Here is a 121,896-nt window from a genome sequence, read left to right as displayed (position 1 = left end):
CATCACCCAGAAACAAAGTTTACAAGACAGCAGCTGTGAAAAAGCCCATGTCAGCTCATCAGAGAAGATCCTCAGACCGTCAGCTGATTCTACATAAATAAGGATTCTACAGGAAATAAGTATCCTGTGAAGCTGAGAGGGAGAAACCAGGATTTGTCTGACTCTCAGCCAGCCACTAACCAGCAATAGATGGAGCTAGTGGTGCACTGAGGTGGCTCTGAACCAGGGAGAGATGTACCTGCACATCTGCAGAAGAGCCAGCCATGTACCTGGGAGGATCTGGAAAGGCACTATATTACTGGAAGGTAAAACAATAACTGTAGGACATCTGCTTGGTTGTCAAGGACCAAGAGGGAAATAAAGCTGTTGTCCCCTCTAGCTAAAACCTGCTGTTTCCTTTTCCCCAGACTCCCCACCACCAACTGCTCTACAGTTTGGATGCCAATCCAATTCTGATGCCTGTAAGTCACCCCAGAGACTGTTTATTTTAACTTTATCAAGTGAAGAGAAAAACAACTGTGTTAGAATGAAAAAAGAGCATCTGGCAGCAGGATATTCTGTCTCTCAGCTTCCCAGCCCTACTGGTGTACCAGAACATGGGAGTTCAGTTACCCAAGGGTTGAGAGGAGGGGAGAACAGAGTGCAGAGTGCAGGTTCTCTCTGTGTTTATCTCAAAGATGGTCTTTTGTGGTCTGGTGGCTTTTTTCTGCAAGACTGGCACAATCAAAAAAGAGGCTGAGGTTTGGTTTTCTTCCCTGTGGCTGTTTTTGTTCTCTCCCATTGGCAAGTACTTTTGAGAGTTGGAGGAAAAAGCAGACATTGCCCAGCAGCTTTGCCCACCACACCATTTTTGTTTGTTTACTTGCACCTGAAGTACAGCCTGGTGGAGAAGACTCACTTTCCATCATTAGGAGGGACACTGCAGACCTGCAGGTTTGGCTGGACACACAGAGCCCAGTCCTGCTCTCAGGCCATCTGCTCCCTGGGCACTGTTTGGTCCGAGTCCCTTCTGGCGTGGGAGCCTTCGCTCCTCCTGCAGTGACCACAGCAGCTCCTCCCAGCTCCCACCCATCGTGTTCCAAGGATGAGCTGCCTGGAGGAGGGAGACACTTCCTTGGTAAAATACTTACATTGCTGAAGAAAGTTTCCTTTAGGCAAGAAGCCCATGAACTACTTATGTGTTTGTGTTGTTCTATAAGACAAAGAGCCCCATGTAATTAACAGGTAAAGTTTGGAACAAAAACAATTTAATTTATTTTAATCAACAGGTGTTTAAATTTCAGGCACTTATACATGTGGAAAGCAAATTAGATACTGGCAGGTTTCAGAAAAATCTCACTACCTGTGTGCCTTGCTTTGAAGCACACCCTTTGTCAGATGTGGCTGAACTGCTGTTCTCTGTGGATGCACTAGAGAGTTCCTTTGATGGGCCAGGACGGGAGGAAAAGTTGAGCTGGTGGTCGGGTACAGTTCACCCAGAAAGCACTAAATTAGTTTTACTGACCTTGGCACACAGCAGGACTGCCCTAATTTTGAACATGGGCATTTATGTGTTTTCTTTCCCTAAAGAACCAGCACATCAACTTTCACATTTACATTTACATTTACATTTACATTTACATTTACATTCACATTTACATTCACATGCCCCTTGCAAGATGGAAACAAAAAAAGTTGGGATTTTCCTGCACGTTTTGTCCTTTCCATCCTTTCGTTTTCTTTGAACCTTTTACAAAACAAGTCCTACAACTCGTAAGAGCAGCACAACTAAACAGAGGAGAGGCCACGGGAGCAGCCGTGCCTGGGGGTGGGCACGGAGGGGCTGGGGTGGCACAGCCGTGAGGGGTCAGGGGTGGCACAGGGGTCAGGGGTGGCATGGGCCATGGGGGGTCAGAGGGGTCAGGGGTGGCACAGGGGTCAGGGGTGGCATGGGCCATGGGGGGTCAGAGGGGTCAGGGGTGGCACAGGGGCTGGGGTGGCACAGGGGCTGGTATGGCACAGGCCATGGGGGGTCAGGGGTGGCACAGGGGTCAGGAGTGGCACAGGCCATGAGGGGTCAGAGGGGTCAGGGGTGGCACAGGCCATGGGAGGTCAGGGGTGGCACAGGGGTCAGGGGTGGCACAGGGGCTGGGGTGGCACAGCCATGGGGGGTCAGGGTGGCACAGGGGCTGGGGTGGCACAGCCATGGGGAGTCAGAGGGGTCAGGGGTGGCACAGACCATGGGGTTTCAGGGATGGGCACGGAGGGTCAGGGGTGGCACAAGCCATGAGGGGTCAGGGGTGGCACAGCCATGGGGGGTCAGAGGGGTCAGGGGTGGCACAGGCCATGAGGGTGGGACAGCCATGGGGGGTCAGAGGGGTCAGGGGTGGCACAGCCGTGGGGGGTCAGGGGTGGCACAGGGGCTGGGGTGGCACAGACCATGGGGTTCAGGGATGGGCACGGAGGGTCAGGAGTGGCACAGCCATGAGGGGTCAGGGGCGGCACAGCCATGGGGGGTCAGAGGGGTCAGGGGTGGCACAGGGGCTAGGGTGGCACAGCCATGGGGAGTCAGAGGGGTCAGGGGTGGCACAGACCATGGGGTTCAGGGATGGGCACGGAGGGTCAGGGGTGGCACAGGCCATGGGGGGTCAGGGGTGGCACAGCCATGGGGGGTCAGAGGGGTCAGGGGTGGCACAGCCGTGGGAGGTGATGCGGGGGCACCTCTGGGAGGGTCAGTGATGGGTGCTTGGTGGTCCTTGATGATCCCAGAGGGCTCTTCCAAACTTCAATTCCACAATTCCCTTGCCCCACCATGCTCAGCGCCCCCTGGCGGCTGCCCCGCTCCTCTGCCCCCCGCACTCAGCGCCCCCTGGCGGCTGCCCTGCTCCTCTGCCCCCCCGCACTCAGCGCCCCCTGTCGGCCGCCCCTCGCACTCAGCGCCCCCTGTCGGCTGCCCCGCTCCTCTGCCCCCCGCACTCAGCGCCCCCTGTCGGCCGCCCCTCGCACTCAGCGCCCCCTGGTGGCTGCCCCGGCCCCGGCCTCGTCGCCGCCGCCATTTCGCGCCCCGGCGCTGCCCCGGAAGCGCTCGCACCGCCCCTCCCTCCCGGCCGAACATGGCGGCCGTGTCCGTGCTCAGCGCGCCCGCGGGCGGATTCAGCTTCGACAACTGCGCGCGGTGAGGCCCGTGAGGGATCGGGGGACAAGGGGACAGGGCCGGGGGACTCAAGGGGCGCGGGGTGAGCGGGGCCGGGCCGGGCCGAGGGGCGCGGGGTGAGCGGGGCCGGGCCGGGCCGGCCCCGCTCACCCCGCGCCCCTCGGCCCGGCCCGGCCCCGCTCACCCCGCGCCCCTCGGCCCGGCCCGGCCCCGCTCACCCCGCGCCCCCCGGCCCGGCCCGGCCCCGCTCACCCCGCGCCCTCCGGCCCCGCTGACCTCGCTCAACCCAACCCGACCCGGGGCAGTGCCGTGGTCCGGGAAATGCTGGGCCGGGCCCGCCTCACTCCGCTGTGTTGCAGGAACTCGCTGTTGGAGGCCGAGCTCGCCCAGAAGGGGCTGCGGGCACCGGCACCGCGCAAAACCGGCACCACCATCGCTGGCGTCGTGTTCAAGGTGAGCCGGGACCGGGACCAGAACAAGGACCGGGCCGAGCTGAGTCGCTGCTGAGCCAGGCTCGGCTCTGGTGGCTTTGCAATGCTGAGTCACCCCCGGCCTGGGAACGGCCCCTGCAGAGCGGGGTAAATAATTGTGCCTTCCTGCAGGATGGCATCGTCCTCGGAGCAGACACGAGAGCAACCGAGGGGATGGTTGTGGCTGACAAGAACTGTTCGAAAATACACTTCATTTCCCCCAATATCTAGTAAGTGTTGGGGGTGTTTGTTGTGCAATAAGTGGGTGGTTGTGTACATTGTTGTGCAGTGGTGTTGGTGATGGCACTAAGGTTTTTAGCTGTGTCATTTGCTAAAAGCAATTATTAAGGTGTGCTTGAAAATGGTAATTTGTTAGCAAGGCTTGGGGATTTGTGGTTTGCTGTTTGCACTTTCTCAGGCTATCTTGTTTCATACTCTGAAAATATTGTATGAGAACTTAATTTCCTCAATTTTACAACAAGAAAATGTCTGTGTGTTGGGTAAAGCATAGAGCTTGTTGTCTCCCCTGCCCTCCCCACCTTGCTCACTGTTTCTCAGTTGCTGTGGTGCTGGAACAGCTGCAGACACTGAGATGACAACTCAGCTGATCTCCTCCAACCTGGAGCTCCACTCCCTGTCCACGGGGCGACTTCCAAGGGTTGTCACAGCCAACAGGATGCTGAAGCAGATGCTGTTCAGGTAACTGAGCAGGCTTCTTGTTTATGGGCAGTGCTGTTAAACCCCTCACACAGTGCTTAAGGAGCACCTCCCTCAGCCTGCTTAACCTTCATAACGAGACTTCATAATTGCTCTGTGCCTCTTGGGCCTTTGCACTGAGATGGAAGAGAAGTCAAGTCTGTGGTGTTTAGAGAATGGGTGCAATAGTTGTGCAGTGATCACACAGCAGAACTAGAGAGGTATTGGCTTAACAGACTGCTGAGCTCACCCATGAAAAACCATTGGGTACCTTCAGTGAGATGGCTGGGCCAGTAACAATGTAATGTGCAAACTTGTAAAACTGGGAATTTTGTGTGACTTGTAATGGAATCACTGCCTCGGAATGTCTGCTGGACACTGAAATAAGCTGTGTTTTGGTAACTTCTTTAGTTTCCTGCTGCCAGCTGGTCCAAGTGGCTGCCCTGGGGTGGTTGTGGCACAGTTCCCCAGTGCCTGTGTTGTGTCCCACAGAGCTCAGCTGCAGGGGGGTGTCACTCACACACAAACGTTGCCCACAGGTACCAAGGCTACATCGGGGCCGCCCTGGTGCTGGGCGGGGTGGACATCACGGGCCCCCACCTGTACTGCATCCACCCCCACGGCTCCACTGACAAGCTGCCCTACGTCACCATGGGTGAGTGAGAGACAGCCCAGCGGGCTTGGAGGGGGGTCCTTACCTTCCAGGGTGTGCTGGGAGCTGTGTGTGCCTCAGACTTCAGGGCCGAAGTTGTACCTGCATTTATATGTTCTGTTTCTTTACAAACATGGGCTGGAATACTGTTTAAATCTCAGCTGCCAAAGAACTGGTATTGCAGGTGTTGCTGTGTGTGTTCCCCACCCTAAAGCACAAGAACTGTGGGATTCCCAAAAGGTTCCTCAGAAACGTGGTTTGCATGAGGTGCTGACTTCTGGTTCATATCCATTGCATTGGAGAACCTGTGTTTCATTTGGAAGACTTGGGTAATTTTAAAGGGAAACTTGTTTTTGGTAGAACCATGGAAGTGTAGTGGAGAGTCCAAATGAATGTATCAGAAAGCTGATCCTCAGATGCAGTGTGTGGGATCAGTAAATCAGGTTCAGCCCACGCCTGGTGCAGCTTCTGTGCTGGTGCCGTGACAGGAAGATGTACGGTTATAGATTTTCATTCATTTTTTCTGCTCCTGGTTGGCACCTGTGGATGCAACACCTACACAGGCTGTTCCTGGCGCCGGTGAAGGTTTCTCCTTGGTGCTGAGCGCTGATGAGCGCTGATGAGCCGCCGCAATTAGCGCTGCAGGGGCGGCGCGGGGCCGCTGGGTGGCGCCACCGGCCCGGGCACGGCGGGGCAGACACGGGGCGGGGAACTGCCCCCTCCCGGGGAACTGCCCCTGCTCCCGGGGAACTGCCCCCCTTCTGGAGAACTGCCCCTGCTCCCGGGGAACTGCCCCCCTTCTGGAGAACTGCCCCTGCTCCCGGGGAACTGCCCCCCTTCTGGGGAGCTGCCCCCGTCCCGGTGCTGTGCTGGGCTGTGGACAGGCCTGTGCTGGGAGCTGCTGTGCCTGTTCTCCTGCATCAAGCCTTGCAGTTTCCATTAGGCACATGGTGATATTCCTGCCTTAAAATGTGGCATTTCTGAAAATCCTGGCTGCTCCTCTGTCCCTGCCCAAAATAACATTCTAGCAGACTAAGTTGACACGGTAGGAAAGTAGAACATCAGTGCATTAAGTTGCTTGTAGCTTAAACTTTGTTTTGGTGTTGGCTGTTCCAGGTCTGGCTGGTACTTACCCGTTCCTCTAGGCCAGGCTGTCAGACAAAGCCCTTCCCAGCTCCAGGGGCCTTCACCCTCCACACCTGGTGCTCTGACACTTCCTCCAGTGACTGGGATATGATTTAGTGAAAGGGGAGGCTGTGCATGTAGATGGAAGATGGAATTGAGACAGCAGAAAAACTATCAAAAGTCAAATTGTAGAGAGCAGTTGGAATTGTATTTCAGTCTTGTTTAGCCTAATCTGTTGTTTGTTGTTCTTTCCCCCAAATGTTCTAAAGGCAATTTGTTTAAATCAGGGTAGGTATTTTTGGCCAGTTAACTTCTGGAAATTCAGTATTAAATACAAAGGACGTGGAGAAGTTGGATTTTATTTTGGTGTGCTGGAGTCTGTCTGTGGATGGGCAGAGGGATGTCCTGCCTTGCAAGGGAAATTTAAAAGGTGGTTGGTGCTTACTCAGGAGTGAGAACATCAAATTAAACTGTTTGTGCTGACAAAGGACAAAATTGGATTTCAGCAAACGATGCAAGATTGTCTGATGGCTTGGCTTGTCTAGGAAAGCTTCTGGCCAAGACTTATAATGAAATGCATGCATCAAATTAAAGCAGTTGGAGTGTGTGGCTGAGCTGTGGGAAGCAGGCGGGGTGTTGGGGAGTCTCTGGTGGCTGGAGCTGCTCCCCCGGTGCCAGCGGAGCTTCATGTTCATCAATCAGCTCTCCGTGCCCTGGCAGGGCCGTCCTGCAGAGCCAGCACTGCCAGGGCTGGGAGCAGCCCCAGCCAGGAGGGGCTGGGAAAGCATCCCGGGCCCTGGGGCTGCCCAGAGCAGGGGGTTGTACCTGCACATCGACTGCCAGTGAGTGCTGTGAGTAAGTGCCCTGTCAGGGAGCCCTGGCAGTGATGGATTAGGAGGTGCCCAGCGCTGCTCTCGGGGCTCTTGCTCATCCTGCAGCGGGGCAGGGGCGGCAGCAAACAGGTCCTGGGTGAGGAAATGGGCTCAGCAGTGAGAACTTACCTTCAGTGAGGGTTCTGCTAAAAACATCCAGTTCCTCTGAGTTTCATCTCTGCAGTTACAAAACACTGTGAAAATTACTGTCTGCTGGATTTTTTTTGCTGTGTATCAATGATTGTTTTTCACTTCAAGTCAATACTGAAGTTGTACATCTGCTCAAGTGAAGACCAGATGGTATTTTTAAAGTAAATTTATCCAGGAAATTTAATAACTTTGTTGTGAAAATTCAGGAAATAACCAATGTTACTTAAAAAAAAAATCTTACAATTTCATAATTTATCTGGTTCATGCCAGTAGTCAGACTGAAAAGCACTTGCCTCAGAGCAGAGCTTTACCTCTCAGCTTCTGCAGCTCTTTGGAATTTGCCTGGCAGTCAGAGTTTTTATATATTTAGATACTAGATTAATGCTTCCTGAATATTTGTTTCCAAAGTGTAGCTTACTGAAAATGTATGCCAGAAAAGTTCTCTGTAATTGAGATGGTGTTTTTTTCTTGATGGTTGTGTTTCCAAGGATGTTAAATATAACCCTTCCTACCAGTTAGTGGGTTTAAAGATCCAGCTGAAAGGGTTTTTCCTTGAATGTTAGATAATAGAAATAAATGTTAACTTTGTCAGTTATCCTTTGGTTTAATTCTCATTGCTCGTGCACAGGAGAGAGAGAAACTTTAAATATGTAAATAAAAATCCAACAAAGGAAATTTCCTTTTTCTGCATCAGCTGTGTGTTAACCTTATTTTGAAGTCTTACCAAGATAAACACCTGGTTTGGGGTCACTCTGAGTCTGAGCTCAGGTAGAGACACCATTTAATGATACATTAAATACCTGGAGGTTGTGATAGATCCAAGGCTGACCTGCACCTTAGGAGGGCTGGATCTGATAGTGACTTAAATCAGTTATTGTGTGTATGAGTGGGAAATCCATCCCTAATTAATGGGTGGTGTTTTGCCATGTTTGGATTTCATCTTTCTTCAGACATTGTGTTTGGGAGTTGTGAGGATTGTTTCTACCTAAAGGCAAAGCATGCTTGTTAAAAATGAATTATTGTGTGAGAGCACAGGCAAGAGAGCAGCTGTTCCCACACATACAAACAGGTTCTCCACAGACCCTTCATATCCAAGTTTTCTGTGTTTTTATAGGAACTGCAATAAGAAAACCTTATTGCAGTGTTTACTTAAGTTCCCAGATTTTACTGCCTGCTCTCCTGTTACAATGCAGCTTTCACAAAGCAGCTGAAGTGGCTGGAACATTGTGGGGTTGTTGGGACTGGGTGTGGAATTTGACAAGGAGATGGAAGGGGGTGTGATGGGATGGATGGTGGAGTTCTCTGCTGTGCCATCCCAGGGGGGCTGTCCCTGGTTACAGGGAGGTGTCTGTGGGGCAGGGGGGCTGTCCCTGGTTACAGGGAGGTGACTGCGGGGCAGGGGGGGGCTGTCCCTGGTTACAGGGAGGTGTCTGTGGGGCAGGGGGGCTGTCCCTGGTCCCTGGTTACAGGGAGGTGACTGTGGGGCAGGGGGGCTGTCCCTGGTCCCTGGTTACAGGGAGGTGACTGTGGGGCAGGGGGGCTGTCCCTGGTTACAGGGAGGTGTCTGTGGGGCAGGGGGGCTGTCCCTGGTCCCTGGTTACAGGGAGGTGTCTGTGGGGCAGGGGGGCTGTCCCTGGTTACAGGGAGGTGACTGTGGGGTAGGGGGGCTGTCCCTGGTCCCTGGTTACAGGGAGGTGACTGCAGGGCAGGGGGGCTGTCCCTGGTCCCTGGTTACAGGGAGGTGACTGTGGGGCAGGGGGGCTGTCCCTGGTTACAGGGAGGTGACTGTGGGGCAGGGGGGCTGTCCCTGGTTACAGGGAGGTGTCTGTGGGGCAGGAGGATTTCCCACCCCAGTTCCCGTTGCTGCTGTCAGACAGCACAGGTTTGTTTGGATGGAGATGCTCAGAAGTTCATCCATTGCTGTCCTGAGAACACCAGGCTCACATCTGTGCTGGGAAGAGTGAAGAGTGTGCATTGTGTTATTTGAGATGACAAAGATCTGTTCTTTCAGACAGTGCTCAGCTGTGCTGGGGGCCTTTTGCTCAGGCAGTTTTTAAATGCAAGCTTGTAAGGCTTATGTTTAGGATTTATAAGCACTAGAGAAAAAAGCACACGAGTCTATTCAGCTTTTCCAGCTTTACTTCCTGTTCTGTTAGAACCTCTTTAGGATCTTGGTTTTCAGATGTGAATGTCTACATGTAGGTTTTATTAAGTTAAGGCTTTCAACAGCTCTTTGAAAATTTACATTGTAGGACTGTCTGTATTTAGTTATTTAAAGTGGATCCTGGATTTGGCATTTATTTGTGTCTTGGTAACATAGTGAGATAAATAATTAAGTGTAATTCTTTATGTATAAAGGATTTCATGTACTGTAACATAAGGTTCCCTCTGCCTTCTTCCTCTTTCCTTCTTTGAGTCTGCTGAGTTCCTCCCCATTGGTTCTTTTGGGAACTTCTGTTAAGAAGGAGGTGGAGGAATTAATCCAGGCTGAGCCATGTATGAAAATGTGTCATCAATAATTTTTATTTGCCAGTAGAAGCTTTAAGAAATTCAGACCAGTTTCTCTCAGCTCAGTAGCTGATGTGTATTCATTTCACTCAAATTGTGCACTTACACCTTTTGTACTTTCACTCTTGCATACTTTGTAGTCTTTGCACTCTAATTTTGTCAAATAACTCTTCTCCAAGGGTAGGATTGTTTTCCAGCTTTGAGGGTTCCTGTTCTGTTCATGGTTGGCCTTTATTTGGGTGTGGGAAGAACGTGGGCTTAGTTTGAGCCCATAGCTCAGGTTTATTTTCCCCCTCATTAGAAATGTTCCTGTGTCATTCCAGAAGAATTACTGTTTTATGGTTCAGGTCCTGTATTTGTTTTGGCACACACCTTATTTTGACCTTGTTTGAAGGATCAGTGAAATTCCTTTCATTTGTGGTTTGCTCTGTGAAATCAGCTGTTGTATCAGCAGTTCATTTCTGCTTAAAAATCTGCTTTATTCCCAGTTTCAGCATTTAAAAAATGGAGCTGTGTATTGCTTGAAGGTGTAAATGAATAGTCATTGCCTGTAATACAAGTGCACACTTGGAGTGTCCTACTGCTTTTAGATGTGATGTATTTGGCACTGTAAAGGTAATGATGCTCAACCACAGCAATATTCTGTAACAGGAATATCTGTCATCTTCATTGGGATTACCATGTTCATTGATTTGTGTCTGTAAATCTGCTGTTCCAGCCCTTTAAATTTGATCTATAATTGGACCTCCTTAAATGGTTCAGCTAAGGTAGTCTGTATTTTCTCACCAGTGTCACTGTCAGCTTCTCCTTTTTCATTATACATTCAGCAGACTTGATGAAATCAGCAGGACTCCTCATTTGAAACTGTTTAATCGCTGCCTTTTGCTTTCACTAAACCATTGAGGTGGTCAAGCGATAGCCACAAATCACTTTAAATGGGAAATATGGTTTTCTCTGTGACCCAGCTAAACAGATAGCACTATGCAAAACAAGTTAAAAAGTAATAAATGCCAAAAAATCTTCTAATTGGAGTAAAAAATTGCAGGTAACTTTATTCACTCCCCAAAAGTAGTGCTCTCAGAAATATGGGTAGGGCCAGAGACAGACAAGATAATCTTCCTGAAGGCTCAGTCCTTCTGAACAAAGCAGGGTTACAGTTCCAAGTGGTACCATCCTGCTCTCTGTGTTAATTCATGGCAAGCACCTTTCTAACCTGCAGCCACAGTGCTTTGGGCAGAGGTGGCTGCTGGTCCATCCCTGTGCCTGCACCTCATCCCTTTGGAGGAGGAACATTAAACTCGTGGGTTCATCTCCTTCACTTTGCTCAGCCATTATTGTTCACTGTGAGAATAATGGCACGAAGGAGATGCCCAACAGGCTGTTGGTAGGGGGGAGATGAGCTGGTGGCAGCCCCCCTGCCCTGTGCCATGGCTGGGTACCCTCCCCAGGGCAGCCTGGCAGGGCCATCCCTGTGGGGCAGGAGAGGGGACTCCACAACTCTCTGCTCTGACCTCATTTCATACCCATGTTCAAACTGATCCAAAGCAAAGGGCTCCCAGGCCAGGTCTGTGCACACAAACTGCCCCTCTGGGGTTCACCAGGTGCTGGGCTTGGTGCAGGCCCTTCAGAGTGTACAGCAGGCCTAGCTGGGCTGCACTCTGGTTTGTGCTGCTGGTATTTATTGTGTTTTTCTCTAAAATAAATGCCAAACCCAACCCCTGGCTAAAGGAGTGTTCTGATGTTGTCACCACAGGCTCTGGATCACTGGCAGCCATGGCCGTGTTTGAGGACAAATACAGAACTGACATGGAGGTAAGGTCTTGAGTTTTTAAATCTGTGTTTCTTCCTTCAGTCATCCCCATGGTCATAAGAATTTAAGAGGTTTGAAGTTTTAAAAATGTTAAATCTGTTCTGGTGGTTACTAGTTAGAGCTGACTTCAGGAATTTACCAGCCCTTGCACAGCCAGTACTGCTGGTTTTCTGTCACTCATTCAGTCAGTCCTTCTCTCAGTCTTGAAAAGAGAATGCTACAAAAAGTGTTCAAGGAGTATGTGAAACAATTCTCATTGACTGGGTAAGTTCAGAACTTGTGTCTGCAGTTTAATACCTACTTTAAAGCTGATTACCAGAGGACTCATAAGGTTGTGGGGTTTGTGTTTTGCTGCTGATACTGGTAAAAATGGAAAAATGTGTGGTTGGTTGTTAGAGAGAATCATTCAGGAGAGCAAAAAGCTGAGTGTCATGTTAAGATCAGAGCAAGCTGTTCAGCCACAAATGGATGCAGTGCTTTATTTCTGGAGTTTCTGTAGTATTTCCTTACACTTGGTTACACCATGTTCAGTGCTGTTAAACTAAACCCTGAAAATCCAGTTGTCTGCAGACCCACTATTGATAAAAATAACCCCAGAACAATTACAGGGCTTTCTGTAACTGCATTTTATAAAATGCCTCAGTAATGTCAAGTTCTCTTAAACCACATTAATCTCTTCAGACTTTCTGTGAATGCCTCTTCTCATTCCAAATGGTTAATAATTCCACAGTAAAGAAAAAATGAGAATTGAACAGAAAATTGAAAATGGAACTCATTAAAAATGATTTGTAACACTAACAGTCACAATCATTTCAGTCTAAAATGCAGATAAAACAAATCTTGCAGCTCTTCAGTATCCCTGAGTAATGTGGAAAAGGAAAAAGTTCATTTACATCAGCAAAGGTCTTCAGATGTTCCTCATTTTTGTCATGCAGCTGCTGTGGGTTCTTTCCTGCTCTTCAAGTGCACTGTGTATTCAGGTGATGGTCCCATCAGTCCACACAGTTCCTCTCTATAAAGCCAATAAATTAAGTATAAAATGTAAGTTGATCTGTTACACCCTGTTCCCATCCTGACAAAGGATGGTGCCCAGTACCATCCAAAGCACATCCCAAACCCCCACTTTGCTGTGAGGTTTGCCATGAGTTGATTGCTGCAGTGTGAGTGAGTGCCCAGCAGTTCTCCAGCTGCCCCTGCCCCTCTCCTGTCAGTGCTTGTGCAGCAGCTGTGGGGTGCAGAGCTGTGGACACACAGCACACCAGGGCTCTGATGCCACAGCATTTGGGGCAGTGTCTGAGGGCTCTGGGCTTGTGGCCTTCAGTGTGTTATCAGTGTCCCCAGCAATGCTGGAGTGCGGTGACAGCACGGGGTGTCTGGGGCAGGAGCCTTGCAGCAGGTGGCTGTGAGCCCCTCTGCAGAGGAGGGCTCTGCCTGCCCTCGTGCCACTGGCAGGGTGGCACAGGCTCCTTTCCAGCCTCCTGTGACTGTGCACTTGGCTGGGGCTGTTCCTGAAACGGGCTGCAGGTCCCGGCAATCTGCAGCTCCAGCACAGCAGTCCCCCTGCAGAGACACAAATGTCAGAGCTCTGCTCTGCAACTAAATGTTCATCTGATCCTCAGCTACTTCTCAAGTTTGTGTTTTAAGTAGTTTTTTGTGTGAGAGCAACCGAAAAAGGCACCAAAAATTGGTAAATCTCCAAATTTTCCTATTTAGAAAGGTCATCCTCATTAAACTGTCTTTGCACACAACCATAAGTGGCAGCAGATAGTCACTGTTATAACAAGCATGTGGAAATGCAGCCTAGCAATTTGTTGAAGTAGATATTTAGATTTTGAGACTTGCATGTGCTTTAACCCTTCCTTTGGTTTTCCTGGATAATCTGTTTTCTGATGACAGTTTCTGAATTGTATTGACCAAAGCAGCAAAGTTTCAGGTCATAAAGCTCAGCTGTACTTTTAAACACCTCCTCATACTCTGTTATGGCTGCCAACTTATAATATTTACCTAAAGCCAGATCTGGTTTTTTTACAGTAAATTTAAAAAAAAACAACATTATTTCTACTGAAGTTAATCCAAATTAAATCTGAAGTGCAGTATGTCTATTTTACATAAAACTTACTATGAAATAGCAATGAAGATAAACTGAAAATTCCTGGAGATTAATAAAATGGATAGAAAATTATTATTTTTCTGTCAAGATCAATGCTCATTTCTTTGGCACTAATTGTCAGAATATCTTGCTAGGGCTACTGGAGGGTAGTGGTGCTTCAAGACCATCACATCACAGAAAAATGATTCAAAGGCAAACTGTCCTGCACCCTCTGGTATCAACTTGCAAATTAGCATCTGGAATGTAATTAAACAAGCTTAATGAAAGTAGCAGCTGAATACTACTGGAAAAGACAATCAGCTTTTTTGCCTCTGATATATATTCTGTACTATTGAAGCTGATCACCAAACGCATCGTGTGAGCACAGTTAAAAAAATTAGCATTTATTTGAAGCATAGGAACTGTTTTTCATTCTGTTCTGCTTTTGGCGTGCACTGGTGTCCCAGGAGAGCCATGCCACAGCAGATAGTGCACAATATTTATAAATCCATGACAGGCAATAATAGCAACTTGAAAAATTCTTTTGCTAGAATTTCAAGTTGAGAGCTGCCAAAAGCTGAGAGGATCAAATCTGCAGTGGCAGCTGCTGTGCCCTACAGTTAGAATCGTAGACTTTGAAGATGCTCAACTAAAAAAAAAAAAATAAAAAAAGACTGCAGGCTTAGCCAATTTTTGCAGGTTTCTAGAGCCCTGGCTCTCTGCCTTTTGAAGCTGAGTTGCTGAAGCCTCTCCCGCTGCCTGAGGCATGCTAACACCAGCAGGATGTGTTTTTTTCCATAGACTTGGAGTGTCTTCAGGTTTCAGCAGCACATGCTTTGTCAGTGCCAGCTGTGCTGGTCCCTTCCCCGGTGCAGTGCCGGGGATGGTCCCTCCCCGCCGGCCCCGGGAGGGCCGGGGATCCTCCGGTGCCACTTGTGCCCCTGATTGATGGAGCAGCGCTGGGGGAGGCGACGGCGCCTCTGGGGGAGCCGTTATGGATGGTGAGCAGGGGAACACTCTCAGCCCTCAAGGCCTGTGGATGCTTCAGAAATGGAATGCCAAGCACCTGACTGCTGGGGAACAATATCAATCTGTCATGTGGGCAGCTATAGACCTGCTTTAAAAAACATAAGTGGAGGAACAGCACATCTAATGGAGTGTTTTCTGCTCAGATCTTTCATTGCAGCCAATTTTTCTTCCAATAGAGTCACCACATGGTTTTTAGACCTTACAGTCATTTTGCAAATGCATTCGTGCCTTCTGGTGTTAAACAATAGCAAAGGAATACTGGATATGGGAACATTGGTGATCTGGGAGAAAAATGTCTACAGAATTAAATGCTGGAATTCTGGGTTTATCTATCCTATGGTTGTTGAATTCCTCAGGAGATGGGGAGAGGGGATGTATTTTATTCTGGTGTTTGATTTCTGGTGTTTGAAAAGTAGAAGCTTTTTGTCTGTAGAAGAAATACTTGATCCATAGTGGGGCTGTGTGGTAGCCTTCTTGTTTAAGCAAAGAAATAGGCTGCTTGTAACTTCATTTCTTTTCTGTATTTCATCAAAAAAGCCAGGTTTAATAAAAAGAGGCTCCAAAAGGAAGAGAACCAGTAGAAGCCACAGAAAGCAGAGCTATTGCAAGGAAAAGGAAGTAAATCTTGGAGTAATGAGTTCAGGAGCACAGAATAGGTGGGAAAAAATGAAAGAAGATAGTCTGGCAGATAATAATTATTTCTAGGATAGATCACTACAAAGAGGTGAGATTATATTTACAGTCATTTATTGTACTGTTTCTGAAGTGTGGCAGGAAATCATGTGTTCCTGAATGAAAACAAAAATACCCTGGAGGGTAAGAACAGATGAAAAGCAGAGGGGACTGCTCTGTGTTCCACATGGAGCACAGCTCTGCCTCCTGCAGCAGCTGTCCCCAGACAGCAGCCCGCTGTCCCACCGGGAGGTGCCTGCCCTCCCCTCCCTGCTGCCTCCTCTGCTCACCTGTCTGGGTTGGATCAGGTGGGCTGGGAGCAGGCAGTCTGATGAGCAGTTTGGTGGGCAGGTTTGGGAGAAGGGATTTTTGAATAGCCCCTTATCCCTGAGTGAGGCAGCTCAGACACAGGGAACGCTTTGCTCTGGATGCTCCATGTGCTCTGGGATCTTTCCCTACCACAGTGCACAGGAGCCCGGGTGCAGCTTTCACTGTGTACCTCTCATTTCAGAATAATGCATGGGGCACAGCACAGAACAGTATGAAAACATGTCACTGTCTTCCATTTTTAAGCAGCTGCCACACAGATCTTTTGGATGTTCCTGCGCTCACATTTCCTACTGTCCCTCAATATGGTGGCATTATTTTTGTTTATTAACTACCGACAGTAATCCTGAGCTATTTTTGGAGCCTGTCAGGGCTCTCTGATCTCCAGCAGTGGTTGGTGAGCAGCCGTGTGGCTGGGCTGGGAGCGGTGACAGGCACAGATGAGCCGGTTCATTAGCGATGGAGATGAGCCTGCTGCGCCCCTCTCGGGCTCAGGTGTGAGCGCCGGCCGGTCCCGCAGCTGACCCCGCCCTGGTGACACGGCCCTGGTGACACGGCCCTGGTGACACCGCCCTGGTGACCCCGCGGGCCGGGCCGGGGCTCAGGCAATGCAGAGCCAGCCAGACATGGGAGTTTGCTGGAGAGCTGCCTGAGGTGCCTGACCCCCTGCTGGTGTCAAACACGGATTAGGTAAATGGGGGGGGGGAAATTGGACTAGGTGAGCAAAAATCAGGACTTTGTGTTCCTGTGCCTTCTGTGTTTCATTAGCAGTGACAGGAACTGAGGCTGTGAGTGGCGTATCCTCAGCTCGTGGCGCTGCAGTTTTCAGCTTTCCTGACAGAGCTGTGTTAGTGTCTGCTGGAGACGTGGATTTTCATGGGTAAATATCAGGTGTTAGTGCACACAGCCAGCCAGAAAATAAAGGCTTATCATACCTGTTTCTTATTCTTAGGTTAGATAACAATTATCCTGTGGTAACCTGGCTCCTGCCTGACATGTTGGACAGTTTGTGCTGTTTTCATTTTCTTTCACAGAACTGTGCCCTGGATTGATTTCCTTTGTGGAACTGGTGTTAAACAGGAACTATGGGCTGATTTGGGCTGAGCTAGGTGTGCTCTGGAGTGGCTGGGATTATAGATGGAGTGTGGGAGGGGTCCCTTCTGAGTGGATCAAAGCCCAGAGGTCGGTGGGATGCTGCCCAAGGACCAGGCTGAGTTACTGGTGATGCCCAGGAGTGCTGCCTTCCAGTTTGCTGTTTGCAGACTGTATCGAGGGAAATAAATGTTACCTTGGTGTAAATTGGGCCTTGCTGCATGACAAAGAGCAACAATTTCTTCACCTTTATGAAAGTAACACTTAAACTTTGTCCATAATAATGTAGCCAAGCTGGCCAGAAGCGGGGCTGTGTGTTAAGAGATCATTTCACTGCACAGAGTAGGGGGAGGACAGGTAATTATTTTTGATGCATTTCTCAGGAGCAGGTGTTCCAGTTTAAATTGTTCCAGTTTGTGTATCTCCCATAAGTGCAGAACACAGGCAAAATGTACTGGAAAATATTTCCCATGGCACAGAGCCCGAGTGGGCAACTGTGGGAGGGAGCGGGGAGGGGGCAGAGCTGGGAGCCAGCCTGGCCTGCATGGAGTGTTCTGGTGTGTTAGGGAGGATGAATTACCAGGAAGCCCAGGGCTTCTTTTCCATGTCAGATGTTGACCTTCACTCCCTTCCATCCTTTTGTCAGAGGTAAGGCAGTATCTTAAGAACAGAGATTTGCTTTGTGTGAAACCAGACGCGTTATTGATACTGATTTTATTATATGCAGTAACACAAAGTAATTTCAACTGTAGACTTTTGCAGGGTTTGCCTGTCAGGGTGGGTGAGGGTCAGGGTGTTACTGCACAGCAGAACAGAAGATTGAGGCTCTCCCAGTGTCAGAGGAGAACTTGCAGCCTGGCAGGATTTACAGCTCTGGTACTGCTGAGTCCTGGTATTGAGAGTCAGTCCCCTGAAAACACCCAAACTTCACCCATGTGTAAGAAGTGATGGATTAAATGAGGTTTTGTATTTATTCTTAGCTCAGAATATGGGAACAATATTAACCAAAACGCTGCAGTTGTGAGAGGAGCTTGTAATTTAATTCTGTGCCACTGGAAATATGGATTGTGCTAATCCCCACGTAGGGACTGACATACAGCAACTCATGGTATTGAATTACAGTTCCGAGTCATAGCAGGTTCTTGCCTTGGCAGGTAATTTGACATAAATTGTTAATGTAAATCCAGGTTAGTGGGGAAGACATTATTTTACTAAAAAAGATAAACTGCTGATTAATTCAGTATAGAACTCAATTACAAATTGAAAGTGTCTCTGCGGGATGCCAGTACCCTAAAGACAGCAGATGTTGCATTGATACTCCAGCATATTTCACCCTGGTATGAAATATTAACGTGGTTTATTATACTGGTGGTGTGTGATATCAGAGGGGGTGGGGATGAGCCCGGGCTCACAGGCAGCTTCCCTGGAACAGGAAAAAAGTGTTGTCTGAGAATAGTAATTAGGGATTACAGAGCAGTTTGTTTGCAAAGTTCTTAGTGGAAAATGGTTAGAAAAACAAACATTTACTGACACTTCAGGCACAATGAAACTGACAGGAAATCCACAGGTCTAATATAAAAGCAATGAAGAATTAAGAGTCAAGGAGTGGCATTCCTTGCTTCTGAGGCAGCCCTGGAAATGCACCCTCTATGACACAACCCCTTTCCAGAATCCATTCTCACTACTGGAGCCTTCTGATTTTTTTCCTCCCCTTCCCATGGGAGTCTTGCAGATTCTTATTTTAAGAAGGATCAGTTTTTTGTATTGTATAATTTGAGAAAATTTCATTGTTGTAAAAGACTGTTGTGATAAGTATTTACATTTGTTTATTTTTACAAAAACAGTTTCCTGCTTATATTCATTTTATGGTAACATTGATAGTGCAGCACATTTCAAATTCTTCTAAGGATTGCTGTTGGAGAACTGCACTGTGTCCTGCATCCCTAACAGCACCCTGGTGACCTGCAGAGAGATGGATTTAATTTGGGTAAGAAGTGGAAAAAACCACTAATGGCTGGAGTTTTTAAATCTGGAAAAGGCACCTCCTGTTTAACTTGCTTGTGAAGTTGCAAAATATTGAGGAAATAACGTTCACAAAGGCATTTCAGCTGCTCCCTTTGCTGCTGGAGAATAATGATGGACTTGTTTACAGGCTATTAGTAAAGACAGGAATGTAGAAATACCCTCATCTCCTGCAGGAAAGTCTCTTTGTTCCTCCAGTAGCACTTGAAGTCTGGAAATTGCTTAAGTGAGAAGAGGAACTTGGTTCAGGTCATATCCAGGAATAATGTGTAAAAGTTGCTCCTCGGTGCAGTTTGGGGCTGGCTGAGGAGCAGCTGTGAGGGGTAATCCATCAGCTCTGAGTGTCTGCAAACGGCAGCTCTCCAGATAACAGGTTTAAAGTAAAGATTTAATACAGGCTCTATCTACTGTGATGTTGCAGTGACAGTTTAAAACTCATTCTCTAAATCTCAGCAGACTTTATAGCCAGCAGTGGGCCCATATAAAGCTTAATGGCACTACAACACATAAATCATCTTTTAAAGACGCCACCAGTAGCACCAATATTAAATGCAGACAATTGTCTGTGTTATAAATAATTTATCAAACACCGTTTCAGATTAGCCTTCCAGGCTGAGTTATTTATTGTAGCCTTTACTGCCCTGTTCCTCAGACACCCTTTGGCAGCTCCGCTGCTGGTCCCTGTAATGAACTGGGCTCTGTGGCCCCAGCCCGGCCGCGCTGACCGTTACCCGGCGAGCTGGACCCCGCGGCGCCGCTGCCAAGCGCTGCCGTTTGTCATGCCGAGGTAAATGGGGCTGCACATTGGAGTCCAGGGACACATTGGGGGTGATGGGGACAGACAGATCGCTCCATAACGCGCTGCTGGGCCCCGGGGCCGGCCCTGCGCTTCATCACCGCTGCAATCTCATTTAAGGGGCACTCTGGGCCCCAAGGGGGATATTCCCAGTTAGCTTGGTCTTTGCAGCCATAAAGCAGGAAGTGCTCCTTTTATATACTCTGAACTTTTAGAGTTTTTTAAGATTAATTATTACAGTAGCTCGTTGAGGCCCCTGCACTTCAGACTGTGTCAGCACTTTGCTGCCAAGCCCCAGTTCTGTGACTGTAAACAGCAGTCCTCGCTGAGCTCTGTGCAGGGTCTCTGTAAGGAATGCTGGGGGGTTTCTCTTGGGGCTGTCCTGGCCAGCTTTCGAAATTGTAAAAAGAGGAGCAGGAGGCAGCCCCGAGGCAGGGCCTTCTAAAGGACAGTCACTGCAGGTTCTCAGGCTGGGCTGAGATTACAGCCTGGACACTGCTCAGTGGCTGCACCCACAGCTCAGCTCTGCTCACTGTACTCTGAGGGGCATCTTTAGAAGTGCATTGATAACAGTGTGTTGATAGAGTACACTTTTAAAAGCAAGTGAAATTTAAATTAGAGGAGTCTGTGAGATTTACAGTGTTGTCTTAAAAAGATGAAGCTAAAAGGGAGAATGGAACAGACCCCACCAGTCTGTGTGCCTGAGTTAGTGTTCCTAAGCTGCTTTTCTTACACTAACACTCATGTAGCTTAAAATTATTCTGGTTTTGCTTTCACTTAATTTTTAAAACAAATCTACACATACTTCTTTGGTTTATTGTATTTACTTGCACTACAGAACTGAAATACCCTTAGTCTGCAACAAATCAGTGACAGTCTTCTACCAGTTGAGTGAGGAATTACTTGCTTATCAAGCTTTTATTGCCAAAAGCACTGAAGAAAAGGTACAGGAATTATGTTTACAGCAGGGCTGTATTGTTCTAGTCAGCTTGGTAGGAAGCTTTTTTTTAAATCAGAGTAAAGTGGTAAAACTGGAAATGAAATAGGAATTGGAGCTATTTCTGTTCTTCACTGAACCTGCTTCAGGCCCTGCAACTGCTCCCCACAACCTGGGCACAAAACAAGCCCCAGCCTCTGTGTCCAGGGATGTGTTTCAGGCTTGCTATTTCTCTACTGGAACAGGCAGCTCTAGTCAGTGTTTCCAGTCAGGTCCTTACACACCTTTGAGAGAAAGTGAGGGGTGTGTGTGCTGGTTTGGACTTTAGAGGCTACTGAAAAGATTTGTCTCTGTGTGTCTGTGTGTGTGTCTGTGTGTGTGTCTGTGTGTGTGTCTGTGTGTGTGTCTGTGTGTGTGTCTGTGTGTGTCTGTGTGTGTCTGTGTGTGTCTGTGTGTGTGTGTGTGTGTGTGTGTCTCTGTGTGTGTGTGTGTCTGTGTGTCTGTGTGTGTGTGTCTGTGTGTGTGTGTGTGTGTGTGTCTGTGTCTGTGTGTCCGTGTGTGTGTGTGACTGTGTGTGTGTGACTGTGTGTGTGTGTGTCTGTGTGTCTGTGTGTGTGTGTGACTGTGTGTGTGTGTGACTGTGTGTGTGTGTGTCCGTGTGTGTGTGTGTCTGTGTGTGTGTGTGACTGTGTGTGTGTCTGTGTGTGTGTGTCTGTGTGTGTGTCTGTGTGTCTGTGTCTGTGTGTGTGTGACTGTGTGTGTGTGACTCTGTGTGTGTGACTCTGTGTGTGTGTGTGTGACTGTGTGTGTGTGTGACTGTGTGTGTGTGTGACTGTGTGTGTGTGTGACTGTGTGTGTGTGTGTGTGTGTCTGTGTGTGTGTGTGTGTCTGTGTCTGTGTGTGTGTCTGTGTGTGTGTGTGTGTGTGTGTGTGTCTGTGTGTATGTGTGTGTGTGTGACTCTGTGTGTGTGTGTGTGTGTGTGTGTCTGTGTGTATGTGTGTGTGTGTGACTCTGTGTGTGTCTGTGTGTGTGTGTCTGTGTGTGTCTGTGTGTGTGTGTCTGTGTGTGTGTGTGTGTCTGTGTGTGTGTGTGTCTGTGTGTGTGTCTGTGTGTGTGTGTGTGTGTGTGTGTGTCTGTGTGTATGTGTGTGTGTGTGACTCTGTGTGTGTGTGTGTGTGTGTGTGTCTGTGTGTGTCTGTGTGTGTGTGTGTCTGTGTGTGTGTGTGTCTGTGTGTGTGTCTGTGTGTGTTTCTGTGTGTGTGACTGTGTGTGTGTGTGTGTGTGTCTGTGTGTGTGTGTGTGTGTCTCTGTGTGTGTGTCTGTGTGTGTGTCTGTGTGTGTGTGTCTCTGTGTGTGTGACTGTGTGTGTGTGTGTGTGTCTCTGTGTGTGTGTGTGTCTGTGTGTCTGTGTGTGTGTGTGTCTGTGTGTCTGTGTGTGTGTGTGTGTGTGTACACCTGTCCATATCTCTGTGGACACAACCTCTTTCCCTGCATTCTGAGGCTTTGCCAGGTGAGTGGGGCACAGGGACAGCTCAGGGGAGCTGAGGGTGTGGACATGCCCTTGCTGGGAGCTGCAGAGGGAGCCAGTGCTGCTGGAATGGCCTGGGAAGGCTCTCAGTCCCATCAACACCCAGCTCCTGATGCCTTCACAGCAATACCAGTTGTGTTTTATTGGTGGTGGTGAGAATGTGATGATTTGAGATCTGGTATAACATTCTAATGGGTATTTGATGAATTTGGAATGTTTCCATGCAAAGGGCACTCATGTGAATGTTGTTTGTGTAACACGGGCACTGTTGCACTCCAGTTCAGGCTGTTTCACAAACTCTGTCTCGGTTACATCCATTCCTGTAGCAAAGTTTCCTTTTTTGACTTCTATAGTACCTTCTTTGACCAGTGTTTTCAAGGGTTTCTTTCAATTCTCTGCATTTGTGCTCAGGACTGGAGTCACAGCTGTTCTCCAGTTCAGCTCAGCTTTGTCCCACAGCTCCTGTAGGATGAGCAGATGAATTTTGCAAACCAAGCCATGCTACAGAATCATAGGAATAACTGTGGTACTAGAAAGGCTGGTTAAACAGCCCTGCCCTGGGGCAGCTTGTACCTGAACTCAGGTGACTGATGTGTGTGCAGCTGCCACACAGGGGCAGGACAGGCTGCTGGGACAAACACGTGCACAAAAGCCTGGCAGTTAAACATGGTACAAATTGTGTTCTCCATTCTAATGCCAAAAAAAAAAAGGAATCTGGGTTTTGCTTCCTGGACTGTCTCTACCAAGTCTGATCACCCAGGGGTGGTGGATCCCAGGCAGGGTAGAGGATTGTCCCTGGACACTCCCCTTGTTCACACCCTGCAGTGCTTTGGTGATGGCAAAGGTTTTGGTGCAGCCTTGACTGTTCTGGGCTCAGCCTGTGCCGGCCCAGGGACAGGGCCCAGGGACAGGGCCCAGGGACAGGGCCCTGGGCAGTGCCAGCCCTGGGGCAGTGACAGTGGTGGCTCTTGCAGGAGGAGGAAGCCAAGCAGCTGGTGCGAGACGCCATCGCCGCCGGGATCTACAACGACCTGGGCTCCGGCAGCAACATCGACATCTGCGTCATCAGCAAGAACAAGCTGGACTTCCTGCGGCCCTACGATGTGGCCAACAAGAAGGGGGACAGGTCAGTGAGCTGAGGTTGTGTCATTCCTGCTCTGCCCAGCAAGGCCTGTTTTCCATAACGCTGAATTCTGTCAGTGATCTCTGGTCTGTGTGTGAATTTCAGCTGACCAGAAGAGAGGAGTGGCTGTACCTGCAGCTGAACAGGGACTGGTAGTGGCAGGTTCAGGTGTGTGGAGGGAACAAGGCGAGTTCTTCTCTGCCACAATTTTACCAGTTTTGGGCAGTTTGAGAAAATAACAGAGTTTTGCTGCCCATGCCACCCTGACAGACCACTGCTGTCTGTAAATACCTTTCCAAATATGTAGAAGTTTTTTTTCTTTTTGTAATTTTGTTTTTTTTTAAATTGCTGGTTTATCTGAAACTTTGTCAGTCAGTGCAGTTAGCTTAGATTTTGCAGTAAGCACAATTCCTGTGCTTATTTTGGACTTTTATAGGAAACTTCTGAAGCTGCTCAGTTCTCAAACTCTCAAGGCACATGGTGTGACTCTTGGGGATGGTCTGGGCAGGGCTGAGGGTTGTGTGATCAATGATCCTTGTGGGTTCCTTCCAGCTCAGCATATTCTCTGTGATCCTGTAAAATTTAAATAAAAGTTTTCCCCTTTACCATCTTCCAGACTAATTTTCCCCCCTTTCTTTCCTTCCCAGGTTTGGCAGGTACAAGTGTGAGAAGGGAACAACTGCTGTTCTCACAGAGAATGTGGCACTCCTGGAGCTGGAGGTGTTGGACGAGACGGTGCAGACCATGGACACGTCCTGAGCCCTGCCCAGCACGGTCTGTCCTGCAGCTGGTGCAGAATAAAGAGGGCTCTGCCCACCCTCCCGCTGTGTCCTGGTGCTCATTCCTGCCCGGGGGCTGAGGCTGGGGCAGCAGAGGGCAGGGCTGCCCCTGCACTGGGGTCACAAACCTGCTGCTTGGTTACCTCACTGCAGGAGCAGAACAGCAGCAGCAAAACTGCTCTGGGTAAGCCCAGTCTGACAAGTTTTATTCTATATAATGTTCTTTTCCTGATGGAAACAGGAAAAAGTATGAAAACACTGAGCAGAGGTGGTTCTGAAGTGCTGCCCTTGAGCTCCACCAGACTCTGCTGTCCCACCTCACTGCAGGGAGCAGGGGATGTTTATGGTACTTCTCCCCTCTTTTCTCTGGGTAAAGACAGGGTAGATCCAGATCATTCAATGTCTGACTGTCCTGGTACTCACCTCCACTTAGACCTGGTTTGTCCTAAAATATTGTGCCTGTACCATTTAAATTAAACTGACTTCAGACTGTTTCATACAGCACCACATAATGCTGAGAAAACCAGCCAGCAGAACCCCTTGCAGAATTATTTTTAAGTGAAAATAGGAGGTGTAGCATTGACAGATTGAAATAGTGAACTGGTGCCAGTCCCCAGCCTTGGCATCCTGCAATAACCACCCTGTAAAATCAGCTCTGATAAGCCACAGTTCAGAGGGCAAAGACTCTCCCCTGGTTTCACACTGAGACAACTGACACAGTCTCTCTCTCCCTTTTCTGGGAAAGCAGCTACACACAATGGCTGTTAGGAGCAGTTTCACACAGATTTAGGCCTGTTTTGAGGTTCTGGTTGGTTTTTTTTTATTTTCTTTAATACTGGACTTTTTAGTTTTTTAAACAAAAGTGTTTATTTTTGAAATAATTTTTTTATTATCTAAAAATGCACAATTGCAAAAAATTACCTTTTGAAATACATTTTCTTATAAGCACTAAGAGATTTTATGTAGCAAGAAAGTGACCAGACTTCTCCAGCCCCTCCTGTTGGAGCTGAGCTCCCCTGGAGGCCACGGATCCTCCCTCTGGCCTGGGAGCTGCTCCCGGCTCCAGGAAAGCTGCAGTGCAGGGGGACAGGCTCAGCCCAGACCTGACAAGTGCTAAGAGGTCAGTTGAGAATCAACCCCGCTGGTTGATGTGGGAATGGTGGGAGCAATTTGGTGCCTCCACAACGGTCTCCTGCTGATCTGAATTTTCCAAATCTCTCCTTAGAGCAGCAGCCTCAACTTTCTGCTGAGTAGCCTCAGTAAAATGGCACCTTGCATTAATGATACCAACCTTATTCACAGCAATTAATGGCTTTTCTTGGTACCCTATAAAAATATTCCCGAATTTGACAGGAAGTAGTTGAAGGGAGCACTGCAGTTTTCCTTTAAGTAGAGCAAATTAGGTTAAAAAATCCACTAAAAGCAAATATATGTATGTAACCCTCTAACCCTAATCCTAGATCAAAAAAATTAAGGATTGTAAGTTTTCCTTAAGAAAAAAAAAACCAGGCCCAGGCTGCATCTGAACTGTCACACACAAATGGCCACGTTGGCACAGCCCCTGGCCCCTGGCACGGGCACATGGAATGGAAACACTGGAACGTGAATCCACGGCTGTTCCTCGAGCACTGAGAATTTCCATCGACAGTAATGAACAAATCATTGATTCAATGAATGGATTTGGCTGGTTGGCAATTTCATGCAGTTAGAGACGATGACTCCTTCAGATCAGGCTGAGATTCTACAAACATTCACATTCTGTACTAATGAGCTTTCACAGTTTGAGACGGGGCTGATCCTATGCAGAATTCCATACACAAAACATTTCATTTATTTTTTAAAAATTCCCCAAGTGTTTAAAACACTGCTGAAGTTCCACTGATGGTACCCAACGTACCATTGGATGTGTAGAAGTCTCTGCACCAAAATGGAATTGGCTTTGATAAACAAACACTGGTTTTAAACAAGAACCTGGTGGCTGAGAAGGACCATTCTGAGGGGCAAAAGGAGGGTAAGGAGCAGGTCTGCAGGACCAAGGCTGGCTTGGCTTTGCTTGGCAGTTTGGTTCTTTTCCCCAGGTTCATGTTTAACTTATCTCTGACAGAGAAATGCATCAGCAAAATACTCAGTTCTCAAAAAAAAAAAAAAAAGGAAACCAGAAGTGTGTCCCACTCCTGACCCTTCCCAGTTTCTAAGTCTGAAGAGGAGGGAATTAATAAAAACACATAAATGGCTGCTTTAAAATACACCAAGTAAAAACTGAATTTGCTATTAACCATTTGCAGAAGAGGCAAAGTAGCAGTTATACAAATTACACAAAATCTATGGTAGTTCTTACATTAGTATAAAGTGATTTCACTGAAGGAATTATTTCAGTATTTCACATTACAGTTAAGATAGAGGGCCTGGCAGGTGCTGACCCCACGGTAATACCTATCCTAGATTACACACGACAGTTTTAAGAAAGGACCCTTAAATGATCTACATCCGTAACATTATTGGCCTGAAAAATAAAAAAGAAAAGAATCACTTGCAATACCTCACAGAATCTTCACGTTAAAGCACGACCACCTGTAAGAGTCCTTGTCAAATAACCTGCAAATGGTGGAGCCTCTGCTGCGAGTGCTCAGCTCCCACCTGTGACCTGGCACCAGTCGCTGCAGCGGAGAAAGGATTCAAGTAAGACTGAGCTGGGCTGGCTCCGGCCGCTCATGTGCTCGAGGTCCACACGTGCATCTGTTTTGCTATTTGGTGCACGTAGCTGATGTCAGGCCTCTGATCTGGGTCAGGGTATATGCACATGCTGACCAGCTCCCGCAGCTGAAAGACAGGACAGGCACACGTGAATGATGTGCTGCTCTCCCCCTGGAAAGGGCTGCAGCAGTGCCTGCCCCAGCTCTGGGGGCCAGGCCAGGCCAGGGGCTGGAACCTCTTCTGTGCAGGTGCTGAGCAGACTGCAGGGACTTGTCTGTCCATGTCCTGTCTGTCCCACCTCCACGTGGGCCAGGAAGAACCTGCTCTGCCAAGTCTTGGCTGAAGGTCTCAGTCTCCCCACGCCCCAGCACATCCCGGAGCAGCAGCTGATGGAGCCCAGCACAGCAGGACCAGCATGTGCACCCAGGGCTGGGGGGCACAGGGAGGGCTGAGGCACCAGGGCCAGGAGCAGGACGTGGATGAAGGAAGGCAAAGTGAGATCACCCCACAATGTGCCTGAGGTGGCAGGTCAGGGACCTGCCAGTGAATGGGGACTCCGAGGGAACGGGGAGCCTGAGCAGAGCTCCCCAGTACAACTGCACTGCCCTTCCCACACCAACCCCAGTACCAAACTTATTCAAACCTCTGAGTGTAACAAGTGTGTCTTTTAAGCTACTGGACATGGCTGTGAGAGCCTGGTGTTTCCTAAAAACCTTTGTGAAGAAGAGAGACTGGTCATTGATTATGTTTAATAAATAAAATGCAAAAGGGCTGGAGTCTCCCCACCTCCCAGCCCTTTATTGTGCACATGAAAGATTGTAGCTTTTAATTATACAGGCACTGAAAGCTGCTCGTACCCCCGAGGCACCAGGAGAAACAGCCTTGAGCCTCTGATCTTCTCACATCCTCCCAGTAGCCACAGTGCCAATTATTTTAGCAGTAATTAAAAGCATGACCATACAGCTATCAAGCACATGGTTTCAGCTGCATTAACTGAACGTCCTCGAGGTTTTCAGCTTTGGATGGAACAAGGTCCCATCCTTGCTCCCAGCCCAAACCTGCTGCCTGGCCCTGCCCCATTTTCTGGTGGCTTTTTCTGAGCTGAGGGCAGGGATGTTGCTGCCTTTGTAACCCTGAGACCCTAAAGATTTAACACACCTCAGCCCTGATCAGCCAAGATCAGCACAAAACTCCCACAAACAAATCCAAATGCCTCTAGAGCTGTGCCCAGGGCCTGTGCCCTCAGTGCCACAGGTCAGCCAGGAGCTGTGCTCCCAGGCCAGTGCAGCACCTGAACAGCCCCAGTGGTTCTGCCCTCACAGACATCTCAGCAGCACCTGCAGAACCGGCAGCTCAGCCTGGGTGGGCACCACCAACCAGCAGCTCCAGTTCCCAGCACAGTCGCTCCCAGTATAGAAAACCAGTCCTGGCTGCAGGCCCAGCTCCTCCTCCTGCTCCCAGCAGCAGCAATTGCTCATGGGAGGGTCTGGACTGGTGAGCCACAAAAGGCTCAGAGAGGAGGAACATCCCTGAAAGGAAACACCACTGAAACCAGAGTTCTGCCCCAAACGCTCCGCCCTGTTCCTCTGAGCCTCCTTCACAAGGAAATACCACCCTGGATGTTCCTGGTGTAACCCCCCAGAGCTGGAGCTGCTGCTGTCTCAGGAGCAGCAGCAGAGGAGCTGCAGCCACAGGCACAGCCTCGCCAGCATCCCGTGAATAGTGCATGAACCATCTGGAGCCGAGTTCTCGGGGACCGAGAGCTTCAAACCATCCAGCTCACCCCGCGCTGTATCACTGCACTACACACTCTTTAGCACTGCCAGAGGGAAGCAAACAGACAGTAATTGTAAAGACAGGAAACACATCTGTCAGCTTACACTAATTCCTGCTGCCAGCAGGCATATCCTGACTGCAGGGCTGCAGTGAGTGGCAAAGGGAACGCACAGCAAAGGGGCTGGGGCTGCCACGGCAGCTTGGGGGAAATGCAAAATTCACTTCCACAGACTAGTTCTCAAAGCATCCCTTTGCATGAGTTACTTGGCAAGTGAAAACGAAGCAAAACACAAGTAGCAGCCTGGGTCCCTCCCAGGGTGGAGGCCAGACTGGCTGCTCCAGCTGCACGTGGTATTTCCCAGGCATCCTGCCTGCTCCTCAGGACTCTGAGGTGGAGTAAAACAAAAGCAAAGCCCCACAGGATACAGGGAACATTTAAAATTCCATTACCCATTTCCTTTCAAAGAGGCAACTGTAAGGGAGGAGGAGGTAAGGAAAACCAGCTGCTTTGTCGAGGTAAGGGAGGAAAAGCAAAGCCCTTCTCGCCAGGCCCTGAGGAACCCCAGGGTGTGTCTGCAGGGCAAGCACAGCCACACTGGGTTCATCCTCTGCTCCAGCTGCTGCTCCCAGCCCTCCCATTCTGATGCACAAACTCAAACAGCCCCGTGCAGCTGCTGTAGAGATGCTTATTGCATTAAACTAAACGGCTTTTCTTCTCCTTTTTCTTAAAAAGATTCCTTCCCCCCTTCCCTGCACACTGAAGCCTTGATAAACAAACATTGCAGTGCTGCTTTATGGAATGTTGTCTGAAGGGAAAGGAAGCAGGGAGAGGCTTTCCCACAGCTTGCTGCTGGCTCCTGCCAGCACCCCAGACTTGCAGTTTCAAAATATTCACATGAAGAAACGTTTTTTGTCTTAATTTAGCCTGTCCATATTCAGACATCACAACATCTCTGGCCATCCCCCATCCTGCCCTGGAGGTGGGGGGTTCTCCTCCAGAGTTCCCTTCCCCTGTGCCAGGAGGAACTTCACTGCACCCCCTTCCCATTCCCAGGCAAACACACTCCCAACTCACCTTTTCTGAGTAATGTTCAGCTGGAAGAGGTGGGTAGTCACATTGCTCTATTTTTTGGCAAAGAGAAAACAGGTTCATTTTATCTCCATAGAAGGGACTCTGCAGAGCTGCCATCTGGAGAGAAAAACCCAGAAAACGCTTCAGAAACACAAAGGATTTCAGAGCTCTCAGTGCTGCTGCTTTGCAAGAGCCAATTCCTTCAGTGCCAGTGAGGAAGGGAAGCTGCTGCTCCCACACTGCCCCAGCCCAGGCTGCTCCAGGATCCCAACAGCTCCCCAGGGCTGGGGAGATTTTGGGAGGGTCTGAAGGCAAAAGGTGAAGTGTCACTGTTACTTCATTACTGCCAGTAACAGGCAAATCAGTGGGAGAAAAATTACAGAGTCCAATTAGAGACCCTACTCTCCAATTAGGATTGATTGCAAACGACTCTCCATCGGTTAAAACAACCCGAGAGCCCATCACACAGCTCTGCTCCAAGGGAAACACTAATGGGGGCAATGGGCAAGGCACAGGAGGCAAGCAAGGGTTAAACAGGGGCCCTGGGATCTCAGTACAAACATCAATAATGCCAGGGAGTGGAGAGGGGTTGCCAATTGCCATTAACTTTTCATTCCAGGCCTAGTTAAGAGTGATGTGCCAATGGGGAGGAACGAAATGGGAACCCCAAAAAGGAAACACTGGGGAGTTTGGGATGGCAAAAGCAGGAATTAAAGTGGAAAGAGAGAGCACCCAGGGGTGGCCAGAGCAGCTGGGCCTGCAGGGCTGTGACCACAGGCACTCCAAGTCCCTCACTAACTGCAGGTCGTGATGCCACGCGGGGCTTTGCTCCTGACACTTTGATTAGAGCAATTAGCCCCGGGCAGGCAGATCTGTGGAACGCACCCACCACCCAGCAGGGCTGGTCACAGCCCAGGGATGGGCATCCTGCGAGGGCTCCAACTGAGCCTCTCGCCAGAGCTGCTGAAGTCACTGCTTGTAGCCACATTCTGGGAATTAACAACTTATTTTTATCCCCTCCAAGTTATCTTGCTGACAGATATCTACAGGAAGTGAGGGATGAAGACAGTTACTACTCTATTGATAAGATTGAATAAAAATCACTGTATGATTATCAATGTCAAAGTTAAGTGGTGCTACGTGGCATCATATCCCAAAGCCCTCAATGTTCCCTGAGTGGATTCCAGTGGACACACACGTCTCTGAAGGCAATTTGTACATTAAATCTCCCTGCAGCTTATCTGCACAATCTATCTGGAGAAATATCAGAAGTGACTCATACCCAAACAAGCATCCCCCTTCCTGACTTCTAAGCCAAATGGAAAAACATTCTCCTTACAAGAAATCAGTGCAGATAAACCACAGCTCCTTCAAAGACACACAGAGCTGATGTTTAATGTTTGAAATTCTAGAAAGTTTAAAAAGTCAAGTAGCTGTTTAAGTACTGAACACAAAATTGGTACCTGTCAAGTCCTCCTTGGAATCTCAAGATCTCACAGCTCCTGCTCCCTAAGTTAAGCCTTACCTATGTAGGAAGGGAACTTAGAAACGTTTCTCATGCCAAATCCCTCAGCTGTTACTGTAGTACTGCTACTCCTACCAGGGAATTATGTTTAGTGTGCAATTAATTCAGCTTCTTGAAATACAAGGAGTACCAAGACTCCTGTGCCATAAGGGGACCATATTGCCTGCAACAGAAACACATCTTAGCACAAGGCTAAATATTTCTCTGCATAAATCTGGGCTCCCATCCCCAGGAGCTCAGCTGGGAGGGACACGGAGCCCCCGGCACTGCAGCAGCACACGAGGGGTGAGCCCAGAGGGGCAGCCCCATGGCAGGGGCAGCCCCACTCACTGCCAGCCCCATGGCAGGGGCAGCCCCACTCCCTGCCAGCCCCACTCCCTGCCAGCCCCACGGCAGGGACAGCCCCACTCCCTGCCAGCCCCACGGCAGGGACAGCCCCACTCCCTGCCAGCCCCACGGCAGGGGCAGCCCCACAGCAGGGGCAGCCCCACTCACTGCCAGCCCCATGGCAGGGGCAGCCCCACTCACTGCCAGCCCCACTCACTGCCAGACCCATGGCAGGGGCAGCTCCAAAGTGGGACCAGCCCCACTCACTGCCAGCCACACTCCCTGCCTGCCCTCAGAACTCCTCCTCAGGCCCAACCCCTGCAACTGCTCAGCGCAGTAAGTTCCTGGGAGCTCAGACTTTCATCCCCCCGATACACACAAGAGTCTCCACATTCCTTTTGGAGCAGCACCAGCACACCCAGGTACACACACCTGGGTGTACGTGACAGGCACACCACCCTTCATTATAAAATACCAGTTTTGAATGGAATGCTGCACGTGGCACAACCTCTTTGTCCCTGCTCAGAGAGCACATGATGAGCACAAAATGAGACAACCTTTCCTGAGGTTTCCCACAAGGACCTGCAGGCAGCCTGACCCCCCCATTCCTGCCCTACACCCCATGGGAAGACCAACCCAAGGAGAAAAGGGAGAAGATACTTGCCTCGTACAATAAGCAGCCCAAAGACCAGATATCAGACTTAAAGTTGTAGCCGTTCTCGTGTATTCGCTCTGGGGACATGTAGTAGGGAGTTCCCACTGCAAAACAAACACACACCCCAGGGGTTATTGTCTCAAGGTGGCTGTGCAGCCTGAGCCAAACTGCAACTCACCCAAGGGCAGGTGGGGCACAAAGGGCTCATCAGGAGGGCTCACCAGACTGGAGACAAATGATGGTGTCAAAGGTGTGGAATCAAATGCACCACCAGGTACAGAGCCAGAGGAAGGGGAAATTATGGGAAATACCTTCAGTATTTCTCACATTTGGGAAGGGGCTTCCTTCCCTTTCAGGCTCCCAAGCACCTTCAGAGTGTCTTGGCCAGACAGGGCCATGGGGAAGGCTCACCCCAGAGCACTGAGGTGCAGGAGGATGCCAGGACTGTGCTCTGCCCCAACAGAGTCCTGGGCTGTTCTCCTGGGCCAGCCCAGTGGGGCCCCCACAGCTCTCCAGGCACTGCAGCAAGAGGGGAGGGACAAGCCCAGCACCAGCCAGGGCAAAAACTTGCTGAAAGAACCAAGGTGATCATTCCAAACTTTAAACCCTGCTCCAACTGGCAGTCACATCAGAAGCTGGGGGATTTCCATGTACTTCCACAAGCCTGCATTTTATCAAAAGAAATTTACTGCAGTATTTTGGACAGAAGTTACAGGAAATTATTAATAAATTCCTTACCTCAAAAAGGTTCTTTTTTAAATCCTAAATAAGTTTCAGTTGTGGTACTGAAAATACAAGACATGCTGGCAGTCTCAACTACATCAAATAATCCTCAGATACATCATTTATTAAAACATCCAAGGACTGTATATGCTCTTTTCTCCTGCTTCCCCTGCTTGTCTGTCCCCTGTCAATTTTTTTTTCTTTTGGCATTCCAGTGGATCCTTCTCCTAATTAAAGACCTTTCCCTCACAAGATGGCAAATGTTTAATTTGCCTGTAACATTCAGTTTACAATTTCTCCATTTGAAATGCTGACTGCAGACAGCTGGAGGACTAATAAGCAGCTGAAGGATAATGCTGGAGGTGGAGGGGGAAGAAGAGCCAGCACCTTCCCCAGCCTTCCCTAGGAGGGATCTGCACTGTGGGAAATAAATGAGTTCTGGGGAGAAAGCAACAGCCTTGAGAGGGAAAACCCAACCCCTGCCACCTACACAGGTGACCCAGCACAGAGCTGGTCATTTATTTGGACCCCCAAGATGTTCTGCAATCAGCTACCCTGGATAATGAACCCAGCTCATGCTTTCAGGTCATTAGATAAGAAATTACTCCCTATAAATGTGCAGGGTACCCTAATGAGAAGTTACATTTTTGCAAATTCTATACAAACCACAACAGAGGAAAAATACCACGTGGAGATTAGTTTGTTTCCATGCTGAGGAGGAGCAAGTCAGCCTGACAGGCCCAGATCTGGCTGGGTTTAATTGCCAGGGAAAGGCTCCTGTGTGAGGAAGAGACCAGAGTTCTGCCAATAGTTTTTAACAGACTACACAGAGTGGCTGCACAGGACACCGAGAGCAGACAGGGCTCATTCCAAGAGCCCAGGGAGCCTCTCCATGGCTCTCTCCCTGTGCCTGCGGGACACTCCCGATGGCCAGCACAGCTCTCCAAGCAGTCCCCACAGTGCCAGGTTTCTGGGCAAGAACAGACCTGGCTGGGATTGCACTGACTCATTTTCCTGCTTCCAAACATGCAGCTGCAGAAGCAGAAGTGACTCATTCTGTGAAGTTCCTGAGGACAGTTGTGGAAGCCCCCACTGAGCCCCAGAGTGGGAGACACGTCCCCACGTGCAGCCTCTCTGGGCTGCTGTCCCAGCCCTGCCCTGCAGAGCTCTGTCCCTGCCCTGCAGGAGCACAGGGAGCAGGGCACAGCCAGGCATAGCACACCAGGAGCAGCCCCACTGCTGCCCCAGGGGCTCCGTGCCAGGGCCCTGCTCTGGGCTCAGCCGTTCCAGGTCACTGCATGGCCCCCTCAGAGCAGCAGCAGCAGCAGGGAGGGGGCTCCAGGGCTGTGCCCTGATGGGGCAGTGCCCGTTGTTTCCCGATAACGCCTGGGTTGGACAGTGTTGGACCCGCAGGGCCCGGCAGTGCCAGGCTCGTGCCACGGCTCAGTGCCCTCCTGCCCCATGACACCCAGGGCCCTGGAGCAGCCCAGGCCTGAGCTCCTGTCCCCCAGTGCCACCCACCCCATTTACCTGCCATCACTGGAGCCTTGTCAGCAAAGGTCCCAACGAGCAGGGCAGGGCTCTGCGGCTCAAACCCAACCCATTAATTTTTAAATAACTGTCATGATAAAAGACTGACAAGCCCAATTCTCTTCATGGCCCATCCAGCATTACATGGGAATCTCCTGTAATGAGCATCTTCTAGAAAACTGCACAAGGCTTCCAGTGCAATCAGTCAGGGCTGGCCAGTGCATCCCATTAGTCAATTTGACAAGAACAGTCTAATCGGAGACCATAAATCAGAAACTTTCTTTGGCATTTGCCCTGCTGAAAATACAAAATATTGTTCAGATTCAATATCACTCACCAGGTGGTAAAGTAATGCCTTTGAAGTTATAAAGGTTGCAAAACCATAGGGAAGCCACACTTGTAGGTTACCAAGGAAAACTAGAGAATTGTTTAAAAGCAGCCCAGTTCCCAAGCACCCCTTTATAAGTGTTTCATTCCTTGGGTGTGTTTCCAACAAGGTGGCTCAGGTCTTTTCCCAGGGTAGAATTTGGGAACTAGTTAAAGAGAAACTGTGGTCAAAGGCATTAAAATACACTTTAAATTCCTTCAAATCTCAGTGTGAGGTGCCCTCACTAATTGTTTCAAGGGGGAAACAAACAAATAAAATCTACTTATTCTTAGAAAAAAACTCAATATTTTGTGCATAATGTTGCAGCTGTTGCTACAAGACCTGCAGCCCTAGGGCTCTCTATTTTGTTTTCTTATTAGCATTTAATCCCACAGCCCTGCCTAAGTGCTTACAGCTCTGTGCTTTGGTCGTTTGGGGTGTGTTTGTTTAGCTGGGTTTTCACATGTTTGTAGTACCAGACACCTGCAGAAATTCTGCATCTGTCTTTTCTTCCACAAATGCTGTTCTAGAGGCACAGACCAAAAGGCCCAAACTTGTCAAAATTCCCACAGTATTGGCTGTTGATATTTTCAGTGGCTTTCTCGTGTCCATTTTTCTAACCAAGTCCTGGTTACCAGCCCCTCCAAGCCCTGGGATTTTGTTTCAGATGGCAAACTGGCTGGGCAAGCAAAGGAAACAAAAAGAAAGGCAAATGGGCCATTTATGAAAGAGCTCCTCAGTTAGTCCCTGTTAACCCTCCTACCCAAGCAGGAACCAGAAGGAACATGTAACACCCCACGTACTCCAACCCGTGGCTATTGGCATGTTCTAAGCTGGGAAGTTTGACTTATGTGCATCCCCTGACAGGAAAATCTGCTCTAAGTATGTTCTTGTCCAAGAATAAATAATAAATCATCTGCTCCAAAACAAGACTATTCTGTGCAAAATCAGTTTCCTGTGAGGTTTTTTGTTTGATTGGGGTTTTTTCCTCTTGTTTCTTTGAAATGTAAAGCCAGTCAGAAGCTTTGGATAATGCCAAGTTTATCTGGCTAAAATTGGGCATTATACCCATTCTCAATATCATGATCCATTCTAATATCAATGGAAATTCTCTATTTTGGAAAGTTGTTTTCCAAAGTCTAAAATTAGGGAAGGAAGGACTGGAGGGCCGTTACCTTTAAGACACGTGACTGCTGGCAAGGCTTGTGCAGGAAAAGCATCTCCTGCCTTCTCCCAAGGGAAAGCACAGCCGAGGTGGCTGGGGGGAACTTGCCCAGACCCTCGTGCCCCAGCTGGGCCCTGCTGCCTGTCCCCACACCGAGGCAGGCTGGAGGTGCCCAGGTGTCCCCTCTGGCAGCTGTGCCCGTGCAGGTTTCCCAGGGCTCTCCGTGCCCACCCGCGCCGCTCCCGCCGCATCTCCCGAGCTGTGTACAGGCAAATCTGCCATTTTTCTTTCATTACCCAGGCATGTACTGTCACTTAATTTTTATGTATGCAATCCTCCCTGACAAATATGATCTGCTGCCTGGTAATGCATGTGACGTTCGCTCTGCTCCTCGCTCTAATTACGGCGGAGCTGCCGCCGCCGCTGCTCCACCTGCCAGCGGGTCGGGGCGGCCGCTGCCCTGCGTGCCAGGCTGGAGAGCCAGGGAGGGCATGGGAGGGGCACATCTGCATAAGCCACACATTCCCCTCGTGGGTCAGCAGCCAGGGAAAGGCTGGCTGGGCGGTTGCCATGGCAACCTGGGATGGGCAGTGCCATTGGGCCGCAGCCCGGCCGGGCACTGCTGGGGTGTGGGCATCGTCCTGTCCCTCCCAACCACCCAGTGGTGGGTTCCTCACACCAGAACCCAGCCCAGCCCATTCCCTGCTGCTGCAAAACCTTATCCCTGGCAAATCACCCAAAAAAAGGAAAGAAGCTCCAAGTCTGTGTATTTTGTGACTGGTACAATGTTTTTTACGTGGATCCAGGACCCCCTGGCAATGGTGGTGTGCCCACCCCTCCCCAGGCTCACTCAGTGCTGCTCCCCCAGGGCTCTGCTCCTCAGTCTCCTCTTTCCAGGGCTTTGGTGACACGAGGAGGGGCAGGTTTGTGCACAAGGGGCTGAGCTCTCCCTACTTGAGCTTTCTCAATTAAGAGGGAGCAGCCCTGCTAAAGGTCACAGCTTGGCTTACATGTGCAGCCAGTTTCCAAGCCCCAATTTATTCTTATTAATATAATAAGTGCAGCAGTCAAACTAGATAAGATCATATCATTAGACATGATCATATTTTGGCCTGTTCAGATGATGTGATTGTAACTTTCTGTGAAAAGGATTTATTTTCATCTATTAAGCACAGTGGGGATAAATCCTAGGACAGCTTTTGATGCAAAGGGAAATCTGAAATCTCCTATTTCATGAACTAAACTGTAGAAATGCCTCCTGTTTTTTTAAGCACACATGAAACCAGGCAGGAATCTTCCTTCCTTGTGCTCTGAGAAGCCTCAGTGTACTGGCCAGTTATCAATAAAGATTGTATACATGGAAGAAAGGACTCAGCAAGACTCACACTCAGTGGAGGAAACTGCACAAAACAAAGAGTGGAACAAATGGCACGTGTTCCAAAATCAGCTGAGAGGGGTAAATGTAACAGAGCCCAAGTAATGCATCAGAAGCCAAAGTTCCTGCACTGCTCTAACACAGAAGCACCTTTGGGACTCAAAAAATTCAGACCTATTCATAAAAATGGAAAATCACCTCTCAGGAGGTTACAGACACAATTATGAAATACTTTTAATGTGAGACTTAAACAATTAACTGTTTATACTGTGGAATTTTCTGTAGTGTTGGAATTAATGCTAATGCTAAAAAGGAGGGAGACAACCTTGAGATATGTGGAAGACATGAAGAAAACCTGGGCCTTTAAAGCCTAAGCTGGATTTCAAGTTCCTTTTTGGAACAGATGAGCCACAAGGGCTTTGAACACCTCACTGACCTCAGACCATCACAGCCCAGCCAGGGGCAGGAGCCTGAACAGCACCTGCTGTAGAGGGTGGTGGAGAAACATTAAATTCCAGCAAGCACAGAGCAGGCAAATATGTTATTTTAGGGTGGAAAAGCTGCATTTGTTACATTTGCTACAAATCACACACTTACCAGGAAAAAACAAGTGAAGCTTTAAAGCAGAGGACACCTGTGAATGCCTCTGAAGAGCATTTAGAGAGCCCAGCCCAGCAGAGGCAGTGCCCATGCCCTGCCCCAGCACCTCTGAGTGCCACAGGACAGACAGACCATCCCAGCTGAGCTGCAGGCAGGGCTTGCCCAGCCAGCCCCACTTACCCAAGGAATGTGCTGCGGTGGTTTTGGAGCTGAAGAAGCGGCCCAGGCCGAGGTCTCCCAGCTTCACCACCCCCGTGGCTGTTATAAACACGTTGGCTGGTTTGATGTCTGCAAGGAGGAGGAGGTAGAAGGTCAGAGCCACAGAAGGTTGGTGGTTCTGAGGCTGCAGGAGCAGCATTGCCTGCAGCACTCTCTGCACAAAGGGCTCGAGCTGAACCGCCTTTCCTCACAGCTTTGATGGGCTCAGCCTTCCAAGGCTCCCAGCTCTGCACACACACAAAAATCAGAGCACACTGCCCAGCACACAAGAAATACCAGTGAGGGAGACTGGAGGAAGCAGCTCAACAGAACAAGGCAACCCCTTTAACTGCGGGAAATCAAAGACATAAGGCCAGTTCTCTTTGGGAATGTTCATTTTCCACAGGAAACTACTGCCCATCCCCATCCCCTCATGCAAGGGCTAATTACTGTTCCACATATGCCTAAATTCTGGGCTCTGTACAGCCCAGTTGGTTCAGGGTTCATTTCTAGTGTAGAAATCACTGGCACCTCAGTTTCCCAAGCAGGCTCAATGTGTGAGGCTTCACATTTCAGCCACCAATTACAGACCTAATTCCAGTGCACCTGATAAACTGCATCAGGGGATGCATAAAGGAGTAAAAATTATACCACACTGCTGAAAAATATAGTGAAGAATTCTCTCCTTCAAAGGAGCAAGGAAATAACCAGCAGCAGAGACTGGTGCTGGTGCCTTTTGGGGTATTTGCATTTCCTGAGTTCGGTCCTTCACAAAGCATTTCACTGACACTGAAAGCACCAATGTAAATTTTGGACAGAGCTCAAAGTTATGAGACGTTCTAAGACAAGAGACTCAAAAATAATTAATGAAAATAGAGAACAGGTTATGAGAGTGTGGGATGTATTTGTATTAATATTTCAGAAAAGCCTGCAAGACAGGAAAACTCTTCTCAGCTCTCTAAGGTCACAGCTAATATAATGAAGACTATTTCTTAAGAGTTCACCGGCTCCAGGAGTCTCAGCATTTTATTTCTGACACTTTTCTAATGGCAAGTTTGACACTTCTACTTAATATCAGTGTCTGGAATACAAAGCAGCTCATCTCCCTAATACCCCCCTCACTTGGGCCTGAACCCTTTCCCAGCGAGGCAGAGACAGAAGGAGGAATCCATCTCGCAGCCTCAGCCCCTCTAAACATGCACTGGCTGAACATCAGCATAATTGTTTTTGAATGCAGGCGCTTACTAATTGGAACATTATATTATTATTCAGTGAAAAGAGACTGAATTAATGTTACCTCTGTGCATCACCCTGCGGGAGTGCATGTGTTCCACTGCACTGCATAACTGCACAAAATACTTCCACACTGTCCTTTCCGGGATTAACCGTTTCTGCTTCTTAAAATACTGGGGGAGGAAATAAAGAAATGATCAGTGAAAAAGCAACATATTTCACTCGTTCCTGGAATTGTGTTAGTCAGCTGCAGGTTGCTCATGTCTTCCAGATCTGCAGCTGCAAGACTTTTCTTCTGATTAGCTTTTAGCTCCTCCTCTCTGTATGGAAACTTCGATGCAGTTCACTAATTAGTGACTATTATGAAAAATATGCTTAAATAGGTTTGACATTTTTGAATGGACACAATTATGATTAGCATTAATCTCCTTAATTACCTTGCAAAACATATTTAATGCCTCAAAACAACAAATGTCTCAAATATTTTGCCTTAAGAAACAAAAGACCATTAAAAAGCCCCTTGTAAACATTCATTATTGCATCGTCTATTAACAAGGACAAGGAAATCTGCTTCCCTTTTCCAAAGATGGCCAGAGCCTCAATGAACTATCGTGTTTCTCCTGTGATCAGGAAGAATAATATATTCTATTTCATGCATAATAGGAATACTAAATTAACTCTCCAGAGAGACAGAAGGACACCCCTGATCAGGAGGCAGAGGAGGGTGTTTGGGCAGCACCAGCACAGGCTCCATGGCCCTCTGGATGCCTGCAGCCCCCAGAACAATGGGAGGTGTAATGCATGGAGTGGTGCTGCACCTCTGGAGCTCTGCAACCTGCCACTCACTGCAGCTACAGCCTCAGGGAAGGGCAAACAGCACAGACCTTCCCCTGCTCCTTCCCCTTCAGCAGCACAACCAGCCCTGTCCATCCCCTGCCAAGGCATCCCAGCTCTGCAGGGCTTGGGCTGCTGTCCCTGCCCTCTCATGGCCCCATCCTGTGCTGGACACTGAGCCTGCCCTCCAACCACAGCATTAACAAAACACTTGTAACACCCTTCTGGAGGCTCCAGACTGATCCTCGTGCTGTGGCACACGAGGTGTCCCTGGATAATGACTCTGGAGTGCTGTGCACCCTCCTGGCTCAGCACAGCTGCACTGCTCCTGCACTGTACCCGAGAGAATTCCCATCTGCTGTGAGAATAAAGGAGGGAACTGTTTGCTGCCCCTTTCTGCATCTCGTGCTTTTCCCTCCCAGCACTGACAGCTGATGTCCGTTGTCACATTCTCTGTTTTATGTGAAATGCTGTTACTGGTTCGTGTTTGACTCGAGTAATCGCAAATTCTCCTTCGCAGATCAGCTGTGAAGGGGCACAACCCTGCAATTCCCCAGGCAGCAAACCTGACAGACTGCAACAGTTTCAGCCCCAAACAGGGAGTGCACGGGAATCACAGAGGGTGAGGGAGGAAGTGTTGGATACACAATAAAATTATTTAATTCTCAATAAAGTACTTAAGAGTGGATATGCAAGACCACAAGTGATAATTTTCTAAATGTCATGTCCAATAAGGTTTGCCTGACATTTACAAGGAAGGCCCAACTCTCGGGTGGGTTTTCCTGCAGCTCTACATCCCTCATAAATAATGCAGAGCAGGGCGTGACAGAGGCAGCCCTGGCGTTATCACCTCACCCCCCGGTGCTGTCACTGCTGTGCCACTGCAACCCCCCCAGGGAGGCTGAGGGGACAGCCAGGCCCCACTGCTGCAGTGGGGACACACTGGGGAGGATGCCTTGGCTCCCTCCTGCATTTAGGGTTTGGTTAAATAAAACAAATGAAACAGCAGAATTCCAGATTTGCACCAATAGAGAAACTTCATTTTTATGACCTTGAACGAACCAAATTCCTGGTTTTCATGCCTGAAGTACAGAGGGAGCCCAGAGCAGCCAGGGAGCACTGACAGGCAGCACAGCCCAGTGCTGGGCAAGGCACCCAACCAAGAGTACCAATGACCCTTTGGAAATACAATGCCTATTATAATGAATGGCACACAAAGCCATTTTTAGAAAGTTAAATAGCCAAAGGACAAATAGACAAATGAGCATATTTATCAGTAGGGGATGTTTGAAACTAAAAACTGCAGATGACAAAAAAGTGCACATTTTTATATTATGAAATGTTACAATTCTGTAGGTAAAATGTTTTATAAGCTGAGATTCAAAAGTCAAGCCAAACTCTTGCACAGCCCACGAGGGTCACACAGAGCTCCAGTTCTGCCCTCACAAGCCTCTTCCCATCTTTAACCACAACAACACAAAGCCTGAGATGAGCTCCAGTTTCCCAGGATCTGGTGGGAAAGGGGTAAAACGCAGAAGAAGCCACTAGAAAATGGTGAAAGATGAAAACAGAGAGAGCTCTGTGGGGGCAGAAGGTGCAGCTGAGCCCCCCCCAGCCCATCCCAGCTGGACCCCAACACTGCAGGTGGGACAGACCCACCACCCCTGCCCTGCTGAGGGCTGGGACTGAGGCTGGAGTGGAGCCCTGGGGCTGTCCCCTTGGGTGGGACATATCTCACCATCCCTGCCCTGCTGAGGGCTGTGACTGAGGCTGGAGTGGAGCCCTGGGGCTGTCCCCTTGGGTGGGACATATCCCACCATCCCTGCCCTGCTGAGGGCTGGGACTGAGGCTGGAGTGGAACTCTGGGGCTGTCCCCTCGGGTGGGACATATCTCACCATCCCTGCCCTGCTGAGGGCTGGGACTGAGGCTGGAGTGGAGCCCTGGGGCTGTCCCCCTGGGTGGGACATATCCCACCATCCCTGCCCTGCTGAGGGCTGGGACTGAGGCTGGAGTGGAGCCCTGGGGCTGTCCCCCTGGGTGGGACATATGTCACCATCCCTGCCCTGCTGGGGACTGGGCACTGAGGCTGGAGTGGAACTCTGGGGCTGTCCTCTCAGATGGGACACATCCCACCACCCCTGCCCTGCTGGGGACTGGGCACTGAGGCTGGAGTGGAGCCCTGGGACTGTCCTCTCAGATGGGACACACCCACCACCCTGCCCTGCTGAGGGCTGGGACTGAGGCTGGAGTGGAGCTCCAGGGCTGTCCCAGCAGTGGCTCTGCCAGCTCCTGCTCCCAGCTCACTCTCCAGGGGCCCTCCCGGGACACGGAGCAGATTTTCCTGGTGCTGTAATTTAGCCATTGTCTGTGGTCTGCACAGATAACTTGTCTGACAGCCCCTGGCCTAGTGCCTCGTGGCTCTGCTGGCAAAGAAAACAAATCTGTTAATAAGATATTTTAACTGTGACAACAAGGAGGAGGAGAACTTTCCAAACATTCATTTATGATAATTACAGAATAATGATGGCAAAACCCAGGTAAAACATGGAGAGAAGGTTGAGAGTGCTAACAAACATGATATAACACATCTGTTCTCACAAGGGATGTATGTCTAAAGATTAACATGTCAAAGAAAATATAAAAGCAGGTGGTAACAGCTTAACTAAAGCTGGTTTGCAGCAATACAAGTATTCCTAAGAGCAACATAAAAGAAGAACAAGTACTTGAAACATTTTCTCAAACCCAAATCCCCACTGCAAAGAAAGTCAATACACTTCTTGAATGTCTTCAGAGTGGCAGACAGACGATGTGAGCAGTGAACCCAACAGTAATTAAATGTCCCCATCAATCACAGGCTGAGAAAATCAACTCTGCAAGGAACTCCCATGTCCCACCAAACCACAGCCCCTCGCTGCCCCCTGAAGCCACTGCCAGAAGCTCCTGGCATGGCCCGGGGTGTCTGAAATGCCCCCAGACACTGGGCCAGCTCTCGACACAGCCCATGGGTGTGCAAAGCTGCAGGAGGAGCAGGGAGGTGTTCCTGGCCCAGCTGTGCCCCCCCAGCCCGTGCAGCCTCCCCCTGTGGCACCCCCAGCACGGGCACAGCCTCACCTTGATCATCTGGGAGAGGTCCCCGGCGTCAGCCAGCTCCAGCACGATGTTCAGCTCGTTGTCTTCAATGAAAGAGTCCAAATACTTGATGATGTTGGGGTGGTTCAGTTGCTGCGGGTGGAGGGAATGCAAGAGGGAAGCTCAGAGTGCTGTACAAGGACAGCACAGCCCCTGCACCCAGAGCTGCCCCAGTGCAGCCAGGCTGGGCTGAGCTACCCCAGACAGTGCCTGTGAGGACACCATTCCACACCAGCACAAGCACGTGGTTTGAGTAAAAAGTGATTCAGCTCAAAGGGAGTGAAACAACCACTTCTATCACAAACTTGCAAAACATTCAGGAGCTCTGTCCTGAAAGGAGTGTCCTTAAGCAGTGACTGGGGTTTTCTCCCCTGTTAAATATAAACAAAACCCCAGCTGTTGATTCCAGCACTGCTTGAGGTCTTTTTGCCCCTTAAAACATGAACAAAATTAAACTAAAGTTTTGGCAGAGGAAAATAATGCACAAATTCCATATGTCAGTTTATTTTTCTGATTATTTATGCTCTTACAAGCGTATATATTTATAAGTTTTATTTGCCAACCTGAAAACAATTTTTTTTTGCAAAACTAACAAAAAATGGAAAAAGTCACTATAAAAATGCATACCTTCAAGAGGTCAATTTCTTTAATGCAGTCTTGCCTAGCCTTGGCATCCATCATTTCAAAAATCTTCAAAGACAAAAACATAGAAGATAGAAATGAAACAAAACAAAAAACTACTTTAGACTTTAACAAGCAGTTGGTCTTTCCTTCCCCAATTTGTATATCCTCTACTGTAATGAGCATTCACACAACCCCCAGATCAAAGAAAGATCAATGTTTTCTTTATTTTGAAACCACTACAGGGCTAACATTGGGGTAACACTATTTTTAGAACCTGCAGGCAATACTCTAAGCAACATGGAAAATAGAGATACCAGGCTGTGAATTTGCTGTTGTGATTTCCATTGCTTTAGTTACCATTAATTTCGTATAGTAAATAAAAGGCAAAATATTTACTTTTCCCTTTTAAAGAGAGAGACAACTACCACTGATTTCTCTGTAATAATTAGCAATACCATTGAGCATTAATATTCATTCTGTAATAATCAGAGAGTCAGCCCCTAGAAATGAGAGTTTAGAGGATCTGTTGAAGGATTAAAGGGAAATTTCCTCAAACAAAACACTGTTCTGAACACTGCCCAACACTTTCAGCCAAGTTACAAATCTACACTGCTGGCAGCTCAGGTTTTCAGGAATGCTTCTGACATTCCCGAGGGAAGCTCAGGCACTGTCCCCTTGGTGTTCCCCTGGTGGGGCTGTGTCCAAGGGCAGGAACCCCCAGGGCCAGCACAGCCACAGGGCCTCATCCTTTCACACACTGCCAATTTCAACCTCACTTCATCAAGCATTTTAATATTCAATTTAAACTTTATTTACTTTATAAAAAGGTGAAATGTAAAATACACACGAAAGTGCACTGAGATGCTCACCTGAACCTTCTTCAAGGCCACAGGTTTCCTGTCCAGCAGACAAGTTGCTCTGTAAACTTCGCTGAACTGGCCTCGGCCGATCTTCTTCTCCACCTGGAAGTCAGCCAGGGTGCAGCGATAGGGGAACGCCGACAGGTGCCTCTGGGGGGCAGAGAGTGGGGTCAGTGCCTGGCACAGGGGGGCACCTCCTGCTCCCACCCACCGGGGCTCGGGGTCCCACCTGCCCCTCCTCACCGGGGCTCGGGGTCCCACCTGCCCCTCCTCACCGGGGCTCGGGGTCCCACCTGCCCCTCCTCACCGGGGCTCGGGGTCCCACCTGCCCCTCCTCACCGGGGCTCGGGGTCCCACCTGCCCCTCCTCACCGGGGCTCGGGGTCCCACCTGCCCCTCCTCACCGGGGCTCGGGGTCCCACCTGCCCCTCCTCACCGGGGCTCGGGGTCCCACCTGCCCCTCCTCACCGGGGCTCGGGGTCCCACCTGCCCCTCCTCACCGGGGCTCGGGGTCCCACCTGCCCCTCCTCACCGGGGCTCGGGGTCCCACCTGCCCCCCCAGCCACCAGCACAGCAGCTCCTGGTGGATGGATCAGCCCCAGGATGAGCCAGAGGACTCTTCAAACGGGAATTGCAGCCTTGCCTGGCGTGTAAGGAACTAATTAGTCCCAAACTGCTCTCCCTCATTGCACAGCCCCTCACCAGCCCCCCTGTCCGTGCCACGCGGGAGGTGCCCACGCCGGTGCCAAGCAGTGCCAGGGAACAGGAGCCAGGCAGGGGCACAGCCCCCCCGGTGGGAACGGCCCCTCAGAGCCACCCTGGGCTCCTCCGCAATTAGCACCACTGCCAAACAGTGCTTAACGAGAAATGAGGAAATTAATTACTCCAAGTACCACACGTGCCAAGCAGAACGTTCCCAAGCCTCAACATCTTGAGGAGTTTCAGAGTTTGCATCAAAATCACAGAAAGAGAAGCCCCCAACACCAGTGGGTGGGGAGAGGCTGCCAGGGCTGTGCCCTCGCCCACAGCCCCACCTGGGCAGCAGTGCCAGCACGAGGGCCTGGGAGAGCAGGCTGGGACTGCTGCCTGCTCAGGGGGGTGGCTGTGCCCACCACTGCCCTTGCCTGGCCCAGGGGAAGGGGCTGGAACTGAGATTTCAAATGCAGGCAGAACTTTCAGCCCACATTTCTGTCAGCACCACCTACCAGCCACTGTGTGGATCTCTTACAGTGTGTATTTATTTTGATGAGTAAATAAGTTTGAGTTTCTTTTCTTTGCAACAGAAATAAAACTGATCACTACTTAACAAGAATTAAAAGTATCCATCAGGCATTTCAAAATGCCTCCACATTTCCAGGTGGGTTGTGCTACTCTGAACTACAATCACAGTAATCTGGCAAAGGTTTAGTGAAGGAAGTTGTAAAATTCAGCATTTTAAAGAAAACTCACCAATAAAATCCCCTAAGTAGTAATTTCTGCCCCACAAACTGCATCAATTAACCAAGACAAGCTATTTTGAAAGTGTCACCTTTAGAGCATCGTTATCACAACAAACACAGGAGGAACCTCCACAATGGAAGTTTGTTACTCAAAAACCCCACTTATATTTGATAAATGCTGGAAATGCAGAGATCAGGTAGAAATCCCAAAGCAGAGGAAGCCCACCAGGTGGTCTGGGTGTCCCCTGCCCTCCATGTCCTGCAGCCCAGGGCTGGCTGTGGGCAGAGCTTGCCCTGCCCTGTGCCAGCCCTGGGGACCTGCTGGGGATGGAGCCTGTGAGGAGGGGCAGCTGCTGCCAAACCCAACAGCTCAGACAGTTGTGAGCTGCAGCAAAGGCAGAAATGCAACCCCACAACCTCCAGCCAAGGCCTGTTCGTTCAGCAGGCACAGAACCCAAAGGGCTCCAGCCACTGGGCACCATGAAAATGGGGCTGTTGGCACATTTCTGTTCCCAGGGCAGATGCAGGGAGGGGAAGAACTTGTTTTTAGACAAAGGCTGTTCTCTTCACCCACACAATGAAGTCTCATTCTTTTCCTACTCTGTTAAAAAAAAAGGGCCAAATATTAAAGTCAATTAATTCCTCATTCAGATAAAGAGGCCATTCATTTTTAAGGAGAAATGCAGAGATGATTCCAAGAACAAGCTCTTCTGGGCACCTCCTCTGGCAGAGATGTGCTCTGAGACAGAGTCACTGGTGCCAGAGCACAGACTCCAAAGCTGGCAAAGGCTGGGACAGCAGCCCCTGCCACGGCACTCCAGGGAGGAGTTTGCCAGGGCTCTCAGCCTCACAGTTGGGGTGGGACAAGATTTTCTGCCAAACAGAATCAGTAAGGTCTTGTAACACCAAAAACCCCCCAGTGAAATACAAACTCCAGTTGCCCTGCACAGCCTGAGTGGGCACGTGTGGGGGCGAGGAACAAACAGTGCCAGGAGGCTCCACAGCCCAGAGCACACACCAACCCTGCCAAACACGGGGCAGGCAGGACCAGGGCAGTCCCTGGCCATGCACCTTCTCCTTGGGCACTGGATTCTGCTTCCCACCTCCCCACTGTCGGGGGTTTCTGTGGCAGTGCCACCTGGCAGCCCCTCTGCCCACAGGAACACCACGTGCCAACCTCACCCCTGGGACAGTCCCCTCCACATCCTGCCCCAGGCACAGGCAGGACAGACACACACCCTGAACACATTTTTCTGTTTTATTTTTCTTAATGAGCAGTTGTACAGCCCAGAATTTGTATTTTGGGATAAGAAGGAATAAGAAGAACCTGTTCTGTAGAAAGACTTCTAATCTCCAGAGCAATTAGTGTTTGGCCAATAAATTTATCTCCTCATAATTACCTGAGATCTGGGGAAAACCTGAAGAGCCCCAAGAGAAGTGTGGGAGCAGCTCTGCCTGCAGCCTCTAACCCCTCACTGGGGCAAAGAAGTGCCCTGTGAATAAAGCCCCAAACATCAGCAAGCACTGCTGTGTGGCCCTGCTGCAGAGCCAGGGCTGCTCCCCCTGAGGGGCAGCAAATCCAAGCCTGAATGAGCTGGAAAAGGGGAATATTCCCTGCTAATTGCACAACACACCCCCCCGGAGTGCTCACGTGAATTAATAACAAAGCCAGTTGTTTTAGTGCTGATTGGCACTGGAAAGCAGCACCAGCCAGCAGCCTGCACAAACCACCAGGTCAGTTCAGACTGTTTGTACCAGCCCCAAAATTGCTAAAGATGGGTTAACCAACAGCTGAACAGTCAGGCCCTGCAAGCTGCAGATGCCAAGAAAAGCATCTTTCCTGTAGAGCCACAAAATGAAATATTCTTTAGAAGAGTAAAAATGTACTCGCCCAATTAAATTTCTGAAATCTCATTAAAAAATTTAGCCTGACTAAGTCATCCACTTCTGACCTGAATTTTAATTATCTTTACGCTGGATAGAAGGTTTTTTCTGATATTTGCAATGCATCATTAATTTTAAAGGATGGTTTCCCTGCTTCTAAAGTGCATCCTTCATCTGACTGACATTTCCTGTAACTAATTTCACCTTTAAGAGGCATCTGCAGCAGCACTGGGGGAGCTGCAGCCCCTCCAGTGCCACACACACCACAGGCAAGGATTCCCTCCCACCACCAGTGTTCCAAACCCCTCCAGTTCGGCCCACACCTGCCTCCAGTGCTGCCTCCCTGCCAGGAATTCTGCACACTGTGAGGCTGAAATTCCAGGGTGAATTCATGAGAACACATTAGAACAGATTGATTAAAGAAAGAACTTCTGAGCTCGCAGGAGATGAGGGAACTTTTAAAATATGGATCATCCTTCAAACAGGAAGCCAAGTAATTATTGAAGAATACATCAGGTTTTTCAATTTGGGCTTCAAAACCAGACTACACAGCCATCAGAAAATATCCTTCACCTCACCTGTCACCTGGAATTCAAAGTTTGCTGAGGAACTTGGTTTGAAATTCAAAGTTTTACCATCCCTACCAGCAGAAATTTGTACCAGAGCATGACAAGGAAAGAAATACCAGCTGGAAATAATGGAAATAATCTCTTAGTAGGTCTGCTGCTAAGCTGTGAGTATATAAAAGGGTTGTTTAAAAGTGAGTTATTGTGTGTATTTAGCAGGAAAACTAAGTGAAAAATTACAACTCCATATTTTTAGATCACTGATTTGCTCCTAAATAACTTTTATTACTTACTGCTATAAACAGTAAGCAATCCAGAGCCTGATCTAATTGACACTCTCACTCTGGAACATTACTGGGAAATCTTCCTCCTCTTGCTGACAAACTTCCTCAGGACAACACTGGGCAGGTAAGGGTGGCAGAACCAAAACTGTGAATTTATTTGGCCCTTTTTATGGTTTTTTGGCTTATTTTTGTATTATAGAAAGCTTCTCAATACCCAGCATTACTCAGAAGTGTCTTCTTACTAACTAAGCTACAGCAGCCAAAGGCAGACAGAAGCTGCCACACTCCCAGCTCTGTCCTGAGGAGTCATAAAGCAGAAATAATAACTCTGTCAGAGGGAAAAAACGCTTTAGGAAGCAGCAGAGATGCAGGAAAATCCTGTAGGAGAGGAGCTCACTGTGGCTCTGGTCTCTGGGGACTGACACAGCCCTTTGGAATGAGGGGATGGCAGGGAGGGCCATTCCACACAAACCCCTCCTCATCCAGGACTCCACAGCCTGGTGTTTCCTGCTCAAGGTTTTCTCTCTGTCATTGATGATGTTCCTGGTTAGACAAGTCTGGTCCATTTTAGCCCCCCAGACCTCCCTGCCCTCCACAGGCCACTGCACAGCATGTCTGCAATACCTGAGTCTTCAGAAGAAAGAGATGATGGAACTTTGGATTCTTCCAAGTAAAACGGACCAGAGATTTGAAAATTAAATATATTCCTTAAAAAGGGAAGATCAGAAATCTGTAATCACCAATCAGATCATGCCCCAGTGTAAGGCAGCCTGCCCTCTGCACAGTATGGCTTTGTAATATGCATTTTCCCCACTTCTCTGGTGGTCTGTGTATTTCTCTTCATCAGCTTTTTTTATGTTATTTTGACAGCAACACTGAAGAAAGTCTTCCTGCAATTCTAATTCCAAATTAGATCATCCTCAGAACCCTTAATAGAGCCCTCCATTAACACAACTTGGGTATTACAGAGTGAGGGGAGGTTTCACTGAACAATGACCACACAGCAAAATGAGCCCACTCAGCATCAGCATCACAGCAGAACACAGATTATTAGCTACTAATTACACTTAACTATGTCATTACAAATTCTAACATGTGCTCCAAGATGCCATGAACGTATCTGCTGCACAGGAACACTTCCTAATCTTGTTCATGAAATAATTACAGGGGCACCATCCTGCCAAATGAGGCAGTAATTAACCCTAATTGCTCAAAATGCAACTGGCTAATTCTAGGAGATTAATCAAGGGGATTCAATTATTATTAAATGACTTAATATGACAAATTGCTACATTAGGAGAGGGGGCTTTGCTCCATGCCCTGGTACTTTCCCAGCAGTGCTGCCCAGGACACCCTCACAGGTGCACTCTGGGTGCAGGAACTCCCTGCCCGTGCCAGGCCCACCCTGGGCATTGCCAGAGCTCTCCCAGCACTCACCAGTGCTCAGGGAGCCAGGTCAGCCCTGGCAGGGACAGCCCCCAGCCCAGCCCCCTGCCCACGGTGACATCACACCACACTCTCCTTTCTCCCAGCTTGTCCAGGATGCTTTTTGTTTGCTCCTTCAAACCCCCCTGCTCTGATCACCACACAGACAGGCTGGAAAGGGAAACAGCCCCAGTTCACAGAGTCCAGGTTTGTGTGGAAGGCAGATTGAACTCTGCAGCAGAGAGATGAGCTGCTCCAGTGAGCCCTTGGAACAGGACAGACAAAGCACGTTGTGGGGTGGATTCCAGAGCCACAGAGAGCCTACAGTCTCATGTAGGATGAACTTTTTACTTGCTAATTGCCTCTTCAGCATTTATTACTAAACTATAAAAGGAAATAAAATACATTTATTCACTTACACAATCATCTGCTTTACTTTGGCCTTTTCTTCAGAGAATCAAGGACAAGAGAAAAGCCAATACAGTACATGTTTTCATAAGATGGTTTAAAAATACTTGCTCCAAGCAAAAAATCAAACTATTTCCTTTTTCTCTTATTAACATCATCAGAAAACTGAGTTCAGGGAGCTCTGGCTGGCTGGCAGAATCCCAGACTGGATATACCCTAAATCTGCCATAACTGCACTAAAAACAAAAGAGGGGGAATCAGAAAAAGGAGGCTCAGTGCTGAGAAATGTGGAGCTGTATAAGAGGAAGGGGAGAAAACGCAGAAGGAGAAAGCCTGGAGACACCCAGACCTACCTGAGGGTCATGCTGGAAGTCCTGCCCCGGCAGCTTGCACAGAGGGTTGTTCTGGTCCCCGAGGTGGTGTGGGTGGTTGTGCTGCCCCTCCATGGTGTCATACCAGGCTGTGCCTCACAGTTCTGCTGCAGGGAAACAAAGGGCAGAGAGGGCTCATCACTGCCCAGCCGTGCTGAAAGCAGGAACTCTGCCCAGGGGTGAGCCTGCAAGTGGTTGTGGAGGCAGCAGGAGCCAAGGGCTCCCCCTCCTGCCCTGGTCACCTCCCAGGTGGCTCTCAGGGACAGACCCAGGGCTGGGCACTGACCAGGACAAAGCCACCTCCCTCCAGGGACCACCAACAAAGGTGTCACTACCACAGATGTTACTGGTACTGTCTCACAATCAGCAGAAAATGGGTTGATTCGGTCAGTGGTTTGTTATCTACTAAAGAACAGAGGTTACTGTCACTTCCCCAGGGCTACCTGGCCTTGATGGTCCCCAGTGGTGTCACACACTTGGGGGACATCTCCAGAAAGGTCAGCACGTCTCCATTTGTAACACAAACACAACAGAAAGTCCCACCAGACTCGCAGCTTCCTTTGGTCAAAGACAATCTAAAATTGTAGCTTTCCCCACAGTCTTTCTCCCTCTCCCCCCAATGACAAGTTTTCATGCAGGTTGGTGACAAAAAGAAGGAGCTAGAAACCATATTGGATTCAATGAGGCTGAAGTATTATTGTAGGAACAAACAGAGAAACAAGGGAAAATTCCATGAATGAATTTGTTCCCTGCAGTTCCAGGCCAGCCCCAGCCAGGGATCAGAAATGAGAGTCCCCTCATCTTCCAAAGGGCTTCCAGGACAGGCAGGAGTGCAAAGAGCTGCCCATCAGGCAGCTGAGACATTCCAGTGCTGGGACCACACTGAGATGCCAGAGCAAGGGATTCCCTGGCACAGAGCTGGGCAGGGATTTCAGGAACACTGCAGGGGACAGGGCAGTTGGGCTGGACACCTCCCAGACCTCCTGTTTGTGCAGGGGCAGCAGGGACCAAAACCAACCCCACACCTCCATTGTTTGTGCTCAAACCTGACTCTGGGACAAACCCTGGGCACTGGATCAGCTCCTGAGGCCCTCGGAGGGGCTCCCAGGGCTCCCTGCTCTGTGCCAGCCCTGAGCAAAGCCAGTCCCCAAAGCACAGTCACAGCCCTGACAGGACACACACAGTGAATAACTCGCGTCCCTTCCTCACAAAGGGCCATCCCCAGGGGTTTGGGCTCCTCTAACAGTGTTACTCCCAGCTGGTTTCCCCAATCCCACCCCCCTGGGGTGCTCTGCCATTCCCAGCCACGCTGCTCCTGCCCTCAGCAGAGGCTGAAGCCTCTTGGTGACAAGGGAAGATTTAGAGGCCAACAGGAGCATTTGCAGAAACTTGTTTCAGGAGTTTTGGCAAGTATTCCCTGAGCAAAGAGCACAGCCCGACCTCATTAGTGTATTAGCAGTGCATGCCTGGCACTTGGGCAATGACTAACTCTTCATTTAAAATACAAAGGTACTTGAAATATTTGTGGGAGTGGGGCAGAAAATACGATGCAGAAAAATTTCTGCAGCAAGTACTGCTCAGTTCTTTTAACAGTTGTCAGTGAGATAAACCTCCAGTTCTGGCAGATCCTTCCCAACAGCAGCTACTGGAACACAGGCACAGTGTGGGGAGAAAGCAGAAAAAAGGCTCTTGTTTCTTCAGTAAATGAACTTCCACTCTAACAAACACTAGACAAGAACTGTGAGAGCTGCAGCACCTGCTGCACAAAAACAGGGGAACACAAGGGTTGCACTCAATAAAAACGAAATTCGTACCATGAAACTCCAGTAGGAAAAGGAGAACCACTGACAATGAGAAGAAGTTGGATTTTAAGATTCCCTCAATCTCATCTGAAGCATCTGTAGGTTTATTAGTGACCAGGTGAATACTTAAATAAAACTGTCTCTTAATATCAACACTGAAGTGTTCTATGAAATTCCTGCCTTGTGTTACAGCGCCAGAACTATCTTAATTATTTTATTATTCAAGATTTGGAGAAAGGCTGTTCACTTGAAGAGATAATGCACCACATGTTCTCTCTAAGTCCACAGGCACAGAGCAAACCCTGCAGGCCACTGGCACCTGGCTGCTCACCCCAGAGCTCCACAGGAACCCAGACACTGCTCACTCCCAGCCCGAGACAAAGGCACGTCCAGACAGTGCCAGCTGAGGTACCCACAGTGGGGCAGGGATCACACCATGTACCCACTGCATCCTGCCTTGGGAAAGGGCTGGAGTCCCAGGACGGGCAGGGATTTACTCCTGAGTGTGGGAACTTGAGTGTCCTGCCCACACCCAGGTCTGGGACAGGGCTCAGGGAACGGCAGCTCTGCAGCTGCCACAGGAAGCCCAGGGTACAGTTCTTTCCTGTGGGGACTGCTCAGCTCCTGGTCAGCCCATCTGGCACGAGGGCAAAGGGAACAGGGCAGCATTTGGGTTTGGGCACTGCTGGTTTGAAGCCCTACAGCTGGAAGAAGGAACAGAAGAGCAGCTTTGACAAGAGATCCAGCCCAGCTGACATGGCAGGGCTGAGCCCGCTGACACCTCGGGACAGCGTGTCCTGCCCCGCGCTGGCAGCTCGGCTATGCCAGGCTGCTGGCACAGAGGGCACGGTGCCACAGGGACCCCGGCCAGGGGCTCCACAGGGCTCTGCACAGAGCTGCCAACACCACCCAGGCACTGCACTCTGCCAACAAAGGTACAAGGTGTACTCTTAACTCTGGCACATCTTGGCTTCACATCACCCTCGCTCTGCGCTTTGCCTTCTCCACTGACAGGCTCTTTCATTCCTGGTTCTGAAGTTCCTATGGAGCTCTGCAGTGTCAAACATTTTTCAGACTCTCTTGACCATGACTGTAAACTAAAAAATTTTAAATTGCATGAAGCATCATATATTTTTCCAGAAAGTGAATGAAAGAACAGGATCATCACCATCATCATGGGAAATACGACCAAAGCCCATATGGGAGGAGCAGCAGCTTCTCTCAAACTACTGCCACCCTTCTGCTGTGCAGTTGTTACTGCAGTCAGTGGCAGCACTCCCAGGTAACCTGGAGTTTTTCCAAAGCCAAGGCAAACAAACCCCTCTCGTGCTGCCCTGCCACATCCCAAGCTGCAGCTCCTCTCTGGGTACCGAGTGCCCCTTACACCCCATCCCGTCCATCTGACGCCCCATCAGCAGAGAGCAAAACACAACCCCCACTGCGGGTACCTGACAGGTGGGATTCTCAGGGCACAACAGCCCAGGGCACTCAGGAGCACAGGCCAGGATCATTAGTTACGAGGCACTCATTAAGGAGCAGAACCTCATCAGCATCTTGGCATCCAGTCTCAGCTGCCCCAGTGCCCCGAGTGCGGCTCGTCGGCAGAACAGCTGTGCCCAGCCTGGCTGGGTATCACCGTGTGTCTCGGGATGCCTCCGACTGCACTGCAGGCCAAAGGATTTGCTCCCAGATGTATAATCAACATGACAGGCCCGTGCACCTCTCGAGCAGGCGCCAAGGCAGCAGTTTGTGCTCAGTGTTACAACCGCTCCCCGCACCAGCACTTTTCACCTCCTGCAAGACACGCCAGCTGCTCCGTGTGCCCAGTGCCCAGCTCTGCTGTGCCCACACACACAGCCACACTTGGATGTGCTTTCCCACGCAGTTCCTACATCCTTCTACATGGGGACTGAGAGGGGCAGCCAAGCTGCTCTGTTTGGGTACCTTGTGTAAAACAAACCAAACCAAACCAGCACAGCAAGTCCTGTGTAGTTCCAGAAATCCGTGAGTTATTTAAACACAGTCAAGTTCATTAGTTAAACATCTGCACAAATTTCCATCTTACAGTGTATACACAGCATCACCAGGGACTAAAGCCCAGCAGTGCAGCCCAGGAGCTCCCAGGTGGGCTGTGCTGCCCGTGGAAGCCTGGGCTGCCTGCCCTCCCCAGGGCCAGCAGGTGCTGCCACTGCAGCTCCCAAAGGCTGGAGCAGAGCAAAGTGCTCTGCAAAATAAACAGCCACACCAGGAACTCTTCCTTCCTCTTCCCTGCTCATAAAATAAATCTGCCAGGACACTCTGTGAGATCACCTATATATTTAAATGATGATCTTGGCTCATGCTTACGTCTCACTGTGGTTCAGGGGACGTGCTGTGGGGAAAGCAGCCCAGTCCTAGGAGGGTATTATTTCCCAGTGACTTTTATTGTCCATTATCTTACACCGTTTCTGTCACGGCTCTGATGTCTGGTAGGAATAGTTCACAACAGAAATATCTTTGTCGTTAGTATTCTCAGTGCAATTTAGTCAGATCAACCTTTAAATCTCATCCATCACACTGAAGAGCTCTGGCAAAGCAGGCACAGTGATATATTCTTCCATGCAAAACCTAATTACAGGCTGGGTTACAAAGCCTACCCCGATCCTTCTGCAGTGCAAGGTGACAGGAGATCCTGAGCAGCCCCTGGTTTCTCACTCTCCCTTTTTGCTGGTGGAGTGCACCACCCCTTCATTACAGCAGACTGGTTCTGTCTGGCACATGACAAACTTCCTTGAACCCAACAATTAAACTTCTGACAGCGTTTCCAAAAGCAGGGACTATTTACTGTAAACGCCTGACAATTTTTTCCCTCTCTGCTCATCTCTCTCAACAGTCACCTCATGATGACTGGAAATTACCATAAGCAAATAGCAGTCTAACATCCAAAAACCCCTCATGCTAATGTGAAATACACACCTGCCAACACTGAGAGAAGAAGAATATGAATGTTAAAGGCAACCACATGAGGAATGGCACTGAAATGCTTCAGACAGGAGAGAACACAGAGAGAGCACAGTTAGAATTTTTATTTATATAAATACATATGAAGAATTTAAATAGAGTTAAAGAATACAAATCAGTAAAAAAGTGCTCAGCAGTTAATTAAGAGCACAAACTGTTAAACAGAGTGCAGATAAATCACCAGTAGTTTCAGAATTTTAGGCTTAGAATCAAGATGAGGCTGTATCTGTGTTCACACACACAAACATTACACAGTGTGAGTTCCACCTGCAAAGCCTGGAATGCACAAAGTGTCTGAAGTGGGAACTAACACTGAAACTGATGTACAAGGTCACCAGTCACACAACTTTGTCAGATTTAGTAACGCCTTCCGTGACCAACTTTATATTATCTAGTTACATCATTTTATATTATAGACTATATTTTATACATAGTCCATAATGTGTGCTGCTTTATATTATCTCACTATTATATATTATTACAGCCCAACTTTACTCAGGCCCTCTGGCAAACTCTAAAGGGCAAATGAAGACTGGCAGAAATCAACTCACCAACCTTTCGGACCAGGGAAGATTTAAAAGGCAGACCCTGAGTACTAAAGAGCAATAAAAGCAACAGTCCCCAAACACCCAGACAGTAGCTGTGAGTTAAAGTAAAATTTTCTTCATCAGTATTTTTAAGTACTAAGGACCCCAGCTGGGCTTTTTAACTCAACCTTTACTCAAGTTCTATTTAACAGATGGATATTTTGAAAAATTTCAGATGAATATCCTCATCAGCCCTAAATAACTCTTATTAATAGAACCTACAAATATTCAAACTGTGGAGCTGACCTCAGAACAAGAAATAACACAAAAATATATTTATGTATTTCAGTTCCAAACTTCCCAGTAGCTCCTGCCCGACCCCAGTGCAGGCCCCAAGTCCCACCCTCGGGGAATTGCACCTGCAGTTCAGAACCCTGAAAGGCATGAGGAGGTTTGTAACAAAGTGCCCCCTGGCCAGAACAGGGTCTCAGTGCCACTCCCACTGCGGGAGGGCTGGAATTACCCCCAGAGTGGGGCAGGGGGTCCCTGGCACAGCTTTGTGCAAACAGATTTTCCCCAGCCAGGAAGGGAAGGGCTTCCCAGAGACCCCAAAGGCACCAACGGAGCAATTCCACTGCAGTGAAAGGGCTGAAGAGCCCTAGAGCTTTTTCATACCATGTCAACAACTGATATTCATTAAACAAATGCTGTGACAGACACTGTAATTCCCTGTTCCATACCTAGAAGCAAAATGACATTAAGTCAACTATTTAGAGCCATTCGGAGCCATCTCAGTGTGGATGTCAATAAAACAAATGCTTCCTGCCAATGATTAACTGGCTCTGTCAGACTTCCCACTCTGTTCAAATCACTCCCTGCACCCAGCTCAAGCCCATATCCCCACTCTAAACAAGCAAGATTATCATTTCTAATACTCTGTCTTCTAGTCTGGGGAAAAAAGCCCCTAGTAAAATGTCCTGAAAAAGGCAAGGTGTGGCCCTGTATCCTCCTCTCCTCAGCTCTGTCACTGTGGCTGAAGATGCTACTTGAGTTCATACAATACTTTTTTGGGAACATTTCAAATGCCCATTTCTCAGCACCCACCAGGAAGGAGGTGATTTGCTGTAAAACCAAAAAAAATTATGGTTTTAGTTAAATCTGAGTTAAGGGTTGGATGCTTTTTTTCTGTTGTAGTATCAGCTCCCCTCAGCTGGGTCCCAAATCTAGACATGATTGTTTTTTGAGTCTTCTGAACACACTTCAGATGCTCTGCAGCTCAATCCATCCTTTACAAGGGAAGGTTTCCGAGGGCTCCCATTAAACAGCCCCAGGATCAGTGCCAGGAGTACTTGGAGATTTACATTTATGACGAAATAATCAGTGGGACTATTCCTGCCCTTTATTTCACTGCACAGAATTTCCTAGTGCAACCTCCCAGGTAAATATTTACGTGTGATGTTTGTGTAAGAAACAAACATCAGAACCTTATTCACATCCCAAAGGAGGAGGGACAGCAGCATTTAAAGTGCAAACAGTTCCTTCAGAGGGACATGATCCTGTGATGACCAGGGCACAGAAACAGCAGGCTGCATTTTTCCCCAACTAGTTTTGCTTACAGACGTTTCAGATAAAGAAGCCAACATACCTTAATTTATATTCTCCCAGTTGCAGTTTTGAGCCCTGCAAAAGATTCACTGTATTCATTTTTCCAGCCTCTGACCCATTGCAGGCAGAGCTCTCAGGCCACACTGCTGCTAATGGAACACGTGGTAAAAATAAACACACACCAAATCTACCTGGAATTTCACTGTATTGCTTACCAAGCATGCAACAACATGCTCACCTTTTAATTCATAACGCAGTAAGGCTTGCCAACATGAAGCCAAATTATTTAGGAACATTTCTGTTATTCTCCTGGGAATTCATTCGTTTCTGATGAAGGAAAGATTAAATATAGCCTGGAAATGTATTCACAACGTAAATGTTCACAGAAACTGCCAGACATTTCCACATCATTAAATCATAACTGAAATAAGTCCCACCCCGTGCAGCTCTGACACACTCACTGCACAGAGCTGGCAGCTGCATTCCAGGCTGGCACAGGGAGAGGTGCCAGCCTGCCTGTGGAACGGCCCCACTCCCCACCAGCACCCGAGAACCTCGGGAGAAGAGGAGCCAAACCCCAGGCAGGGGGGCAGACTGGCTGTTCCCAAGCTCTGGTGAAACCCCTCAGTTTAAGCCAATACCTAAAATAAGTTTCTGGCAGACACAACTGAGACTCCAAAGCACTTCCACAGCCCGATCCTCTCCGACACCTTCAGGGACCTCCCGCCCAGGCAGCAGCACAGGCAAACACACCATCTTAAGCCACTAAGAGAAAACTACAAGTAACAGCCAAAGTATAAAAAGAAATTGAAATAAGCTCTGCTGTTACAGCCCCAAACCCCAAATGTGGGCTCTGCTCACCCAGCCTGTTCTCAGAAACTTTAACGTTAAACACACGACCTTAAACCCTAACAAAGTCTTCTATAAACATTTATATACATATGTGATTGAGAACACCACCACTTAGCTCTGATAAATACCTTCTAATTAGCACACTTCCAAGCACTCAAGAAATATTAAGCAAACCTCACAAAGATAATGCTGAAATATTGCTGTAACTTCTCCAGTGCTTAAGGAAAGCTCAGGCAGCTCAAAGGACAAGACAAGCCCGTGTCAGGTGGGTTCAAACCCCATGAAAGCTGCTGTAACCAGCTCTGTCCACACAGCTTCTCTCCACACCCCTTAACTTGGGTCTTTAACAGCCACCAGAGCTGTTTCAAATCCAAGGAAAAGGAATGCAGCAAGATACAGATATATATTCACCCCAGTTCCACACATCAGAGCAGCAGCTTGAAGCGTTTCCATTTCCCATGTGTGAAGGAAGAGGAAATGGTGCTGAGAGCTGTGTGGCCCAGCCAGTGCAAAGATCCACGGGATCCCAATCCAAAGGCAACTTCAAAGCTGCCTCCTCAAACCCTCCCCAAACCTGCAGGCACCAGATGCTGGCACTGCAGGAAGAGCTTGCACAGCATCTGGATCCTGCAGGAACAGCCAAACGGAAGCAGGAACTCTTCCCATGGAAAAGAATTTCACATTTTTCTATGTACAAAAATAGCCACATTAGAAATAAGTTTGTTTGTTCACCCCAAAATATGCTGAATAAGACCCTATTATCAATATTGCTTCTAAATAAAAGGCAGTCTCCCTGCACATTCCCAAGAATCCAGAACTAAGAGCACAATTTCCCAAACATTGATGTAGCTCTTTAGTTCATCCCTCACTTCTGTTCCCCTGTATGTAACATCTCCATCTCCATCTCCCTGCATGGGCACAGGTGCCCTTAAAGCACAGGAATGATTCACCAGCACCTTGCAGATCAAGGCCACAGGGTAAAACAAAGGGGATCTGTTCTTTCTAATGTCTGCAGAGCTACTTTTATTACTTATTTTGATGACAGACAGGGTTAATGAAGTTCTTGCAGAGAACTCTCCCTTTCCTGGGCTAAATGCCCAAATTCTTTCAGGATTCACAAGACTTGTCTATTTAAATTGGGTCCAATTTTTTTCCCCTACAGAAAGGCCTGCACAGAATGTTCTGAAGAGAAGATGGGAATTAACCTTTCAAGAAAATTATACAGAGCTTGCACATTTAGTTATGAGAGACAAATCACATTTCTTCACACCGTATTCTGCCCCCTGTAACAATCTTCTATTACTCTAATAAGCTTCAGTGCTGAGGCACAGACTCAGGAGTAGCAGATTATTAAACCCAAAAGCTTATCATGGAAACAAAAGGTTTCCCTCCTGCCCACCCAGCATCTTTGCCAGCCCCACATCGCCCTCACATCAATGCTGTGCTGGCAGAGCAGGAGTTGGAGGAGTGAGGAAGGCCCTCTGTGCTGCCAAGGCCCCTGTGCTGTGCCCCCCCAGCTGCCCCTGGGCATGGCCAGGCTGAGCAGTGTCCCCACACAGCACGGGGCACTCGCCCTGCCCTGCCCCTGCCCTGCACCCAAGGGCCACCCTCGGGCACCTCACACAGTTTGACTCCTCCTGCACAGTCCTTTGGGCAACACCACAACAGGCACTTGGGCTGCAGAGCACCAAAGCAAGGAAGTAACAGGAGTCTGGCAAAGGCCTTTCTGGTGTTCCCAAAATGCAGCCCCTGGGGTGGCTCCCAGCAGGTGCCCAGGATGAGCCACAGCCACGGTGGGCAGGGTTGGGATTAAAGTGCTGGTCCCATTAAAAGGAAGGAACAAACTGGCCACTGAGGTCCAGAATTCAATGCAGCTTTCGGCAATCCATGGACTAGAAAAATGTAATTTCTTAACCAGTTTGTAAGAGCAGTTATGCAGAACATGGCTGGGAGCATCTGCCATGGACCAGATCAGCTCAAGGACACCTGCCCACCTTCAGATCCTGGCACAGACACAGAGCTTGTTTCAGAAAAGAAACACAAATATTTGCAGCATTTCAAAATAAGCTACAATATGGTTTAATAATATCAGTGGGAACTATTCTGACACCTTGTTAACACCTGTGAGTAGCACACCACCACTCAAAATAAATTTTTCAAGTCCAGCAAAACCCAGTGCAGCCATTCCTGGCCTGGGAAGTTGGAAGAACACGGAAGAGCAAGTGCAAAGCAGAACTGCCCCTCTCCCTGCATTAGGGGTCAGGTACAAAAGCTAAAATAAGTAATCACAGCCACTTTAAAGTACAAACCAGGGGCACTAGAAAAATCCCAGTAAGTCAGTGACAGAGTAAGTTATTGCATACCTTAACACACAAAGAACTGAGAGCAAACACAGGTAGAGAACCATCCCAGCACTGTTTACCCTTGGATGGTAAAGTTCTTACATCTGACACAATGTTATAAATTGAGTAATTTACCCACAAGGAAGTAAAGATCTCAAGAGAGTTAAAAATTACCCTATAAATACCATAAAGATTAACAGATCTGTAATACCCACCCAAGCAGCGCTTACTCTAAGTGGAATGATTATGAACACACAGCCAGAATATTTACTGCCTGCCCTGGGCTCAGTGTACACAGACTGCACAAGAGGCAGCGCCGGGTCCTCACACACCGACAGCTCCGAGGCACCACTTGGGCCTCCCAACTGATTAAAGGGTAACACTCACACACTTGTGACTTATTTCCTTCCTTGGAATACATTCATATATTTTAAAGCCTTTTGAAGGTTGCTTGGGGTTTTTTGTTCCAGCTTTACACTTTTGAGACTCGTTTTTTCACAATTCTGACAGAAGAGCTGGTGAAACACCAACAGCACAAAGAATGAAGCGGAACCTCCATGACTGAAAGAGGAAGGAATGTCTGTGCTCACATCTGATAACTATTGTACCCTGAGTCCCTGCCCTTGGCACTGCAATGCCACACATATGCCCCGGGAACCAGAGCCACCCCAAACCCTCCAAGACAGGCTTGACACTCAGAGTGTTTCTGTGCAGCAAACAAAATGTTCCAACAAGGAGAAAACCCTCAACCTTTCCAGGACAGCAGCAACAAGTGCCCATGAGGTTAAGAACAGGACAAGACACTTAAACTGAAATTCCTGAAAGGATTGTGTTGAATTTACTGTGAAGTTGCAACCCATGCTGCAGGTCAGCATTCCCCAACTATTGCACCATCTGCAGCAATTCTCATCTCCAATTCCACAGGTTAAAAATCACTAAGCTTAGAGAAAAGTTTCTCTCCCAAGTCAAAGAGGGCAGTTGGCTCTGAGGAAAGAAGAAAAAATGGAGCTGGCATTGTCCTGCCCCACTGGAGGCAGGAACAGGGCAGTGTGGGAGGGAGCACAGCAGAGCAGGTGCCTCAGTGGGGCTGGGCCACCTCTGGGCACACAGCCCTGGCAGGGAGCAGTGCCAGCCAGCAGCACCGTCTGTCCTGCCAGCAGGGCCTTACAGCCCCACCTCAGGCACACCCCGAGTCTGCAGCAGCTGGAGGGCACTTCCCACCCCCAGGCAAGGGGGTTCCCAAAGCCCGAGCGACAAAAGCAACCCGAGAACAGGAGCTGGCACTGAGCTCTGCAAAATGAGAGACTTGCAAATCCTCCCGGGGTGTGGAGCAACACCTGCTCTGCCAGCAGGCCGGGCTGGGCCAGGGTCACTGCCCTCCGGGGCCAGCTCTGCCCCGGCAGTGCCCCCCAGCAGGGCAGCAGACCCCGATTCCCTGGGACACAGCAGGTGGAGGGGCAGCAGGACAGCAGCAGCCTGCCCAGAGGGGCAGCACAGCCCACCCTGGGGACTCCCCCCACACCAACCCCCACGGGTTGGGGGGCCAAAGGTGGGATGATGCACTGCAATGGGGCACTGAGCCCTCCTCAGGGCAGCCCCTGTGCTGTGTGGGGCTGCTGCTGACTGCCCTGCCTGGTGGGCACAGCTCAGCACCCTCTGCCCAGAGGGGAGCTCTGCCCTTTTCTCTGGCAGTGCCACACTCGGATTTATCACCCCTGGTTCCCTCAGTGCAGGAGTTTGGGAGAGATTTGGGCTCACACACTCCCAGCTCCTTCCTGCCCCTGCCCACACGGGCTCAGGAATGGCCTGTCCCTCCAACCAGAAGGTTCATTTCCAAAGGGCTTTCTGGAACAGCATCAGCAGCACCTTTTCACTTGGGAAAACCAGCATTTCAACAAAATTTCCAACTGATGGTACCAAACAATCCCTCCAGCTGCTGAGTTAGTAAAAAAGCCCATTACACTTTACATTGAGATATAATGCACCATCCAGGGTGCAGCCCCACAGAGCCTGGTGAGCTGAGCACAGGGCTCTGCACCTGCCAGCCCCACACAGACAGCACAGCAGCTCCCACTGCCCCCAGAGCAGTCAATACTCAGATAAAATGAGCAAATAAACTGCCTTGCTAAAAAGCAAATGCATTGATCTGTCTGGGCTGGAGCCCAAGGCCTGTCCAAGGGCAGGGATGGGCTGACACCTCCTTTGATTCAGCACAATACAAAGGTTGGAGTCCAGAGCTGGAGAACAAAGTTACCCAAAGCAAATAAGCACAAAAACTTAAGAAGTGCCTGGGGACTGTAAAATGCCTGTTATTAGTCCAGAGGGGCTACAAAAAAAAGACAGAAAGGCCATCACCATAAGCAGAAAAGCTGATGCCAGAAGAAGCAGTAACTGCTGCACTGAAACAGAACCATCTTAGCACCTTCTGCACCTTGTGATCAGACATGTCATAACTATCTTAATAAGTTTTCTAATTGCCACGGTGAATTAGATCACAGAGCAATAAAACACCCCATTCCCAGTCTCAGACTTAACTTTGTGCAGTTCTGTGCACAAGCTCCATTCCTGCCACACTGAGATCTCAGCACAAAACATTCAGCCCCAAACCTGCTCTTTTTCAGACTTCATTGCACCTGGACTCGTTTAAAAATGTGCATTTGCTGCTTGTTTCCTTGATAGTTTCTAAACTACCCGAGTTCCTTGGGTAAAACAGTTCAAGCACAGCACAGACACCACCCCCTGATCCTCCCAAAACTCAGCAGACACAACACAAGTCAGGAACTACCTGCACGGCTTGCCTTTTTTTTTGAGCTGCAATAAATAATGCATTCTGAGTGCTCAACAAGCATCTGAGAGGTTTCAAGAATGCTTTGGAGTCTGGAATTCCTCGAGTCGCATTCACTTGCACCATTTGGTTTCAAATAGACTCTGCTGTCGCTTCACTTAAACGTGTAACAGGAAACTCAAATTTGACTAAAAGGCTGTATTACATTACTCCTGGATTTACATGGGAACCTTTTTAGGAGTAAGAAGCTACGGGGAAGGTTTTTTTCCTCTCCCATCTGTGACAGACAGCTGTTCACTGCCTGGAATCTCTGAGAGCAGACACTTAAAGTAGCACCAAGCTGAAGTAAACAATTTAGAAATATAATTTCTTTAATTGCACTGACACTGTAAAACTATTTGCAATTTATTGCATCATGCCATGTGATGAGCCAAGTCACAGATACTGTTTTAATTGAATAAAAAATACAACTTCTTCCTGACATATTTTAAAATGTTATAAAACAACCCAGGAGACTTCTCATGCCTAGACAGCAACAGTTCATACAGCGAGTCCAGATGCTGAAATACTTAGCACAGGTTAGAACTTGAAGCAATCCTGATCCAATCCAACATGCATATAAAAAACAAGTCAAGATAGACAAAGACCCATCTACCCATAAAAAGATCTGACAGTGTTACAGACTTCTGCAGTCAATCCACTATTAAAAATAACTCCTTGTGCTTTTCTGTTTTTAAACAAAACTTCACTCACAAGCTCTGGAACAGCCACTTGGTCACAGAGAACCTCCTTGTCCTGCATTTCAGCCAACTAAAGACAGGAGCTCCCAGCCTGGCTGTACAAACACACCCCCACACAGCCCCCAGTCCTGCAAGGAACATTTTTCAAAAAGGGTTTCATACACCTTCATTTTCTATGTAATTTAGACAAAGGGCAGCAATTCCAGTGTGCTGGGAAAAAACCCTGCTGGGACTTTAAAGTCAGACCTAAATCTGGATTCTGCATGCAAATGTTTTGGCTTCTGGGGGTTTTTTCTTCAGGAAGAAAAATACCAACATCACCTCTCAGTTTGAACACCCTCCTCTTCCACCTCACAGAGACAACTTTTCCCTCCCTTTATCTCTGGAGACACAGCTCTCCAGTGAAACACGGGATTCAGCAGTGGAAGAGACCCGTTCCCTCCCAGCACATCCAACGTGCTCTGCAGCCAAGACTCCCTGTGCCTGGGGAACACCCGGGGAAGGGCCCAGCCCGTTTCCCCAGCACACCTCCCACCCCTGCCCTGCAGCAAATCTGCCCCCTCCTGTGCCAGTCCCCTCTGGGAAACACAGAGACACAGCTCAGAACGCACAAACTGCTCTTCCAGCAGCCACCTGCAGTCAAGGGGTTCAACTCTCATAAATAAAACTTTGTTTGGTTCCTTGGTTTTATAATTCACTCAGCTGGGCCAGCTCCCAGGATCTGGAATGCCAGTCTGGGCACAGGGAGCACAAGGGAAACCTTCCATCCTGGGAGCACCAAGTGTGCCAGGCCAGCTCAGCTCCCCTGGCACTGCCCACCACACCAGCTCTCCCTGCTGTGCCAGACCAGCTCAGCTCCCTTGGCACTGCCCACCACAGCAGCTCCCCTGGCACTGCCCACCACACCAGCTCTCCCTGCTGTGCCAGACCAGCTCAGCTCCCTTGGCACTGCCCACCACAGCAGCCCCCCTGGCACTGCCCACCACACCAGCTCTCCCTGCTGTGCCAGACCAGCTCAGCTCCCCTGGCACTGCCCACCACACCAGCTCTCCCTGCTGTGCCAGACCAGCTCAGCTCCCCTGGCACTGCCCACCACAGCAGCTCTCCCTGCTGTGCTGTGCCAGGCCAGCTCAGCCCCCCTGGCACTGCCCACCACACCAGCTCTCCCTGCTGTGCTGGGCTCAGCCTCACACAAACCCCACAGACCTCCCTGGGCACTCCACACCCCCCATGGAAACCCCCCCGACCCTGCTGAGCACTGGCATGTGCTGGCACTGAGAGCTTTCCAAGGGCAGGGGGAGTACAATGAGCAGGGCACAAACAGCATTCAGTGACAGAACTATTTTCGAGGCCTCTGCCTTTAACAGGACAAAGTGCTCATTCTGCCCCTGTCAGACAACCTTTAACTCCCACATGGTTTTGTGCTGGGAAAAGCTGTCCTGTCCAGCCCAGGAGCCTCCCCTGCCCTGCCTGTCCTGCAGCCCAGCACACAGTGGGTCACCCTTTGCTTGCCACATGACACATTCTCAGGGTGCTATCAAGGCCATTCAGCTGCATGAACATCTCGTCTGTGCTTTCAATATTACAAATTGTTTTCTTGCATCTTGCATTTACACTGGGTATGACAACCTACATCCCATAATTTCCTACTAACAGCCCCGTCAAGCACCCAGAGAGGTGCACACTGAGTTAGTCACCGTGTTCCCACAAAGGTAAACCAGACTGGTTCAGTGAGTTTGCAACACAAGTGCAGGAGTGTGGCACAGGCACAGTGGCTGCCCTGCACTCCCCTAATCACAGCTCTGTGCTCAAACCCTGCAGAGCATCCTAAGCACTGGCTGCCCATGCGAGTGCTGAGTTGCAGTCAAACTGTGGAAGTTGCCATTAGAAACACATGGGGAAGATGAGCACAACTTCGAAAATGAATTTGCATGCACTGACTATTCTCATTTACTGGAGATCACCACAAACAACCTTTTTTGTAAGAAGAACATCTAAGAAAAACAAATCAGAATGACAAAAACTAAAGCACAATTCCTTTTCTCTGAGGGCTGGATCCCAAGCAGGCTTTCCCTCAGGACAGAGCAAAAGCCCTCCATGCCTCAGAGGTCTCCCTGATTGCCACTTCTGCCATTTCATTTTTGAAATCTTCCTCCAAGTACTTCCCTGCTCCTTCAGCCACAGTCCCTCTTCTTGCTTTGAATTTGGACAGGACACATTTGTTTTCTCCTGCCTGCCCCGACTGTTGGCTCTGCAGTCACAGGGGCTGCCCTGCACTGCCAGCTTGGGTGTTGTCATACACTTGTCATAGCCTTGAGGTTAAACATATTTGGAGGAAAAGATGTTAAAATCTGTCCACTAATTAGTCTCTCCCACATCTAGAAAGCTGCAGGTGCACAGGAGGGGGACTTGTTGGTAACCCCCCCATTTTACAGCCAAGAGGGCAGAGCAGGAGGAAACCCCACACTGGTATTTCTGGCTCCTATCCCTATACAAACAAAAATATGGGGAGCATTTTCTACTCCAAGTAAACAACAGTGTGCAAAAAAACTCTTCCAAGCCATTGCAGAGGCCTTCAGACCAACAGGTAGGAGTGAATAAAGCCCAAACACACAGGGCAGGAGAAATCTCAGCATCTGTCACTGTTTGGTTCAGGACAGACTCCATTACTGAGAAAAGCCAGTGCAGGCTCAATATTTTCAGTGTACATTCAGTGTTACAGATTGACACGAAACTTTTCAGGCAGGATCACAGAAGGCAAGTGCAACCCAAAAACCTGTTTCCCAGTATGGGCTTGGAGTCCAAGCTATTCATCTTCACCTGCTTTTCTCCCAACAAAATGAACACTGAAGAACTTGAAAAGGTACATTAAAACTCACATTCCAATTATGTCTGTTCTCTGTCATAAAACACCTATTTGTCAAGAAACAGAATTCCAGAGGAGGGAGGGGAAAACCAAACAAGAAGAAGCATTTTATACATCACAGGTGTTAAGAAAGCAAAAGGTTGGTGCTGCTCTGACAGCTCCTTTGGGGTGACAGCAGTCACTCACTCTCTGTAGACATCTCACCTTCCCACAGAAGATGCTCTTTTGCCATCAGAATAAAAGTTCCTCACAGCCCCATCTTTTGTAGGTCTCTAAGGCTCAGAGCCAGAAGAAACAGGGGCAGCATCCCCCTTATCTATAAGGAGTTCCTTCTTTTTTTTGTTGCTTAACAGAATATGACTGTCACAAAAAACGTCGACAGGAAAAAAATAACAGTGGAAAGAGTTTGACGCAATGTCAAGAGATGTCTCAAATGCTAAAGCTGTAGAAATGCTGCACAAGTTAAACGGTTACTTACAGTGATTCACAGAAAATGAACTTTAAAAGGAGACACAGCACTGACAGCGAGACAGTCACAATGTGTCAGGAACTTGCATCACTGGACTTGTAATTGCTACAATATTTCCTACCAAACTACTTCTCCTGCAATACCGCCATAGGCAATCGGCACAGGCAGATACTCCATGTGTGCGAACAGGCAGACAACCAGATGGGCTCGGAGATCCACCGTTATTCTAAACAAGCACAAATCACACTTTGGAGGGAGGAACGTGTTGGGGGGGAAAGCTGGTATTTCACAGCTCAGCTCCAACATGTGCTCTCTGCAGAGCCGCGTGTGCGATCGCTGCATCGCCGGGGTCACCTCGGGCTTCCCACCCCCCGGCCAGGGCCGGGGACCGCGGCCGGCGACACGGGGGGCACGACCAGCAACACCGGCGGGCACGGCCGGCGACACGGGGGGCACGGCCGGCGACACGGGGGGCACGGCCGGCGACACGGGGGGCACGACCAGCAACACCGGCGGGCACGGCCGGCGACACGGGGGGCACGGCCGGCGACACGGGGAGCTGCGGGGGCTGCGGGCACGTCTCGGAGCTGCCGGGAGGGAACAAACCCCTCAAAGGCCCCGAGCCGACCCGGCCCGTGTCCGAGCGGCGCTCCCGTCCCGTTCCGCCCGAGCCGCAGGGCCGGCTCAGCCCCGGCCCGAGAGGGAGCGGGGCCGGCCCCTCGCGCCGGGACACTGCCGGCCCTTCCCGCTCCCGCAGCCCCGCGGCCCGGCCCCCTCAGCCCCGCACGGCTCCCTCGGCCCCGACCCCCGCGCCGTGCCCACGCCACCCCCCGCTCGGCCCCGCGGCCCGGCCCGGCCCGGTCGGGGCTGCCCGGAGGGCCCGCAGCGGGCACAGCCCCGTCCCGTCCCGCGGCCCCGCACTCACCTGCGGCCCCGCAGCTGCCCCGCGGGGTGACCCCGCAGCTCTCCCGGGGGCGCGGCAGCCCCGCAGGACGGACCGAGCGGCGCCGCGTCCCGCACGCAACTTCTCCGCGCGCGCGCCCGCCCCGCGCTCCCGCGCACGCGCCCTCGCCCGCCCCCCTCCCGCTCGGGCGCGCGCGCCGCCGCCGCCGCTGCCACGCAGGCCGGGAACGGGAGCGCGCGCGGGGGGCGGCGCGTGCGCGCTCGGCCACACCTGCCGCCCCCGCACCTGGAGCGCGCCCCGGGCCGGGGGGATCGGGGGGTTCGGGGGGGATCGGGAGGGATCGGGGGGATCGAGAGGTATCGGGGGGGTCGGGGGAATCGGGGGGATCGGGGGATATCGAGGGGATCGGAAGGTATCGGGGGAATCGGGAGCCTCGGGGGGCTCCGGAAGGCTCGGGGGAGGCTCGGGTGTCTCGGGCCTGCGGGGTGACTTGGGGGCTCGCCAGCCCCGCCGCCCTCCCCGCCCGCGATCCGCCCCCGCCGGAGCCGCGCGGCCCCTTCGCGGCGCGGCCACCGCCCGAGCGAGGCACGGCCCCGCACCGAGCCCCCCGCACCGAGCCCCCCGCACCGCTGTGCTCTGCAGCTGCAGGGCTGGGACGCGGGGAGAGCAGAGATCGAGTTTGAAACTCAACAGGTTTTCCTTAGAAGCGAACGCGAACCTGACAGTGAACCTGACAGTGAGCGCAGGCGGAACGAACGGGCGGGGGCAGCGCGGTCCGATCCCCTCTGTCAGCTGCGGTTGGCTCTGTTGGACTTAGGCGGGATGTCGCTGGAACGGGGGAAACTCCCAGCTCTGGCACAGCTCAAACTCCAGCTCTGGCACAGCTCAAACTCCAGCGCTGGCACACCCCAAACTCCAGCGCTGGCACAGCCCAAACTCCAGCGCTGGCACAGCCCAAACTCCAGCGCTGGCACAGCTCAGGGACCAAACACGCTGTGCCAGTGAACGCACCTCTGCCTCTGAAACCACTTCCACCAGCCCTGTGCTAGTTAAACATAATGTTTTCTAAGGCTTTTTTTTTCAATCAATCCTCTGAGCCAGACGAGCTGAAGGGCCCCAAGCGGTGAGCGTGGAGCCGATCCCAGCAGGGATGGGAAGGCTGTTCCCTGGGATAACTCCAGGCGCCCGGGACGGAGCCGCACAGAGAGCCCCGTCCTTGGGATGGGGCTGCGGTTCCATCCCGTGGGTCGCACGCCTTGGCCTGTCCGTGTTCCCAGACCCCTCCAGGTGTGTCGCAGCTGTCCGGAGGGGACAGTGGCCCGCAGTGCCGCCCCTCCCGCAGCACGGGCTGGGTGCGTTCCCGGGAGCAGCTCCAGGGCAGTGCCCGCGGGGTGGGCAGCTGTGCCCCCGCTCCCCACTCGCAGCATCCCCCACGCCCACAGCAGCGCTGCGGGGAACCCGCCGCCGAGACAGTTCGGTCCCAATAAGTCACTTTTTCCAGCAAACTCCACGCAGTACTTCAAGCTCCACAGTAATTCTGTGTTTTGCAGAACCTGAAACACCACGGCAGGTCTTTGCTTAAATGGCTTTTATGCATCGCAATTCCTACTTTTGGGGAAACATCCCTGCTAAAGCAGTGCCGCCTCCAGAGACCAGAAACTGGGGGACACTCAGGTGCTTTGGGAAGATTGCAACTGTTTCTTCTGGAAATGTTGCTCGCTTTTGCTTTTGTTGTACAGCTGTTAATACCAAGCTAATAGAAAATCAGTTTGGATGAAAAAGAACAAGGTCTGGGGGCTCGAGATTCTGACCCGCCCCCCAGTCAAGGCAGTGTAGAAGTGGATTCGCTTTCTGATCGCACAGTTCCTCCCCGGGGTGCAGATGCCTGCACAGCTCTGCAATGCTTCTCACTAGAGACACAGCAATAGACACAACAGATGGAAACTGAGAGGCCACCTGGTTTTAAAGCAAATCATATCGTCAATCTATCAGTACAAAATCTGAAACATGGGAAAGTGCTTAGAGAAACAAAATTAATTCATTTTTTTTTCTCCGAACTCAGTTTTCCCAAGGTCTGTTGATGTGCCATGTTCAAAAATGCATTTCTTCCTCTTAAAATGAGAATGGATTGAGGTAGAAGAACGTAAGTGCTTTACATCAGAACAGCAACCAAAAAATATCTTTTGTTAGGCTGCCATAAGTTACCATCTTTCTATTCAGAAAAGCTGTTTATAAAAATCTGTTACATTCTTGTGCACAGCTCCAGGATCCAGGTTTTTCATGGCTAAATTAGACCAGACAGAATTAATTTAAATTATCAACAGCAATCCAGTTAGGAAAGAAAATTAAATTTCCTCAATTAAGTCTTGACAGAAATAGACTTTCTTTCATATCTTTGCTATGGTTCTGTGTGAAATTCTCTTTTAAACAACCCCTCAAGTGAGAACTTTCAGAAGATATTTACTTTATTTCTTCCTTGTTTCAGTCCCTGTAAGAACAGCCACAGACCAAGCCTCCTGAGGTGGAAGAAATGTATTTTTACACACCCATCTAAATGAGAGTTGCTAAACCATTTCATTTAATCACTTAATTATTTTATACAGGTCAAGGATGGGTTGATGTACATTTTAACCTACAAGACTTAAAATCCCACTGATACAACTGTCCAAAGGAATTATTAGTAGTGAGGAATGAAGAAGTACATAAATAATAGTATTTTAAATAACCTAATTTTAAAGCTAAAATATGAAGAAATAGTCCTTTACACCTCTAAAGCACTTAAGGCCGACACTCACGTGGTTGTAGAGCACCCACCACCTCCTCAGAGTTTGCTGGCCCAGGGGAGTGGGGCCACTTTGTGTTAATTGTTCCAGCAGAGCCAGGCACAGGGAGTGAGCTCAGAGTGTCGGGGGGCTGGGAAAACTGAGCAGGAACATTCCTGCATTTCTTGTGGTATGAAGATTCCCCTAACAAGCCCGTTTTGGGAAAACTAGAATGATTTTGACCCAAATCTTTAAGGATTTTAAATCAACATACAGTCAATTTGATTGATTTACTTTATCCTGAGAGCTAAATGCAACTGTCGCTGTATCCTTCATCCTCAGCCTGTTATCGATGAAATCCTGCCCTTTCTGACTTAATATGTGCCTACTGACTTATTTATTTTTCATTCTTAATAGCACACGCTGAGCAGGCTCTGCTAGGAGGTATTTCCAGGGGGGAAAGCAACAGACCCCCCTCCCAACAATAACACTCTTCTTGAAGTGAAAAGGGCTGTGTGTAGGGGTCAGTTTGGCAGGTCAGCTGGCACAGGCTGTGCTTCCCCGGGGCAGGCGGAGCTGCAGCGTGTCCCCTGCCCATCCCCGGTGCCAGGCGGAGCTGCAGCGTGTCCCCTGCCCATCCCCGGTGCCAGGCGGAGCTGCAGCGTGTCCCCTGCCCATCCCCGGGGCAGGCGGAGCTGCAGCGTGTCCCCTGCCCATCCCCGGTGCCAGGCGGAGCTGCAGCGTGTCCCCTGCCCATCCCCGGTGCCCGGCGGAGCTGCAGCGTGTCCCCTGCCCATCCCCGGTGCCCGGCGGAGCTGCAGCGTGTCCCCTTGCCCATCCCCGGTGCCCGGCGGAGCTGCAGCGTGTCCCCTGCCCATCCCCGGTGCCCGGCGGAGCTGCAGCGTGTCCCCTGCCCATCCCCGGTGCCCGGCGGAGCTGCAGCGTGTCCCCTGCCCATCCCCGGTGCCCGGCGGAGCTGCAGCGTGTCCCCTGCCCATCCCCGGTGCCCGGCGGAGCTGCAGCGTGTCCCCTGCCCATCCCCGGTGCCCGGCGGAGCTGCAGCGTGTCCCCTGCCCATCCCCGGTGCCAGGCGGAGCTGCAGCGTGTCCCCTGCCCATCCCCGGGGCAGGCGGAGCTGCAGCGTGTCCCCTGCCCATCCCCGGTGCTGCAGGAACACATTCCAGCGTGGAGCGGGGCAAAGGCAGCGCGGGATGGCCCCAGCACAGCGCTCACACCAACACCTCTGTCTTACCAGAGTTAAGATCTACAGATTGATCTCATGAGCACTTGTGCAGCATTTGGTCTCTAACTGATAAGCGTGCTGAGTAAGGAGAGAAACACGACCAAGGGAGATTAGAAAGTGCTGGGTTTGGGGAAGATAAGGCAAGCAAGAGCTGCCACGTGACCCAGCCAAGGCTCCAGCCCCGCCGCCTGCAGAACTCATCAGGGAACCAGATGTGACCAGTGGCAGAATATCCTTCTCAGCGTGAGATCTGGAGTATGTGATTGCCATCCAGGAAAGGGGAGATGGGAAAGTATGATGGGGAAAATGGCCCTTTTTATAGAGTTTAATTGCTTAGAAGAAAGACACGTTTTCTTTTAAAGAAGAGGGGATGCTCAAAAACAGGCTTAGGAAGGTGTCTGGAGGAAGGAGCAGAAGGATTTTTCACACAGACAGAAATCTGAACATTGCTTCCTCTTTTCTGGTGGTTGTGTGTTTGAAATGATGAAGTGGCAGCAGACAGTTCTCATTCATTTCTTTGGTCAGTTGAAACCAGGGTGGGGCAGCACAGAAAAGGGGAAGAGGCCTGTTGTCTGCCCTTCTCAGAGCAGGGAATTGGGAATTCATTCATGAATTTGCTCATTCCCCTGCGTGGAGAGGAGAGCTGGGAGAGGTGTTTCACACCAGTGGAGGGAACACTTTGGCATCAGCCTTAGCACATTGTCCTCATTGCATCCAGGCCATCCCTGTCAAGCTGTTGGGTGGTACCTGCCACCAGCTCCCAGCATGAGCTCTGCGGAAGGGCAAGTGGAAGATGGGGTTTCTCAGGCACCCAGGCTTGTGGCTGGTGCTTATTTTAGGCCAAGAGGGAGGAGAAGGGAGTTTTCTGCACAGAGCAGGAGCTGGGACATGGAGTAACCTGTGTCCTGCACACACAATGTCACTCACTGTGCTCCTGAGAGAGCAGGAGCTGTGAATGCCTTGTCCCAGCCCCAGGAAAGGGTTTGGAGGTGAAGCCTGTGCCCTTGGACCTGTGTTCAAACCAAGGGCAGAGCAGCAGGGCAGGGAGCAGTGCCAGGGCAAGGCCCCCAGCAGCCCATGTTGCCAAGCAGATGGGCTGCCGTGTTCTCAATCAACTGCAGTTTTTAAGGTCATGCCTGGATAATGAGCATCACAGCACTCGAGCCTACAGATCATGAATATATGGATGAATATTGACTCCTGCATTTCCCTTTCTGCAGCTCCATCCCTGTAGCTGCCCCTCTGCTCCAGCTGGGTGAGCTCGGAGCTGCCACACCACGGGGCTCACCCTGCCCTGGGTCTGGGCTGTGAAGCACCTTCCTTGGAACTCACTGCCTCCCTCTCTCTTCTCCGGGCAGGGTGTGGATGTGGCCCCTGGGCTGGAGCCACAGAGCAGCAGGGGAACTGCAGGCCCTGGGCTCAGGTGTGAACTCAAACCATATGTTAAGCTGTGAGTAAAGATAAACTGTTCTATTTCATTACTGTGTTAGCAAGGCACGAGCTTTACTGCTCTGTCTCCCCTGTTTTCCTAATGAACTGCCTCAGGTTTACAGTGTCTGGTCATTAGTGAGACTCAAACGCCTTCCCTTGCACAGACAGAAAGGAGAAGAAATAAATATAGAAAAGGGAAGGGCAGAAAAGGAGAAGAGCAATTGAAGCCAGATTGAGCAGCTCTGGCTGTAACAGTGCTAGGCCCTTCCCCTCTTTTCCCTGACATTCCTGCTGGTGACCCCTTCCAAGAGTTCTGGGCGAGTTCCTCAGGAATGCACAGCTCGGCTCCGTCTCCTGAGCTCGGCCTGTTATTCCAAAGGAGCTGGCAGAGCTCTGCAGCTTTCACAGCCAGATGTTACGAGTGTGACCCTGCCAGACGCTGCAGGCAGGCACCTTCCCACTCCCACCCCTTGCGTGGGGAAGAGTTTCTGAGGAATCTGTTCTGGGGAATACTTTTCTTTCCTGATTTGTTCCCTGGCTGCTCTCCGAGGTGGGTTCGTAGCACCGATGTTGTACCATGTCACACCCAGAGAGGTGCGATGAACTTTGCCAGAACCTTCAACGGGAGCAGGACAGATTGGTAACACTGAAGGATTTTTGGGTCCTACTCATGAGGCAGGACCCCAGCTCTGCTCAGCGTTGTACAAAACATACAGGACAAAAGGAGACCCCTGCCCAGAGAAAGCTGCAGGTAGTTTTACATTTCAGACTAATCATATGGATCCACAGAGACAAAAGAATGCAAATGAAAACTGCAGCACTATTGGTGGCATAACACACAGACACTGTACAACATCAACAGCTCTTCTTCCATCTTTTCTTTGTCTGCTCCATGTGTTCTCTGGCTCATTAACACGCCGAGGTGCACAGTGAGGGTCCGTCCTCCACAGGAGCAGCGATACATCACTGCACACTGAGTGACAGCACCACAATGCCACCATTCCAACCCCGTGTCCCACGTGGGGGGGGATGTCCCACACGTACAGGAGGTCCAAACAGTCTCATCCAACCTCTTCCTTTCTCTTCTACTGCTCTTCTGCGTTTTGAACAAAACTATAAATTCTGTGGGGCAAAAACTTTGTCCGTAGTAGGAGCATATGGGATTCCCAACCACTGTTACACTCTCCAAGAGCTGCTGCACTGCAAATCCTTAAGGAATGTCTCAGAACTAATGACTTGTCACTTCACTTAGTTCATCAAGATGTCAAATTGTGATTGTACTTTACCTCAAAATGAGCTGAGGTGGAAATCATGCGATTTAAATTTAATAGTGTTTTGTGATGCTTACACTCCAACATTCAAACAAATTACAAATTTAACCTTTAAAGTAATACTTTGAGAGGAAGTTAAAGTAATTGCAGAGCACAGTTCTTAATGTTGAAGTGCCTTCTGTCCCTGCACTGAAGAGTGTTGCAGAAATGCAGAGCATTATGTTTATTTATTAATAATCCCACAAAGAAATTTTCATGATCGCCACTGGGGACTGTCTGACAGGTGACACAGGCGACCTCCTGCCAGGAGTGACATCTCTCCCCTACAATTTACATTCTCTAAATGATTTGTGATCAAATTACTTACAGCACAAATTAGCTTCTCCCCCCACTAGTCCCTCTCATAGCACCATATCCAACTGTTTGTTCCAGAGGGCCATAAAAATAATAACATGGAAAGTCAGTGCCTCTGCTTCCAACCTGGAAACAGTGCACTGGCCAGGAGATCGATTCCTGCACTCATTTCTCAGGCACTGAGATTTGCATCTCGGGGAGATGCAGGTCATTGGCTGGAAAAGAGCATCCTGGGTTCACATTTTGATTGCACAACCAAACAAATGAAGTGACCCCATTAGAGGGAAGAAAATAATCAGCACTCGGTGGTTCAGGAACAGAGCAGACTAAGGGACAGATTTGGATCAGCCAAAGAACAAATCCCAGACATTTACTGGATGTCAGGGAGACTGTAACAATCAGTGGCAGAGAAATGGTTAAGAGAATATATTAAAGGTGCAAAGGGTCTCCCGACCTCTGCCACTGTCAGTTCTGTCAATGGGCCAAGAGACGCCAGCAGAATAATTATGTCCTATATTTAGATTATGGATGCATTGGACAGGGTGAAGGTTGAACACGGGGAACATGGTTGTTTGCAGTTCATTAGTGATAGGAGCAGCCGAGGGTGGGAGGAGGGCACTGAACTGGATTCATCCCACCTGGAGTGCTTGTGCTGAGCTGCATAATGTCAGGGAAAGAGATCTGATTAGATGGGGAAACAAAGGCAATAAACAACCCAGCTCAGACTGTCACAGCCAGGGAGAGGAAGGGAGGAAAGGAAGGGAGGAAGGGAGGAAGGGAGGAAGGGAGGAAGGGAGGAAGGGAGGAAGGGAGGAAGGGAGGAAGGGAGGAAGGGAGGAAGGGAGGAAGGGAGGAAGGGAGGAAGGGAGGAAGGGAGGAAGGAAGGAAGGAAGGAAGGAAGGAAGGAAGGAAGGAAGGAAGGAAGGAAGGAAGGAAGGAAGGAAGGAAGGAAGGAAGGAAGGAAGGAAGGAAGGAAGGAAGGAAGGAAGGAAGGAAGGAAGGAAGGAAGGAAGGAAGGAAGGAAGGAAGGAAGGAAGGAAGGAAGGAAGGAAGGAAGGAAGGAAGGAAGGAAGGAAGGAAGGAAGGAAGGAAGGAAGGAAGGAAGGAGGGAAGGAAGGAGGGAAGGAAGGAAGGAAAGGAAGGGTGGAAGGAAGAGCAGGCTTTGGCTCTCAGCCAGCTGTTCCTGCAGAAAGGAATGCAATGGCCACCGAGACATGGGGTGGGAATGCAGAAGGGCTGACAGAGCTCTGGGCATCTGATTTTTGTTTGCACACATGTGGGTTCGACAGGAGAGTCATGTGGTCCATGAAAAGTTGTCTCTGGCTGTAGCCTGTGCCTGTGTCCTGTCCCCAGGACCAGCCTGTGACCCTGGAGAGCCAAGGAGAGGGTGCTGGGGCTGAGGGGAGCAGGTGGGTGCACAGCAGGAGGATGGGGAAGGACCCCGTACGACCCTGCCAACACTGGAAGGCCTTGGGGTGCTGGTACACAGGTCTGCAGCTACTGATCAGTCAACACAATTACCAGTACATGGCAAGTCAGGTAAGGAAGAGCTTGAAGGGAATGTAAAATGAAAACCAGATGCCACAACATCACATAATTTCTTCAGTGCAGACTACAATGACTGACAGTTTGCCATCTGACTACACAGTCAAATGGCTGGCAAAGTTTCTTTACTCTGAGACACTGGGGATAATGAATTCAGAATTTCGGAACAGCTGCTTTCCATGGATCATTTAGAATTTGTGATGCAAATATGAAAAATCCATGTTAAATGCCCTCAACTAATTGAGTGGAGAACAGTGAATACAAAAGAATAGATCGCTGACCTTGGTAAAAACAGCACAAAGGCCTTAATCTGCCCAGAGAGACCACGAAGGGAACTGAGGAGGAGGAGAGAGCAGATACACACTCTCAATCAAGTTCCTAATTCTGCTTGCCAGGAGATAAATACAGATTTTCCTTTTGGGCCTATAGAACAGCACCTTCCTCCCTTCCTTCCAGCCCACGGCAGTGCAGAAGCAGTGGGTGGGAACTGGGTTCTGACACACTGCCAGCCTCAAACTTGACAATTCAGGGCAGAATCTGACACTGGGGAGAAGACAGGACAGTTAGGGTAGCAGTTAGGAAAGGGTGGGAGGCGGTTTTGAACAGTTTAGCAGGCCCAGGAGGAAAGGAGAAGAAAGGCAGGGCTGGGTGGGAGTGGGGGGGTTGGGAAGCAGCACTGCTGGGGCCAGTGGGGTTACAACACAGCAAGGGAGAGCTGGAAAATGCAGTACTGGCAGAACTGGAAACAAAGGACAACTGTGGCTCTGCAGGACGACATGGCCGAGCTGTTCCCTTCAGAAAGCCAGGAGTTCCTGTCGCCTGGCTGTGTATTGCAAACCCCTAACCTGTTTTCCTAGCTAGGTGTGTGCTCCAAAGGTATTGACTGTTAATCACTGCCTGGATGAAGGGCTGTTACTGCTGAGCAGGCTGGACAGATAAAGCATTGCTCTCCCAAGGCTCCCTGTATGGAAAACAGCAGCAAGGTCCAGCGAGAGAGCAAGGCTCCCCAGCTGTAGTTTTCTAAAATTGGAGCCTCACGTCCGCTGGGCTGCACATACCAGCCCTGGCCCTGTCAGCTGTTCCTCACTTTATCATCGTGCTCCTTCGAGGCAGAGCACAGAACTGCTCTCTTGTTGCTGCAGGCACACCACACCTTCCCCAGGTTGTGTCTGTGAGGAGCAGCAGAACAGAAACGCTGGAGACAGAAAAGGCCGATCTATTATTTATACCCAGCTACTCCCCTTGGGCCTGAACAAGCAAAAAGCTCTCTTTAAAGGCTTATAGTTCTTGGTCAGGTTCCAAGAGAGACAAAGGGATGTTGTAAAAAAAGAGTTTCATATGAGCTCGGTAAAACACTCTCCTAGGGAAGAGGCAGCAGGTTTCCTTTGTGTGGGAAGGCAGAGAGAGAAAATTTTGTTTAAATTTACATCCACAATGAAGGATTTTCCTGTGTGTTTCAATGGCACTCATTCAAATTTACATTTCTTTGAGCAGTTTTCTGCACTTGTAGGGTTTCTGTGCCATTTCTAAAGCAGCAGCCCCGTTTCATGCCCTCTTAAGTCTGTACCACTCAGGAAGTTGAAAGTGCTGACTCAGCTCTCTGGAGAGCCCGTGGAGCGTCGCTGTCCTCGCTGTTTGCAGTTCTCAGATGTGAATAACCACAGGACAAAAATGGTTCAGTGCCCCTGGTTCAAATGCTGCCCAGATATGGGGCTTTGTTTGAAACAGGAAGGAACCCGGGAGGTACCACAGGGGTGCCACTGAAAGAAGAGCAAAGACAAGTGAAGCGAGCGAGTATCGTGGGGAGCGCGGCGGCGCAGTCAGGTGTTGTGCCAGAGGCCTGGGAAAACACTTGGAACGTGCTTCTGCTCCACCAGTTGCAGCCAAGTTTTAAATGCCCAGAAAGGATCTGGAGGGTTGCCAAGACAACAGCGTTTCTGAAAACCGCAGTGTTCAGGTTTGGGTGGGGATGAGGAACGTGTTCAAGCTATTCTGCAGGATCTGGAGTCCCAAGCCAGCAAGAGAGCCCAGGCTCTGGTAATGCCCAGCAGGAACTGACACAGCCGGCACAAAGTCCTATTATTCCTTCTGCTCAGCACAAGCCACATGGTTTTCATTAGGCCCAAATTGTAAAAGAAAATATATACACATTAAACCAAAATACCAGAGTAGTGTGAGCGTGTGTTTGGCAGTCTGGCCCAGGTTCCAGATGCTCAGTGTGTGTTGTGCCCAGCGCTGGGGTACAAGGCTGTGGTGCACGGGCAGCACCGCCAGCCCTGCCATGTCCCCGTCACTGCTTCGGCCACATGGCACAGAAAGCAGAGACAAAGTCAACTCAATCAGAAAGCAAAGAGCCAAAGTGAACCCCATCATCCTGCTCTCCAGCAGCTGGGTGGGTTTGGGTAGTTAGTGCCTCAAACAAAGGGGTTCATGGCTCAGAGACCTCTTGGGTTTCCTGAGCGTTTTAAGCTTGGCTTCCTAAGGACACAGAACTGCTGCATCCACACCATCCATCTGTCAGCTCCCCCCACCTCCTCCACCCCCATCTTTTTAGCTCACTGGCCAATTTTAAATAATTTTATGTAATTTGGCAGCAACTGGAGGAGGTTCCAGCACAGATCTCAGTTTGCCAAAGTTTGTGAAGAGCCAGTGGAGCAGAAAGCACTGAGCAGTGTCCGTGCTGGGCGCAGCAGCCACCCCGGCGCGGCCGCAGGGCACGGCTGGCCCCGACCCCAGCGACAGGGGCACGCTGTGCCCAGCGGGGCAGTGTCACACGCACACAGCAGGGCACTTGTCACTGTGGCTGGTGCTGGATGTGGGATGTGCCGGCCCTGTCTCCGAGCCTGCTGTTCCCTGGCCCGGATCTCGCTGGTGAGAAACCGGTGAGAACAAGCAGCAACTGCTGAGCAGCAGGACAGGAGAAGGTGGTTTATGCCATCAAAGTATGCTGTGCTGGTGAGACATGCACAGAAGGAAGCAGGATCTGGGAAGCGATTGTTTTATGAGGGACTGACTTTCAAATGACTCATTTAGCACAGAGCAGCAATTGTGACTTTATTAAAAATCACCACGTTCTGGAGTGAACTCCTTGGCACAGCTACATGTGCTGCCAACTTTGGCTTCATCAGAAAGTAGGTCTTGCTGAATTCCCATGGAAAAGTTCTGGAGTGGGTCCCAGCTCTGGCTCCCTCCCTGGGGGTGCTGCTGGCACCCTGGGGCCTGATCCTGCCCTGCTGCAGTAACACCTCCTGCTGCTTTGTAACAGCTTCCTGTTGTTGCTGCTGCTCCTCCACACTCTTCAGGTACATTTTGTGCAGTGCTCACACACTTCAAAGTGCTGGTATCAAATTAAGCAGAAATGCTCACTTGAGGTAAAACTCAGACTTCTCACACATCCAAGACTTCAAACTGCAGCTCCTTCCCCAGTACCAGTGGCTGCAGCACATGAGGGGAGGATGCTCAGAGAGCACAGAGCCCGGGAACAGCAAGTGTGGGAGAAAACAGGACTTCTGGTAGTCAAGTTTCCATACCCTTTAAGAGGATCCAACAAATTCAGATCTAAACCAGATTCCTTCGTATTTTAAGTGTATGGACTTTACATGGCCAATTTAAAACTGCATCAAACTGCTTTCTTCTTTCCCTTCCCCCAGAACAGGTTTTGGGGATGGAAATACTGATCTAAACTAAATCCCAGGAGCCTGACAATCCTTGTGCAGAACTTCCCTGAGACCCTGGGACGTTGCCAGCTTCAAGCGATGGAAAGGAAGACTGCCAGGTCACAGGGCATGCCACAGATGGGATTTGACTTCTGAGCAGTCATTTAATTTAGGCCTGGAACAAGATTTATGGGACTCGATCTGAAATCACAGAGAAAGAAAAGGATACAGGTCTGGGGGAAGAGTCAGGTGGATGTGAATTCAGATGAGACAAACTCCATCTGAAGTGTGTAAAATATTCCTGTGAGGTTTCAGTTTCCATCTCTGTTTTACAGATTGGGAAACCAATGCTTCAAGTACAAAATCCATGCTAGCAGAGAAAATAACAGCAGAGGGAAGAAGGACATACGAGTCCTACAGCCCAGCTCTATGGCCCGACCCTCCTGCTCCTGCACACCCTCCCTGTGCAGGGAAAGGCTGGAAAGGCAGAAAATTTGTGTTATTTTCTGCTTGTACAAACAAGGCCCATCCACGACAGGAGATGCACAGTGGGGTTGGTCTGGCACACACATTAGGCAGGAGAGGTCCAGGCAGCAGCACAGAGAAGCTCCCCCAGCACAATCCCTTCTCATTTGTGGTCCCAAGGCAAATGAGGCCTCAGCTCCGTGAGAGGGACAGGCATTTCAGTCACATTCCATTCCCTGGAACAGTTCCACCTCTAAAGCCTTTTTGTTGCTCCTACTGTGCTGCACCTCACCCAGAGCCAAGCCTATCCTCCCAAGGGCCTGTCATTTTCTGTCTTCCCTCTCCTCCCCTCTCAAACAAAAGAAAACAAACAAACAATCCCTCCAAAAAACAAACCAAAGCAAAACGAAAAGGCAAAAAAAGAAGAAAAATAAGAAACCCAAGCTGTTTGCCCACCCACTGGCTGCAGACATAAGTGAGATGCAGGTGCAGGCTGCACAAAGCTGAGTTCAAATCCCAGCTCTCCACACACCTCACAGGAGATGCCCAGCCCTTGGAGAGTGACAGTGACAAGAGGACAAGCACAGGTGGGTGCACCTGTAGGAGCTGGGGCTGCTCCCTGCTGGGCTGGTGCAGGTGGGCAGGACCCTGCTCAGGATGCCACACTCTTCACAGCAGGGCCTGTCCCTGAAGTGCTCAAACCCGTGGCTGACACTTCATCCTCTGTAGCACTGCAGTGAAGCTGGACATTATTGTCCCCTGTCTGTGGCTGTAGAAACTGAGGGGCTGGGTAGAGCCAGGAACTTGTGTAGATCATGTGGTTTGTCAGGGCAAAGGCCAAGCTCCCTCCTGTTAGTGACAGTGATTGGTCACCCTGGCAAATTTAATGGAGAGCGAGGAAATTCAAATGCCTCCTCTCCATTTTGGAATAGCAGGAGCCAGGTGAGACACACATCAGGCCACCAACGTGCCACCACCTGTCCTGTGAGCAGCACAGCTGGCAGGTGCTTTCCAAGCAGGACCCACGAACCTCCCTCAGAGAGAGACGGGCAAGGACCAGCTGTGGGCAGAGCAGGGACCAACAGCTGCCCTCCTATCTCGCTCCAGATCACTGGCAGGTCCTGCACCTCACCCTGTCCCACAGGGAAACCACCCAACAGCAGCTCCACGGAGGAGCCCTGGCAGAGATGTGTCTTAATCACTGCAGAGCTTTGAGAGTCGGTGTGGGAGGAGAAACATGTTCCTACAGCTTTACATGGGGGTTTCCAGAAGAGTCTCTCACTTTTCTGCTGGCAGCTGAGGCTCCTGCTATTATTTTGCCTCCCTGGCACACCTGGAGAGGAATGGAAGGTGCCTCCCTCCCCTGCCCTGGACAGCTGAGCTGCTGCTGAGCCCTTGGGGCAGAACAGGCTCTGTCCAGCACTGCTCACGCTGCCTGCACACCCTGCACTGACCAGGGACACAAGGGGCTCCCACTGCCCTTGCAGAGACCCAGTTGGGCACCCGAGGTGTTCTGCTGCCCTCCCAGGGGTCCACCTTTGCCCACTCTCCAGCCACCAGCCTGACGGGTCACGCTGCAACAACTTCCCCGAGCCCTTGCGCTGCTCCCACCCCCAGACTGGGGGACCTTCCAGGACACGGCATTCCCAGCCATTCCCCCAGAGCTCTGCTGGAACGACCCTTCAGATCCAGAGGCTGTAAATGTGCAAAGCCCAGGAACAAGGACGCAACACCCACACCCATGTGCAGTGGCTGCATTAGGACAGAAGCCATCAGGCCTTGCAGCCAAGTGTGGCCAGGCTGAGGTCCCCCAGGACCACACACACCCCACTCAACAGGAACAACCCCCAGTGCTCCTGAGACACGGGACTGAGACATCCAGTCACCACTGGACAGATTCCCCCTGGCTGGTGAGCCCCGAGGGCAGGGCACTGCCCCTCGCTTCTCGCTGGGACCTGCTGGTGCCAGGGGAAGTTCAGCCTTTCCTCCCCATCCCATCAGTATTGTCTCTGCAGCTGGTGGAGCACCACAGGCAGAGGCTGGCTGGGTGCTGCAGGGGCTCTCCAGGTGCCACAGGGGCTCTCTGTGGCTGCAGGGGCTCTCTGGGTGCCACAGGGACTCTCCAGGTGCCACAGGGGCTCTCCAGGTGCCACAGGGGCTCTCCAGGTGCTACAGGGGCTCTCTGGGTGCCAGGGCGGCTCTCTGGGTGCCACAGGGGCCCTCCGTGGCTGCAGGCAGGGGATGCCCCTGTGCCGTGCCAGCCAAGCCTCTCCACAACGTTCCTGCCTGGGCAGCGCTCCCCACCTTGGCTGCTCTGCCATTTGCTCACCAGCAAATGTTCGAGCTTCACAGGGTTGAGAAGCACTTTGTGCCGGTGCTTATCCCCCTGCAGGCGGGGCTGCAAGGGCGGGGGGATGTGTGGGAGACGAGCCCGGAGCAGGAGGTGCTCAGCCGCCCCTCAGCCCCCGTGCCCATCCAGCCCCAGCACCACAGCCGGGGACAAGGAGCTGAAACCCTTCTGGGTGCAAACAAGTGCGGCTCCCAGTCCAGTCCAGCCCAGCCCAGCCCAGCCCGGCGCAGGAGGCAGCACAAAGCCCGGCTGGGGCTGCACCCGTGGGGTGGCAGGAGGCAGAGCCCAGGGCTCAGAGCAGCTGCCTGTTTCCTCGGGGAGCTGAGACGGGGCTCTGGCCAATGTGCCTGACTTCCCTCTCATTTATTTTAGACTTTCAGCAAGACATTTCCACAGCTACTCCCGACTTACACCAGTGGGAATAAGCGATGCTCCAGGCCCCTCCTCCCAGAAGCCTGGCTTGGGTTCCTCACATTTCTTCCTCGCAGAAAGCATTGAGAGTCCATTTTTTCCCTGTTAAATCATCTGATTTTTTTGGCTCTCCTTTCAAGAGGAATTCTTTCTTTCTTTTGCATTAATTTCACTCAGTTCCAGCACTGACCCGTGCTTATGAAAGGGGCTTATAAGCTGTAATGTTAACTAGCCTCAGTTTGCTGATTCAGCAGCAGAGTAAATAGGTAATTACACTCTGCCATATGTGTCTCTAATTCCAAATAGGTGGTGTCCAAAAGGCGCTGTGCATTACCAGTGGATGACTGGAGTTGGGACTGTAAAAATGAGTAAATTGGTCCCCAAGGCCAGAAAAAGCTCTGTCAAATCCCACTGTTTATATCATACTGAGTGGCTGACTTGTGGTTATTTTGTAATTTAATACTGCTAAATGTCAACGGGAAATCCTTTCAACTGCAGTTTGATACCTAGTGACAGAAAATCATTCAAGATTTAGACAAAGCAGCAAGCTCAGAGAGGAGATTTTTTTTTAATCTTTGCATAAAGGGTGACCCTGAGGCAGCTGCCCTGCCCTGGGGGGACAGGGCACGCACACTGCTGCCCCCAAAGATGCCCCTTGCCCTGCCCACGGCCCTGAGTGCCAGGCTGCCTGTGCCCTGCCCCAGGGCAGGAGTCGCTGGGCTCTGTGTTCCCTGGGTCTTCCCAGGCAACCCCAGCTGGACAAGTTTCCTCACTGCTCGTCCTGCACAGCCCCCTGTATGAGCCCAGCTCTTTTGCCTGCATGTTTGTTTACATGAAAACAGGAAACACAGAGATGCCTTGTTGTCCAAATACTTTCTGTAAACAAATCCCAACACTCACAACACGCAAGGGCTGCTCGAGCTCCGCTGGTGAAGGAGCTCCAGAGGAGATTGCCAGTGACTTGCAACGTGTCTCCTTCAATTGATGGACTGGATCTCACAGGCTGTGTTATACAGATATGTCTAAACTCTCCCAGAGCAGCCCACACCCTCATTCGAGGTGCTGTTCTGCCCCAGTGGGCTCCCTGATGCACTGACTGCTGCTGGGGAGCCACTGACACACCAAACAGGAGTCACCCATTCTGGTGCTTCCAGCTGCTGTCGCCCCCTCGGGCAGGGACAGGCACCTCCTTATCACGGGATCAGAGCACCACAATGGTGTGTGGGCAAGAAGGAAGGGACCCGCTCAGAGCTGGGTGGGCACAGCCCAGGGGGACCTGCCATCAGCTCTGCTCTTGGGCAGGACATTGTGCCAAGGAGAACACCAGCCTGTGACACACGGCAGGGGGGACTCGGCCACAGCCCTGCCCTGCGAGTGGGGAAGGGGGTTTAATTCCATTTGTGTGAGCACAGGGCTGTGCTCTGCCCGGGCTCGGGGGTGCCCTCAGCTCTTTGTGCTGGGCAGCAGCACCACATTTCCAAGAGCTGCTGTCCAAGCAGGGGCTGTCGCACCTGATATTCTCTGCTCGGTCTGTCTCCAGCAGATCCCCCGTCCCTGGGGGCTGAGCAGAGTAATTAGAGGGCTGAGAGCTGGACAAAGGCTGTCTGGTGGATGGGCTAATTTACAAATGCTCAGACTGGCCACAGTCCTAAGCCAAAGAGGAAGCTTAATTAGAGGCACAGGAGAAATTCATCTGGGAGAAAATTAAGGCAGAGAGAAGCCCCACCCCAGCCGAGGCAGAAGGACACCCTCAGTGCAGCCTGCTCCTTCAGGGAATGCTGCTGGCACGGGCAGGGAGCAGGGCTTTGCTGGAACCAGTGGGCAGGTGGTGGCCCTGTGCCCAGGAGCAAAAAGGGCACAGTGGTTGCTCATTGACTCTCACTCCCTCCTGCTTTGGGAAGCTCCGACAGGATGCACAGGCCCAGCTCAAGCACCTCTCCAGGGCTGCAGAGCCTGGCCTTAAGTTGGCAATTCCAGCTCAGGCTAATGGGGTCTGCAGGGAAGCTGTTCCACACTCAATTCTGCTGTTCAACACTGTTGGCTGCAAAGCAGGGGGAGCTGCACAAGCTGCTCCAGCAATATGTTTGCACAGATCCCACAGGATCCTGCCTACTGCTCCTCAGTGATCCCTTAGGATCCAGTCTGCTTCCTCAGCTTCAGGCCAGTGCCTTCCAGAAAACAATGAGTGAATAGCTCAGATCTTCCTGTGCCAGGCTGGGGAAGAGCAGAGTCACATGGCAGGAGCTGCCTGGCCCCATGCAGCATCCAGGCAAAATTCAGCCCAGGCCAGAGCCTGTCCCAGCCCCAGCAGTGCCAGCTGCTTGTGTCACAGCATCTGGGGCCATGCCAGTAGTTCCCTAAAAGTCTGGAGAAGCCATGGGATCTATGAGACCATATTCTTTTCCCACTGTCTCCTGTCCCAGCCGTGTGTATGGAGCTATTTTGTGACTAAGGCAGCCAAAGTCTGGGGCACAGAGTCCCAGGTCTGCTCCAACGATTTGTTCTGGGGTTTTAAGCAAATGCCTTTTGGCCCAGCTTCTTGCAGGCACCTGACAGAGACAGCAGCCAGTGTTTAATGCATTCCTGCTCTCAGTCTTCCTTCCCCATCTCTGATCTTGGCTAACACTGTCCCATCCCCTCCCGGGACGGTGAGTCTGCACAAGAGCGTGTGAAGGTTGGTGGGGTCTGAGGGGAAAGAAACACAGCAATGCAACAATGGTGTGGGATTCTCTGCTGGACACTCAGCCCTCCCTTCCAGTCTCATCCAGACTTGGAAGCTCCTGGCATCCCCAGAAACACCAGTTAAACAGCTGGAGCTCTGAGGGGAGTCAGCAGCACCCCCTCTGCAGCTGAGGAGAGGTGAGCAGCTGCTGCCCCTGACAGCCCCGGCACAACTGTCAGTATTTCCATTTCTGCAGGACTGTCAGATCCTGGGATGCAGCCTAAGTGCCTTCTCAGATAATCCTGATTTTTTATCACAATGAAACTCATGCCACTTATTGCTCTTTCAGAAACCCAAGAACTGCAAGCAGGAAATGAAATCCAAGCCATGGCTAAGCTGAAGCAAGCCCTGGGCTAGCGCAGCATGTGGGCAACAGTATCACCTTTAATGGTGATTGGGGTGCTGTAACATCACTTCCCTGTGCTCAGAACTGCCTGTCCCAAGCTCCTCATTGGACACCAGCTGTTCCTGGGGCTTTGGGCACACTGAAGGTGCTCAGGTCAGGACTGGCTCCAGTGCAACCCACCACCAGCTCCTGCTGCTGCTGCTGCAGCCAGAGAGGCACAGAAGGAGCGTGGGATGTCTCCAGCCACTAGGCATTACTACTCATGTGATCCTCCTTTCCCTGTGGCCTCATTTGGCCCCAAACCCGAATTCCACAGCACCCACTCTGTGCTGCATCCTCACACTTTGCCCTGCCCACGGCTACTGGGATGTGTTGCACTGCCACAGGCTCTGCCAGTGGAGACAAGGCTGGGGGAGGTGAATGTGAGGCGCAGGGGATTTCCCAGCTGGGACAGTATCACAGATTTCGCCTTTTGAGATGAACATGGAGGGGAAAGTCTGGTGTGCACAGCGGTCCCTGTCAGGCAAAGCAGCTGCCCCACACAGCAGGAACAGCTTTGCTCTCAAAGCAACCCCAACTCCTGAACTGCTCCCCCCTAGAGCTCCCCACAGCCACATCCAGCCCTCTGGGGTGCTGAGGGGACACAGGGGTGTGTGGCTATCCACTGTTCTGAGAAATTAAAGCTGAAGACACCCAGTCCTGGTTTGTTTGATGAGGCCTCTGGGACAGCCAGACCTCCTAAGTGAGGTCTGTTTTTCCTCACATCCCTGGGCTCACACAAGGCTGCTGACCCGTGCCATGAAGAGACTGCTCGGGCACAGGTGAGGGCACTGGGCTCCAGAAGGGGCTCTGGCTGGCGGGGGCAGCAGAACAGCTGTGGCAGAGTGGGACTGACCAAGTCAGTCACTTGGGGCAAACTGGGACACTGTCTGGGTGATGTCCTGGCCCAGGGACAGGGAGAGATGAGCCCCCCAGGGCCCGTGCAGAGAGGGGTGGTGCTCTCTGCCCCGCGGTGAGTGGTGTTTCCGGGAGGGGCTGTGGGACCTGGGGCTGTGCCTTGGCAGGGCACATCTGCCCTGTCACCTCAGCCTGAAGTGACACCTGCCAAGCCCTTCCACTCCGCCTGGGAGAGATTAAAGGATGGACTGGCTGGCAGTTCAGGCTCAGTTCATTAGAAAGAGCCCTGTTAATTGGGTATTAACTGGCCTCTGTTGGGGATCGGGGACACATGGGCTGGGAATACAGGAGCTGCAGTGTGATGCTTGTCAGACATTTGAACTTTGGCAGGCTGGTGTAGCTGGCATGGGGAGGGCAGCCCAGCCCTCAGCTGGCATGTCAGGCCGTGCCCCTCAGAGATTCAGGCTGCCATTGTCTTGGCCAGACTAATCCCTCTTACTGGGATGCTGGTCTGGTGTTTCCTCCCATCCCAGATTGTCTATCTATCACACCTCTTGGGCTTTGCTCGGTTTAAAAATACATGTTTAGGGCTTAATCTGTGCTGCTTTAGGGCACAAAGACCAGGCTGGCCCTGAGATCACCTGACATTAAGTCCTGAAACAAAGCCCTTAGGGCAGAGTCCTCATACTCTGGCACTAAAGTCTCAATTCCTGACGCCTGGAAACATAACAGGATTGTCTCCGTTTAGCGGGATTATGTCTGAAAAAGCCTTTTGTTACTGCCACTCTCTGCTCCAGGGTTGACAGCTGAATCAAACCAGATGGGAGTCCCACGGTCAGAGTGAGGAAATGATGGAGGACTCCTGGCTGTGGCACAGACTGACCTTGGACAAGCCCCTCCATTGCCCTGCACTCAGCCTCTCCTCCGCGGGGCAGAGGTGAGGAAGGGCCCTCAGGGATCACACACCTTTTGCCCTGGCCATGCCAGGCCGTGCCAGGCCGTTGTGTGCAGCTCAAGGGGGGCAGGAGTCACTGCCAGTCCTCCCTCTGACCCCAGGAGCGAGTGCCACGTATGTCAGAGCACACCCCACAGTGGTGCTGCTGGGACACCAGGGCATGACTTTGGGCAACACAGCAGGTCTCGGCCACAGGGGCTAAGGAAGCACAGGGAGCACAGAGATTAAATGGGAAATGCAAGAATTCCCATAAATGACTCCTGTCCCCCCTTATTGTCACACCCAGCAATGCCCTCACAGCAGCACCCAGTGCCACAGGCCAGGCCTCAGCGCTCTTGGGGTTGGGGGCACGAGAGTGCCCGGCCTGAGCTCATGGGGCTGCTCCGAGCAGCACCCAGGGAGGAGGAGGAGGAGGAGGGGGAGGAGGAGGAGGAGGTTGCAGGTGCCTCTCCACACAGGCTCCCCCAGCTCCCCCAGCTCCCCTGACACTTGCCGGGCGCTCAGTGACGGAAGCCTCTCTCCCTCTAAGGCATGAGATGTGCTGTACACAGCGAGAAGGTTTGCCTAATTAACTCCGATTGTATATGACATTGTCATGTTGATTTACTAAATATACGCGGGAAATCTCTTTATTTCACCAGCTGATTGGTGACATAATCTGGGGCTGTGAGGAGCAGCCTTGACACCAATTCCCTCTGGTTATGTTACCTGTCTTTTCCACCTGCAATCGCATCAATGAAGCCCACAAGGAACTTCAATAACTAATTTATTCATTTTGCTTCTGATTTATAGTAAAAAGGAAAGGATGTCAGGATACACTTGTCTAGAATGACAATCAAGCCCAGAACCCTTCCAAGCTCGTGCCTCCTCAAGAAGTGAAAGGCTTCACCTTAGCAGCAGGTGCACCACATGGATCACAATTACCAACACTGTTGTGTGACTGCAGCTCACACCAGCTGGGAGAAAGTTTGCAGGTAACACCAGCCTGGAAAAGTCAACTGCCTTGTTGCCTTATCTGCCAAAGGTGTGGGTATCCCTGACTGACACATGACAAGTTCAATCACACTCCCCATGTCCCCACTTGGCCGAGAACAATCCTCCAAGTTCACCAGGCTGTGCTGAGGTGGAAAGGGCTCCACAGACCCCTGGGACTACTTGTACGAGCAGCAGGCTCTGGGTGAAGACTCAAGTTGATGCAAATGAATCCATGAGTGCCTGTGGATGAGTCCCCTTGAGCAGTTTGACTCAAGGAGCTTCCACAGTACTCAACCCTACTTGCACTGAAGTACAGATATTCAAATCTGTATTTGCTACCTAAAGAAAATGGACTCCAAGGCAGCTCTGAAAGCTCACACTAAAGCTTGTGCAACATGGGAAATTTGCAAAAGTTTGTTTTGGCAGGAAACTCTTTCCAGTATCTGACTCTGTGCCAGGAGGTCAAGGCTTTCCTCCCCAGATGGAGAGCAGAGGAATAATCATCAGTCTCCTCTTTGGAGGCCCCAGTGAAACTCTCCTGGCCAAAGAGAGGGTTCAATCCTGGCTCAGTGCTGCAGTGCCATGGCTGCAGGGTGCCATGTGCCTGGTGCTGCAGTGCCACGGCTGCAGGGTGCCAGCCCAGTGCTGCAGTGCCACAGCTGCAGGGTGCCATGTGCCTGGTGCTGCAGTGCCATGGCTGCAGGGTGCCACAGGCTGCAGTGCCACAGGCTGCAGGGTGCCATGTGCCTGGTGCTGCAGTGCCACAGCTGCAGGGTGCCAGCCCAGTGCTGCAGTGCCACGGCTGCAGGGTGCCACGTACCTGGTGCTGCAGTGCCATGGCTGCAGGGTGCCATGTGCCTGGTGCTGCAGTGCCACAGCTGCAGGGTGCCATGTGCCTGGTGCTGCAGTGCCATGGCTGCAGGGTGCCACGGGCTGCAGTGCCACAGGCTGCAGGGTGCCATGTGCCTGGTGCTGCAGTGCCATGGCTGCAGGGTGCCACATGCTGCAGTGCCACGGCTGCAGGGTGCCAGCCCAGTGCTGCAGTGCCCAGGCTGGGCTGTGCCCCACACAGCTCCTGCAGAACCTGACCTGCTTTGGTCAAGGCTGAGGCAGCCCAGGAGCCACGTGCCCTGCTCTCAGCTCCGAGGTGGAAGGAGCACTGCTGTGCCCTGTCCAAGCTGCCCCAGCTCAGCACATCCCATCCCAGGCTACCACAGTGGCTTTTCTCATGGACCACAGCTCTGCTTGACGTTGTTTCCCAAATTTGGAGCGCTTTTGAAGGCCCAGCCCACACTGAAGCAGTTGTTCTCAGGGGCTGGCCATGTCAGTGGCCTTACACTGGCAGAGGCATCCTGGGAGACCAAGAATGCCTCCTTCAGCAGTTCTCTGAGCTGCTCCAATTTCTGCCTGGAACAACTAAAGTTACAGACCAAACCCACTTCCTGCCGCACACGGCCTGTCCTCATCAATGCAGCGCTCCTGATGGCAGTGAAACCAGAGCCTCATTTGGCACAGCAGTCAGGGGAGCAGGGGGGCTGCTCAAAGGGATGTGCAGATACTCTGTGTCAGGCGTGGAGCCCAGCTCAGCAGCAGCCAAAGCGGGGACAGGGAACACGCCACCCCATTGGAGGAGAGCCTAGTTAAGACCCGTCTGTGTCAGCCCAAAGCTTAATCTGGATTGATGCAAACTGCAGAAAGTATCATTAGGACTGTCTGGGGAAGTCACGGAGCTTCTCTGCTCCCTTCTTGTCTTCTGCAATAATAGAGATATTTCTGTTTACAAAGGTGGACTTGATCCTCAGAATTTCCTCTGCAGATCTCTAGTATTTGCATGTGTCACCCTGTTTTCCCTGGCTCATTAATCACTCCCTGTGCTTGTCAAAGTGGAGCAGTGCCTGCTGTGCTCACACTACCTGCTACAGGGGCCCCAGGCTGAGTTTCTGCTGCTCCTGTGGAGCTGCCTCATGGCCCTTCCCACAGGCCCCTTGGTGTGCCCCCCATGCCCCTGCAGCCCACCCTGAGCCCCCTGGCAGTCTGGGGCACTCCCTGGCACAGCACGTGGCACGGGGCTGCCTTGCTGGCTATGGAGCAAAAGGCTTTCCCTAAACTCCAACTAAAACATCTGCCCTGAGCCCCAGGGTCAGTGTGCCATCCCACTCACACTCACCTGACCTTCCCTGGGCTCCACTGAGCCGAGGCCCCTGTGCCTCGGGCAGGGGAGCCACCCTGGAGAGTGGGAGAACTATGGGCACAGAGGGAGAATGTGCCAAAGATATGTCAGGATTGCTCCTGAGCAAAGACCTCGTACAGCAGGGACAGCCTGGACTGGAGAGACAGGTCCAGGTACAGTCTCACCAAGGTCTCAGAGCTGGGATGTGGCTCAGGCCTGTCTGGAGCACCGTGAGGTTTGTCTCTGCAGTGTGCAGTGTCTCTGGCTGATTAGGAGCAAAGCCCATCTCCTCCTTCCTGCCTTTCCCATCAGCTGGAGCACAGGGCTTACAGGAACAGCTCCTTTTTTTCTTCTCTCCCGTTTTTAATGACCAATCTCTGTGATTGGCATGAGGAGCTGAGTCCTGGTAGGGCTGGGAAATTCAATATTGCTAAGACCAGGACAGGAAACAGCAATGTGTTCCTGCAGTCACAATTCCACATTAAGTAATTTGTGTATTAAACTGAAGATGACACTATGAAATGCTGAAATTACCTTGGGCCATCCCAGCTTACAGAACAAAATGAACTTAGAGCGGTTCAATTTGGTATTTCTAAGACACCTGTCACTTTGTGGTCAAGTTTTGAAGAGTCCATTTTGGCACTTTTCAAAGCTGATCTCTTAGGTGGGGGCAGGACCAAGGGAGGTTCAGTCACAGAGCCCCAAGCAGAGCGAGGCAAGTGCTGGCAATGCCCTGGTTAGCCCCAGGGACAGTGGGATCCTCAATCCATGGGACAGTGGGATCCTCAATCCATGGGACAGTGGGATCCTTGGTCCATGGGACAGTGGGATCCCTGATCCATGGGACAGTGGGATCCCCAATCCATGGGACAGTGGGATCCTTGGCCCATGGGACAGTGGGATCCCTGATCCATGGCACAGTGGGATCCCTGATCCATGGCACAGTGGGATCCCTGCTCCAATGCTCATTTGCTACGCTCAGAATTAACTGACGCTGCAGGAGCTGCCATGTGGTTGGTCCCAGAGAAGGAAGCTGTGCAAGCTCCCACCCTGCCCAGTAAGGCAGGCATGACTGGGATAGGAGATGTTTCCCTGTACACCGAAGGGAAAATTCCCACAGGCTAAGGGAGTTCTTTCCATTTGAAGTTCGTTATCAAAACTGTCCCTGAGCTCTGCGGAGCTCGATGAGAGACTTCAGGAAAGTCTCTCAGGAGATTGCCAGACTGCCTATTTTTAGCCAAGTCAGGAGCACTGCAGAGGTGGTGCCAGTCAGGGCTGACTGACACCCACGTTACCCAGGAGGGCAGCTGGGCCCCGACCCAGGAGTGGAAAATGTGAACAGTGTCTCCTCTCCGATTGCAGAGCCGCAGGGCTGAGCTCCCACAGCCCGGCCCCACTCGCTGCCCTCCTGCACATGCCTTGGAGTCACAGCCTGGCCCAGCACAGCACTGGGCACCTGCCTGGGGTGTGTCTGTGTCCATGCAGGCCTCGGAGAACAGCCCAGGCTTCGGTTTTACCTCCCCGTTTCAACTGCTCACCAGTGAAAATCAGAGTTTGAAGGACAGTCTGAAATTAAAGCTTAATGCAAAGGTACTTCTGAAGTCTGATTGAATGTTAGAATAAACCACTGCAAACCTCTCATTGAATCCCATTAATAGCTATTCAATTTCCCAAAGAGGTCAATAGCAGATCATTGATTTGTGTGCTCAACAGCTGAATGATGAAAAGGAAAAACCAGGACCACAGAAATCCGGGAGGGCAGTGGCAGAAGCACAGTAAAACAAACATCACTGGAAAATATTTCACTTAAGGTTTTCCATATGAAAACTCAAAAGAGGAAGTAGAAAATTCTTTTGAAATTAGATGTGCAGCTGAGCTGCTGTAACCCTGAGGATTGTTTCAGGTAGAATACATGCCTTTTGCAGAGTGTGTGATAACTTCTTTCCTACTGTCCATTAGGAAATGGCAACAAGGGCCTTGCAAACACAATCCCACACATGTCTGTGGAAGGGAGCAGGACAGTGGAGCAACTCTGCCCTCCTCACCAACTCACTGAAATACAAGGGGCTGCTTGCTCACATACCCACAGACACACACACATTTCCATTCATATTTCGTTCATCCCAAATAAGTATTTCTATTAAAAACCTCCACAAATGCAGGAAGGCAAGACATAGCCCTGGTATTGAACGGCAATTAAGCAATTCGCTTTCCTCCAAAGCTCGTCTGCTGTAATCTTCATCAAGAAAATCAAGTGAAGCCAAAGCAAATTAATATAGATATGCCTGCTCAAAGTAAATAATTGTTAGAGCAATCTCCCTACTGGGGAGGGTTTCATTCTCTTCTCTTCCTGTTTGCAGAGCCACTGCCAAAGAAAGGACACGTTTCATTTTCTCCACTTCAGTGGGGTGATCTAATGGACCGGAGTGGACTCACTAAAGCTCCAGAGCATGGGACAAATGGGCAACAGCCATTAGACAATGCAAGAACAACACAAATCAACCCTTTTTAGCTTCGGGTCCTCTACATGGCCCATGGGATTGAGCTAATGCAAGAATTAGCCAAAGAGAAACCCAAGGATTCAGTCCCTTAATGACGGGAGCTGCCTTCCCTCGGGGACAGAATGCTGCCCTGCAAGCAAGACAGAGGGACACTGGGAGGAGATGAGGTGGCAGGAGGCACAATTAGGGGGCTTTGTGGTGAGGGCAGCAGGGGAAGGGGGCTGTCCACATGGCAGCTACAGGGAGGGAGTTTGAGGAGCCTGTGACACTGGCCCCCTGGTGCAGGTGCTGGGAAGGGACAGGACTGTGTTTTCAGGCCACGGACAGACAGCCTCACAGCCCAGCCCCCGGTTGTTCTGTGCTGTCCTCCACGATACATTCACCAGTTAGGGCAGCCCAAATTCCTTTTGACTCATCCCTGTGGGGCAGCTCTGCACTTATTTGACTGAATTCTGAGAGCATTCCTTGGCAGAAGTGATTAGGAAAAGAAATCTCCAAAGTCACCTGAGTCACCAGCATCACTCATCACTCACCAGTCCAGCCTGTCCCTCACCCACACTGGCACTCAGACCAGCACTGGTCACAGGCTCTTCCAGCCCAGGCACCAGCCACATGCCCATGTCTGATGTCACCCTCGCCCCCGAGGAGCAGAGCTGCTGTCTGGAATATCTGTGATCAATATATGGAATCAGAGAGCCTGAAAGAGTCGTTGCAGAACAGAAGTGAAAGTCCCACTCTGACACAGCACCGTGTTCCTGGAACAGGCACACAAGCAAGAGCAGATTAGTCACTGCTCTGCCCTTGTGCTTTGGCCAGCACAGAGTCACAGGGCTCAAACAATGCCACTTCCCATGAAAAACGATTCAGACTCCTAATGCACACCCCACTTCCCAGCCCACGGTGGTTTCTCCTAACCCCACTCTCTTTCTACCATTACTCCAATACTACGTCCTTTGAAATCCTGGGAAGACACCAGTCCTGGCTTGCCAGAGGGTTCCTTTCAGTGCTTTTCTCCCACAGCTCTTTCCACAGCCTGGCTTGGTTTCTCTGTCCCTGCTGTGCCAGTGTCCCCCCCAGTCCCACTGCCAGGTACCTGGAGAGGACTTGCTCCACTGAGAGGAAAGCACCTCTTCAGACAGAGGCCCAAGGAGAAGGCAGGCAGCACATCCAGCATCCCCAGGGGGTGTTGGGAGATGAGTACCAAGACCTGCAGTGCATTGGCTGCTGTTGTCCGTGTGTCTCTGTGTGCTGACACTCAGTCAGGACAGGGGACATCTGCTGCTCCCACTGCCTGGACTCAGTGCCTGCTCCTGCCCTCCCTGCAGCCCAGTGCCCCCACAGCGCCGGGCACGGCTGTACAAAGACAAGTGCACCTGAGAGAGTGACCCCCTGAAAGGCAGGTACAGCTAATGGGGAGAGGCAGAGAGAATAAACAAGCCTTTTTCAAAAGCCAGTGTAAAAATGGTGTTGAGTTAAGCTGGTGGAACAGAAATTACAGCTGGAGCCCATGATCCAGGCTGAATAACTGAACAGCTGGAGGCCTTGTCCTTGAGGTGCCGGGGGTGGTTTGTTCTTCAGACAGGTATTTACCACTTGCACATTTCCAGATCTATTGCAACCTCTTGTTACAGGCTTGTTTCAAAACAATGTTCTGCTCTCCTTACACCAAAATAAAATTTTTAAAAAAGACTGATAAAATACCGAGTAGCCTCACAAGCCATCGGAGGCATGGCAGCTCCTACCCACCGGGTATAATTTTTAACAACCCCGACCAGCTCCAGAATAAAGCGCCGAGAATGTCAGCCCTTTGTAGGAAAGGGCTTTTGAAACAGCCAGGCTGATTCCAGTTTGCCGGAGGCATTAAGACAGCATATGTCACGGTGCAGGAGCCGAGGGGCGCTGGCTGCGGGGCCGGGAGCGGAGCCGCTGCCGCGGGCCGGGCGCTCCGGCTGCCACCGCTCCGGGAGCGCTGCCCGGCGAGCTGGCACCGGCACGGCCACCTGCCAGCCAGGCCGGGCTGGCACAGCGAGCCGGGCCGGGTTCGGTGGCCCAGCTGCAGCTCGGCTCACTGGCACGAGGCAGCCTGCCACCTCGGAGCGGCTTCGGGAAGCACCAGGGGGCAAACCAAGCTGCTGCCTCCCGAACCAGAGGGGTGGGAGGTGCATCCCTGCCCCGCTCCATGGGGGCACAGGGCACTGCTGGGCAGGCAGGACAGGGCACGGGCTGCCTCCTCATCAAACATCCTCCACGCTGCCACCTCTTCCCAGGCCTGGCCCTTTAGCAGGTACAACCTCCTTCCCTTCAGTCACACATTCCTGCTCTGCTGCCAGAACAACCTCAGCCCCACCGGCAGAGATGACGGCGCTGTCCATGTTCACACCACCCCCGTACCCTCTTTCCTGCTCCAGCTGGAAGGTGTTTGCTCAGCTACCTGCAGAGAAACAGTACAATTGTCCCTCCATAGCCAGCCCTCAGCCTCTGTGAGAGCAGAGCTGTTCAAGGCTATTTATGTTTCAATAAAAACCAGTGAAAGTACAACCACAGAAAGGAACAGGAGACCTGTGTCCTCTGGAGAGAAAAATTGGTCACTCCCACCACTATGGGCCTGTTTTCTTAGCAGAAACCAGTGGCCAGGTGGGATGGACAGGAATGAGTCAGACTCAGGACTGGTCATAAAGTGAGCAGGAAATGAGAAGTATTGTCTGTGCAAAATGTGCTTATCAGAGGGCTGGAAGGAAAATGTTCATTTTCTTGGGGAATGTTTTGAGTGGAAATGTTCCAAGTATTTTTGTTAAGAAAAAGGCCTAACGCTTCATTTTTTTTCACTGTTATTTTTTTCATTACAGAGGAAAGGTTTGAAACCGTGCAGAGGCTGTTATTTGAGGGATAAAATGTTCCTCTGACATTAGCCTGCAGCAAACATCCCAGGATTGCCAGTTTACTGGTAGGAATGATCACAACCCAGCAAGTCCTAAACCACCCTGAAAGAATGTTCCATAAAGGGAATTATGAGCTCATAAACCAGCTTTTGCACCTGATGCCATGAGTTACACTCCCCTGGTTTGGAAAGGGAAAAGCTGCCACGTGCACTGCATGTCAAAGCAGAGCAAGGCAAACTTCAGTTGTACAGGCAATTGTGACAGCTTCCTGTCACAAACAAACTGCAGACCAAGAGCTCCTCATTACTACCTCAGTCATTTCAAAGCGTAAATGTAATTATCATGATCTGATCAGGGACAACAGAGAAAGAGGCATAATTTGCTGACAACAGTATTTGCAATAATTAATCTCCCAGATCTTGCCTTACAGGGTCATGGGTGTCTTGAAATGGGAACTGGGATGTTTAAATCGTTGTGTCCCTTTAATCATCTGCACCAGCCGGGGTGACTCAGGGCCTCCTGCCCCGGGGCTGGGGGGCACAGGGGACAGGCAGTGCCCGGGCTCTCCCGCGGGCACTCAGGAGGGTCCCCTCTCCTTCCCCTTTCCTGCCAGGGGCCAGGACTCAGCAAGTGGGGAGGAAAAGCCCTGCCCTCAGTTAATGGTGCTGGGAAGCTTTACAGACATCAGTCCAAGGAGTGTTTGTCACTCTGGGGGCTGCGGCCCTGAACTGAAACGCCACCAAACTGAGCCCCCCAGCTCTGGGCTTACCACGGGCTGGGAGTTTCTGCTTTGCTGAGGAATGAGGAGGACACCCAGAACAGGGGGGTGTGAGATCAGCAACCAGACAGTGTGTCTGAGCAGGTGGGAGGGAGGAAGGGCTCGGGCAGGACAGACAGGGCACCAGGAGGGTTTAGAGCAGCCAAGCCAGGGATTAACCTTGCCCTGCAAGGTGCCAGGAGAGCTGGAGGAGCTCAGCATCCAAAGCCTGGCTAGTTCTTGGATGTGCTGACACTGCCACAACAAACCAGTGACAGCCAGTGGGGATAGCTGGATGCTGTGCTGAAGGCACCTCCACTCCCTCACAACACCCAGGGCTGTGTCCCACACGCTGCCTGTGCTCTCCCTGACAGCAAAGGGCTCCATTGCAGCCATCCAGCTTGCCTTGGGAGGGCAGGGGTGGCATGGGCAGGGACAGGTGTGTGCCCAGGTGTGCCCACGTGCTGCTGGTCCTCACGGCATCGGGCACAGGTGGTGGTGCAGCAGGGGATGGAATCGGCTGAAGCTGCTCCAGCAGCAACACCCTGGGAAAATGAGCCCAAGAGAGGAGCATTTCTGTCATGGGGAAAAAATATCCATCTCACTTGAAAGGCAGCTGAGGCAGAGCTTAAAAAGGGAGCCTGAAAGAGGCCAATGGAACCAGGATGCAGCTGCATTTGGAGGCACCATTTCCAGTGCTGAGCTCTGGCCCCTGGGCTGAGATTGCCTCACTTCACTCCCTGGAATGAGGCCTGTCAAAACTCTCCTACCTTTGATCACCTTTGCAGGAAAATTATGTACACTTTAGATGCTCATTAACATTTATGTAAGTCATCTGCTGCAGTAGCAGCTTATCTTGTCTGCTACTTGCCTATGGGAAAAGCACTCACAGAGGACCTGCACAGAAAAGCCCCAGGACCATGGCACTGCAATGATGGTGTTGGAAAGTCCATCAGATCCCTGAGCACCTTCCCCCTGTGCTCCCCCAGCAGCTCCCACAGAGGCAGCTCCGGGGGAGCTCCCCAGCCCAACCCTCACCGCTGCTGTACCAGGTGAAGAGTTAACTGGATGTGCTCTGGTTTAGAAAATGGTTCACTGAGCACAGCTGTCACCAAACAACAGCAGCAGAGCCTGAACAAATGCATTCAGGGGAAATCAGATAATAGAGGTGGAAAGTGTCCTGTGATCCATTTAACTGTGCCTGCTCCCAGGAGAACACCACAGAGACTGCTGGATTTGGTTACCCAGCACAGCCATGGGGAAAACACACCAGCCCTGGGTGAGGCAGGATGTGTGACCCTGCCAGGGCACTGGGCACCCTGCTAGGACCTGTGGGGACCCTGCAGGACACTGGGGACTCTCCATGGCCGTGGGGCCCCTGCCAGGGCCATGGACACCAGCATGGCCAGCGCTAATGGGCACTGTGAGCAGGTCTGGAGGCAGGGACAGGCACTGTGCTCTGGCCAGGGCTCACCTCACTGAGCTTGTTGCTTCACAGAGCCTGTTCAGCAGATGAAATCTCATCAAAGCACTGTGTGGTGTTCACACTGAGCCAGGTGAGTCCTTCAGGCTCCCCTGCTCACCTGGCTCAGACAGACTCAGACCACTCTTCCCACTGTTGGCTTAATAATTAAGGAGTAGTTCTTACCAGGTTAAGGACACATCTTTCTTTACAGAGCAGCCGGCTCAGTTTACCCCTAATTGCACTCTAGGTAAGAGGTTAAGAGGAGAAAGGATCCTATTATCTGGGTAAGCTGAAAAAAAATCCCCAACCAGGAGGGCCAGTGCAGCTGTTCCTGCTTCTCCAAGGGCAGAACTCTGTCTCTGGGGCCTCCCCAGAGCCTCATCCCTACCCCAGAGAATTAATTATCTGCTCCTTGTGCCTGGGCAGAGAGTGGAGAGACACGATTCCCTTGTGTTGGGAGAGGAATTGTGAGACAGACGAATTAGGGCTCGCTCAGTGTTCAGAGTCAGCCCCAGCCTGGCCCAGAATGGCTCAGTCCTGCCCAGTGCCCAGCACCTGGAATGGCTCGGCCCTGCCCAGTGCCCAGCACCTGGAATGGCTCAGCCCTGCCCAGTGCCCAGCACCTGGAATGGCTCGGCCCTGCCCAGTGCCCAGCACCTGGAATGGCTCAGCCCTGCACAGTGCCCAGCACCTGGCACACCGAGCCTGTGTGTCCACACACACAGCTGGGCTCAGGCAGGGAAGGGTTTCCCCTGCAAGGGGCTGAGGCTGCTCAGATAAATGCCATGGGCCAGCAAAAACCTGCAGCACAACCCCCGTGGCACTGCCCATCTCTGGCAGGGCACCAGCACCGGGTGCTGAGGAGCGACGAGCACGGGGCAGGTGCTGCTCCCCCAGCAGGGCTGGGCACGGGGCAGGTGCTGCTCCCCCAGCAGGGCCGGGCACGGGGCAGGTGCTGCTCCCCCAGCAGGGCCGGGCACGGGGCAGGTGCTGCTCCCCCAGCAGGGCCGGGCATGGGGCACAGCAGGAGGCAGTGGCTGGGCCCTGCACAGCCCTATCCCATCCAACAGGGAGCAGAGAGGCTGCAGTGCCTCAGTGCCAGGGACCCTGCAGTGGTGGGGCAGCCCCAGTGCAGGTGGGATCCCTGCAGGACTCACTACCCACAGCTGAGTAGAACACACACAGAGAACTTGATCCCAACCATCAGGACAGCTCACCCCTGGCAGGAAGAAGGTTTGAGCACAGAGCATCAGGAAAAGCAGGCTCAGAAATGCTGAATTTCCCCTGTTGAGTTTCACTGGGAATGGGCAGCACAAGACACCCCTCACTCCACAGCAATTCCTGCCAAAGGAATGTGGACACTCTTTGGGAAGGGAGGTTGTCTGGGGCCATCTCCATGCAGATGTAATTGCATTTCCCCTGCACCTCAGAAAACAGGCTTCTCTTTTCCAGGTCCAGCTTCTGGAGAGCCAAGAGAGCCTGGAATACACTCCCTGTGGGAAGCACAGTGAGCTCACGGCAGGAATCACCTTCCCATCTCCCAAGCACTCCAGTCAGTTCTCCAGCAATTTCTCATTCTCTGTTAACAATGTAAAGCTTTGGCAGATTACCCAACTTAAAAAGTAATTTAAACTGCACTTATAAAATATTTCATGAAACATTTCTAAAACATTGCCACTTTCACTCCCCAGCCATGACAGCAGCAGTTGAAAGAGGAGAGTGCAGTGAAACCTCTCTGCTAAACTCAGATCTCTTGAAATTTCTGCTGCTTCAAGCTGCTATTTCTATTCTGCATTCACTTAAAAGGTGTGAAAAATAGGCATATTCAATATCAAATTTTGTTGTTTTAAAACTCGTTGAAGTAAATACTTTGATCTAATCACATGTAAATTATGTGTCACTGTTAAAATATGGGACTGCATGTAAATCTCAGATACAAAAGAAGTCATCACCATCTCCATGTAGAATGAAAAGAAATGTAGAATATTAAAATCAGGAGGTTCAACTTTATTAGCATAACAGCTTCAGTTGATATTCATGTGCACCAAAAATGCACTCACAGCAAAATAACTCAGAAAGAAGAAAAGCCCTGATTCAGCACAGCAATTTAACTCATATTTAGCTTTAAGCATGTGCTTAAGTCCAGATGAGCTTAAGTCCAGATGAAGAAAAGTTCTCTGATAGTCAAGACAAAGTCAATAAAATTGAGCAAATGACTGCAGGCTGAGCAAAAACTCAACAATAGTTTTTATCTGAGTTCAGTCTTTGTTTCAATTCAAGTGTGTTCTGTTGTTACAAGCCTCTTCCAGGCCTAACCCAAACCCTCTGAGGCAAATAAAGTCATAATAAACACTATCCTTGAAGGATGGGGGACAAAAGCTTCCAGGCTGCCTCCCACTGCCAGCTGCAGGGAGGGAGGGATGGAGCAGCTACAGGTGACACCAGGAGCGAACTGGTGGACAGGGAGGGCTGGACAGGAGCTGTTGTCTCTTTGCACGAGCACAAGGATAAAACCTTTGGTCCTATTCCAAAAGACTTGATGCCCCCAAAGCTCCAATGCCCAGAAAGGCCTCTTTGGGGACACGAATTCAGCCATTTCCCAACGCCCTTGCTCTGCAGAGCAGCAGGCAGAGCCTCTCCCAGGGCCTCTGCTCACAGGAGATCTCTGCTGCCTCTCCCCGCACGTTGGGTGACTTCACTCTGTTTGCTGCGAGCTTTTGCAAAAGGTTCCTTTCATCAGCTGCCTTTGAGGTTCTTTGAAAAATGGAAATAATTAGGCATGTGTATTTTCATTGGCACAGAGAGGCTGAAGCCTGATCTGAAAGGCTTTGCCTCTGCAAGGAAATAATAGGTCCAATTAAATGTACTTTATTCTGTGAAGTTCAAACGCCGTAGCTTTGGGGGCAGGAATTACGTGCAGAACAGGGACACAGGTACACACAGGAGTGGGGCTAAAGAGAACCTGCCTGGGTTCACGAAACAACAGTGCTGTGATTAATGGAGAGGCAAAGGGTGCAAGTGTGACACTCCTGGCCAGAGGGGTGGGAGGAAAGCCCCGTGTCCACTGAGAGCCGGGGATCATTTGCATGTGTAATCAGCCGGCAGCCGCTGAGGTGATGGATGTGGCTGGGATAAAAACAGCCGGCCCTGGAGGGAGCTGCAGCACACCCTAATTATCACTGATCGTTCCTGCTTCACTTAATACTTGCAAGAAGTTTCGAAAGTTTCAAAGGAATATAAATCTTATCAAAGTGTTTCTAATTGCACATAAATGACAGGTACTGTGTCATTTGGCTTGGGCTGCAGGGAAGGGGCAGCAGAGCCCTCTGGAACCAGTGCAAAGGTCTAGTACTGCATTCAACACTCACAGACACATCAAACCCTCATATAAATGATAACTGAAAGAAAAATCGCAGTTAAAACCCAGATAGAATACTTTAAAAATAATTAAAAACATGTGAGACAAATCAACATGCTCCTCTGCTTGTGGGTCTGGGCTCTCTGGGGGCTCACGCCTGTCTCTGCTGCCTGCAATGGTTTTCTGTCTGTATGCTTGGACAAAAGACACTTTATTACAGTAATTTATCACCCCATAAAAGTGGCTTTCTTGTATTGCTGAATAATTTTGAAAGAAATATGTTTTAAAAATTAAAAATGCAGTCGGTGTACGCACACTCAGGTCTGCTGGGAGACATTTCTGCAACTACTGTAACTGCCTGGGTAGTTTTAATACCTCTATCTTCTATTATTTAAAGTATGATGATATTTTTTCCTTCCCTGAGCTTTGTCAGCTATAAATAAAAGATAAGGGTTGAATTGTACAGGGTATCTGTAAGCACTTCCATTATTGATACTTAATGTTACTTGGAGGGGGTGGTGAGCCCCTGGTGCTTCTCATTTGCACCTGAACCCTGAGGCCCACTGAGGACAGTGGTGGGGGCACCTTTGAGGGGTCATTTTCTCTGTGTATTTCTGGTTTTCCTGCCATGTGACCCCTTCCAGCACAAAAATGAGACCTATCCACAGACATTTAATGAAGCATTAAACAAAGATGTTTGAAGAAACTGAGAATTGCTGGATGTGACTCACGATTAACAGGAAAGGCCACATAAAGGAATCTCACTCCTCAGAAGATGCTCAGACAAGGTCCAGAACTGGGTCCATGATCCTGAAATAGCAAAAACTTGGTTTGCACTTTATTCTCTAGAGCGTCCTTTGGCTGCTGAGCTGGAGCTGCTTTCTGCCCAGCTCCAGAACAAAAGGAGATGCCTTTCCTGGCACACTCTGGCCATCCATCCAAGGTGCTGCCCTTGCTTTTAACACCACGTCAGTCCGTGGTTTCTCAAAGGCAGTAAATTGCAGGATGACATAAGGAAAAGAAATGCTAAAGTGGGCTTAGTAACAAATACAGTCACCAAACTGGCACAGATTCAGAAGAGTTGTGTGCCCTGGGATCAATGTGAAGGAAAAGGAATGTGTTAGTAAGGCTGCTCTTAAGACAGAGCTGTAATTTGGTTTTACAGGTTCCAGGATCCTTGTTCCTCACTCAGCTGTCTCCACCTGCTCCAGCTCAGCACCCTGAGGCAGGACATTCACCCAAGATGAGCGTCCCTACAGATCCTTTATTTACAGCTGACTCACATCCTTGGTCCTCACAAAAGTTGCACCAAACAAACCAAACCAAACAAACCAAACCAAACATCTTGTACAGTCTTTGTGTCCACTGATGTTTCTGCATCAAGAAAAGTGATGCTGTTACAATAGGCAGGCTCTTACGCAGGGCAAGGACTGCACACTCCATAGGAACCCTCATCCCCACAACCCCTCGAGATCTGCCAGGCAGCAGGAACTGGGCTTGGAACAAACACATGGAAGTAATCCTGATGGGTAACCTGGTGTGAATCCAGCCCTCTGTATCATTTCTTCAATGCTCTTAAGGACCACAGGGCAAATCCAGCCACACCAAAGCTGGAGAATAAGTGGGAAGGGGAGGGAGTGTTGGACTCAGCCATCCATGTACCCACAGGCTCACACAGGGAACGGGACAGTCAGAGCAACACGGGAGCTTTCCCAAGAGCTGATGGCACCTCTGGCTGCTGTGGCACAGAGAGCCCAGGGTGACCACACTGCTGGTCGGCCCCAGGACAGCCCAGCACTTCCCTGATGGTCAATGAACACCCTGAGCTGAGTGTCCCCTTGACGTGCTGTTCTCCCTCTTGCCTCAGCACTGGTGGGGCTGCCTCAGACACCCTTTGCCTCCAGACACTAATTATAGACCTGCAACCAGTCCTGATGCCTCTTCAAACCACAAGACGATAAAATTAGATAATTACTCACATCACCCTCTTTCCAGACAATTATCAGAGGGATGCAACAGTATCTCCCCAGTTCTTTTTCTAAGAAGTGACTTCAAGACCCAGATGACTCATACTCAGAGGTTTCTTCACCAGCTCTTACTTAAGCAGAGCTAACAATGAGTAAATCTGCTCTCTGTGCACAGAGACCTAAAACCTGACCACACACGGTCACACTGCAGGAACAGCCACCCAAACTCCAGGCTGTGCACAAAGCCAAATCACTGGTTACATTTCAAACCCAAAGGGGCTGCCAGGCCAGTCTGAGGCACCACTGAAAGCAGAAGGGTGGGAGCCTGAATCCAACCACAAGCATCAGGGAGAGTCCCTGAGTTCTGATGGGAGTTGGGCTCTGACTGTCACACACCCTGAACTGCTGCTGTGGTTGGGAACACACGGCAAAGCCACCCCAGAGACCCAGGGCACAGGGGCAGCGCTGCAGAAATGCCCCTCCACACTCCCAGGGCAGGGGCAGGGCTGCAGAAATGCCCACACACACCCCCAGGGCAGGGGCAGCGCTGCAGAAATGCCCCCACACACACCCAGGGCAGGGGCAGGGCTGCAGAAATGCCCCTCCACACTCCCAGGGCAGGGGCAGCGCTGCAGAAATGCCCCTCCACATTCCCAGGGCAGGGGCAGGGCTGCAGAAATGTCTCCACACACCCCCAGGGCAGGGGCAGGGCTGCAGAAATGCCCCTCCACACTCCCAGGGCAGGGGCAGGGCTGCAGAAATGCCCCCACACACACCCAGGGCAGGGGCAGTGCTGCAGAAATGCCCCCACACACCCCCAGGGCAGGGGCAGTGCTGCAGAAATGCCCCTCCACACCCCCAGGTCAGGAGCAGGGCTGCAGAAATGCCCCTCCACACTCCCAAGGCAGGGGCAGGGCTGCAGAGGGGCCTCTACACACACCCACTTGTTGCCCTGCAGGTTTGGGCACAGGTGCAGAGCTGTGTGTGCCCACAGCAGAGGCTCATCGTGCCAGTGTCCTGCCTTCACCAGTGCCAAGGGCAGGTGCCCCGGGTAGGGTTTAATGCCACTGTCTGTTCGGGCTGGCCCAGCTCAGCTGTTCATTCAGGGAGTCATGAGGGCACTGGGCTGAGCTGGGCATTTCCCACATAAGCATGGCAGCATTCCCAGTTTCCCATCCCCACCGTCCCAGTGCTCACACTCCCCTTGCAGACAGCTGGGTGACTCCCTGCCAAGCACTGCTTCTTTCCAGGCATTCCCAGCCAGTCCTGCCCTGATTATGCTTCATGTTACAGTACCAGTTTTACACAGCTTAAAAGGCATTAATAAATAATGAATAGGAGTTGTTGGCCTGTTACATGTATAAGCAGCATGTGTCCAAAATGGTTACCAGCACATCAGTGCAAGTTACCATAGATAATGATAAGCTACAATTAAAAGCAATCTATTGCTCTGCTGGACTGTGTAACAGTATGTAATAAAAGATTAATCACTTATTAAAATAGCTACAAGTATTTCATTAACCTTTATGCATTATTTCTAATGGGGCTTGTCCGTGCTTCAGTGACTGCAGTGAGTAAGTGGCTCAGTGACAGGAGTGCTGGGCAGCATTTGAGCAGCCCTGCTGGCACAGCCCCGTGAGCAGAGTGCTGTGGGGCACAGCCCCTCGTGTTTGCCCAGCTCCTGGCTGGGGCCTGGCCTGGCCAGGTCCGTGTGGGGGCAGCCCTGCAGCCAGCAGGGACACAGGGCAGGGTCCAGGTGGGACAGCACAGAGGGGACAGCCCCACTGCAGCCAGCAGGGACAGCACAGAGGGGACAGCCCCACTGCAGCCAGTAGGGACACAGAGAGGTTCCAGCAGGGACACAGAGAGGTTCCAGCAGTGTGAGCACAAAGGGGACTGCCCCACGCAGCCCTGGGTGACACATCCCTGGCACATGAGGTGACTGCCCCACGCAGCCCTGGGTGACACATCCCTGGCACAGGCAGGCTGCTCCCAGAGAGGTGCCGATTCCCAGCTCTGCCATCCCACACTGGATGCCCCCAGCTGCCCTCCTGCACTGCCCAGACGTTCTGCCTATGCACAGTGGTCATTCCCTGTCATTCTCTGGTGACCAGCTGAACTCTTGCCACTGATTTCCTCCCCACAGCAGCAATCAGAGGGGTCTGTTTTCTGGAGAGGAGCTCTCCAAGGAGCCCTGGATGTCTGTGCTCACCTCCACTTCGTGTGAGTGTCCCCTGCCCTGGGAACACTCATATTGTATAATGCCATTTGCACCCAGGGAGCTCATTCCATTTAATGTGTTCATCTCCTGCTATCAGTTGGACCTGGATTTACACAGACATGTGGAAACTTGGGGGAAGTGTTTCCTCTGAGCACATGCTGCCAGCTCTGCTGATTGCTCCCAGCAGTACTCACCACTGGGTAAGAGAGGCTTCAGAGCTGAAGTATCTCAAGGACTGGATTTCCTTCACAGAAGCTGGTCTGCTTCTTCAACACCCTGCTCCTTGAAGCTCTCTCTGCCCATGGCAGCCTATCATGAGCCTGCAGAAACTCAATCAACTAAAAAATGATGTGTGCAACTGAAAAGTGGTTTTCAGGAATGGTTCTTAAGTGTGTGAATAAGTCAGTGGCTTGTTGAAAGCCATCAAGAGGTACGCTTGAGGAATAGTGTTTGGAGACAGCAGAAGATAGCTCTTCATTCCAAAGGAAGGAAAAGTATCTTTAGTTCTCTCTTCCGCTCCTATGCAAATGTTGTCCTTTAGCGGGGCTGGGCCCGGGGTGATAAAGGACACACCCGTCTCCAGCAGATGAAAGGGTGATCTCTTTTCCCGTGGTCCTTACCACACTTCCTCTGTGCAGGAGGGGCTCTGAATTCCCCCTTTCCTTCTCACACTCTGCTGTGTTTAAGCCCAGTGTTACATCCTATTTGCCTCTCCAGCCCTTCCAGCTCTCAGGCAGACTCATCTGAGGCACTGCCTACGCTCCAGCCCTCCTTTTTCTCGTATTAGTGGGACCTATTCACACATAAGGCACCTCCATTATGCTTGATCTGAGAGATCTGTGACACGTGGAAACAACACCCTTTGAAACATTCATGCAGCAGTTCCATAACCTCAGCCAGAGTTCAGGAGTTGTACACAGAGAGATTCCCTAAATCACTCCACTGAAATACACTGCTCAGCAAAGCCACTTCTCCCGTGCCTGGGTGCAGTTCCTGCCTGTTGATACCTTTTGCTTTTGAAGGCTGGAACTCGTCTGATATATCAAGGCTGCGAGAGGAAGAAGTATTTTGCTCACAAAGGTTTGAAATCCCCATCAGTTTGCACCTGTGCCTTTCAAGCCAAACAAAGCTCTTGTATTGCTGGGTGTCACAACAGCAGTGAAGTGTTGCTGCAGTGTGTGGTGCCATCACTCCCGGATCACCCACAGCCAGGGCTGAGCTCCCACAGCAGCAGCTGCCAGAGCAAGGGGCACAAACTGTGCTGTCCACAGTGTGAGACCCTCTGAGCCTGCAGTGTGGGGCAGGGTGGGCTCTGAGCTGGGCTCTGAGCTGCCAGTCTGGGGGCCCAGCCCAGTGTGGGCTCTGAGCTGGGCTCTGAGCTGCCACTCTGGGTGCCCAGTCCTGGCTGGGCTCTGAGCTGCCAGTCTGGGGGCCCAGTCCTGGCTGGGCTCTGAGCTGCCAGTCTGGGGGCCCAGCCCAATGTGGGCTCTGAGCTGGGCTCTGAGCTGCCACTCTGGGTGCCCAGTCCTGGCTGGGCTCTGAGCTGCCAGTCTGGGGGCCCACTCCTGGCTGGGCTCTGAGCTGCCAGTCTGGGGGCCCAGTCCTGGCTGGGCTCTGAGCTGCCACTCTGGGTGCCCAGTCCTGTCTGGGCTCTGAGCTGCCAGTCTGGGGGCCCAGCCCAATGTGGGCTCTGAGCTGGGCTCTGAGCTGCCACTCTGGGTGCCCAGTCCTGGCTGGGCTCTGAGCTGCCACTCTGGGTGCCCAGTCCTGTCTGGGCTCTGAGCTGCCACTCTGGGTGCCCAGTCCTGGCTGGGCTCTGAGCTGCCAGTCTGGGGGCCCAGTCCTGGCTGGGCTCTGAGCTGGGCTCTGAGCTGCCAGTCTGGGGGCCCAGTCCTGGCTGGGCTCTGAGCTGGGCTCTGAGCTGCCACTCTGGGTGCCCAGTCCTGGCTGGGCTCTGAGCTGCCAGTCTGGGGGCCCAGTCCTGGCTGGGCTCTGAGTTGCCAGGTTTTCATGCCCAGTCCAGTGTTTATAAACTCAGGGTTTGTGGGAGGAATGAGACAAGCCAGAGAGAGATGCCAAATACCATTTTTGCCCTGATAAGTTTTTGACCATATGCAATAGTTTTCCTGAATTCAAAGTATAATTTGTATGAAGAAGACTCTCTTTTCTGTTAATCTTAGGATTTCTACTTTACAGAACATGCTGTCTCTGCAAGACTTGTCAGAGCAGTGGAAACTGCCCCAGTGCTGAAATGGGGGAAGGTTAAGGAAGATTCTGCAGATAGCAATGATTCCTCAAAACTTTTCTTTGGTGTGTCTCCTTTGGCAATGGAAAAGGAGTTCTGTGCTGTGGACTTTATAGAGAGGGTGTGGAGCACAAGGAGATTTATGAACTGTTTTCTGGAGTGCCAGTGCCTTTCAGTTCTGGTATGTACAAACTTACATCTTCTGCTCAATTTGATAAGAAAGCAGAGTTTCACTGAATTGTCCCTGCATTTGCTCCATCCCACTTACTGCTTTCACATGCAGAAAGCATTCTTCTTCTTTTCAAAGATCCAAAGAAGGCAGGTCTCAGAAGAGAGCATTCCTGCCCAGGGTTGGATCCAGAGCTCTGCACTTGACTCAGTTATAATGGGTGTCCCTGAACTCACTGTTCACAGGATGAATGGAATATTTTTCACCCTTTGTTTGCCTCTGTTCTTGGCACCTCTGCAAACTATGAAAAGCTGAAAAGTCTGGAGCTTGCCAAGAACTGTTAATAAAACGTAATCTCTCCTCTCTGGTCTGGCAGTCACATGTGTCAGACAACATCTCACATCTGAGCTGGGGCAGCACCGGGGCTGCTTCAGATGAAATGGGGCTCCACAATGTGCTGCACAGATGTCCCTTCTCCTCCTGCAGCACCAGCAGCACTCAGGCACCAGGCACTGCCCTTCCCATCCCTGCAGGAACACCCAGCCTGGCACTGGGCAGGGCAGGGCTGGACACACCAGCCTGGACAAGCTGCAACAAGAGCTCTGGGCTGTAAAACTCTCCTTGGCACCACCACAGTCTGCTCTCCTGGAGCCCTGGAGTGGGGTCAGCACTTCTCAGACAGTATCATATCAAATTACTGGAAGTATTTTCAAAGAGGTATTTGCTTCCCCAAATTGTGTTTGAGTTAATAAAAAGTGACAGAGTTGGAGAGAAAGCAAAGGATGTGTGTTCCTGGAAAGGAAAAAAGGCCAGCCAATAAAAAATGTGACCAACTGGAGACCAGTGCAGTCAGGATGGCTTTGGAACATCTGCAGCCAAAGAATGAGGGAAGGGTATGGGGACAGAAGGAATGAGGAGGGCAGAAGACAGCTCTGCACACCTCAGGCTGCCCTCAATGCCCTTCACTCTCTGCCCTCTCTGGGAGATGCTTATTTAGATGTGATCGAGTGGCACAGCCAGACAAGGCCAGCACAGCACAGGAACCTGCTGCACTTCAGCACCAGCACTCCCCTCCCCGGGAACAGGAGTGGGCTCTGGTCTAGGAAGAGTTAATCTCCAACCTTCCAACAGCACTAAATAAACTTGGTGGCAAGAGGAGAAGAGGACTATTTTATTTACTTGTAAGTGCTAAAACTCAATTTTTTGTTTCTTTCTCAGGTCAGATGTGTTTGTAGATAATTTAAATGCTAAATTACCCCCAGCAACTGCAGAGAAAAATCATGATTTAATTACATGGGACAAAAAAAAAATCTAAGTTTTTAAGATAAACAAATGAAACCACTAAGATTTGTTGCTTTGGTGGCTTTTCATAACAGGAAATAGTAATAACACATTTGTGTCTGTAGGAACTTCCTCTGGTTCCCCTCCTGGCACTAAGGGAACTATAGGAAGCTGCCTGAAACAGTCACAAAAGCTTTGCTGGGGCAGGAAGCCAGTTCTGTTCCCTTTCTGTCTCCTGCTGAGGCTGTTGGGAAGCCCTGAAAGGCTCCGGGCACTTGGCTGGGGCAGGAAGGGAAAGGTCCGTGTCCGGCAGCTCTGCATGCTGAGCTCAGACACACCCAGGAGTGCAAAGAGGAGAAGCAGCGCCCAGATTTGCTCCTGAAGCTGGTTTCTCCCAGGGCAGTGCAGATCCTGCCAGCCCAGGGCCAGAGCAGGGTGATCCCAGACCCCAGAGCAGGCAGGGTGACCCCAGAGCAGGCAGGGTGACCCCAGAGCAGGCAGGGTGATCCCAGTGTGATCCCAGAGCAGGCAGGGTGACCCCAGAGCAGGGCTGTGCACAGGCAGGTGCTGCACTCAGGGCAGCCTTCTTGCAAAGTAACACTCACAGGCAGACAACACCCCAGCAGGAAAATGGAAGCTGGACTGAGCACAAATTGTGTCCTTCCACAGCTCAGAGAAGGTCCCATTGAAGTGTCCACATCCCAGCCCTGAATGCCCCTGCCTGAAGTTCCACTCAGGAAGGTTCCTGAATGGTCACTGTTGGCCACTGTGAAGTACATTATCTCACCCAGACACAGCGTTAAAATACATTTTCTAATTTCTCTTCAGGCTCAGAAATGTTAACAAACGCTGCAGTTCAGAGGTATGAACATGGCTGCCCTAATAATGTGTCTCTCCAGATTCTTGTCATGCTGCCCTGGTGATATTCAGTGTGATAATGAAGGCAGCAGGGAAGGAAGAACAGAGAAAATAGCAAACAACCTGGGAATAATGTGGAGTTGCCATGAAGAGTCACAGATTTGCTTACTGGAATTTAGAGCAGTTTGGGTTTTGCTCTGAAGTCCTGCTTGCTGTAGCAGAAGCCTGTACAGAGCAGCAGAGCCGCTCAGTGGGGCTCAGCACTGCAGGGGCAGCTCAGGTGCAGATGAAAAGGTTGGTCCTGGGCACTTTGTCAGCTCAAAGATGCTCTTAGCCTACAAGATCCAGATGGGATGAGAGGGTACAAAGAGCCCCAGGGCTGACATCACCTCTCAGCCTGGAGACATTCCCAGTTAAAATGCAGGAATGGCCTCTCCTTTCCAAGCCTGGACAGCACCTGGGCTGCCAGTCACTGAAGAGATCAGGGGTCAGGAGAGCAGAGCAAAAAAATAGCTCCTCCAGTTTGCTGCAGGACCTCGGGGGTTCCTGCAGTTGGGAGAGAGGTGGGAAAGTGAGAGAGGATGGAGCAGATGAGAGAGGGAGGGAGGACCTGCCTGCAGTGGAAGGTGCAGGGATAGAAGAAGAGCCAGGAATGCTCCATCCATCTGCTCTGGCCTTGGCCTTCCTTCTCTCACCCCTTCTGCCACCTGCCTGCACCCACTCACCATCCCCAGCACCCACTGATCACCCCCAGTGCCCACTCACCACCTCCAGCATCCACTGATCACCCCCAGTGCCCACTCACCACCCCCAGTGCCCACTCACCACCCCCGGCACCCACTCACCACCCCCAGTGCCCCACCATGACCCTGCACACCCACCATGCCCTCCCCACTGCTGCTCAGCAAACCTGCACTCTGGGTTCACATGGGGCATTCAGAGCTGCTGGAAACACTCGGGCAAGGCAGGGAACAGCCTGTGCAGTGAGGCCTGCTTGGGAAGCAAGAAAGAGCTAATTTGCCAGGCTGATCATTAAGAGGGAGTGTGAGATTTGGGAGAGCTGTCTGAGCTGCTCTTTCTTGTGTGCTGGCATAAAATAAAGTGATGGGGTGGATCAGTCTGGCCCTGGGGTTTGCACCTGAGAAGAGCTGAGGGATTGTTCTGATGAGGTCCCTTTCACACCCAGACTGAGGGGTGTGGGGAACTCAGGGAGCAGAACAGCAGATATTGCTGATATTAAACATGCTGGGTTCAATATCCTCTTCAACCTCTGGATGCTGTGCCAGGGACTGAAGTGAGATCAGCAAGGGATTCAGACTTCTCTGTTCCTCCAAAACTGCAATGCACTGCAGTGAATGCTTTTTGTTTTCTGCTCATTTATCTCAACTTTAATGATACAGTCAAGGTGGCAAAACCTCACTGTTAACTGGGCTGGAAGCAGGAAGAGCTTTTTGCTGGTTTCTGCAAACTCTGTACGTATAAATTTATCGATTTGTGAGATGAATTTTTTGTCTTGGCATTTGTTTTTTATCTTTCTTAACAGACACGATGTTTAATTCACTGTAACTAAAGACACTGGGATTTTAGTGAGTTTTCTGTCAGTTCCCATAACTCATTTTGATGGGAACCCATTGGATTTTAATGGAAACCTATTAGGTGAACATATTGTGATCATTAATGAACTTGATGTGCAATTACACGGGGAACCACCTAAAGGTAATTAAAACCTATCAAGACCACTAGGGAATAAAGAGAAAGGAAGTTACTTCTGTTTAAGACAATTAGTGTAGACAATGATCTGAAAGCAAAATAAATGATCCCTGAGAAGAAGAGCAGTGTAGGTGGCTACCCTGGAAGATTTAGGCCATGCAAACAAGGGTTCCTTTAGGAAACAACAATTACTGTAGTTTGTTTTTTTCTGCTGCAAGTGGTGCTTTGACAGGGAAGTTCAGCCTTTTCCTTCCTATTGCTTAACTGTCTGACACTTTGCCAATCCTCTGGTTCCCTGGGTCTGGGGCAGAAGAGCACAGATTGTCCTGACAGGTCTGTGCTCACAGATGCAGGCAGAGGGAAGCGAGGGAGTGTTAATTCCTATGGTGTTGGAAGGACCTGCTGGATGCCATTGTGCCTGGGTTGTGCACAGCCCCCGTTTTCTGTGTGTTCAGGGTGGCTGAGGGAATGCACGTGGCAAACAGAGCTCAGGAACAGCAGCACCCCAGAGGTGGGTTGCAGGCACAGCAGGGAGCAGAGCTGTGCTCCACCCTTAGTCCAGGCACTCCAAGGCAATGTAGGTTTTCCCCCAGTCCAGTACTGCTCTGCCCTGCTGAAGTGCTGCCTGGTGCCAGGGACACAGCCCCTAACCAGGGAAGATCAGCATCTTACAGGGCAAGCGAGTTGCAGGCTCACAAAGTGCCCCCAAATCACTGGTCTGTCTCTCCAAATCACAAGAAATCCCTTTGCTTGCTGACCACTGGACAATTAAAGCGTCCCTCACTCCATTGTCTCTGATCTGCTCCTCTCTGCGTGCCTTTGGTGCAGAAACAGGGAACACAAGGTAATTAGCTGGCGGGTGATGTCCCCCAAATGTCAGCCCTGAACACATTTGTTTGGTCCCTGTTCACCACCACCAACAGCAAGGCTGCCTCCCCATCCACTGGCAAAGGCTTCCGCCAAGATTTCAGAATTCAACAATGAAACAGGCCTGCAACTAAAACATTTATCTGGCAGTTTTCCCTCTTTAAGTCAAAGTGTTATGTTGGCACACAGCGCTGTGGGTGGCGATTTGCCAGGGAAAAGCATGTGTTGGAAAACCTTGCTCAATATTCCAGCAATCTCGTGCTCCCAGCCCCGCTCGCCTCGAGGAGCAGCCGCGATGTGGGAGCTCTGGGGCTCTGGGGCTGCCCCTCTGCCCTGGGCAGGCTGAGGGAAATCCACCATCGCCCCAAACAGCCCACAGAGGAGGGTTGCTGGACACACCATGCTGAGCAGGACTGGGAGAGGTGGTGACTGCCCTGGTCCAAGGCAGCTGCTCAGCAGAGGGAGGTTTTGCAGAGCACAGCACACAAAGACTTTGCTTGCATGTTTTTTAAACGTTGCCTCACAGGTCCTTAAGTTTCTTAGGGACCAGACCAAATGCTGGACAGCTCTTGTAGGCTTTTTATACAGGGCAGATAATCTTCACTAAAGCAGAAAGAAAGACCAGAGGGAATTGTCTGTAGTACAGAAAAACATATTGAGAAGGCAGCAGTAACTTAATATGCAAGAGAGACCTGGATTCAGAAGTCAGTTGCATCATTCATTTAGCAACACTCAAGCCACGGAGCAAGAGCTGGGCTGCCAAGTGTGTGCACTGGGCATTGTGCTCCTGCCAAGTCACATCCTAGAAGAGCCAAGGACTGAGCCAGGACAAAAACAAGAGGGCGAAACAAAGAAGCACCGAGCCAAACCAAATCAGGCCTCTCAACCCCTGTGCTCAGGGCCCAGGTGCCCAGGGGCAGGAGGACAGGGCCTGTGGCAGCTCTGGCCATCCTGCCTTCCTGTGCCCTCTGCTCTGTGGCACAGGGGCAGCAGGCAGGGCAGAGCCTGCTGCCACAGAGAGCTCAGTGCCAGCAGAGCCCTTCCCCAGCACACACAGCCAAGCCCTGCAACCACATCATCCCCTGGCTGTCCAGCTGCACTGCAGCCTCCTGGGGCACCTCGAAGTGGGAGGGCCCTGAGACACGAAGTCTGCTGCTGGAAGAAGGGCTCTAACTCAGCCCTGCTTCCTGAGGCTGGTGCCAGAGGTCACTGGGTGAGACAGGGGCCTCTGCTTTTTCAGACAGGATGGGCTGAGCAATCCCCCTTCCCACCCAGCTAGAGGTGTCTCCAGAAACTTTCCAGTCAGAACATGAACAGTGCAAACAACGGACCTTCAACAGACAACTCTGCAAAGCTTTAAGCAACATCAAAAAGCCACAAAATAGGTTATCATTTCTTCTGCTTGCTCAGCATTAAGTAGACCCATTTATCAGAGTCTTCAGACATATCCTCATCCTGCTGCCCCATTTCACTCCCTTCCTGCTCTCTCCTCCAACCCCACAACAGCCTCCAGCCAGATGTTCACCAAGCACATGGCCCAGTGGATCTGTGATCCCCACTGGACAATGAAAACTGCATCTTCTCTGTGTAATCTGATTTTTCTCCCTCAGCCACTGTGAAAGACAAATAACCTTTTTCAGACCAATCTTTGTGCCCTGGCTGTTGTTGTGCTGGGGCAAGAGTTACTGCTGTGATCACCAGGAGTTACAGCCCACCTTGAAAAGTGCAGTTTCAGCTTTGAATTCCTTAGTTTAGGTTGTGATTTCTCACCAGACTTGAAAAATTAACACAGCTGAAACCCTGGAATTTGCTTAGAATCACATTATATGGAAGATACGGGACAGGTAAATGCTGGTGGATCTGGGTGCAGTCCCTCATTGCCCCGCAAACCTCCAGCAAAGCCAAGCCAAGCCAAGCCAAGCCCTGCCACCGGTGCAGCTGCAGGAAGTGACGGGCCAGCCCCTACAGATACCACAGAGTGTGGGTACAGCGAAAGCAATTTCATTTCCATTAATGAGGTTTCCAAGTAAAACCATTCTGGGTTTTCCAGGACTTTCCCCGGGCTGTATTTAGCACAGCTGGCAGGTCGGCTGTGGCGCTGGGCACTGTGGGGTGGGCACTGCAGGGCTGGGCAGTGCAGGGTGGGCAGTGTGGGACTGGGCACTGCGGGACTGGGCACTGCCGGGCTGGGCAGTGCGGGACTGGGCATTGAGGGACTGGGAAGTGCGGGAGTGGGCAGTGCGGGACTGGGCACTGCGGGACTGGGCATTGAGGGACTGGGCAGTGCGGGACTGGGCAGTGCGGGACTGGGCAGTGCAGGACTGGGCAGTGTGGGACTGGGCAGTGCAGGACTGGGCACTGCCGGGCTGGGCACTGCCGGGCTGGGCAGTGCGGGACTGGGCACTGCCGGGCTGAGCACTGCCGGGTTGGGCAGTGCGGGTCGGATGCGGCGCTGGGCAGTGCCGGGCTGGGCACCGCGGGGCTGTGCCCGCTCCCCGAGCCGCACAGCAAAGCCTGGGATCTAGCACACCTCAGTGGAAGGCAGCAGAAGGGCCCCCGTGCCGGGGCTCCCGTGCCGGGAGCACTCACTGCTCCGGCTGCCAGGCAGAGCAGGAGCCGGTCACACTGAGGGCTATCAGAGGAGAGGGGCTCAGAATGCACTGCCCTGCAGCTCAGCTGGCACTCACAGTGTCTGGGTAAGCAGAGGAGCACCTCACTTCCTCTGAAAAACAGCATCAAAATTTAAAAAAACTGATATGTAGAGCAGGAGGGGAAAAACGTGTGGCTGTGATTCATACAGCAACCTTTTATTAATAAGCCTTTATAATTCTACCTGCTCCACCTCACTGATGTCTGCAGCTGCTGTGCTTCCATGTCTTCCAATGCACACAGGGTGTTAGCAGAAAAAAATAAAGATAATCCAGGAATACTGTGCTTGTGCCAGTAACACGAGCCATCCTTCAAACTGCTCCCCTCCTGACAGAAGTGTGTGCAGTGGACGTGCCTGAAATCCCCCTCTGGAATCCTGGCCAGTTTCCTCTTTACCCTCCATTTGAAAGGAAGCAGGAGCTGGGAATAAAATCCTTTCCTTGTCTGCAGCTCTCTTGCCTTTTGTCTCCATGGTGTGGCTGGCCTTGCCCCTGCTGCAGCTGAGCACATTCTTTTGCTCCATGTTCCAGTTGGGATTTCTGACCTCTGGAAGAATACAGCAGTTCCACCACCAGCAGGTTCTCAGTTCACAAACACTTCTTCCATCAGGGACACCACTCCATTCTCCTTTCCTCTTTCCCCAGACCACCAGCAAAAACTTCAATTACCTTTTCCTGCCACTCCTGCAAGTCATTTAACCCTCTGCCTTGCCCTGGGCAAGCTCAGTAACTGCTCTGCCATTGCTTTGTGCCTGTGTCTCCTCACATATCTGAGACAACACAGATCAGAGGGGTGAACACAGCAAAAAACGAGGTATGAGGTGGGACCTGGAGTGGTTTTACCCTCTTGCCTTTTTTGTATGTCTGTCTTCAACCCAGCTGCTGCTGATGGAGGGCATGGAAGGACTTGAAAATGCCCACGGAAGTGAGGGGATAGCAGGGGATCCAGGGTGTCTTTTTGCATTCATTGTTCCAGTCTAACATACCTAAACATTAATATTGCTCTTGGGTAGATTTATCTGATTTTTGGTGTTTGCATTCCCTAAGCTTAACAGCACCATTCCAAACCTGTCCCAGTCACTCTAGGCTGTCACAGCCCCTTCAAACCCACTGTGTCTGTCTGTCTGTCTGCAGTCCCCCAGACTAGTCCCACACTGAGTCCCTGCTTCCCAAGACACGCCACTTCCCTGCACCAATATAATACACGGATTGTACCTGTATATCACATTAGCACTGTGATAGCCTATTTTCATCCCAATCCTCACACTTACTCCTGGCTCTAAATTGTTCTTTATAAAGAGGTCTGCAGGGACCTTGTTATTTTTATTGCTGTAATAAGGCAGCTCTACAGGAGAGAAGGAAAGTTTTTAGAAAGATAGTAAAGGCCCCGAGGCTGTCTGAATGTCAGGGAAGGCCTGTTGCAGAGGCCGAGCAACTTGGGCTCATGCCTTGGTGAACACTAATCAATTTGGCTTGCAAATTGTGCACCAGGCAATGAAACACAACAGGTGAAGCTGCCCAGCTCAAGGATTAACCTGCACCAGGATCCTGGCCAAGAAAGGAGGAAAGCGGAGATATAACCCCTCCTCAGAGGGTGCTTTGGGGGGTGCTCCTCCTTCCACCCCCAGGGAACAGGCACCTTCAGCCACAATGATCTGAACCCCAGGGAAAAAGCAAACCAGCAGCAGCACATTTTCGTATTTCAAGTAATTCAAAGCCCTGGCTCCTGAGGCAGGTGATGAATGGTGTTACCCGAGGTGTGTGCTCAGCAGGCACGAACACTCAGCAGTCCTGTTAGAGCACAATGGAGAGAGAGAGAGTTAGACAGACAGACAGGCAGGCAGATAAAGTGTCCTGGTGGACCTGGAGGAGATGCAGCAGCACACTGACAGGTGAGAAGTGCCTGTCAGGAAGGAGAAGCAGCACACTGCCCCGAATAGCCGTCCATGCCAGCAGAGCTACTGTCTAATCCGAACACGAGTCCAACACACATGACAGAAGATCACAGCCTGGGTGTAATTTCCAAATCAGGCAGTAATAACAGAGAGATAATGCCAAAGGTAGAGCAAGTGTAAGAGACTTGCAGGGTGCAGCTGAAGCCAACCCAAACATCAGATCAGTTGGGTGCCCAGGGCTGTGCCTGTGCCCGCCGCAGCCTCTCCGGCTGAGCAGGACACGCCGAGTGCTCCTGAGCAAGTGCCAGGAACCAGGAAATGCTGTTCCATCAGGAGCACAACTGCTCCCTGGGCAGCTCAACAAAGCCTGAAATAGGAATACTTCTGAACAATTTGTTCCTGCATTCTGAAGTCTACATCCCTATATACTTTATTGTTATATATCATCTCTGACACTGGGAAATTGCTGCACAGAGATGCCACAGTACTAGAGATAGGTAATGGTTTGGTAATGCTGTTTTGCAGGTTTTTCCCCTACTGAAATATTTCAGATGTTTTGACCAATGTAGCATTTCAACATTTGGATTTTTATCACAATTTAGGACTAAAAAAATAATTTTTGAAATACCAGAATTTCTTGGGGGACCAATATTTTGTTTTGTGAAAGGCCTTATTGCCGAGAAACTAAAAAGTCAGTGTCTTGGGAAGTGATTCAGTGCTGCAGCAGCATCCCAGACATGAGAGCACACTGTACTAATAGATGAGGCTGTTGTACGATGCTAATGTGGAAACTGGAGCTCCAGCAAACGGTTCATCTCCCTGGTGAACAGCTGAGCTCAGTAGCTCACAACTGTTTGCTTTATACGCTCCCTTGTTGTTGCCATGAGGCCAAGAACACATATTCAGTTCCCTCAGCATTCCTGCAAGACTTAATACTCATTCCAGGTTCCCTCTTGGCACAGAGAATTTGCTGGCTTGATCCAAAAGTGAAAGCCTCTTTTCTTGTCTCAATCCCGTTGCTTTCAGCAAAGTGGCAACTCTCTTTTCCGAGCGCTCTGGGACTGAAAGAAAGAGCTCTCCACTCCATACCTGTGTGACCCACAAAGGCCTGGCCTGGAAGATTTGCAGCAGGAGCTGTTCTGCCACCATTATCTCAGAGCTCCTTTTCAGATCTTACAAGGCAGTGATTGATCTGCCCATTGCAATGGGTTTGACTAACATTTCATTACCTGTCCCCACTGAAAATGTTGTTTGATTTAGGTTCAAAGAGCTCATTATGTAGGGCTTTTTTTTTCCTCAGGAAAAAAAATGAAATGCAGAATAAAAGAGTATCAAATCCTGAGCTAATTACAATTTGCCAAGGTTTGGTTGGTGTGTGAGTGTGTCTGAGATTTTGCTCATTACCAGTTGTATAATATGATTTCTACTGCACGGTTAATTAGTACCCAAAAAATAACCTAAGGAATTTACACAAGCCTGGTTGGAGGACAAGAAATAAATCACTGAGGAGTAGGTCTGGGGAAAATCCCCAGCGAGGACATTTTCACTGTTGATGTAAAATACTCAGAGGTTTAACTTTCAAAACAGACGTTTTGGGGAAGCTCAGAAGCATCTCAAGAACAGCCCCTGTACCATATTCAGACAGTTAAACTCCACATCATTCCACAAGGTCCATGTTTTTGTCTAGTTGATGTCAGTTGATCTCTAAGAGGCCCCAGCCCAGGTGGGACTCACGTTGTCCTTTGCCTTGGTGGGAGCACCAGGGTGATGTTCAGCCTGACTGAATGGAACTCACAGCACTTGGTTTTCAAGACTCTTCTTTCCAAACACCTGAAGCTGCCTTAGAGAAACTTCACTTAAGCAGTAGCACAGACACCTCTTCCTTCCACCAGCACAGTATTCAGCCTGAGACAGTGGAAAATGTCACTGATGCTTTGAAGTCAAGAGAGTTGACAGACCAGTTGACAGATCTGCTCCCTCACGGTCAAACAGCCTCCCTTTGGTTCTGTACAGACACAAGAATTACCTTCCCAGCTGTGCAGTGTGACTGAGGAATCATCTTACTCCTAAAAGCCTTTGTCTTGGCTGGTGTTGTTCACCCCTGCAGGAACAAGACACACTGGAATGATGCCACTGCAATTCTGAGTCAGATGGGCCTCACTGTGCATGTGGGTTTGGTGGGTTGGGTTTGTTTTCCAAGTCTGTTGAGCTATTCTGAACTCAGGAACCTCCACATGTTTCTTCTAAACCAGTTAATTCATTCCTACTTTCTGCCCTTTTCCATTCAGATGCTTTTGCCATTTCAAACATGTGCAGTTGTTCCACCCCCAGCCAAAAGAGAAAATAAAATTTACGATGTACACAAGTGGATTCTCAGTGAGCCTCTTCCAGCAGGTCGGCAAGAAATAAAGTCCACTGGGATGTATAAAAACCAATGACCATCCCAGACTCTTTAAAAAGGAGTTAGATACCAGTAACCCAATACATTGCTGCAAAATGTCTTGCTTTGTCTGGGTCTGTGTTTGTCATCACATCAAAGCCTAGAAGTGGTCTCCTGTATTGGGATTCCTCATTATTCACCACTCCTCCCAAATCTGATGTGATCTGCAAACTAGGAAATCTTGCCTTCCCTGTCCTCAGCCAAGTCTTTCATACACTGTAACTATCAGAACGACCAGGATCCGCCAGTGCAGTCTCCTACAGTACACGCTCCTTTATTAACTTGTCTTTCATCTTGAAAGGCTTCTATTTATGC

General features: G+C 50.8%; 2 protein-coding genes across 6 annotated transcripts; one reads left to right on the top strand and one right to left on the bottom strand.

Annotated features, from left to right (window-relative positions):
• The first annotated feature begins 3,044 nt into the window (after positions 1-3,044).
• PSMB7 (proteasome 20S subunit beta 7) lies at positions 3,045-23,853 on the top strand. Its single transcript, XM_071574416.1, has 8 exons — positions 3,045-3,154; positions 3,493-3,586; positions 3,736-3,833; positions 4,162-4,302; positions 4,839-4,954; positions 11,360-11,418; positions 22,884-23,035; positions 23,680-23,853. Exons 1-8 carry the CDS (start codon positions 3,093-3,095, stop codon positions 23,789-23,791), a joined length of 834 nt encoding a protein of 277 aa, XP_071430517.1. The 5' UTR covers positions 3,045-3,092; the 3' UTR covers positions 23,792-23,853.
• A 753-nt stretch (positions 23,854-24,606) lies between these two features.
• Positions 24,607-69,618, bottom strand: NEK6 (NIMA related kinase 6). 5 transcript variants are annotated; one of them, XM_071574413.1, is made up of 10 exons: positions 69,486-69,618; positions 50,858-50,982; positions 44,509-44,649; positions 43,643-43,705; positions 42,998-43,108; positions 39,116-39,224; positions 37,801-37,908; positions 31,870-31,964; positions 29,357-29,470; positions 24,607-26,631 (listed from the first exon to the last, which is right to left on the bottom strand). In XM_071574413.1, exons 2-10 carry the CDS (start codon positions 50,948-50,950, stop codon positions 26,521-26,523), a joined length of 945 nt encoding a protein of 314 aa, XP_071430514.1. In that variant the 5' UTR covers positions 50,951-50,982; positions 69,486-69,618; the 3' UTR covers positions 24,607-26,520. The 5 variants fall into 5 exon arrangements, with proteins under 5 accessions (XP_071430514.1, XP_071430512.1, XP_071430513.1 ...); XM_071574411.1 differs by lacking the exon at positions 69,486-69,618 and adding an exon at positions 68,789-68,942; XM_071574412.1 differs by lacking the exon at positions 69,486-69,618 and adding an exon at positions 68,789-68,942 and having other exon boundaries at positions 50,858-50,979.
• Between the last annotated feature and the right edge of the window lie 52,278 nt (positions 69,619-121,896).

This window comes from Pithys albifrons, chromosome 20, assembly GCF_047495875.1.
Source record: "Pithys albifrons albifrons isolate INPA30051 chromosome 20, PitAlb_v1, whole genome shotgun sequence".
NCBI lineage: Eukaryota > Metazoa > Chordata > Aves > Passeriformes > Thamnophilidae > Pithys > Pithys albifrons.
This window is presented reverse-complemented; position numbering and strand designations above follow the sequence as displayed.

Coding starts and splice junctions, on each gene's coding strand:
- NEK6 (XM_071574413.1), bottom strand. CDS start 50,950: ATGGAGGGGCAGCACAACCACCCACACCACCTCGGGGACCAGAACAAC. Junction 43,706..44,508: donor TGGCCTTGAAGAAGGTTCAG/GTGAGCATCTCA, acceptor TTGTCTTTGAAG/ATTTTTGAAATGATGGATGC. Junction 37,909..39,115: donor CCGCAGGGTGATGCACAGAG/GTAACATTAATT, acceptor TCCTCCTTGCAG/ACATCAAACCAGCCAACGTG.
- PSMB7 (XM_071574416.1), top strand. CDS start 3,093: ATGGCGGCCGTGTCCGTGCTCAGCGCGCCCGCGGGCGGATTCAGCTTC. Junction 3,155..3,492: donor AGCTTCGACAACTGCGCGCG/GTGAGGCCCGTG, acceptor GCTGTGTTGCAG/GAACTCGCTGTTGGAGGCCG. Junction 4,955..11,359: donor GCTGCCCTACGTCACCATGG/GTGAGTGAGAGA, acceptor TTGTCACCACAG/GCTCTGGATCACTGGCAGCC.